The sequence below is a fragment of the Cryptomeria japonica genome, unplaced genomic scaffold (assembly GCF_030272615.1).
Source record: "Cryptomeria japonica unplaced genomic scaffold, Sugi_1.0 HiC_scaffold_15, whole genome shotgun sequence".
Classification (NCBI taxonomy): domain Eukaryota; kingdom Viridiplantae; phylum Streptophyta; class Pinopsida; order Cupressales; family Cupressaceae; genus Cryptomeria; species Cryptomeria japonica.
The window spans coordinates 2,252,501-2,387,500 of NW_026728837.1; the positions used below are offsets into that span (position 1 = coordinate 2,252,501).

Here is a 135,000-nt window from a genome sequence, read left to right on the forward strand (position 1 = left end):
GAAATTTTAAAATCTCGTTTTTTTTTGCCTTTTCTGGAAATTAGTGAAGGCAGCGCATCAAAGGTGCGCAACGCTGGTGCGAACCTGGGAGCGCTCCGATGTGTGCTCCAAGGTGCGGCGTGCACGAAGTCGGACCCCGGTTTGCCCCGGGTGCGCACCTCGCGTGCACCTTGGTGCGCACACCTTGGCTGGGTTGCGCGCCCTGGTGGGCACCATGGTGCGCACCAAGGAGCGCTCCGAAGTGTGCTCCAAGGTGCGGCGTGCACGAAGTCGGAGCCCGGTTTGCCCCGGGTGCGCACCTCGCGTGCACCTTCGCCGCGGTGGGCACCATGGCGTGCACGAAGTCGGAGCCCGGTTTGCCCCGGGTGCGCACCTCGCGTGCACCTTCGCCGGGGTGGGCACCTTGGTGTGCAGACCTTGGCTGGGTTGCGCGCCCTGGTGGGCACCATGGTGCGCACCAAGGAGCGCTCCGAAGTGTGCTCCAAGGTGCGGCCTGCACGAAGTCGGAGCCCGGTTTGCCCCGGGTGTGCACCTCGGGTGGGCACCTTGGTGCGCATGCCTTGCCTGGGCTGCGCACCAGGGCGGGCTCAAGATGGCACCCGCGTTCCTTTTTTTTCACTATCTTTCAAAACGGAAATTTTAAAATCTCATTTTTTTTTGCCTTTTTCTGGAAATTAGTGAAGGCAGCGCATCAAAGGTGCGCACCTCGCTGCCCACCACGGTGCGCAACGCCGGTGGGCACCCGGGAGTGCTTCGAAGTGTGCTCCAAGGTGCTGCGTGCACGTTGTCGGAGCCCGGTTTGCCCCGGGTGCGCACCTCGCGTGCACCTTCGTCGGGGTGGGCACCTTGGCTGGGTTTGCCCCGGCTGCGCTCCGAAGCGGGGTTATTGGAGCGCCGCCTCTTTTTTTGTCGGAGCGTTTGGTGGGGTTTCTCGCATTGGCTCTTCCGAGGCCCGGTTGCCACCCTGGCGCGCACGAAGTCGGAAGTAGGGTTAATTGCCCGGGTGCGCACCTTTGCCAGGGTGGGCACCTTACCTGGGCTGCGCACCAGGGCGGGCTCAAGATGGCACGCGCGTTCCGTTTTTTTCACTATCTTTCAAAACGGAAATTTTAAAATCTCCTTTTTTTTTTGCCTTTTCTGGAAATTAGTGAAGGCAGCGCATCAAAGGTGCGCACCTCGCTGCCCACCTTGGTGTGCTCTGAGGTGCGCACCCGGGAGCGCTACGAAGTGTGCTCCAAGGTGCGGCGTGCACGTTGTCGGAGCCCGGTTTGCCCCGGGTGCGCACCTCGCCTGCACCTTGGCCGGGGTGGGCACCTTGGCTGGGTTTGCCCAGGGTGCGCTCCGAAGCGGGGTTACTGGAGCGCCCCCTCTTTTTTTGTCAGAGCGTTTGGTGGGGTTTCTCGCATTGGCTCTTCCCAGGCCCGGTTGTTGGGTGCGCTCCCACCCTGGCGCGCGCGAAGTTGGAAGTTGGGTTAATTGCCCGGGCGCGCACCTTCGCCAGGGTGGGCACCTTGGTGCGCACACCTTGGCTGGGCTGCGCACCAGGGCGGGCTCAAGATGGCACCAGCATTCCCTTTTTCTCACTATCTTTCAAAACGGAAATTTTAAAATCTCGTTTTTTTTTTGCCTTTTATGGAAATTAGTGAAGGCATCGCATCAAAGGTGCGCACCTCGCTGCCCACCTTGGTGTGCTCCGAGGTGTCCACCACGGTGCGCAACGCCGGTGCGAACCCGGGAGCGCCCCGATGTGTGCTCCAAGGTGCGGCGTGCACGAAGTCGGACCCCGGTTTGCCCCGGGTGCGCACCTCGCGTGCACCTTGGTGCGCACACCTTGGCTGGGTTGCGCGGCCTGGTGGGCACCATGGTGCGCACCAAGGAGCGCTCCGAAGTGTGCTCCAAGGTGCGGCGTGCACGAAGTCGGAGCCCGGTTTGCCCCGGGTACGCACCTCGCGTGCACCTTCGCCGGGGTGGGCACCTCGGCTGGGTTGCGCGCCCTGGTGCGCACCAAGGAGCGCTCCGAAGTGTGCTCCAAGGTGCGGCGTGCACGAAGTCGGAGCCCGGTTTGCCCCGGGTGCGCACCTTCGCCGCGGTGCGCACCATGGCGTGCACGAAGTCGGAGCCCGGTTTGCCCCGGGTGCGCACCTCGCGTGCACCTTCGGCGGGGTTGCGCGCCCTGGTGCGCACCAAGGAGCGCTCCGAAGTGTGCTCCAAGGTGCGGCGTGCACGAAGTCGGAGCCCGGTTTGCCCCGGGTGCGCACCTCGCGTGCACCTTCGCCAGGGTGGGCACCTCGGTGCGCACACCTTCTCAATGTTTTCTTGCCTTTTCTGGAAATTGGTGAAGGCAGCGCATCAAAGGTGCGCACCTCGGTGTGCTCCGAGGTGCGAACCCGAGAGCGCTCCGAGGTGCCCACGAAGTCGAAAGTCGGGTTAATTGCATTGTTTTCCCCGGGTGCGCTCCGAGGTGCGCAACATCGGCGCGCACCAAGGAGGGCTCCGAAGTGTGCTCCAAGGTGCGCACGATGGCGTGCACCTCTGGTGCGCACGATTCGGAGCTCGGTTTGACCGGGGTGCGCACACCTTGGCTGGGTTGCGCACCTTTTGTGCGCTCCAAGGTGCGCACGAAGTCGGAGCTCGGTTTGCCCCGGGTGCGCACCTTCGCCAGGGTGCGCACCTTGATGCGCACGCCTTGGCTGGGCTGCGCACCTTGGTGGGCGCCATGGTGCGCACCTTTCGTGCGCTCCAAGGTGCGCACGAAGTCGGAGCTCGGTTTGCCCCGGGTGCGCACCTTGGTGGGCGCCATGGTGCACTCCGAGGTGCCCAAGATTGGTGCGCACCAAGGAGCGCTCCGAAGTGCGCTCCAAGGTGCGCGCGAAGTCGAAAGTTGGGTTAATTGTCCGGTTTGCCTCGGGTGCGCACCTTGCGTGCACCTTCGCCAGGGTGGGCGCCTTGGTGCGCACACCTTGGCTGGGCTGCGCACACCTTGGCACCCGCGTTTCCTTCATTTTAAATTTTTTTTTTTTACAATCTCTCAAGTGGGAAATTCTATAATCTCAACTTTTTTTGCCTTTTCAGGAAACTTTTGAATGGAGCGCATCATTGGTGCGCTCCGAAGTGTGCTCCAAAGCTCTCTCCAGCTGCGTGCACCTGCCCCGGCCGCGCACCCGGCCCCGCCCAGCTTCGCTCACCTGTCCCGGGCGTCTGGTGCGGAACCTTAGAGTAAGAAACATCACCGTGCACCTTGGCCAACGTGCGCGACTCGACCGAGCGCGCACTGGCCGAGGTGCACACCGATTTCACCTGGGTGCGCGCGCAGCACCTCGGGCGCACCGGGGTGCGCGCACAACGCCCGGGTTGCACCGTGGCCTGTGTGCTCGGGGCGCCTCGGGTGCGCGCTCGGTGTCGCCCCCCGCGCGCGCGGTAGTGCGGGCAGCGCACCCCGGCCCGGCCCGGCCCCGACGAGAACGCAAACGGGCAAAAGGTTTATTCAAATAGCATTGCGACGCCCGGCGAAAAACTAAAAAAGGGTGCAACACCGGGACTTCCCGGGAGGTCACCCATCCCAGTACTACTCCGGCCCAAGCGCGCTTAACTGCGGAGTTCTGATGGGATCCGGTGCACTAACGCTGGTATGATCGCACCCGTTATGAGCTTGTCGCAGTGTGTACTTAGCAAACCGCGACCCACGTGCGAATCCACCCCGGCCACCCACCCCCGTCGAGGTGCACACCCTCCCTCGCGAAGTGCGCCCCGTTCGCCAAGTGTGAGCCCTGCCCGGGTGCGCGCACCTTGCTAGGGCGTCGGGTGTGCACCCGGCTCGGCCTACGTGCGTGCACCTGGAGGGGGCGTCGTGTGCGTGCAGTGTCCCGTCTGCAACGCGGTGCCCACACACCACCTCGGGCGCAACGACCTGCGCTCACATGTGGGCCGAGTGCACCTTGGTGCATGTTCGGGGCGCCTCGGGTGCACGCTCGATCTTGCCCCGGTGCACCAAGGCGCTCGGTTTGCCCCGGGTGCGCACTTGGTGCAAGGTGGGCACCCAAAATAGGGATCAAGCACCAAAACACAAGTTTCGGGATGCAAAATGGGACCCAAGGACCACAAATGCGTTCCAAGACCCATGATGGGTCCACGAGAACAAAAATGTGTTCCGAGACTTAATAAACAAATATTGGGTTTTAGGAGAAGAAACATGCTCTGATGCCCAAAACGAGAATCGACCCCGAAAAGGCCACAGGCCAAAAGTGGGATGCGAGACAAAAAAAAATGGGACCCGAGGACCAAAATTGGGTTCCCAGGTCGAAGACAGGGCAACCGGACAAGAAACGACCTCTAAGGCTCGAAATGAGTCCCGACGACTAAAACTTGACAAGAAGCACCCATCAGGCACCCAACTCGACACCCATGGGATGCCGACCCACCCGGGCTTCCACCTAGCACACCTTGGCACCCACCCACCCTCGCACCCAACCTCGCACCCAACTTAGCACCTTTGAACCCACATTGGCACTCACCCTGACCCTGGCACCTTGGAACCCACATTGGCACTCACCTTGACCCTGGCACCCACCTTTGCACTCACCTTGGGACCCACCCTGGCTCCCACCTCGGCACCCACCCAGACACCCACCTTGGTTCCTTGGCACCCACCTTGGATCCTTGGCACCCACCCCGACACCCACCTTGGCACGCAACTTGGCTACTTGCCACCCACCTTGGCTCCTTGACGCCCACCCCGACAACCACCCCGTGACCTACCCTGGCTAGGGTTGGTGCACACCCACCCTGGTGCCCACCTTGGCACCCACCCTATGACCCACCTTGGCACGCACCTTAGTACCCACCCCGTTACCCACCCTAGGACCCACCCCGTGACCCACCTTGGCCAGGGTGGGTGCCTTGGTGCGCACAACTTGCCTGGGCTGCACACCAGGGCGGGCTCAAGATGGCACCCGCGTTCCGTTTTTTTCACTATCTTTCAAAACGGAAATTTTAAAATCTCATTTTTTTCTTTTTTTTGCCTTTTCTGGAAATTAGTGAAGGCAGCGCATCAAAGGTGCGCAATGCTGGTGCGAACCCGGGAGCGCTCCGATGTGTGCTCCAAGGTGCGGCGTGCACGAAGTCCGAGCCCGGTTTGCCCCGGGTGCGCACCTCGCGTGCACCTTCGCCGGGGTGAGCACCTTGGCTGGGTTGCGCGCCCTGGTGCGTACCAAGGAGCGCTCTGAAGTGTGCTCCAAGGTGCGGCGTGCACGAAGTCGGAGCCCGCCGGGTGTGCACCTCGGGTGCGCACCTCGCGTGCACCTTCGCTGCGGTGGGCACCTTGGCTGGGTTGCGCGCCTTGGTGGGCACCATGCAGTGCACGAAGTCGGAGCCCGGTTTGCCCCGGGCGCGCACCTCCGCCAGGGTGGGCACCTTGGTGCGCACAACTTGCCTGGGCTGCGCATCAGGAAGGGCTCAAGATGGCACCCGCGTTCCGTTTTTTTCACTATCTTTCAGAACGGAAATTTTAAAATATCGTTTTTTTTTGCCTTTTCTGGAAATTAGTGAAGGCAGCGCATCAAAGGTGCGCAACGCTGGTGCGAACCTGGGAGCGCTCCGATGTGTGCTCCAAGGTGCGGCGTGCACGAAGTCGGAGCCCGGTTTGCCTCGGGTGCGCCCTGGTGGGCACCATGGTGCGCACCAAGGAGCGCTCCGAAGTGTGCTCCAAGGTGCGGCCTGCACGAAGTCGGAGCCCGGTTTGCCCCGGGTGTGCACCTCGGGTGGGCACCTTGGTGCGCATGCCTTGCCTGGGCTGCGCACCAGGGCGGGCTCAAGATGGCACCCGCGTTCCTTTTTTTTCACTATCTTTCAAAACGGAAATTTTAAAATCTCATTTTTTTTTGCCTTTTTCTGGAAATTAGTGAAGGCAGCGCATCAAAGGTGCGCACCTCGCTGCCCACCACGGTGCGCAACGCCGGTGGGCACCCGGGAGTGCTTCGAAGTGTGCTCCAAGGTGCTGCGTGCACGTTGTCGGAGCCCGGTTTGCCCCGGGTGCGCACCTCGCGTGCACCTTCGTCGGGGTGGGCACCTTGGCTTGGTTTGCCCCGGCTGCGCTCCGAAGCGGGGTTATTGGAGCGCCGCCTCTTTTTTTGTCGGAGCGTTTGGTGGGGTTTCTCGCATTGGCTCTTCCGAGGCCCGGTTGCCACCCTGGCGCGCACGAAGTCGGAAGTAGGGTTAATTGCCCGGGTGCGCACCTTTGCCAGGGTGGCACCTTACCTGGGCTGCGCACCAGGGCGGGCTCAAGATGGCACGCGCGTTCCGTTTTTTTCACTATCTTTCAAAACGGAAATTTTAAAATCTCCTTTTTTTTTTGCCTTTTCTGGAAATTAGTGAAGGCAGCGCATCAAAGGTGCGCACCTCGCTGCCCACCTTGGTGTGCTCTGAGGTGCGCACCCGGGAGCGCTACGAAGTGTGCTCCAAGGTGCGGCGTGCACGTTGTCGGAGCCCGGTTTGCCCCGGGTGCGCACCTCGCCTGCACCTTGGCCGGGGTGGGCACCTTGGCTGGGTTTGCCCAGGGTGCGCTCCGAAGCGGGGTTACTGGAGCGCCCCCTCTTTTTTTGTCAGAGAGTTTGGTGGGGTTTCTCGCATTGGCTCTTCCCAGGCCCGGTTGTTGGGTGCGCTCCCACCCTGGCGCGCGCGAAGTTGGAAGTTGGGTTAATTGCCCGGGCGCGCACCTTCGCCAGGGTGGGCACCTTGGTGCGCAAACCTTGGCTGGGCTGCGCACCAGGGCGGGCTCAAGATGGCACCAGCATTCCCTTTTTCTCACTATCTTTCAAAACGGAAATTTTAAAATCTCGTTTTTTTTTTGCCTTTTATGGAAATTAGTGAAGGCATCGCATCAAAGGTGCGCACCTCGCTGCCCACCTTGGTGTGCTCCGAGGTGCCCACCACGGTGCGCAACGCCGGTGCGAACCCGGGAGCACCCCGATGTGTGCTCCAAGGTGCGGCGTGCACGAAGTCGGACCCCGGTTTGCCCCGGGTGCGCACCTCGCGTGCACCTTGGTGCGCACACCTTGGCTGGGTTGCGCGGCCTGGTGGGCACCATGGTGCGCACCAAGGAGCGCTCCGAAGTGTGCTCCAAGGTGCGGCGTGCACGAAGTCGGAGCCCGGTTTGCCCCGGGTGCGCACCTTCGCCGCGGTGGGCACCATGGCGTGCACGAAGTCGGAGCCCGGTTTGCCCCGGGTGCGCACCTCGCGTGCACCTTCGCCGGGGTGGGCACCTCGGCTGGGTTGCGCGCCCTGGTGCGCACCAAGGAGCGCTCTGAAGTGTGCTCCAAGGTGCGGCATGCACGAAGTCGGAGCCCGGTTTGCCCCGGGTGTGCACCTCGCGTGCACCTTCGCTGCGGTGGGCACCTTGGCTGGGTTGCGCGCCTTGGTGGGCACCATGCAGTGCACGAAGTCGGAGCCCGGTTTGCCCCGGGCGCGCACCTCCGCCAGGGTGGGCACCTTGGTGCGCACAACTTGCCTGGGCTGCGCACCAGGAAGGGCTCAAGATGGCACCCGCGTTCCGTTTTTTTCACTATCTTTCAGAACGGAAATTTTAAAATATCGTTTTTTTTTGCCTTTTCTGGAAATTAGTGAAGGCAGCGCATCAAAGGTGCGCAACGCTGGTGCGAACCTGGGAGCGCTCCGATGTGTGCTCCAAGGTGCGGCGTGCACGAAGTCGGACCCCGGTTTGCCCCGGGTGCGCACCTCGCGTGCACCTTGGTGCGCACACCTTGGCTGGGTTGCGCGCCCTGGTGGGCACCATGGTGCGCACCAAGGAGCGCTCCGAAGTGTGCTCCAAGGTGCGGCGTGCACGAAGTCGGAGCCCGGTTTGCCCCGGGTGCGCACCTCGCGTGCACCTTCGCCGCGGTGGGCACCATGGCGTGCACGAAGTCGGAGCCCGGTTTGCCCCGGGTGCGCACCTCGCGTGCACCTTCGCCGGGGTGGGCACCTTAGTGTGCAGACCTTGGCTGGGTTGCGCGCCCTGGTGGGCACCATGGTGCGCACCAAGGAGTGCTCCGAAGTGTGCTCCAAGGTGCGGCCTGCACGAAGTCGGAGCCCGGTTTGCCCCGGGTGTGCACCTCGGGTGGGCACCTTGGTGCGCATGCCTTGCCTGGGCTGCGCACCAGGGCGGGCTCAAGATGGCACCCGCGTTCCTTTTTTTTCACTATCTTTCAAAACGGAAATTTTAAAATCTCATTTTTTTTTGCCTTTTTCTGGAAATTAGTGAAGGCAGCGCATCAAAGGTGCGCACCTCGCTGCCCACCACGGTGCGCAACGCCGGTGGGCACCCGGGAGTGCTTCGAAGTGTGCTCCAAGGTGCTGCGTGCACGTTGTCGGAGCCCGGTTTGCCCCGGGTGCGCACCTCGCGTGCACCTTCGTCGGGGTGGGCACCTTGGCTGGGTTTGCCCCGGCTGCGCTCCGAAGCGGGGTTATTGGAGCGCCGCCTCTTTTTTTGTCGGAGCGTTTGGTGGGGTTTCTCGCATTGGCTCTTCCGAGGCCCGGTTGCCACCCTGGCGCGCACGAAGTCGGAAGTAGGGTTAATTGCCCGGGTGCGCACCTTTGCCAGGGTGGGCACCTTACCTGGGCTGCGCACCAGGGCGGGCTCAAGATGGCACGCGCGTTCCGTTTTTTTCACTATCTTTCAAAACGGAAATTTTAAAATCTCCTTTTTTTTTTGCCTTTTCTGGAAATTAGTGAAGGCAGCGCATCAAAGGTGCGCACCTCGCTGCCCACCTTGGTGTGCTCTGAGGTGCGCACCCGGGAGCGCTACGAAGTGTGCTCCAAGGTGCGGCGTGCACGTTGTCGGAGCCCGGTTTGCCCCGGGTGCGCACCTCGCCTGCACCTTGGCCGGGGTGGGCACCTTGGCTGGGTTTGCCCAGGGTGCGCTCCGAAGCGGGGTTACTGGAGCGCCCCCTCTTTTTTTGTCAGAGCGTTTGGTGGGGTTTCTCGCATTGGCTCTTCCCAGGCCCGGTTGTTGGGTGCGCTCCCACCCTGGCGCGCGCGAAGTTGGAAGTTGGGTTAATTGCCCGGGCGCGCACCTTCGCCAGGGTGGGCACCTTGGTGCGCACACCTTGGCTGGGCTGCGCACCAGGGCGGGCTCAAGATGGCACCAGCATTCCCTTTTTCTCACTATCTTTCAAAACGGAAATTTTAAAATCTCGTTTTTTTTTTGCCTTTTATGGAAATTAGTGAAGGCATCGCATCAAAGGTGCGCACCTCGCTGCCCACCTTGGTGTGCTCCGAGGTGCCCACCACGGTGCGCAACGCCGGTGCGAACCCGGGAGCGCCCCGATGTGTGCTCCAAGGTGCGGCGTGCACGAAGTCGGACCCCGGTTTGCCCCGGGTGCGCACCTCGCGTGCACCTTGGTGCGCACACCTTGGCTGGGTTGCGCGGCCTGGTGGGCACCATGGTGCGCACCAAGGAGCGCTCCGAAGTGTGCTCCAAGGTGCGGCGTGCACGAAGTCGGAGCCCGGTTTGCCCCGGGTACGCACCTCGCGTGCACCTTCGCCGGGGTGGGCACCTCGGCTGGGTTGCGCGCCCTGGTGCGCACCAAGGAGCGCTCCGAAGTGTGCTCCAAGGTGCGGCGTGCACGAAGTCGGAGCCCGGTTTGCCCCGGGTGCGCACCTTCGCCGCGGTGCGCACCATGGCGTGCACGAAGTCGGAGCCCGGTTTGCCCCGGGTGCGCACCTCGCGTGCACCTTCGGCGGGGTTGCGCGCCCTGGTGGGCACCATGGTGCGCACCAAGGAGCGCTCCGAAGTGTGCTCCAAGGTGCGGCGTGCACGAAGTCGGAGCCCGGTTTGCCCCGGGTGCGCACCTCGCGTGCACCTTCGGCGGGGTTGCGCGCCCTGGTGGGCACCATGGTGCGCACCAAGGAGCGCTCCGAAGTGTGCTCCAAGGTGCGGCGTGCACGAAGTCGGAGCCCGGTTTGCCCCGGGTGCGCACCTCGCGTGCACCTTCGCCGCGGTGGGCACCATGGCGTGCACGAAGTCGGAGCCCGGTTTGCCCCGGGTGCGCACCTCGCGTGCACCTTCGCCGGGGTGGGCACCTCGGCTGGGTTGCGCGCCCTGGTGCGCACCAAGGAGCGCTCCGAAGTGTGCTCCAAGGTGCGGCGTGCACGAAGTCGGAGCCCGGTTTGCCCCGGGTGCGCACCTCGCGTGCACCTTCGCCAGGGTGGGCACCTCGGTGCGCACACCTTCTCAATGTTTTCTTGCCTTTTCTGGAAATTGGTGAAGGCAGCGCATCAAAGGTGCGCACCTCGGTGTGCTCCGAGGTGCGAACCCGAGAGCGCTCCGAGGTGCCCACGAAGTCGAAAGTCGGGTTAATTGCATTGTTTTCCCCGGGTGCGCTCCGAGGTGCGCAACATCGGCGCGCACCAAGGAGGGCTCCGAAGTGTGCTCCAAGGTGCGCACGATGGCGTGCACCTCTGGTGCGCACGATTCGGAGCTCGGTTTGACCGGGGTGCGCACACCTTGGCTGGGTTGCGCACCTTTTGTGCGCTCCAAGGTGCGCACGAAGTCGGAGCTCGGTTTGCCCCGGGTGCGCACCTTCGCCAGGGTGCGCACCTTGATGCGCACGCCTTGGCTGGGCTGCGCACCTTGGTGGGCGCCATGGTGCGCACCTTTCGTGCGCTCCAAGGTGCGCACGAAGTCGGAGCTCGGTTTGCCCCGGGTGCGCACCTTGGTGGGCGCCATGGTGCACTCCGAGGTGCCCAAGATTGGTGCGCACCAAGGAGCGCTCCGAAGTGCGCTCCAAGGTGCGCGCGAAGTCGAAAGTTGGGTTAATTGTCCGGTTTGCCTCGGGTGCGCACCTTGCGTGCACCTTCGCCAGGGTGGGCGCCTTGGTGCGCACACCTTGGCTGGGCTGCGCACACCTTGGCACCCGCGTTTCCTTCATTTTAAATTTTTTTTTTTTACAATCTCTCAAGTGGGAAATTCTATAATCTCAACTTTTTTTGCCTTTTCAGGAAACTTTTGAATGGAGCGCATCATTGGTGCGCTCCGAAGTGTGCTCCAAAGCTCTCTCCAGCTGCGTGCACCTGCCCCGGCCGCGCACCCGGCCCCGCCCAGCTTCGCTCACCTGTCCCGGGCGTCTGGTGCGGAACCTTAGAGTAAGAAACATCACCGTGCACCTTGGCCAACGTGCGCGACTCGACCGAGCGCGCACTGGCCGAGGTGCACACCGATTTCACCTGGGTGCGCGCGCAGCACCTCGGGCGCACCGGGGTGCGCGCACAACGCCCGGGTTGCACCGTGGCCTGTGTGCTCGGGGCGCCTCGGGTGCGCGCTCGGTGTCGCCCCCGCGCGCGCGCGGTAGTGCGGGCAGCGCACCCCGGCCCGGCCCGGCCCCGACGAGAACGCAAACGGGCAAAAGGTTTATTCAAATAGCATTGCGACGCCCGGCGAAAAACTAAAAAAGGGTGCAACACCGGGACTTCCCGGGAGGTCACCCATCCCAGTACTACTCCGGCCCAAGCGCGCTTAACTGCGGAGTTCTGATGGGATCCGGTGCACTAACGCTGGTATGATCGCACCCGTTATGAGCTTGTCGCAGTGTGTACTTAGCAAACCGCGACCCACGTGCGAATCCACCCCGGCCACCCACCCCCGTCGAGGTGCACACCCTCCCTCGCGAAGTGCGCCCCGTTCGCCAAGTGTGAGCCCTGCCCGGGTGCGCGCACCTTGCTAGGGCGTCGGGTGTGCACCCGGCCCGGCCTACGTGCGTGCACCTGGAGGGGGCGTCGTGTGCGTGCAGTGTCCCGTCTGCAACGCGGTGCCCACACACCACCTCGGGCGCAACGACCTGCGCTCACATGTGGGCCGAGTGCACCTTGGTGCATGTTCGGGGCGCCTCGGGTGCACGCTCGATCTTGCCCCGGTGCACCAAGGCGCTCGGTTTGCCCCGGGTGCGCACTTGGTGCAAGGTGGGCACCCAAAATAGGGATCAAGCACCAAAACACAAGTTTCGGGATGCAAAATGGGACCCAAGGACCACAAATGCGTTCCAAGACCCATGATGGGTCCACGAGAACAAAAATGTGTTCCGAGACTTAATAAACAAATATTGGGTTTTAGGAGAAGAAACATGCTCTGATGCCCAAAACGAGAATCGACCCCGAAAAGGCCACAGGCCAAAAGTGGGATGCGAGACAAAAAAAAATGGGACCCGAGGACCAAAATTGGGTTCCCAGGTCGAAGACAGGGCAACCGGACAAGAAACGACCTCTAAGGCTCGAAATGAGTCCCGACGACTAAAACTTGACAAGAAGCACCCATCAGGCACCCAACTCGACACCCATGGGATGCCGACCCACCCGGGCTTCCACCTAGCACACCTTGGCACCCACCCACCCTCGCACCCAACCTCGCACCCAACTTAGCACCTTTGAACCCACATTGGCACTCACCCTGACCCTGGCACCTTGGAACCCACATTGGCACTCACCTTGACCCTGGCACCCACCTTTGCACTCACCTTGGGACCCACCCTGGCTCCCACCTCGGCACCCACCCAGACACCCACCTTGGTTCCTTGGCACCCACCTTGGATCCTTGGCACCCACCCCGACACCCACCTTGGCACGCAACTTGGCTACTTGCCACCCACCTTGGCTCCTTGACGCCCACCCCGACAACCACCCCGTGACCTACCCTGGCTAGGGTTGGTGCACACCCACCCTGGTGCCCACCTTGGCACCCACCCTATGACCCACCTTGGCACGCACCTTAGTACCCACCCCGTTACCCACCCTAGGACCCACCCCGTGACCCACCTTGGCCAGGGTGGGTGCCTTGGTGCGCACAACTTGCCTGGGCTGCACACCAGGGCGGGCTCAAGATGGCACCCGCGTTCCGTTTTTTTCACTATCTTTCAAAACGGAAATTTTAAAATCTCATTTTTTTCTTTTTTTTGCCTTTTCTGGAAATTAGTGAAGGCAGCGCATCAAAGGTGCGCAATGCTGGTGCGAACCCGGGAGCGCTCCGATGTGTGCTCCAAGGTGCGGCGTGCACGAAGTCCGAGCCCGGTTTGCCCCGGGTGCGCACCTCGCGTGCACCTTCGCCGGGGTGAGCACCTTGGCTGGGTTGCGCGCCCTGGTGCGTACCAAGGAGCGCTCTGAAGTGTGCTCCAAGGTGCGGCGTGCACGAAGTCGGAGCCCGGTTTGCCCCGGGTGTGCACCTCGGGTGCGCACCTCGCGTGCACCTTCGCTGCGGTGGGCACCTTGGCTGGGTTGCGCGCCTTGGTGGGCACCATGCAGTGCACGAAGTCGGAGCCCGGTTTGCCCCGGGCGCGCACCTCCGCCAGGGTGGGCACCTTGGTGCGCACAACTTGCCTGGGCTGCGCATCAGGAAGGGCTCAAGATGGCACCCGCGTTCCGTTTTTTTCACTATCTTTCAGAACGGAAATTTTAAAATATCGTTTTTTTTTGCCTTTTCTGGAAATTAGTGAAGGCAGCGCATCAAAGGTGCGCAACGCTGGTGCGAACCTGGGAGCGCTCCGATGTGTGCTCCAAGGTGCGGCGTGCACGAAGTCGGAGCCCGGTTTGCCTCGGGTGCGCCCTGGTGGGCACCATGGTGCGCACCAAGGAGCGCTCCGAAGTGTGCTCCAAGGTGCGGCCTGCACGAAGTCGGAGCCCGGTTTGCCCCGGGTGTGCACCTCGGGTGGGCACCTTGGTGCGCATGCCTTGCCTGGGCTGCGCACCAGGGCGGGCTCAAGATGGCACCCGCGTTCCTTTTTTTTCACTATCTTTCAAAACGGAAATTTTAAAATCTCATTTTTTTTTGCCTTTTTCTGGAAATTAGTGAAGGCAGCGCATCAAAGGTGCGCACCTCGCTGCCCACCACGGTGCGCAACGCCGGTGGGCACCCGGGAGTGCTTCGAAGTGTGCTCCAAGGTGCTGCGTGCACGTTGTCGGAGCCCGGTTTGCCCCGGGTGCGCACCTCGCGTGCACCTTCGTCGGGGTGGGCACCTTGGCTTGGTTTGCCCCGGCTGCGCTCCGAAGCGGGGTTATTGGAGCGCCGCCTCTTTTTTTGTCGGAGCGTTTGGTGGGGTTTCTCGCATTGGCTCTTCCGAGGCCCGGTTGCCACCCTGGCGCGCACGAAGTCGGAAGTAGGGTTAATTGCCCGGGTGCGCACCTTTGCCAGGGTGGCACCTTACCTGGGCTGCGCACCAGGGCGGGCTCAAGATGGCACGCGCGTTCCGTTTTTTTCACTATCTTTCAAAACGGAAATTTTAAAATCTCCTTTTTTTTTTGCCTTTTCTGGAAATTAGTGAAGGCAGCGCATCAAAGGTGCGCACCTCGCTGCCCACCTTGGTGTGCTCTGAGGTGCGCACCCGGGAGCGCTACGAAGTGTGCTCCAAGGTGCGGCGTGCACGTTGTCGGAGCCCGGTTTGCCCCGGGTGCGCACCTCGCCTGCACCTTGGCCGGGGTGGGCACCTTGGCTGGGTTTGCCCAGGGTGCGCTCCGAAGCGGGGTTACTGGAGCGCCCCCTCTTTTTTTGTCAGAGAGTTTGGTGGGGTTTCTCGCATTGGCTCTTCCCAGGCCCGGTTGTTGGGTGCGCTCCCACCCTGGCGCGCGCGAAGTTGGAAGTTGGGTTAATTGCCCGGGCGCGCACCTTCGCCAGGGTGGGCACCTTGGTGCGCAAACCTTGGCTGGGCTGCGCACCAGGGCGGGCTCAAGATGGCACCAGCATTCCCTTTTTCTCACTATCTTTCAAAACGGAAATTTTAAAATCTCGTTTTTTTTTTGCCTTTTATGGAAATTAGTGAAGGCATCGCATCAAAGGTGCGCACCTCGCTGCCCACCTTGGTGTGCTCCGAGGTGCCCACCACGGTGCGCAACGCCGGTGCGAACCCGGGAGCGCCCCGATGTGTGCTCCAAGGTGCGGCGTGCACGAAGTCGGACCCCGGTTTGCCCCGGGTGCGCACCTCGCGTGCACCTTGGTGCGCACACCTTGGCTGGGTTGCGCGGCCTGGTGGGCACCATGGTGCGCACCAAGGAGCGCTCCGAAGTGTGCTCCAAGGTGCGGCGTGCACGAAGTCGGAGCCCGGTTTGCCCCGGGTGCGCACCTTCGCCGCGGTGGGCACCATGGCGTGCACGAAGTCGGAGCCCGGTTTGCCCCGGGTGCGCACCTCGCGTGCACCTTCGCCGGGGTGGGCACCTCGGCTGGGTTGCGCGCCCTGGTGCGCACCAAGGAGCGCTCTGAAGTGTGCTCCAAGGTGCGGCGTGCACGAAGTCGGAGCCCGGTTTGCCCCGGGTGTGCACCTCGCGTGCACCTTCGCTGCGGTGGGCACCTTGGCTGGGTTGCGCGCCTTGGTGGGCACCATGCAGTGCACGAAGTCGGAGCCCGGTTTGCCCCGGGCGCGCACCTCCGCCAGGGTGGGCACCTTGGTGCGCACAACTTGCCTGGGCTGCGCACCAGGAAGGGCTCAAGATGGCACCCGCGTTCCGTTTTTTTCACTATCTTTCAGAACGGAAATTTTAAAATATCGTTTTTTTTTGCCTTTTCTGGAAATTAGTGAAGGCAGCGCATCAAAGGTGCGCAACGCTGGTGCGAACCTGGGAGCGCTCCGATGTGTGCTCCAAGGTGCGGCGTGCACGAAGTCGGACCCCGGTTTGCCCCGGGTGCGCACCTCGCGTGCACCTTGGTGCGCACACCTTGGCTGGGTTGCGCGCCCTGGTGGGCACCATGGTGCGCACCAAGGAGCGCTCCGAAGTGTGCTCCAAGGTGCGGCGTGCACGAAGTCGGAGCCCGGTTTGCCCCGGGTGCGCACCTCGCGTGCACCTTCGCCGCGGTGGGCACCATGGCGTGCACGAAGTCGGAGCCCGGTTTGCCCCGGGTGCGCACCTCGCGTGCACCTTCGCCGGGGTGGGCACCTTAGTGTGCAGACCTTGGCTGGGTTGCGCGCCCTGGTGGGCACCATGGTGCGCACCAAGGAGCGCTCCGAAGTGTGCTCCAAGGTGCGGCCTGCACGAAGTCGGAGCCCGGTTTGCCCCGGGTGTGCACCTCGGGTGGGCACCTTGGTGCGCATGCCTTGCCTGGGCTGCGCACCAGGGCGGGCTCAAGATGGCACCCGCGTTCCTTTTTTTTCACTATCTTTCAAAACGGAAATTTTAAAATCTCATTTTTTTTTGCCTTTTTCTGGAAATTAGTGAAGGCAGCGCATCAAAGGTGCGCACCTCGCTGCCCACCACGGTGCGCAACGCCGGTGGGCACCCGGGAGTGCTTCGAAGTGTGCTCCAAGGTGCTGCGTGCACGTTGTCGGAGCCCGGTTTGCCCCGGGTGCGCACCTCGCGTGCACCTTCGTCGGGGTGGGCACCTTGGCTGGGTTTGCCCCGGCTGCGCTCCGAAGCGGGGTTATTGGAGCGCCGCCTCTTTTTTTGTCGGAGCGTTTGGTGGGGTTTCTCGCATTGGCTCTTCCGAGGCCCGGTTGCCACCCTGGCGCGCACGAAGTCGGAAGTAGGGTTAATTGCCCGGGTGCGCACCTTTGCCAGGGTGGGCACCTTACCTGGGCTGCGCACCAGGGCGGGCTCAAGATGGCACGCGCGTTCCGTTTTTTTCACTATCTTTCAAAACGGAAATTTTAAAATCTCCTTTTTTTTTTGCCTTTTCTGGAAATTAGTGAAGGCAGCGCATCAAAGGTGCGCACCTCGCTGCCCACCTTGGTGTGCTCTGAGGTGCGCACCCGGGAGCGCTACGAAGTGTGCTCCAAGGTGCGGCGTGCACGTTGTCGGAGCCCGGTTTGCCCCGGGTGCGCACCTCGCCTGCACCTTGGCCGGGGTGGGCACCTTGGCTGGGTTTGCCCAGGGTGCGCTCCGAAGCGGGGTTACTGGAGCGCCCCCTCTTTTTTTGTCAGAGCGTTTGGTGGGGTTTCTCGCATTGGCTCTTCCCAGGCCCGGTTGTTGGGTGCGCTCCCACCCTGGCGCGCGCGAAGTTGGAAGTTGGGTTAATTGCCCGGGCGCGCACCTTCGCCAGGGTGGGCACCTTGGTGCGCACACCTTGGCTGGGCTGCGCACCAGGGCGGGCTCAAGATGGCACCAGCATTCCCTTTTTCTCACTATCTTTCAAAACGGAAATTTTAAAATCTCGTTTTTTTTTTGCCTTTTATGGAAATTAGTGAAGGCATCGCATCAAAGGTGCGCACCTCGCTGCCCACCTTGGTGTGCTCCGAGGTGCCCACCACGGTGCGCAACGCCGGTGCGAACCCGGGAGCGCCCCGATGTGTGCTCCAAGGTGCGGCGTGCACGAAGTCGGACCCCGGTTTGCCCCGGGTGCGCACCTCGCGTGCACCTTGGTGCGCACACCTTGGCTGGGTTGCGCGGCCTGGTGGGCACCATGGTGCGCACCAAGGAGCGCTCCGAAGTGTGCTCCAAGGTGCGGCGTGCACGAAGTCGGAGCCCGGTTTGCCCCGGGTACGCACCTCGCGTGCACCTTCGCCGGGGTGGGCACCTCGGCTGGGTTGCGCGCCCTGGTGCGCACCAAGGAGCGCTCCGAAGTGTGCTCCAAGGTGCGGCGTGCACGAAGTCGGAGCCCGGTTTGCCCCGGGTGCGCACCTTCGCCGCGGTGCGCACCATGGCGTGCACGAAGTCGGAGCCCGGTTTGCCCCGGGTGCGCACCTCGCGTGCACCTTCGGCGGGGTTGCGCGCCCTGGTGGGCACCATGGTGCGCACCAAGGAGCGCTCCGAAGTGTGCTCCAAGGTGCGGCGTGCACGAAGTCGGAGCCCGGTTTGCCCCGGGTGCGCACCTCGCGTGCACCTTCGGCGGGGTTGCGCGCCCTGGTGGGCACCATGGTGCGCACCAAGGAGCGCTCCGAAGTGTGCTCCAAGGTGCGGCGTGCACGAAGTCGGAGCCCGGTTTGCCCCGGGTGCGCACCTCGCGTGCACCTTCGCCGCGGTGGGCACCATGGCGTGCACGAAGTCGGAGCCCGGTTTGCCCCGGGTGCGCACCTCGCGTGCACCTTCGCCGGGGTGGGCACCTCGGCTGGGTTGCGCGCCCTGGTGCGCACCAAGGAGCGCTCCGAAGTGTGCTCCAAGGTGCGGCGTGCACGAAGTCGGAGCCCGGTTTGCCCCGGGTGCGCACCTCGCGTGCACCTTCGCCAGGGTGGGCACCTCGGTGCGCACACCTTCTCAATGTTTTCTTGCCTTTTCTGGAAATTGGTGAAGGCAGCGCATCAAAGGTGCGCACCTCGGTGTGCTCCGAGGTGCGAACCCGAGAGCGCTCCGAGGTGCCCACGAAGTCGAAAGTCGGGTTAATTGCATTGTTTTCCCCGGGTGCGCTCCGAGGTGCGCAACATCGGCGCGCACCAAGGAGGGCTCCGAAGTGTGCTCCAAGGTGCGCACGATGGCGTGCACCTCTGGTGCGCACGATTCGGAGCTCGGTTTGACCGGGGTGCGCACACCTTGGCTGGGTTGCGCACCTTTTGTGCGCTCCAAGGTGCGCACGAAGTCGGAGCTCGGTTTGCCCCGGGTGCGCACCTTCGCCAGGGTGCGCACCTTGATGCGCACGCCTTGGCTGGGCTGGGCTGCGCACCTTGGTGGGCGCCATGGTGCGCACCTTTCGTGCGCTCCAAGGTGCGCACGAAGTCGGAGCTCGGTTTGCCCCGGGTGCGCACCTTGGTGGGCGCCATGGTGCACTCCGAGGTGCCCAAGATTGGTGCGCACCAAGGAGCGCTCCGAAGTGCGCTCCAAGGTGCGCGCGAAGTCGAAAGTTGGGTTAATTGTCCGGTTTGCCTCGGGTGCGCACCTTGCGTGCACCTTCGCCAGGGTGGGCGCCTTGGTGCGCACACCTTGGCTGGGCTGCGCACACCTTGGCACCCGCGTTTCCTTCATTTTAAATTTTTTTTTTTTACAATCTCTCAAGTGGGAAATTCTATAATCTCAACTTTTTTTGCCTTTTCAGGAAACTTTTGAATGGAGCGCATCATTGGTGCGCTCCGAAGTGTGCTCCAAAGCTCTCTCCAGCTGCGTGCACCTGCCCCGGCCGCGCACCCGGCCCCGCCCAGCTTCGCTCACCTGTCCCGGGCGTCTGGTGCGGAACCTTAGAGTAAGAAACATCACCGTGCACCTTGGCCAACGTGCGCGACTCGACCGAGCGCGCACTGGCCGAGGTGCACACCGATTTCACCTGGGTGCGCGCGCAGCACCTCGGGCGCACCGGGGTGCGCGCACAACGCCCGGGTTGCACCGTGGCCTGTGTGCTCGGGGCGCCTCGGGTGCGCGCTCGGTGTCGCCCCCGCGCGCGCGGTAGTGCGGGCAGCGCACCCCGGCCCGGCCCGGCCCCGACGAGAACGCAAACGGGCAAAAGGTTTATTCAAATAGCATTGCGACGCCCGGCGAAAAACTAAAAAAGGGTGCAACACCGGGACTTCCCGGGAGGTCACCCATCCCAGTACTACTCCGGCCCAAGCGCGCTTAACTGCGGAGTTCTGATGGGATCCGGTGCACTAACGCTGGTATGATCGCACCCGTTATGAGCTTGTCGCAGTGTGTACTTAGCAAACCGCGACCCACGTGCGAATCCACCCCGGCCACCCACCCCCGTCGAGGTGCACACCCTCCCTCGCGAAGTGCGCCCCGTTCGCCAAGTGTGAGCCCTGCCCGGGTGCGCGCACCTTGCTAGGGCGTCGGGTGTGCACCCGGCCCGGCCTACGTGCGTGCACCTGGAGGGGGCGTCGTGTGCGTGCAGTGTCCCGTCTGCAACGCGGTGCCCACACACCACCTCGGGCGCAACGACCTGCGCTCACATGTGGGCCGAGTGCACCTTGGTGCATGTTCGGGGCGCCTCGGGTGCACGCTCGATCTTGCCCCGGTGCACCAAGGCGCTCGGTTTGCCCCGGGTGCGCACTTGGTGCAAGGTGGGCACCCAAAATAGGGATCAAGCACCAAAACACAAGTTTCGGGATGCAAAATGGGACCCAAGGACCACAAATGCGTTCCAAGACCCATGATGGGTCCACGAGAACAAAAATGTGTTCCGAGACTTAATAAACAAATATTGGGTTTTAGGAGAAGAAACATGCTCTGATGCCCAAAACGAGAATCGACCCCGAAAAGGCCACAGGCCAAAAGTGGGATGCGAGACAAAAAAAAATGGGACCCGAGGACCAAAATTGGGTTCCCAGGTCGAAGACAGGGCAACCGGACAAGAAACGACCTCTAAGGCTCGAAATGAGTCCCGACGACTAAAACTTGACAAGAAGCACCCATCAGGCACCCAACTCGACACCCATGGGATGCCGACCCACCCGGGCTTCCACCTAGCACACCTTGGCACCCACCCACCCTCGCACCCAACCTCGCACCCAACTTAGCACCTTTGAACCCACATTGGCACTCACCCTGACCCTGGCACCTTGGAACCCACATTGGCACTCACCTTGACCCTGGCACCCACCTTTGCACTCACCTTGGGACCCACCCTGGCTCCCACCTCGGCACCCACCCAGACACCCACCTTGGTTCCTTGGCACCCACCTTGGATCCTTGGCACCCACCCCGACACCCACCTTGGCACGCAACTTGGCTACTTGCCACCCACCTTGGCTCCTTGACGCCCACCCCGACAACCACCCCGTGACCTACCCTGGCTAGGGTTGGTGCACACCCACCCTGGTGCCCACCTTGGCACCCACCCTATGACCCACCTTGGCACGCACCTTAGTACCCACCCCGTTACCCACCCTAGGACCCACCCCGTGACCCACCTTGGCCAGGGTGGGTGCCTTGGTGCGCACAACTTGCCTGGGCTGCACACCAGGGCGGGCTCAAGATGGCACCCGCGTTCCGTTTTTTTCACTATCTTTCAAAACGGAAATTTTAAAATCTCATTTTTTTCTTTTTTTTGCCTTTTCTGGAAATTAGTGAAGGCAGCGCATCAAAGGTGCGCAAGGTGCGAACCCGGGAGCGCTCCGATGTGTGCTCCAAGGTGCGGCGTGCACGAAGTCCGAGCCCGGTTTGCCCCGGGTGCGCACCTCGCGTGCACCTTCGCCGGGGTGAGCACCTTGGCTGGGTTGCGCGCCCTGGTGCGTACCAAGGAGCGCTCTGAAGTGTGCTCCAAGGTGCGGCGTGCACGAAGTCGGAGCCCGGTTTGCCCCGGGTGTGCACCTCGGGTGCGCACCTCGCGTGCACCTTCGCTGCGGTGGGCACCTTGGCTGGGTTGCGCGCCTTGGTGGGCACCATGCAGTGCACGAAGTCGGAGCCCGGTTTGCCCCGGGCGCGCACCTCCGCCAGGGTGGGCACCTTGGTGCGCACAACTTGCCTGGGCTGCGCATCAGGAAGGGCTCAAGATGGCACCCGCGTTCCGTTTTTTTCACTATCTTTCAGAACGGAAATTTTAAAATATCGTTTTTTTTTGCCTTTTCTGGAAATTAGTGAAGGCAGCGCATCAAAGGTGCGCAACGCTGGTGCGAACCTGGGAGCGCTCCGATGTGTGCTCCAAGGTGCGGCGTGCACGAAGTCGGAGCCCGGTTTGCCTCGGGTGCGCCCTGGTGGGCACCATGGTGCGCACCAAGGAGCGCTCCGAAGTGTGCTCCAAGGTGCGGCCTGCACGAAGTCGGAGCCCGGTTTGCCCCGGGTGTGCACCTCGGGTGGGCACCTTGGTGCGCATGCCTTGCCTGGGCTGCGCACCAGGGCGGGCTCAAGATGGCACCCGCGTTCCTTTTTTTTCACTATCTTTCAAAACGGAAATTTTAAAATCTCATTTTTTTTTGCCTTTTTCTGGAAATTAGTGAAGGCAGCGCATCAAAGGTGCGCACCTCGCTGCCCACCACGGTGCGCAACGCCGGTGGGCACCCGGGAGTGCTTCGAAGTGTGCTCCAAGGTGCTGCGTGCACGTTGTCGGAGCCCGGTTTGCCCCGGGTGCGCACCTCGCGTGCACCTTCGTCGGGGTGGGCACCTTGGCTTGGTTTGCCCCGGCTGCGCTCCGAAGCGGGGTTATTGGAGCGCCGCCTCTTTTTTTGTCGGAGCGTTTGGTGGGGTTTCTCGCATTGGCTCTTCCGAGGCCCGGTTGCCACCCTGGCGCGCACGAAGTCGGAAGTAGGGTTAATTGCCCGGGTGCGCACCTTTGCCAGGGTGGCACCTTACCTGGGCTGCGCACCAGGGCGGGCTCAAGATGGCACGCGCGTTCCGTTTTTTTCACTATCTTTCAAAACGGAAATTTTAAAATCTCCTTTTTTTTTTGCCTTTTCTGGAAATTAGTGAAGGCAGCGCATCAAAGGTGCGCACCTCGCTGCCCACCTTGGTGTGCTCTGAGGTGCGCACCCGGGAGCGCTACGAAGTGTGCTCCAAGGTGCGGCGTGCACGTTGTCGGAGCCCGGTTTGCCCCGGGTGCGCACCTCGCCTGCACCTTGGCCGGGGTGGGCACCTTGGCTGGGTTTGCCCAGGGTGCGCTCCGAAGCGGGGTTACTGGAGCGCCCCCTCTTTTTTTGTCAGAGAGTTTGGTGGGGTTTCTCGCATTGGCTCTTCCCAGGCCCGGTTGTTGGGTGCGCTCCCACCCTGGCGCGCGCGAAGTTGGAAGTTGGGTTAATTGCCCGGGCGCGCACCTTCGCCAGGGTGGGCACCTTGGTGCGCAAACCTTGGCTGGGCTGCGCACCAGGGCGGGCTCAAGATGGCACCAGCATTCCCTTTTTCTCACTATCTTTCAAAACGGAAATTTTAAAATCTCGTTTTTTTTTTGCCTTTTATGGAAATTAGTGAAGGCATCGCATCAAAGGTGCGCACCTCGCTGCCCACCTTGGTGTGCTCCGAGGTGCCCACCACGGTGCGCAACGCCGGTGCGAACCCGGGAGCGCCCCGATGTGTGCTCCAAGGTGCGGCGTGCACGAAGTCGGACCCCGGTTTGCCCCGGGTGCGCACCTCGCGTGCACCTTGGTGCGCACACCTTGGCTGGGTTGCGCGGCCTGGTGGGCACCATGGTGCGCACCAAGGAGCGCTCCGAAGTGTGCTCCAAGGTGCGGCGTGCACGAAGTCGGAGCCCGGTTTGCCCCGGGTGCGCACCTTCGCCGCGGTGGGCACCATGGCGTGCACGAAGTCGGAGCCCGGTTTGCCCCGGGTGCGCACCTCGCGTGCACCTTCGCCGGGGTGGGCACCTCGGCTGGGTTGCGCGCCCTGGTGCGCACCAAGGAGCGCTCTGAAGTGTGCTCCAAGGTGCGGCGTGCACGAAGTCGGAGCCCGGTTTGCCCCGGGTGTGCACCTCGCGTGCACCTTCGCTGCGGTGGGCACCTTGGCTGGGTTGCGCGCCTTGGTGGGCACCATGCAGTGCACGAAGTCGGAGCCCGGTTTGCCCCGGGCGCGCACCTCCGCCAGGGTGGGCACCTTGGTGCGCACAACTTGCCTGGGCTGCGCACCAGGAAGGGCTCAAGATGGCAACCCGCGTTCCGTTTTTTTCACTATCTTTCAGAACGGAAATTTTAAAATATCGTTTTTTTTTGCCTTTTCTGGAAATTAGTGAAGGCAGCGCATCAAAGGTGCGCAACGCTGGTGCGAACCTGGGAGCGCTCCGATGTGTGCTCCAAGGTGCGGCGTGCACGAAGTCGGACCCCGGTTTGCCCCGGGTGCGCACCTCGCGTGCACCTTGGTGCGCACACCTTGGCTGGGTTGCGCGCCCTGGTGGGCACCATGGTGCGCACCAAGGAGCGCTCCGAAGTGTGCTCCAAGGTGCGGCGTGCACGAAGTCGGAGCCCGGTTTGCCCCGGGTGCGCACCTCGCGTGCACCTTCGCCGCGGTGGGCACCATGGCGTGCACGAAGTCGGAGCCCGGTTTGCCCCGGGTGCGCACCTCGCGTGCACCTTCGCCGGGGTGGGCACCTTAGTGTGCAGACCTTGGCTGGGTTGCGCGCCCTGGTGGGCACCATGGTGCGCACCAAGGAGCGCTCCGAAGTGTGCTCCAAGGTGCGGCCTGCACGAAGTCGGAGCCCGGTTTGCCCCGGGTGTGCACCTCGGGTGGGCACCTTGGTGCGCATGCCTTGCCTGGGCTGCGCACCAGGGCGGGCTCAAGATGGCACCCGCGTTCCTTTTTTTTCACTATCTTTCAAAACGGAAATTTTAAAATCTCATTTTTTTTTGCCTTTTTCTGGAAATTAGTGAAGGCAGCGCATCAAAGGTGCGCACCTCGCTGCCCACCACGGTGCGCAACGCCGGTGGGCACCCGGGAGTGCTTCGAAGTGTGCTCCAAGGTGCTGCGTGCACGTTGTCGGAGCCCGGTTTGCCCCGGGTGCGCACCTCGCGTGCACCTTCGTCGGGGTGGGCACCTTGGCTGGGTTTGCCCCGGCTGCGCTCCGAAGCGGGGTTATTGGAGCGCCGCCTCTTTTTTTGTCGGAGCGTTTGGTGGGGTTTCTCGCATTGGCTCTTCCGAGGCCCGGTTGCCACCCTGGCGCGCACGAAGTCGGAAGTAGGGTTAATTGCCCGGGTGCGCACCTTTGCCAGGGTGGGCACCTTACCTGGGCTGCGCACCAGGGCGGGCTCAAGATGGCACGCGCGTTCCGTTTTTTTCACTATCTTTCAAAACGGAAATTTTAAAATCTCCTTTTTTTTTTTGCCTTTTCTGGAAATTAGTGAAGGCAGCGCATCAAAGGTGCGCACCTCGCTGCCCACCTTGGTGTGCTCTGAGGTGCGCACCCGGGAGCGCTACGAAGTGTGCTCCAAGGTGCGGCGTGCACGTTGTCGGAGCCCGGTTTGCCCCGGGTGCGCACCTCGCCTGCACCTTGGCCGGGGTGGGCACCTTGGCTGGGTTTGCCCAGGGTGCGCTCCGAAGCGGGGTTACTGGAGCGCCCCCCTCTTTTTTTGTCAGAGCGTTTGGTGGGGTTTCTCGCATTGGCTCTTCCCAGGCCCGGTTGTTGGGTGCGCTCCCACCCTGGCGCGCGCGAAGTTGGAAGTTGGGTTAATTGCCCGGGCGCGCACCTTCGCCAGGGTGGGCACCTTGGTGCGCACACCTTGGCTGGGCTGCGCACCAGGGCGGGCTCAAGATGGCACCAGCATTCCCTTTTTCTCACTATCTTTCAAAACGGAAATTTTAAAATCTCGTTTTTTTTTTGCCTTTTATGGAAATTAGTGAAGGCATCGCATCAAAGGTGCGCACCTCGCTGCCCCACCTTGGTGTGCTCCGAGGTGCCCACCACGGTGCGCAACGCCGGTGCGAACCCGGGAGCGCCCCGATGTGTGCTCCAAGGTGCGGCGTGCACGAAGTCGGACCCCGGTTTGCCCCGGGTGCGCACCTCGCGTGCACCTTGGTGCGCACACCTTGGCTGGGTTGCGCGGCCTGGTGGGCACCATGGTGCGCACCAAGGAGCGCTCCGAAGTGTGCTCCAAGGTGCGGCGTGCACGAAGTCGGAGCCCGGTTTGCCCCGGGTACGCACCATCGCGTGCACCTTCGCCGGGGTGGGCACCTCGGCTGGGTTGCGCGCCCTGGTGCGCACCAAGGAGCGCTCCGAAGTGTGCTCCAAGGTGCGGCGTGCACGAAGTCGGAGCCCGGTTTGCCCCGGGTGCGCACCTTCGCCGCGGTGCGCACCATGGCGTGCACGAAGTCGGAGCCCGGTTTGCCCCGGGTGCGCACCTCGCGTGCACCTTCGGCGGGGTTGCGCGCCCTGGTGGGCACCATGGTGCGCACCAAGGAGCGCTCCGAAGTGTGCTCCAAGGTGCGGCGTGCACGAAGTCGGAGCCCGGTTTGCCCCGGGTGCGCACCTCGCGTGCACCTTCGGCGGGGTTGCGCGCCCTGGTGGTGCACCTTCGGCGGGGTTGCGCGCCCTGGTGGGCACCATGGTGCGCACCAAGGAGCGCTCCGAAGTGTGCTCCAAGGTGCGGCGTGCACGAAGTCGGAGCCCGGTTTGCCCCGGGTGCGCACCTCGCGTGCACCTTCGCCGCGGTGGGCACCATGGCGTGCACGAAGTCGGAGCCCGGTTTGCCCCGGGTGCGCACCTCGCGTGCACCTTCGCCGGGGTGGGCACCTCGGCTGGGTTGCGCGCCCTGGTGCGCACCAAGGAGCGCTCCGAAGTGTGCTCCAAGGTGCGGCGTGCACGAAGTCGGAGCCCGGTTTGCCCCGGGTGCGCACCTCGCGTGCACCTTCGCCAGGGTGGGCACCTCGGTGCGCACACCTTCTCAATGTTTTCTTGCCTTTTCTGGAAATTGGTGAAGGCAGCGCATCAAAGGTGCGCACCTCGGTGTGCTCCGAGGTGCGAACCCGAGAGCGCTCCGAGGTGCCCACGAAGTCGAAAGTCGGGTTAATTGCATTGTTTTCCCCGGGTGCGCTCCGAGGTGCGCAACATCGGCGCGCACCAAGGAGGGCTCCGAAGTGTGCTCCAAGGTGCGCACGATGGCGTGCACCTCTGGTGCGCACGATTCGGAGCTCGGTTTGACCGGGGTGCGCACACCTTGGCTGGGTTGCGCACCTTTTGTGCGCTCCAAGGTGCGCACGAAGTCGGAGCTCGGTTTGCCCCGGGTGCGCACCTTCGCCAGGGTGCGCACCTTGATGCGCACGCCTTGGCTGGGCTGCGCACCTTGGTGGGCGCCATGGTGCGCACCTTTCGTGCGCTCCAAGGTGCGCACGAAGTCGGAGCTCGGTTTGCCCCGGGTGCGCACCTTGGTGGGCGCCATGGTGCACTCCGAGGTGCCCAAGATTGGTGCGCACCAAGGAGCGCTCCGAAGTGCGCTCCAAGGTGCGCGCGAAGTCGAAAGTTGGGTTAATTGTCCGGTTTGCCTCGGGTGCGCACCTTGCGTGCACCTTCGCCAGGGTGGGCGCCTTGGTGCGCACACCTTGGCTGGGCTGCGCACACCTTGGCACCCGCGTTTCCTTCATTTTAAATTTTTTTTTTTTACAATCTCTCAAGTGGGAAATTCTATAATCTCAACTTTTTTTGCCTTTTCAGGAAACTTTTGAATGGAGCGCATCATTGGTGCGCTCCGAAGTGTGCTCCAAAGCTCTCTCCAGCTGCGTGCACCTGCCCCGGCCGCGCACCCGGCCCCGCCCAGCTTCGCTCACCTGTCCCGGGCGTCTGGTGCGGAACCTTAGAGTAAGAAACATCACCGTGCACCTTGGCCAACGTGCGCGACTCGACCGAGCGCGCACTGGCCGAGGTGCACACCGATTTCACCTGGGTGCGCGCGCAGCACCTCGGGCGCACCGGGGTGCGCGCACAACGCCCGGGTTGCACCGTGGCCTGTGTGCTCGGGGCGCCTCGGGTGCGCGCTCGGTGTCGCCCCCGCGCGCGCGGTAGTGCGGGCAGCGCACCCCGGCCCGGCCCGGCCCCGACGAGAACGCAAACGGGCAAAAGGTTTATTCAAATAGCATTGCGACGCCCGGCGAAAAACTAAAAAAGGGTGCAACACCGGGACTTCCCGGGAGGTCACCCATCCCAGTACTACTCCGGCCCAAGCGCGCTTAACTGCGGAGTTCTGATGGGATCCGGTGCACTAACGCTGGTATGATCGCACCCGTTATGAGCTTGTCGCAGTGTGTACTTAGCAAACCGCGACCCACGTGCGAATCCACCCCGGCCACCCACCCCCGTCGAGGTGCACACCCTCCCTCGCGAAGTGCGCCCCGTTCGCCAAGTGTGAGCCCTGCCCGGGTGCGCGCACCTTGCTAGGGCGTCGGGTGTGCACCCGGCCCGGCCTACGTGCGTGCACCTGGAGGGGGCGTCGTGTGCGTGCAGTGTCCCGTCTGCAACGCGGTGCCCACACACCACCTCGGGCGCAACGACCTGCGCTCACATGTGGGCCGAGTGCACCTTGGTGCATGTTCGGGGCGCCTCGGGTGCACGCTCGATCTTGCCCCGGTGCACCAAGGCGCTCGGTTTGCCCCGGGTGCGCACTTGGTGCAAGGTGGGCACCCAAAATAGGGATCAAGCACCAAAACACAAGTTTCGGGATGCAAAATGGGACCCAAGGACCACAAATGCGTTCCAAGACCCATGATGGGTCCACGAGAACAAAAATGTGTTCCGAGACTTAATAAACAAATATTGGGTTTTAGGAGAAGAAACATGCTCTGATGCCCAAAACGAGAATCGACCCCGAAAAGGCCACAGGCCAAAAGTGGGATGCGAGACAAAAAAAAATGGGACCCGAGGACCAAAATTGGGTTCCCAGGTCGAAGACAGGGCAACCGGACAAGAAACGACCTCTAAGGCTCGAAATGAGTCCCGACGACTAAAACTTGACAAGAAGCACCCATCAGGCACCCAACTCGACACCCATGGGATGCCGACCCACCCGGGCTTCCACCTAGCACACCTTGGCACCCACCCACCCTCGCACCCAACCTCGCACCCAACTTAGCACCTTTGAACCCACATTGGCACTCACCCTGACCCTGGCACCTTGGAACCCACATTGGCACTCACCTTGACCCTGGCACCCACCTTTGCACTCACCTTGGGACCCACCCTGGCTCCCACCTCGGCACCCACCCAGACACCCACCTTGGTTCCTTGGCACCCACCTTGGATCCTTGGCACCCACCCCGACACCCACCTTGGCACGCAACTTGGCTACTTGCCACCCACCTTGGCTCCTTGACGCCCACCCCGACAACCACCCCCGTGACCTACCCTGGCTAGGGTTGGTGCACACCCACCCTGGTGCCCACCTTGGCACCCACCCTATGACCCACCTTGGCACGCACCTTAGTACCCACCCCGTTACCCACCCTAGGACCCACCCCGTGACCCACCTTGGCCAGGGTGGGTGCCTTGGTGCGCACAACTTGCCTGGGCTGCACACCAGGGCGGGCTCAAGATGGCACCCGCGTTCCGTTTTTTTCACTATCTTTCAAAACGGAAATTTTAAAATCTCATTTTTTTCTTTTTTTTGCCTTTTCTGGAAATTAGTGAAGGCAGCGCATCAAAGGTGCGCAATGCTGGTGCGAACCCGGGAGCGCTCCGATGTGTGCTCCAAGGTGCGGCGTGCACGAAGTCCGAGCCCGGTTTGCCCCGGGTGCGCACCTCGCGTGCACCTTCGCCGGGGTGAGCACCTTGGCTGGGTTGCGCGCCCTGGTGCGTACCAAGGAGCGCTCTGAAGTGTGCTCCAAGGTGCGGCGTGCACGAAGTCGGAGCCCGGTTTGCCCCGGGTGTGCACCTCGGGTGCGCACCTCGCGTGCACCTTCGCTGCGGTGGGCACCTTGGCTGGGTTGCGCGCCTTGGTGGGCACCATGCAGTGCACGAAGTCGGAGCCCGGTTTGCCCCGGGCGCGCACCTCCGCCAGGGTGGGCACCTTGGTGCGCACAACTTGCCTGGGCTGCGCATCAGGAAGGGCTCAAGATGGCACCCGCGTTCCGTTTTTTTCACTATCTTTCAGAACGGAAATTTTAAAATATCGTTTTTTTTTGCCTTTTCTGGAAATTAGTGAAGGCAGCGCATCAAAGGTGCGCAACGCTGGTGCGAACCTGGGAGCGCTCCGATGTGTGCTCCAAGGTGCGGCGTGCACGAAGTCGGAGCCCGGTTTGCCTCGGGTGCGCCCTGGTGGGCACCATGGTGCGCACCAAGGAGCGCTCCGAAGTGTGCTCCAAGGTGCGGCCTGCACGAAGTCGGAGCCCGGTTTGCCCCGGGTGTGCACCTCGGGTGGGCACCTTGGTGCGCATGCCTTGCCTGGGCTGCGCACCAGGGCGGGCTCAAGATGGCACCCGCGTTCCTTTTTTTTCACTATCTTTCAAAACGGAAATTTTAAAATCTCATTTTTTTTTGCCTTTTTCTGGAAATTAGTGAAGGCAGCGCATCAAAGGTGCGCACCTCGCTGCCCACCACGGTGCGCAACGCCGGTGGGCACCCGGGAGTGCTTCGAAGTGTGCTCCAAGGTGCTGCGTGCACGTTGTCGGAGCCCGGTTTGCCCCGGGTGCGCACCTCGCGTGCACCTTCGTCGGGGTGGGCACCTTGGCTTGGTTTGCCCCGGCTGCGCTCCGAAGCGGGGTTATTGGAGCGCCGCCTCTTTTTTTGTCGGAGCGTTTGGTGGGGTTTCTCGCATTGGCTCTTCCGAGGCCCGGTTGCCACCCTGGCGCGCACGAAGTCGGAAGTAGGGTTAATTGCCCGGGTGCGCACCTTTGCCAGGGTGGCACCTTACCTGGGCTGCGCACCAGGGCGGGCTCAAGATGGCACGCGCGTTCCGTTTTTTCACTATCTTTCAAAACGGAAATTTTAAAATCTCCTTTTTTTTTTGCCTTTTCTGGAAATTAGTGAAGGCAGCGCATCAAAGGTGCGCACCTCGCTGCCCACCTTGGTGTGCTCTGAGGTGCGCACCCGGGAGGCGCTACGAAGTGTGCTCCAAGGTGCGGCGTGCACGTTGTCGGAAGCCCGGTTTGCCCGGGTGCGCACCTCGCCTGCACCTTGGCCTGGGGTGGTGGGCACCTTGGCTGGGTTTGCCCAAGGGTGCGCTCCGAAGCGGGGTTACTGGAGCGCCCCCTCTTTTTTTGTCAGAGAGTTTGGTGGGGTTTCTCGCATTGGCTCTTCCCAGGCCCGGTTGTTGGGTGCGCTCCCACCCTGGCGCGCGCGAAGTTGGAAGTTGGGTTAATTGCCCGGCGCGCGCACCTTCGCCAGGGTGGGGCACCTTGGTGCGCAAACCTTGGCTGGGCTGCGCACCAGGGCGGGGCTCAAGATGGCACCAGCATTCCCTTTTTCTCACTATCTTTCAAAACGGAAATTTTAAAATCTCGTTTTTTTTTTGCCTTTTATGGAAATTAGTGAAGGCATCGCATCAAAGGTGCGCACCTCGCTGCCCACCTTGGTGGTGCTCCGAGGTGCCCACCACGGTGCGCAACGCCGGTGCGAACCCGTGGAGCGCCCCGATGTGTGCTCCAAGGTGCGGCTGTGCACGAAGTCGGACCCCGGTTTGCCCCGGGTGCGCACCTCGCGTGCACCTTGGTGCGCACACCTTGGCTGGGTTGCGCGGCCCTGGTGGGCACCATGGTGCGCACCAAGGAGCGCTCCGAAGTGTGCTCCAAGGTGCGGCGTGCACGAAGTCGGAGCCCGTTTGCCCCCGGGTGCGCACCTTAGCCGCGGTGGGCACCATGGCGTGCACGAAGTCGGAGCCCGGTTTGCCCCGGGTGCGCACCTCGCGTGCACCTTCGCCGGGGGTGGGCACCTCGGCTGGGTTGCGCGCCCTGGTGCGCACCAAGGAGCGCTCTGAAGTGTGCTCCAAGGTGCGGCGTGCACGAAGTCGGAGCCCGGTTTGCCCCGGGTGTGCACCTCGCGTGCACCTTCGCTGCGGTGGGCACCTTGGCTGGGTTGCGCGCCTTGGTGGGCACCATGCAGTGCACGAAGTCGGAGCCCGGTTTGCCCCGGGCGCGCACCTCCGCCAGGGTGGGCACCTTGGTGCGCACAACTTGCCTGGGCTGCGCACCAGGAAGGGCTCAAGATGGCACCCGCGTTCCGTTTTTTTCACTATCTTTCAGAACGGAAAATTTTTAAAATATCGTTTTTTTTTGCCTTTTCTGAAATTAGTGAAGGCAGCGCATCAAAGGTGCGCAACGCTGGTGCGAACCTGGGAGCGCTCCGATGTGTGCTCCAAGGTGCGGCGTGCACGAAGTCGGACCCCGGTTTGCCCCGGGTGCGCACCTCGCGTGCACCTTGGTGCGCACTACCTTGGCTGGGTTGCGCGCCCTGGTGGGCACCATGGTGCGCACCAAGGAGCGCTCCGAAGTGTGCTCCAAGGTGCGGCGTGCACGAAGTCGGAGCCCGGTTTGCCCCGGGTGCGCACCTCGCGTGCACCTTCGCCGCGGTGGGCACCATGGCGTGCACGAAGTCGGAGCCCGGTTTGCCCCGGGTGCGCACCTCGCGTGCACCTTCGCCGGGGTGGGCACCTTAGTGGTGCAGACCTTGGCTGGGTTGCGCGCCCTGGTGGGCACCATGGTGCGCACCAAGGAGCGCTCCGAAGTGTGCTCCAAGGTGCGGCCTGCACGAAGTCGGAGCCCGGTTTGCCCCGGGTGTGCACCTCGGGTGGGCACCTTGGTGCGCATGCCTTGCCTGGGCTGCGCACCAGGGCGGGCTCAAGATGGCACCCGCGTTCCTTTTTTTTCACTATCTTTCAAAACGGAAATTTTAAAATCTCATTTTTTTTTGCCTTTTTCTGGAAATTAGTGAAGGCAGCGCATCAAAGGTGCGCACCTCGCTGCCCACCACGGTGCGCAACGCCGGTGGGCACCCGGGAGTGCTTCGAAGTGTGCTCCAAGGTGCTGCGTGCACGTTGTCGGAGCCCGGTTTGCCCCGGTGTGCGCAACCTCGCGGTGCACCTTCGTCGGGGTGGGCACCTTGGCTGGGTTTGCCCCGGCTGCGCTCCGAAGCGGGGTTATTGGAGCGCCGCCTCTTTTTTTGTCGGAGCGTTTGGTGGGGTTTCTCGCATTGGCTCTTTCCGAGGCCCGGTTGCCACCCTGGCGCGCGCACGAAGTCGGAAGTAGGGTTAATTGCCCGGGTGCGCACCTTTGCCAGGGTGGGCACCTACCTGGGCTGCGCACCAGGGCGGGCTCAAGATGGCACGCGCGTTCCGTTTTTTTCACTATCTTTCAAAACGGAAATTTTAAAATCTCCTTTTTTTTTGCCTTTTCTGGAAATTAGTGAAGGCAGCGCATCAAAGGTGCGCACCTCGCTGCCCACCTTGGTGTGCTCTGAGGTGCGCACCCGGGAGCGCTACGAAGTGTGCTCCAAGGTGCGGCGTGCACGTTGTCGGAGCCCGGTTTGCCCCGGGTGCGCACCTCGCCTGCACCTTGGCCGGGGTGGGCACCTTGGCTGGGTTTTGCCCAGGGTGCGCTCCGAAGCGGGGTTACTGGAGCGCCCCCTCTTTTTTTGTCAGAGCGTTTGGTGGGGTTTCTCGCATTGGCTCTTCCCAGCCCGGTTGTTGGGTGCGCTCCCACCCTGGCGCGCGCGAAGTTGGAAGTTGGGTTAATTGCCCGGGCGCGCACCTTCGCCAGGGTGGGCACCTTGGTGCGCACACCTTGGCTGGGCTGCGCACCAGGGCGGGCTCAAGATGGCACCAGCATTCCCTTTTTCTCACTATCTTTCAAAACGGAAATTTTAAATCTCGTTTTTTTTTTGCCTTTTATGGAAATTAGTGAAGGCATCGCATCAAAGGTGCGCACCTCGCTGCCCACCTTGGTGTGCTCCGAGGTGCCCACCACGGTGGCGCAACGCCGGTGCGAACCCGGGAGCGCCCCGATGTGTGCTCCAAGGTGCGGCGTGCACGAAGTCGGACCCCGGTTTGCCCCGGGTGCGCACCTCGCGTGCACCTTGGTGCGCACACCTTGGCTGGGTTGCGCGGCCTGGTGGGCACCATGGTGCGCACCAAGGAGCGCTCCGAAGTGTGCTCCAAGGTGCGGCGTGCACGAAGTCGGAGCCCGGTTTGCCCCGGGTACGCACCTCGCGTGCACCTTCGCCGGGGTGGGCACCTCGGCTGGGTTGCGCGCCCTGGTGCGCACCAAGGAGCGCTCCGAAGTGTGCTCCAAGGTGCGGCGTGCACGAAGTCGGAGGCCCGGTTTGCCCCGGGTGCGCACCTTCGCCGCGGTGCGCACCATGGCGTGCACGAAGTCGGAGCCCGGTTTGCCCCGGGGTGCGCACCTCGCGTGCACCTTCGGCGGGGTTGCGCGCCCTGGTGGGCACCATGGTGCGCACCAAGGAGCGCTCCGAAGTGTGCTCCAAGGTGCGGCGTGCACGAAGTCGGAGCCCGGTTTTGCCCCGGGTGCGCACCTCGCGTGCACCTTCGGCGGGGTTGCGCGCCCTGGTGGGCACCATGGTGCGCACCAAGGAGCGCTCCGAAGTGTGCTCCAAGGTGCGGCGTGCACGAAGTCGGAGCCCGGTTTGCCCCGGGTGCGCACCTCGCGTGCACCTTCGCCGCGGTGGGCACCATGGCGTGCACGAAGTCGGAGCCCGGTTTGCCCCGGGTGCGCACCTCGCGTGCACCTTCGCCGGGTGGGCACCTCGGCTGGGTTGCGCGCCCTGGTGCGCACCAAGGAGCGCTCCGAAGTGTGCTCAAGGTGCGGCGTGCACGAAGTCGGAGCCCGGTTTGCCCCGGGTGCGCACCTCGCGTGCACCTTCGCCAGGGTGGGCACCTCGGTGCGCACACCTTCTCAAGGTTTTCTTGCCTTTTCTGGAAATTGGTGAAGGCAGCGCATCAAAGGTGCGCACCTCGGTGTGCTCCGAGGTGCGACCCGAGAGCGCTCCGAGGTGCCCACGAAGTCGAAAGTCGGGTTAATTGCATTGTTTTCCCCGGGTGCGCTCCGAGGTGCGCAACATCGGCGCGCACCAAGGAGGGCTCCGAAGTGTGCTCCAAGGTGCGCACGATGGCGTGCACCTCTGGTGCGCACGATTCGGAGCTCGGTTTGACCGGGGTGCGCACACCTTGGCTGGGTTGCGCACCTTTTGTGCGCTCCAAGGTGCGCACGAAGTCGGAGCTCGGTTTGCCCCGGGTGCGCACCTTCGCCAGGGTGCGCACCTTGATGCGCACGCCTTGGCTGGGCTGCGCACCTTGGTGGGCGCCATGGTGCGCACCTTTCGTGCGCTCAAGGTGCGCACGAAGTCGGAGCTCGGTTTGCCCCGGGTGCGCACCTTGGTGGGCGCCATGGTGCACTCCGAGGTGCCCAAGATTGGTGCGCACCAAGGAGCGCTCCGAAGTGCGCTCCAAGGTGCGCGCGAAGTCGAAAGTTGGGTTAATTGTCCGGTTTGCCTCGGGTGCGCACCTTGCGTGCACCTTCGCCAGGGGTGGGCGCCTTGGTGCGCACACCTTGGCTGGGCTGCGCACACCTTGGCACCCGCGTTTCCTTCATTTAAATTTTTTTTTTTACAATCTCTCAAGTGGGAAATTCTATAATCTCAACTTTTTTTGCCTTTTCAGGAAACTTTTGAATGGAGCGCATCATTGGTGCGCTCCGAAGTGTGCTCCAAAGCTCTCTCCAGCTGCGTGCACCTGCCCCGGCCGCGCACCCCGGCCCCGCCCAGCTTCGCTCACCTGTCCCGGGCGTCTGGTGCGGAACCTTAGAGTAAGAAACATCACCGTGCACCTTGGCCAACGTGCGCGACTCGACCGAGCGCGCACTGGCCGAGGTGCACACCGATTTCACCTGGGTGCGCGCGCAGCACCTCGGGCGCACCGGGGTGCGCGCACAACGCCCGGGTTGCACCGTGGCCTGTGTGCTCGGGGCGCCTCGGGTGCGCGCTCGGTGTCGCCCCCGCGGCGCGCGGTAGTGCGGGCAGCGCACCCCGGCCCGGCCCGGCCCCGACGAGAACGCAAACGGGCAAAAGGTTTATTCAAATAGCATTGCGACGCCCGGCGAAAAACTAAAAAAGGGTGCAACACCGGGACTTCCCGGAGGTCACCCATCCCAGTACTACTCCGGCCCAAGCGCGCTTAACTGCGGAGTTCTGATGGGATCCGGTGCACTAACGCTGGTATGATCGCACCCGTTATGAGCTTGTCGCAGTGTGTACTTAGCAAACCGCGACCCACGTGCGAATCCACCCCGGCCACCCACCCCCGTCGAGGTGCACACCCTCCCTCGCGAAGTGCGCCCCGTTCGCCAAGTGTGAGCCCTGCCCGGGTGCGCGCACCTTGCTAGGGCGTCGGGTGTGCACCCGGCCCGGCCTACGTGCGTGCACCTGGAGGGGGCGTCGTGTGCGTGCAGTGTCCCGTCTGCAACGCGGTGCCCACACACCACCTCGGGCGCAACGACCTGCGCTCACATGTGGGCCGAGTGCACCTTGGTGCATGTTCGGGGCGCCTCGGGTGCACGCTCGATCTTGCCCCGGTGCACCAAGGCGCTCGGTTTGCCCCGGGTGCGCACTTGGTGCAAGGTGGGCACCCAAAATAGGGATCAAGCACCAAAACACAAGTTTCGGGATGCAAAATGGGACCCAAGGACCACAAATGCGTTCCAAGACCCATGATGGGTCCACGAGAACAAAAATGTGTTCCGAGACTTAATAAACAAATATTGGGTTTTAGGAGAAGAAACATGCTCTGATGCCCAAAACGAGAATCGACCCCGAAAAGGCCACAGGCCAAAAGTGGGATGCGAGACAAAAAAAAATGGGACCCGAGGACCAAAATTGGGTTCCCAGGTCGAAGACAGGGCAACCGGACAAGAAACGACCTCTAAGGCTCGAAATGAGTCCCGACGACTAAAACTTGACAAGAAGCACCCATCAGGCACCCAACTCGACACCCATGGGATGCCGACCCACCCGGGCTTCCACCTAGCACACCTTGGCACCCACCCACCCTCGCACCCAACCTCGCACCCAACTTAGCACCTTTGAACCCACATTGGCACTCACCCTGACCCTGGCACCTTGGAACCCACATTGGCACTCACCTTGACCCTGGCACCCACCTTTGCACTCACCTTGGGACCCACCCTGGCTCCCACCTCGGCACCCACCCAGACACCCACCTTGGTTCCTTGGCACCCACCTTGGATCCTTGGCACCCACCCCGACACCCACCTTGGCACGCAACTTGGCTACTTGCCACCCACCTTGGCTCCTTGACGCCCACCCCGACAACCACCCCGTGACCTACCCTGGCTAGGGTTGGTGCACACCCACCCTGGTGCCCACCTTGGCACCCACCCTATGACCCACCTTGGCACGCACCTTAGTACCCACCCCGTTACCCACCCTAGGACCCACCCCGTGACCCACCTTGGCCAGGGTGGGTGCCTTGGTGCGCACAACTTGCCTGGGCTGCACACCAGGGCGGGCTCAAGATGGCACCCGCGTTCCGTTTTTTTCACTATCTTTCAAAACGGAAATTTTAAAATCTCATTTTTTTCTTTTTTTTGCCTTTTCTGGAAATTAGTGAAGGCAGCGCATCAAAGGTGCGCAATGCTGGTGCGAACCCGGGAGCGCTCCGATGTGTGCTCCAAGGTGCGGCGTGCACGAAGTCCGAGCCCGGTTTGCCCCGGGTGCGCACCTCGCGTGCACCTTCGCCGGGGTGAGCACCTTGGCTGGGTTGCGCGCCCTGGTGCGTACCAAGGAGCGCTCTGAAGTGTGCTCCAAGGTGCGGCGTGCACGAAGTCGGAGCCCGGTTTGCCCCGGGTGTGCACCTCGGGTGCGCACCTCGCGTGCACCTTCGCTGCGGTGGGCACCTTGGCTGGGTTGCGCGCCTTGGTGGGCACCATGCAGTGCACGAAGTCGGAGCCCGGTTTGCCCCGGGCGCGCACCTCCGCCAGGGTGGGCACCTTGGTGCGCACAACTTGCCTGGGCTGCGCATCAGGAAGGGCTCAAGATGGCACCCGCGTTCCGTTTTTTTCACTATCTTTCAGAACGGAAATTTTAAAATATCGTTTTTTTTTGCCTTTTCTGGAAATTAGTGAAGGCAGCGCATCAAAGGTGCGCAACGCTGGTGCGAACCTGGGAGCGCTCCGATGTGTGCTCCAAGGTGCGGCGTGCACGAAGTCGGAGCCCGGTTTGCCTCGGGTGCGCCCTGGTGGGCACCATGGTGCGCACCAAGGAGCGCTCCGAAGTGTGCTCCAAGGTGCGGCCTGCACGAAGTCGGAGCCCGGTTTGCCCCGGGTGTGCACCTCGGGTGGGCACCTTGGTGCGCATGCCTTGCCTGGGCTGCGCACCAGGGCGGGCTCAAGATGGCACCCGCGTTCCTTTTTTTTCACTATCTTTCAAAACGGAAATTTTAAAATCTCATTTTTTTTTGCCTTTTTCTGGAAATTAGTGAAGGCAGCGCATCAAAGGTGCGCACCTCGCTGCCCACCACGGTGCGCAACGCCGGTGGGCACCCGGGAGTGCTTCGAAGTGTGCTCCAAGGTGCTGCGTGCACGTTGTCGGAGCCCGGTTTGCCCCGGGTGCGCACCTCGCGTGCACCTTCGTCGGGGTGGGCACCTTGGCTTGGTTTGCCCCGGCTGCGCTCCGAAGCGGGGTTATTGGAGCGCCGCCTCTTTTTTTGTCGGAGCGTTTGGTGGGGTTTCTCGCATTGGCTCTTCCGAGGCCCGGTTGCCACCCTGGCGCGCACGAAGTCGGAAGTAGGGTTAATTGCCCGGGTGCGCACCTTTGCCAGGGTGGCACCTTACCTGGGCTGCGCACCAGGGCGGGCTCAAGATGGCACGCGCGTTCCGTTTTTTTCACTATCTTTCAAAACGGAAATTTTAAAATCTCCTTTTTTTTTTGCCTTTTCTGGAAATTAGTGAAGGCAGCGCATCAAAGGTGCGCACCTCGCTGCCCACCTTGGTGTGCTCTGAGGTGCGCACCCGGGAGCGCTACGAAGTGTGCTCCAAGGTGCGGCGTGCACGTTGTCGGAGCCCGGTTTGCCCCGGGTGCGCACCTCGCCTGCACCTTGGCCGGGGTGGGCACCTTGGCTGGGTTTGCCCAGGGTGCGCTCCGAAGCGGGGTTACTGGAGCGCCCCCTCTTTTTTTGTCAGAGAGTTTGGTGGGGTTTCTCGCATTGGCTCTTCCCAGGCCCGGTTGTTGGGTGCGCTCCCACCCTGGCGCGCGCGAAGTTGGAAGTTGGGTTAATTGCCCGGGCGCGCACCTTCGCCAGGGTGGGCACCTTGGTGCGCAAACCTTGGCTGGGCTGCGCACCAGGGCGGGCTCAAGATGGCACCAGCATTCCCTTTTTCTCACTATCTTTCAAAACGGAAATTTTAAAATCTCGTTTTTTTTTTGCCTTTTATGGAAATTAGTGAAGGCATCGCATCAAAGGTGCGCACCTCGCTGCCCACCTTGGTGTGCTCCGAGGTGCCCACCACGGTGCGCAACGCCGGTGCGAACCCGGGAGCGCCCCGATGTGTGCTCCAAGGTGCGGCGTGCACGAAGTCGGACCCCGGTTTGCCCCGGGTGCGCACCTCGCGTGCACCTTGGTGCGCACACCTTGGCTGGGTTGCGCGGCCTGGTGGGCACCATGGTGCGCACCAAGGAGCGCTCCGAAGTGTGCTCCAAGGTGCGGCGTGCACGAAGTCGGAGCCCGGTTTGCCCCGGGTGCGCACCTTCGCCGCGGTGGGCACCATGGCGTGCACGAAGTCGGAGCCCGGTTTGCCCCGGGTGCGCACCTCGCGTGCACCTTCGCCGGGGTGGGCACCTCGGCTGGGTTGCGCGCCCTGGTGCGCACCAAGGAGCGCTCTGAAGTGTGCTCCAAGGTGCGGCGTGCACGAAGTCGGAGCCCGGTTTGCCCCGGGTGTGCACCTCGCGTGCACCTTCGCTGCGGTGGGCACCTTGGCTGGGTTGCGCGCCTTGGTGGGCACCATGCAGTGCACGAAGTCGGAGCCCGGTTTGCCCCGGGCGCGCACCTCCGCCAGGGTGGGCACCTTGGTGCGCACAACTTGCCTGGGCTGCGCACCAGGAAGGGCTCAAGATGGCACCCGCGTTCCGTTTTTTTCACTATCTTTCAGAACGGAAATTTTAAAATATCGTTTTTTTTTGCCTTTTCTGGAAATTAGTGAAGGCAGCGCATCAAAGGTGCGCAACGCTGGTGCGAACCTGGGAGCGCTCCGATGTGTGCTCCAAGGTGCGGCGTGCACGAAGTCGGACCCCGGTTTGCCCCGGGTGCGCACCTCGCGTGCACCTTGGTGCGCACACCTTGGCTGGGTTGCGCGCCCTGGTGGGCACCATGGTGCGCACCAAGGAGCGCTCCGAAGTGTGCTCCAAGGTGCGGCGTGCACGAAGTCGGAGCCCGGTTTGCCCCGGGTGCGCACCTCGCGTGCACCTTCGCCGCGGTGGGCACCATGGCGTGCACGAAGTCGGAGCCCGGTTTGCCCCGGGTGCGCACCTCGCGTGCACCTTCGCCGGGGTGGGCACCTTAGTGTGCAGACCTTGGCTGGGTTGCGCGCCCTGGTGGGCACCATGGTGCGCACCAAGGAGCGCTCCGAAGTGTGCTCCAAGGTGCGGCCTGCACGAAGTCGGAGCCCGGTTTGCCCCGGGTGTGCACCTCGGGTGGGCACCTTGGTGCGCATGCCTTGCCTGGGCTGCGCACCAGGGCGGGCTCAAGATGGCACCCGCGTTCCTTTTTTTTCACTATCTTTCAAAACGGAAATTTTAAAATCTCATTTTTTTTTGCCTTTTTCTGGAAATTAGTGAAGGCAGCGCATCAAAGGTGCGCACCTCGCTGCCCACCACGGTGCGCAACGCCGGTGGGCACCCGGGAGTGCTTCGAAGTGTGCTCCAAGGTGCTGCGTGCACGTTGTCGGAGCCCGGTTTGCCCCGGGTGCGCACCTCGCGTGCACCTTCGTCGGGGTGGGCACCTTGGCTGGGTTTGCCCCGGCTGCGCTCCGAAGCGGGGTTATTGGAGCGCCGCCTCTTTTTTTGTCGGAGCGTTTGGTGGGGTTTCTCGCATTGGCTCTTCCGAGGCCCGGTTGCCACCCTGGCGCGCACGAAGTCGGAAGTAGGGTTAATTGCCCGGGTGCGCACCTTTGCCAGGGTGGGCACCTTACCTGGGCTGCGCACCAGGGCGGGCTCAAGATGGCACGCGCGTTCCGTTTTTTTCACTATCTTTCAAAACGGAAATTTTAAAATCTCCTTTTTTTTTTGCCTTTTCTGGAAATTAGTGAAGGCAGCGCATCAAAGGTGCGCACCTCGCTGCCCACCTTGGTGTGCTCTGAGGTGCGCACCCGGGAGCGCTACGAAGTGTGCTCCAAGGTGCGGCGTGCACGTTGTCGGAGCCCGGTTTGCCCCGGGTGCGCACCTCGCCTGCACCTTGGCCGGGGTGGGCACCTTGGCTGGGTTTGCCCAGGGTGCGCTCCGAAGCGGGGTTACTGGAGCGCCCCCTCTTTTTTTGTCAGAGCGTTTGGTGGGGTTTCTCGCATTGGCTCTTCCCAGGCCCGGTTGTTGGGTGCGCTCCCACCCTGGCGCGCGCGAAGTTGGAAGTTGGGTTAATTGCCCGGGCGCGCACCTTCGCCAGGGTGGGCACCTTGGTGCGCACACCTTGGCTGGGCTGCGCACCAGGGCGGGCTCAAGATGGCACCAGCATTCCCTTTTTCTCACTATCTTTCAAAACGGAAATTTTAAAATCTCGTTTTTTTTTTGCCTTTTATGGAAATTAGTGAAGGCATCGCATCAAAGGTGCGCACCTCGCTGCCCACCTTGGTGTGCTCCGAGGTGCCCACCACGGTGCGCAACGCCGGTGCGAACCCGGGAGCGCCCCGATGTGTGCTCCAAGGTGCGGCGTGCACGAAGTCGGACCCCGGTTTGCCCCGGGTGCGCACCTCGCGTGCACCTTGGTGCGCACACCTTGGCTGGGTTGCGCGGCCTGGTGGGCACCATGGTGCGCACCAAGGAGCGCTCCGAAGTGTGCTCCAAGGTGCGGCGTGCACGAAGTCGGAGCCCGGTTTGCCCCGGGTACGCACCTCGCGTGCACCTTCGCCGGGGTGGGCACCTCGGCTGGGTTGCGCGCCCTGGTGCGCACCAAGGAGCGCTCCGAAGTGTGCTCCAAGGTGCGGCGTGCACGAAGTCGGAGCCCGGTTTGCCCCGGGTGCGCACCTTCGCCGCGGTGCGCACCATGGCGTGCACGAAGTCGGAGCCCGGTTTGCCCCGGGTGCGCACCTCGCGTGCACCTTCGGCGGGGTTGCGCGCCCTGGTGGGCACCATGGTGCGCACCAAGGAGCGCTCCGAAGTGTGCTCCAAGGTGCGGCGTGCACGAAGTCGGAGCCCGGTTTGCCCCGGGTGCGCACCTCGCGTGCACCTTCGGCGGGGTTGCGCGCCCTGGTGGGCACCATGGTGCGCACCAAGGAGCGCTCCGAAGTGTGCTCCAAGGTGCGGCGTGCACGAAGTCGGAGCCCGGTTTGCCCCGGGTGCGCACCTCGCGTGCACCTTCGCCGCGGTGGGCACCATGGCGTGCACGAAGTCGGAGCCCGGTTTGCCCCGGGTGCGCACCTCGCGTGCACCTTCGCCGGGGTGGGCACCTCGGCTGGGTTGCGCGCCCTGGTGCGCACCAAGGAGCGCTCCGAAGTGTGCTCCAAGGTGCGGCGTGCACGAAGTCGGAGCCCGGTTTGCCCCGGGTGCGCACCTCGCGTGCACCTTCGCCAGGGTGGGCACCTCGGTGCGCACACCTTCTCAATGTTTTCTTGCCTTTTCTGGAAATTGGTGAAGGCAGCGCATCAAAGGTGCGCACCTCGGTGTGCTCCGAGGTGCGAACCCGAGAGCGCTCCGAGGTGCCCACGAAGTCGAAAGTCGGGTTAATTGCATTGTTTTCCCCGGGTGCGCTCCGAGGTGCGCAACATCGGCGCGCACCAAGGAGGGCTCCGAAGTGTGCTCCAAGGTGCGCACGATGGCGTGCACCTCTGGTGCGCACGATTCGGAGCTCGGTTTGACCGGGGTGCGCACACCTTGGCTGGGTTGCGCACCTTTTGTGCGCTCCAAGGTGCGCACGAAGTCGGAGCTCGGTTTGCCCCGGGTGCGCACCTTCGCCAGGGTGCGCACCTTGATGCGCACGCCTTGGCTGGGCTGCGCACCTTGGTGGGCGCCATGGTGCGCACCTTTCGTGCGCTCCAAGGTGCGCACGAAGTCGGAGCTCGGTTTGCCCCGGGTGCGCACCTTGGTGGGCGCCATGGTGCACTCCGAGGTGCCCAAGATTGGTGCGCACCAAGGAGCGCTCCGAAGTGCGCTCCAAGGTGCGCGCGAAGTCGAAAGTTGGGTTAATTGTCCGGTTTGCCTCGGGTGCGCACCTTGCGTGCACCTTCGCCAGGGTGGGCGCCTTGGTGCGCACACCTTGGCTGGGCTGCGCACACCTTGGCACCCGCGTTTCCTTCATTTTAAATTTTTTTTTTTTACAATCTCTCAAGTGGGAAATTCTATAATCTCAACTTTTTTTGCCTTTTCAGGAAACTTTTGAATGGAGCGCATCATTGGTGCGCTCCGAAGTGTGCTCCAAAGCTCTCTCCAGCTGCGTGCACCTGCCCCGGCCGCGCACCCGGCCCCGCCCAGCTTCGCTCACCTGTCCCGGGCGTCTGGTGCGGAACCTTAGAGTAAGAAACATCACCGTGCACCTTGGCCAACGTGCGCGACTCGACCGAGCGCGCACTGGCCGAGGTGCACACCGATTTCACCTGGGTGCGCGCGCAGCACCTCGGGCGCACCGGGGTGCGCGCACAACGCCCGGGTTGCACCGTGGCCTGTGTGCTCGGGGCGCCTCGGGTGCGCGCTCGGTGTCGCCCCCGCGCGCGCGGTAGTGCGGGCAGCGCACCCCGGCCCGGCCCGGCCCCGACGAGAACGCAAACGGGCAAAAGGTTTATTCAAATAGCATTGCGACGCCCGGCGAAAAACTAAAAAAGGGTGCAACACCGGGACTTCCCGGGAGGTCACCCATCCCAGTACTACTCCGGCCCAAGCGCGCTTAACTGCGGAGTTCTGATGGGATCCGGTGCACTAACGCTGGTATGATCGCACCCGTTATGAGCTTGTCGCAGTGTGTACTTAGCAAACCGCGACCCACGTGCGAATCCACCCCGGCCACCCACCCCCGTCGAGGTGCACACCCTCCCTCGCGAAGTGCGCCCCGTTCGCCAAGTGTGAGCCCTGCCCGGGTGCGCGCACCTTGCTAGGGCGTCGGGTGTGCACCCGGCCCGGCCTACGTGCGTGCACCTGGAGGGGGCGTCGTGTGCGTGCAGTGTCCCGTCTGCAACGCGGTGCCCACACACCACCTCGGGCGCAACGACCTGCGCTCACATGTGGGCCGAGTGCACCTTGGTGCATGTTCGGGGCGCCTCGGGTGCACGCTCGATCTTGCCCCGGTGCACCAAGGCGCTCGGTTTGCCCCGGGTGCGCACTTGGTGCAAGGTGGGCACCCAAAATAGGGATCAAGCACCAAAACACAAGTTTCGGGATGCAAAATGGGACCCAAGGACCACAAATGCGTTCCAAGACCCATGATGGGTCCACGAGAACAAAAATGTGTTCCGAGACTTAATAAACAAATATTGGGTTTTAGGAGAAGAAACATGCTCTGATGCCCAAAACGAGAATCGACCCCGAAAAGGCCACAGGCCAAAAGTGGGATGCGAGACAAAAAAAAATGGGACCCGAGGACCAAAATTGGGTTCCCAGGTCGAAGACAGGGCAACCGGACAAGAAACGACCTCTAAGGCTCGAAATGAGTCCCGACGACTAAAACTTGACAAGAAGCACCCATCAGGCACCCAACTCGACACCCATGGGATGCCGACCCACCCGGGCTTCCACCTAGCACACCTTGGCACCCACCCACCCTCGCACCCAACCTCGCACCCAACTTAGCACCTTTGAACCCACATTGGCACTCACCCTGACCCTGGCACCTTGGAACCCACATTGGCACTCACCTTGACCCTGGCACCCACCTTTGCACTCACCTTGGGACCCACCCTGGCTCCCACCTCGGCACCCACCCAGACACCCACCTTGGTTCCTTGGCACCCACCTTGGATCCTTGGCACCCACCCCGACACCCACCTTGGCACGCAACTTGGCTACTTGCCACCCACCTTGGCTCCTTGACGCCCACCCCGACAACCACCCCGTGACCTACCCTGGCTAGGGTTGGTGCACACCCACCCTGGTGCCCACCTTGGCACCCACCCTATGACCCACCTTGGCACGCACCTTAGTACCCACCCCGTTACCCACCCTAGGACCCACCCCGTGACCCACCTTGGCCAGGGTGGGTGCCTTGGTGCGCACAACTTGCCTGGGCTGCACACCAGGGCGGGCTCAAGATGGCACCCGCGTTCCGTTTTTTTCACTATCTTTCAAAACGGAAATTTTAAAATCTCATTTTTTTCTTTTTTTTGCCTTTTCTGGAAATTAGTGAAGGCAGCGCATCAAAGGTGCGCAATGCTGGTGCGAACCCGGGAGCGCTCCGATGTGTGCTCCAAGGTGCGGCGTGCACGAAGTCCGAGCCCGGTTTGCCCCGGGTGCGCACCTCGCGTGCACCTTCGCCGGGGTGAGCACCTTGGCTGGGTTGCGCGCCCTGGTGCGTACCAAGGAGCGCTCTGAAGTGTGCTCCAAGGTGCGGCGTGCACGAAGTCGGAGCCCGGTTTGCCCCGGGTGTGCACCTCGGGTGCGCACCTCGCGTGCACCTTCGCTGCGGTGGGCACCTTGGCTGGGTTGCGCGCCTTGGTGGGCACCATGCAGTGCACGAAGTCGGAGCCCGGTTTGCCCCGGGCGCGCACCTCCGCCAGGGTGGGCACCTTGGTGCGCACAACTTGCCTGGGCTGCGCATCAGGAAGGGCTCAAGATGGCACCCGCGTTCCGTTTTTTTCACTATCTTTCAGAACGGAAATTTTAAAATATCGTTTTTTTTTGCCTTTTCTGGAAATTAGTGAAGGCAGCGCATCAAAGGTGCGCAACGCTGGTGCGAACCTGGGAGCGCTCCGATGTGTGCTCCAAGGTGCGGCGTGCACGAAGTCGGAGCCCGGTTTGCCTCGGGTGCGCCCTGGTGGGCACCATGGTGCGCACCAAGGAGCGCTCCGAAGTGTGCTCCAAGGTGCGGCCTGCACGAAGTCGGAGCCCGGTTTGCCCCGGGTGTGCACCTCGGGTGGGCACCTTGGTGCGCATGCCTTGCCTGGGCTGCGCACCAGGGCGGGCTCAAGATGGCACCCGCGTTCCTTTTTTTTCACTATCTTTCAAAACGGAAATTTTAAAATCTCATTTTTTTTTGCCTTTTTCTGGAAATTAGTGAAGGCAGCGCATCAAAGGTGCGCACCTCGCTGCCCACCACGGTGCGCAACGCCGGTGGGCACCCGGGAGTGCTTCGAAGTGTGCTCCAAGGTGCTGCGTGCACGTTGTCGGAGCCCGGTTTGCCCCGGGTGCGCACCTCGCGTGCACCTTCGTCGGGGTGGGCACCTTGGCTTGGTTTGCCCCGGCTGCGCTCCGAAGCGGGGTTATTGGAGCGCCGCCTCTTTTTTTGTCGGAGCGTTTGGTGGGGTTTCTCGCATTGGCTCTTCCGAGGCCCGGTTGCCACCCTGGCGCGCACGAAGTCGGAAGTAGGGTTAATTGCCCGGGTGCGCACCTTTGCCAGGGTGGCACCTTACCTGGGCTGCGCACCAGGGCGGGCTCAAGATGGCACGCGCGTTCCGTTTTTTTCACTATCTTTCAAAACGGAAATTTTAAAATCTCCTTTTTTTTTTGCCTTTTCTGGAAATTAGTGAAGGCAGCGCATCAAAGGTGCGCACCTCGCTGCCCACCTTGGTGTGCTCTGAGGTGCGCACCCGGGAGCGCTACGAAGTGTGCTCCAAGGTGCGGCGTGCACGTTGTCGGAGCCCGGTTTGCCCCGGGTGCGCACCTCGCCTGCACCTTGGCCGGGGTGGGCACCTTGGCTGGGTTTGCCCAGGGTGCGCTCCGAAGCGGGGTTACTGGAGCGCCCCCTCTTTTTTTGTCAGAGAGTTTGGTGGGGTTTCTCGCATTGGCTCTTCCCAGGCCCGGTTGTTGGGTGCGCTCCCACCCTGGCGCGCGCGAAGTTGGAAGTTGGGTTAATTGCCCGGGCGCGCACCTTCGCCAGGGTGGGCACCTTGGTGCGCAAACCTTGGCTGGGCTGCGCACCAGGGCGGGCTCAAGATGGCACCAGCATTCCCTTTTTCTCACTATCTTTCAAAATGGAAATTTTAAAATCTCGTTTTTTTTTTGCCTTTTATGGAAATTAGTGAAGGCATCGCATCAAAGGTGCGCACCTCGCTGCCCACCTTGGTGTGCTCCGAGGTGCCCACCACGGTGCGCAACGCCGGTGCGAACCCGGGAGCGCCCCGATGTGTGCTCCAAGGTGCGGCGTGCACGAAGTCGGACCCCGGTTTGCCCCGGGTGCGCACCTCGCGTGCACCTTGGTGCGCACACCTTGGCTGGGTTGCGCGGCCTGGTGGGCACCATGGTGCGCACCAAGGAGCGCTCCGAAGTGTGCTCCAAGGTGCGGCGTGCACGAAGTCGGAGCCCGGTTTGCCCCGGGTGCGCACCTTCGCCGCGGTGGGCACCATGGCGTGCACGAAGTCGGAGCCCGGTTTGCCCCGGGTGCGCACCTCGCGTGCACCTTCGCCGGGGTGGGCACCTCGGCTGGGTTGCGCGCCCTGGTGCGCACCAAGGAGCGCTCTGAAGTGTGCTCCAAGGTGCGGCGTGCACGAAGTCGGAGCCCGGTTTGCCCCGGGTGTGCACCTCGCGTGCACCTTCGCTGCGGTGGGCACCTTGGCTGGGTTGCGCGCCTTGGTGGGCACCATGCAGTGCACGAAGTCGGAGCCCGGTTTGCCCCGGGCGCGCACCTCCGCCAGGGTGGGCACCTTGGTGCGCACAACTTGCCTGGGCTGCGCACCAGGAAGGGCTCAAGATGGCACCCGCGTTCCGTTTTTTTCACTATCTTTCAGAACGGAAATTTTAAAATATCGTTTTTTTTTGCCTTTTCTGGAAATTAGTGAAGGCAGCGCATCAAAGGTGCGCAACGCTGGTGCGAACCTGGGAGCGCTCCGATGTGTGCTCCAAGGTGCGGCGTGCACGAAGTCGGACCCCGGTTTGCCCCGGGTGCGCACCTCGCGTGCACCTTGGTGCGCACACCTTGGCTGGGTTGCGCGCCCTGGTGGGCACCATGGTGCGCACCAAGGAGCGCTCCGAAGTGTGCTCCAAGGTGCGGCGTGCACGAAGTCGGAGCCCGGTTTGCCCCGGGTGCGCACCTCGCGTGCACCTTCGCCGCGGTGGGCACCATGGCGTGCACGAAGTCGGAGCCCGGTTTGCCCCGGGTGCGCACCTCGCGTGCACCTTCGCCGGGGTGGGCACCTTAGTGTGCAGACCTTGGCTGGGTTGCGCGCCCTGGTGGGCACCATGGTGCGCACCAAGGAGCGCTCCGAAGTGTGCTCCAAGGTGCGGCCTGCACGAAGTCGGAGCCCGGTTTGCCCCGGGTGTGCACCTCGGGTGGGCACCTTGGTGCGCATGCCTTGCCTGGGCTGCGCACCAGGGCGGGCTCAAGATGGCACCCGCGTTCCTTTTTTTTCACTATCTTTCAAAACGGAAATTTTAAAATCTCATTTTTTTTTGCCTTTTTCTGGAAATTAGTGAAGGCAGCGCATCAAAGGTGCGCACCTCGCTGCCCACCACGGTGCGCAACGCCGGTGGGCACCCGGGAGTGCTTCGAAGTGTGCTCCAAGGTGCTGCGTGCACGTTGTCGGAGCCCGGTTTGCCCCGGGTGCGCACCTCGCGTGCACCTTCGTCGGGGTGGGCACCTTGGCTGGGTTTGCCCCGGCTGCGCTCCGAAGCGGGGTTATTGGAGCGCCGCCTCTTTTTTTGTCGGAGCGTTTGGTGGGGTTTCTCGCATTGGCTCTTCCGAGGCCCGGTTGCCACCCTGGCGCGCACGAAGTCGGAAGTAGGGTTAATTGCCCGGGTGCGCACCTTTGCCAGGGTGGGCACCTTACCTGGGCTGCGCACCAGGGCGGGCTCAAGATGGCACGCGCGTTCCGTTTTTTTCACTATCTTTCAAAACGGAAATTTTAAAATCTCCTTTTTTTTTTGCCTTTTCTGGAAATTAGTGAAGGCAGCGCATCAAAGGTGCGCACCTCGCTGCCCACCTTGGTGTGCTCTGAGGTGCGCACCCGGGAGCGCTACGAAGTGTGCTCCAAGGTGCGGCGTGCACGTTGTCGGAGCCCGGTTTGCCCCGGGTGCGCACCTCGCCTGCACCTTGGCCGGGGTGGGCACCTTGGCTGGGTTTGCCCAGGGTGCGCTCCGAAGCGGGGTTACTGGAGCGCCCCCTCTTTTTTTGTCAGAGCGTTTGGTGGGGTTTCTCGCATTGGCTCTTCCCAGGCCCGGTTGTTGGGTGCGCTCCCACCCTGGCGCGCGCGAAGTTGGAAGTTGGGTTAATTGCCCGGGCGCGCACCTTCGCCAGGGTGGGCACCTTGGTGCGCACACCTTGGCTGGGCTGCGCACCAGGGCGGGCTCAAGATGGCACCAGCATTCCCTTTTTCTCACTATCTTTCAAAACGGAAATTTTAAAATCTCGTTTTTTTTTTGCCTTTTATGGAAATTAGTGAAGGCATCGCATCAAAGGTGCGCACCTCGCTGCCCACCTTGGTGTGCTCCGAGGTGCCCACCACGGTGCGCAACGCCGGTGCGAACCCGGGAGCGCCCCGATGTGTGCTCCAAGGTGCGGCGTGCACGAAGTCGGACCCCGGTTTGCCCCGGGTGCGCACCTCGCGTGCACCTTGGTGCGCACACCTTGGCTGGGTTGCGCGGCCTGGTGGGCACCATGGTGCGCACCAAGGAGCGCTCCGAAGTGTGCTCCAAGGTGCGGCGTGCACGAAGTCGGAGCCCGGTTTGCCCCGGGTACGCACCTCGCGTGCACCTTCGCCGGGGTGGGCACCTCGGCTGGGTTGCGCGCCCTGGTGCGCACCAAGGAGCGCTCCGAAGTGTGCTCCAAGGTGCGGCGTGCACGAAGTCGGAGCCCGGTTTGCCCCGGGTGCGCACCTTCGCCGCGGTGCGCACCATGGCGTGCACGAAGTCGGAGCCCGGTTTGCCCCGGGTGCGCACCTCGCGTGCACCTTCGGCGGGGTTGCGCGCCCTGGTGGGCACCATGGTGCGCACCAAGGAGCGCTCCGAAGTGTGCTCCAAGGTGCGGCGTGCACGAAGTCGGAGCCCGGTTTGCCCCGGGTGCGCACCTCGCGTGCACCTTCGGCGGGGTTGCGCGCCCTGGTGGGCACCATGGTGCGCACCAAGGAGCGCTCCGAAGTGTGCTCCAAGGTGCGGCGTGCACGAAGTCGGAGCCCGGTTTGCCCCGGGTGCGCACCTCGCGTGCACCTTCGCCGCGGTGGGCACCATGGCGTGCACGAAGTCGGAGCCCGGTTTGCCCCGGGTGCGCACCTCGCGTGCACCTTCGCCGGGGTGGGCACCTCGGCTGGGTTGCGCGCCCTGGTGCGCACCAAGGAGCGCTCCGAAGTGTGCTCCAAGGTGCGGCGTGCACGAAGTCGGAGCCCGGTTTGCCCCGGGTGCGCACCTCGCGTGCACCTTCGCCAGGGTGGGCACCTCGGTGCGCACACCTTCTCAATGTTTTCTTGCCTTTTCTGGAAATTGGTGAAGGCAGCGCATCAAAGGTGCGCACCTCGGTGTGCTCCGAGGTGCGAACCCGAGAGCGCTCCGAGGTGCCCACGAAGTCGAAAGTCGGGTTAATTGCATTGTTTTCCCCGGGTGCGCTCCGAGGTGCGCAACATCGGCGCGCACCAAGGAGGGCTCCGAAGTGTGCTCCAAGGTGCGCACGATGGCGTGCACCTCTGGTGCGCACGATTCGGAGCTCGGTTTGACCGGGGTGCGCACACCTTGGCTGGGTTGCGCACCTTTTGTGCGCTCCAAGGTGCGCACGAAGTCGGAGCTCGGTTTGCCCCGGGTGCGCACCTTCGCCAGGGTGCGCACCTTGATGCGCACGCCTTGGCTGGGCTGCGCACCTTGGTGGGCGCCATGGTGCGCACCTTTCGTGCGCTCCAAGGTGCGCACGAAGTCGGAGCTCGGTTTGCCCCGGGTGCGCACCTTGGTGGGCGCCATGGTGCACTCCGAGGTGCCCAAGATTGGTGCGCACCAAGGAGCGCTCCGAAGTGCGCTCCAAGGTGCGCGCGAAGTCGAAAGTTGGGTTAATTGTCCGGTTTGCCTCGGGTGCGCACCTTGCGTGCACCTTCGCCAGGGTGGGCGCCTTGGTGCGCACACCTTGGCTGGGCTGCGCACACCTTGGCACCCGCGTTTCCTTCATTTTAAATTTTTTTTTTTTACAATCTCTCAAGTGGGAAATTCTATAATCTCAACTTTTTTTGCCTTTTCAGGAAACTTTTGAATGGAGCGCATCATTGGTGCGCTCCGAAGTGTGCTCCAAAGCTCTCTCCAGCTGCGTGCACCTGCCCCGGCCGCGCACCCGGCCCCGCCCAGCTTCGCTCACCTGTCCCGGGCGTCTGGTGCGGAACCTTAGAGTAAGAAACATCACCGTGCACCTTGGCCAACGTGCGCGACTCGACCGAGCGCGCACTGGCCGAGGTGCACACCGATTTCACCTGGGTGCGCGCGCAGCACCTCGGGCGCACCGGGGTGCGCGCACAACGCCCGGGTTGCACCGTGGCCTGTGTGCTCGGGGCGCCTCGGGTGCGCGCTCGGTGTCGCCCCCGCGCGCGCGGTAGTGCGGGCAGCGCACCCCGGCCCGGCCCGGCCCCGACGAGAACGCAAACGGGCAAAAGGTTTATTCAAATAGCATTGCGACGCCCGGCGAAAAACTAAAAAAGGGTGCAACACCGGGACTTCCCGGGAGGTCACCCATCCCAGTACTACTCCGGCCCAAGCGCGCTTAACTGCGGAGTTCTGATGGGATCCGGTGCACTAACGCTGGTATGATCGCACCCGTTATGAGCTTGTCGCAGTGTGTACTTAGCAAACCGCGACCCACGTGCGAATCCACCCCGGCCACCCACCCCCGTCGAGGTGCACACCCTCCCTCGCGAAGTGCGCCCCGTTCGCCAAGTGTGAGCCCTGCCCGGGTGCGCGCACCTTGCTAGGGCGTCGGGTGTGCACCCGGCCCGGCCTACGTGCGTGCACCTGGAGGGGGCGTCGTGTGCGTGCAGTGTCCCGTCTGCAACGCGGTGCCCACACACCACCTCGGGCGCAACGACCTGCGCTCACATGTGGGCCGAGTGCACCTTGGTGCATGTTCGGGGCGCCTCGGGTGCACGCTCGATCTTGCCCCGGTGCACCAAGGCGCTCGGTTTGCCCCGGGTGCGCACTTGGTGCAAGGTGGGCACCCAAAATAGGGATCAAGCACCAAAACACAAGTTTCGGGATGCAAAATGGGACCCAAGGACCACAAATGCGTTCCAAGACCCATGATGGGTCCACGAGAACAAAAATGTGTTCCGAGACTTAATAAACAAATATTGGGTTTTAGGAGAAGAAACATGCTCTGATGCCCAAAACGAGAATCGACCCCGAAAAGGCCACAGGCCAAAAGTGGGATGCGAGACAAAAAAAAATGGGACCCGAGGACCAAAATTGGGTTCCCAGGTCGAAGACAGGGCAACCGGACAAGAAACGACCTCTAAGGCTCGAAATGAGTCCCGACGACTAAAACTTGACAAGAAGCACCCATCAGGCACCCAACTCGACACCCATGGGATGCCGACCCACCCGGGCTTCCACCTAGCACACCTTGGCACCCACCCACCCTCGCACCCAACCTCGCACCCAACTTAGCACCTTTGAACCCACATTGGCACTCACCCTGACCCTGGCACCTTGGAACCCACATTGGCACTCACCTTGACCCTGGCACCCACCTTTGCACTCACCTTGGGACCCACCCTGGCTCCCACCTCGGCACCCACCCAGACACCCACCTTGGTTCCTTGGCACCCACCTTGGATCCTTGGCACCCACCCCGACACCCACCTTGGCACGCAACTTGGCTACTTGCCACCCACCTTGGCTCCTTGACGCCCACCCCGACAACCACCCCGTGACCTACCCTGGCTAGGGTTGGTGCACACCCACCCTGGTGCCCACCTTGGCACCCACCCTATGACCCACCTTGGCACGCACCTTAGTACCCACCCCGTTACCCACCCTAGGACCCACCCCGTGACCCACCTTGGCCAGGGTGGGTGCCTTGGTGCGCACAACTTGCCTGGGCTGCACACCAGGGCGGGCTCAAGATGGCACCCGCGTTCCGTTTTTTTCACTATCTTTCAAAACGGAAATTTTAAAATCTCATTTTTTTCTTTTTTTTGCCTTTTCTGGAAATTAGTGAAGGCAGCGCATCAAAGGTGCGCAATGCTGGTGCGAACCCGGGAGCGCTCCGATGTGTGCTCCAAGGTGCGGCGTGCACGAAGTCCGAGCCCGGTTTGCCCCGGGTGCGCACCTCGCGTGCACCTTCGCCGGGGTGAGCACCTTGGCTGGGTTGCGCGCCCTGGTGCGTACCAAGGAGCGCTCTGAAGTGTGCTCCAAGGTGCGGCGTGCACGAAGTCGGAGCCCGGTTTGCCCCGGGTGTGCACCTCGGGTGCGCACCTCGCGTGCACCTTCGCTGCGGTGGGCACCTTGGCTGGGTTGCGCGCCTTGGTGGGCACCATGCAGTGCACGAAGTCGGAGCCCGGTTTGCCCCGGGCGCGCACCTCCGCCAGGGTGGGCACCTTGGTGCGCACAACTTGCCTGGGCTGCGCATCAGGAAGGGCTCAAGATGGCACCCGCGTTCCGTTTTTTTCACTATCTTTCAGAACGGAAATTTTAAAATATCGTTTTTTTTTGCCTTTTCTGGAAATTAGTGAAGGCAGCGCATCAAAGGTGCGCAACGCTGGTGCGAACCTGGGAGCGCTCCGATGTGTGCTCCAAGGTGCGGCGTGCACGAAGTCGGAGCCCGGTTTGCCTCGGGTGCGCCCTGGTGGGCACCATGGTGCGCACCAAGGAGCGCTCCGAAGTGTGCTCCAAGGTGCGGCCTGCACGAAGTCGGAGCCCGGTTTGCCCCGGGTGTGCACCTCGGGTGGGCACCTTGGTGCGCATGCCTTGCCTGGGCTGCGCACCAGGGCGGGCTCAAGATGGCACCCGCGTTCCTTTTTTTTCACTATCTTTCAAAACGGAAATTTTAAAATCTCATTTTTTTTTGCCTTTTTCTGGAAATTAGTGAAGGCAGCGCATCAAAGGTGCGCACCTCGCTGCCCACCACGGTGCGCAACGCCGGTGGGCACCCGGGAGTGCTTCGAAGTGTGCTCCAAGGTGCTGCGTGCACGTTGTCGGAGCCCGGTTTGCCCCGGGTGCGCACCTCGCGTGCACCTTCGTCGGGGTGGGCACCTTGGCTTGGTTTGCCCCGGCTGCGCTCCGAAGCGGGGTTATTGGAGCGCCGCCTCTTTTTTTGTCGGAGCGTTTGGTGGGGTTTCTCGCATTGGCTCTTCCGAGGCCCGGTTGCCACCCTGGCGCGCACGAAGTCGGAAGTAGGGTTAATTGCCCGGGTGCGCACCTTTGCCAGGGTGGCACCTTACCTGGGCTGCGCACCAGGGCGGGCTCAAGATGGCACGCGCGTTCCGTTTTTTTCACTATCTTTCAAAACGGAAATTTTAAAATCTCCTTTTTTTTTTGCCTTTTCTGGAAATTAGTGAAGGCAGCGCATCAAAGGTGCGCACCTCGCTGCCCACCTTGGTGTGCTCTGAGGTGCGCACCCGGGAGCGCTACGAAGTGTGCTCCAAGGTGCGGCGTGCACGTTGTCGGAGCCCGGTTTGCCCCGGGTGCGCACCTCGCCTGCACCTTGGCCGGGGTGGGCACCTTGGCTGGGTTTGCCCAGGGTGCGCTCCGAAGCGGGGTTACTGGAGCGCCCCCTCTTTTTTTGTCAGAGAGTTTGGTGGGGTTTCTCGCATTGGCTCTTCCCAGGCCCGGTTGTTGGGTGCGCTCCCACCCTGGCGCGCGCGAAGTTGGAAGTTGGGTTAATTGCCCGGGCGCGCACCTTCGCCAGGGTGGGCACCTTGGTGCGCAAACCTTGGCTGGGCTGCGCACCAGGGCGGGCTCAAGATGGCACCAGCATTCCCTTTTTCTCACTATCTTTCAAAACGGAAATTTTAAAATCTCGTTTTTTTTTTGCCTTTTATGGAAATTAGTGAAGGCATCGCATCAAAGGTGCGCACCTCGCTGCCCACCTTGGTGTGCTCCGAGGTGCCCACCACGGTGCGCAACGCCGGTGCGAACCCGGGAGCGCCCCGATGTGTGCTCCAAGGTGCGGCGTGCACGAAGTCGGACCCCGGTTTGCCCCGGGTGCGCACCTCGCGTGCACCTTGGTGCGCACACCTTGGCTGGGTTGCGCGGCCTGGTGGGCACCATGGTGCGCACCAAGGAGCGCTCCGAAGTGTGCTCCAAGGTGCGGCGTGCACGAAGTCGGAGCCCGGTTTGCCCCGGGTGCGCACCTTCGCCGCGGTGGGCACCATGGCGTGCACGAAGTCGGAGCCCGGTTTGCCCCGGGTGCGCACCTCGCGTGCACCTTCGCCGGGGTGGGCACCTCGGCTGGGTTGCGCGCCCTGGTGCGCACCAAGGAGCGCTCTGAAGTGTGCTCCAAGGTGCGGCGTGCACGAAGTCGGAGCCCGGTTTGCCCCGGGTGTGCACCTCGCTTGCACCTTCGCTGCGGTGGGCACCTTGGCTGGGTTGCGCGCCTTGGTGGGCACCATGCAGTGCACGAAGTCGGAGCCCGGTTTGCCCCGGGCGCGCACCTCCGCCAGGGTGGGCACCTTGGTGCGCACAACTTGCCTGGGCTGCGCACCAGGAAGGGCTCAAGATGGCACCCGCGTTCCGTTTTTTTCACTATCTTTCAGAACGGAAATTTTAAAATATCGTTTTTTTTTGCCTTTTCTGGAAATTAGTGAAGGCAGCGCATCAAAGGTGCGCAACGCTGGTGCGAACCTGGGAGCGCTCCGATGTGTGCTCCAAGGTGCGGCGTGCACGAAGTCGGACCCCGGTTTGCCCCGGGTGCGCACCTCGCGTGCACCTTGGTGCGCACACCTTGGCTGGGTTGCGCGCCCTGGTGGGCACCATGGTGCGCACCAAGGAGCGCTCCGAAGTGTGCTCCAAGGTGCGGCGTGCACGAAGTCGGAGCCCGGTTTGCCCCGGGTGCGCACCTCGCGTGCACCTTCGCCGCGGTGGGCACCATGGCGTGCACGAAGTCGGAGCCCGGTTTGCCCCGGGTGCGCACCTCGCGTGCACCTTCGCCGGGGTGGGCACCTTAGTGTGCAGACCTTGGCTGGGTTGCGCGCCCTGGTGGGCACCATGGTGCGCACCAAGGAGCGCTCCGAAGTGTGCTCCAAGGTGCGGCCTGCACGAAGTCGGAGCCCGGTTTGCCCCGGGTGTGCACCTCGGGTGGGCACCTTGGTGCGCATGCCTTGCCTGGGCTGCGCACCAGGGCGGGCTCAAGATGGCACCCGCGTTCCTTTTTTTTCACTATCTTTCAAAACGGAAATTTTAAAATCTCATTTTTTTTTGCCTTTTTCTGGAAATTAGTGAAGGCAGCGCATCAAAGGTGCGCACCTCGCTGCCCACCACGGTGCGCAACGCCGGTGGGCACCCGGGAGTGCTTCGAAGTGTGCTCCAAGGTGCTGCGTGCACGTTGTCGGAGCCCGGTTTGCCCCGGGTGCGCACCTCGCGTGCACCTTCGTCGGGGTGGGCACCTTGGCTGGGTTTGCCCCGGCTGCGCTCCGAAGCGGGGTTATTGGAGCGCCGCCTCTTTTTTTGTCGGAGCGTTTGGTGGGGTTTCTCGCATTGGCTCTTCCGAGGCCCGGTTGCCACCCTGGCGCGCACGAAGTCGGAAGTAGGGTTAATTGCCCGGGTGCGCACCTTTGCCAGGGTGGGCACCTTACCTGGGCTGCGCACCAGGGCGGGCTCAAGATGGCACGCGCGTTCCGTTTTTTTCACTATCTTTCAAAACGGAAATTTTAAAATCTCCTTTTTTTTTTGCCTTTTCTGGAAATTAGTGAAGGCAGCGCATCAAAGGTGCGCACCTCGCTGCCCACCTTGGTGTGCTCTGAGGTGCGCACCCGGGAGCGCTACGAAGTGTGCTCCAAGGTGCGGCGTGCACGTTGTCGGAGCCCGGTTTGCCCCGGGTGCGCACCTCGCCTGCACCTTGGCCGGGGTGGGCACCTTGGCTGGGTTTGCCCAGGGTGCGCTCCGAAGCGGGGTTACTGGAGCGCCCCCTCTTTTTTTGTCAGAGCGTTTGGTGGGGTTTCTCGCATTGGCTCTTCCCAGGCCCGGTTGTTGGGTGCGCTCCCACCCTGGCGCGCGCGAAGTTGGAAGTTGGGTTAATTGCCCGGGCGCGCACCTTCGCCAGGGTGGGCACCTTGGTGCGCACACCTTGGCTGGGCTGCGCACCAGGGCGGGCTCAAGATGGCACCAGCATTCCCTTTTTCTCACTATCTTTCAAAACGGAAATTTTAAAATCTCGTTTTTTTTTTGCCTTTTATGGAAATTAGTGAAGGCATCGCATCAAAGGTGCGCACCTCGCTGCCCACCTTGGTGTGCTCCGAGGTGCCCACCACGGTGCGCAACGCCGGTGCGAACCCGGGAGCGCCCCGATGTGTGCTCCAAGGTGCGGCGTGCACGAAGTCGGACCCCGGTTTGCCCCGGGTGCGCACCTCGCGTGCACCTTGGTGCGCACACCTTGGCTGGGTTGCGCGGCCTGGTGGGCACCATGGTGCGCACCAAGGAGCGCTCCGAAGTGTGCTCCAAGGTGCGGCGTGCACGAAGTCGGAGCCCGGTTTGCCCCGGGTACGCACCTCGCGTGCACCTTCGCCGGGGTGGGCACCTCGGCTGGGTTGCGCGCCCTGGTGCGCACCAAGGAGCGCTCCGAAGTGTGCTCCAAGGTGCGGCGTGCACGAAGTCGGAGCCCGGTTTGCCCCGGGTGCGCACCTTCGCCGCGGTGCGCACCATGGCGTGCACGAAGTCGGAGCCCGGTTTGCCCCGGGTGCGCACCTCGCGTGCACCTTCGGCGGGGTTGCGCGCCCTGGTGGGCACCATGGTGCGCACCAAGGAGCGCTCCGAAGTGTGCTCCAAGGTGCGGCGTGCACGAAGTCGGAGCCCGGTTTGCCCCGGGTGCGCACCTCGCGTGCACCTTCGGCGGGGTTGCGCGCCCTGGTGGGCACCATGGTGCGCACCAGTGTGCTCCAAGGTGCGGCGTGCACGAAGTCGGAGCCCGGTTTGCCCCGGGTGCGCACCTCGCGTGCACCTTCGCCGCGGTGGGCACCATGGCGTGCACGAAGTCGGAGCCCGGTTTGCCCCGGGTGCGCACCTCGCGTGCACCCCTCGCGTGCACCTTCGCCGGGGTGGGCACCTCGGCTGGGTTGCGCGCCCTGGTGCGCACCAAGGAGCGCTCCGAAGTGTGCTCCAAGGTGCGGCGTGCACGAAGTCGGAGCCCGGTTTGCCCCGGGTGCGCACCTCGCGTGCACCTTCGCCAGGGTGGGCACCTCGGTGCGCACACCTTCTCAATGTTTTCTTGCCTTTTCTGGAAATTGGTGAAGGCAGCGCATCAAAGGTGCGCACCTCGGTGTGCTCCGAGGTGCGAACCCGAGAGCGCTCCGAGGTGCCCACGAAGTCGAAAGTCGGGTTAATTGCATTGTTTTCCCCGGGTGCGCTCCGAGGTGCGCAACATCGGCGCGCACCAAGGAGGGCTCCGAAGTGTGCTCCAAGGTGCGCACGATGGCGTGCACCTCTGGTGCGCACGATTCGGAGCTCGGTTTGACCGGGGTGCGCACACCTTGGCTGGGTTGCGCACCTTTTGTGCGCTCCAAGGTGCGCACGAAGTCGGAGCTCGGTTTGCCCCGGGTGCGCACCTTCGCCAGGGTGCGCACCTTGATGCGCACGCCTTGGCTGGGCTGCGCACCTTGGTGGGCGCCATGGTGCGCACCTTTCGTGCGCTCCAAGGTGCGCACGAAGTCGGAGCTCGGTTTGCCCCGGGTGCGCACCTTGGTGGGCGCCATGGTGCACTCCGAGGTGCCCAAGATTGGTGCGCACCAAGGAGCGCTCCGAAGTGCGCTCCAAGGTGCGCGCGAAGTCGAAAGTTGGGTTAATTGTCCGGTTTGCCTCGGGTGCGCACCTTGCGTGCACCTTCGCCAGGGTGGGCGCCTTGGTGCGCACACCTTGGCTGGGCTGCGCACACCTTGGCACCCGCGTTTCCTTCATTTTAAATTTTTTTTTTTTACAATCTCTCAAGTGGGAAATTCTATAATCTCAACTTTTTTTGCCTTTTCAGGAAACTTTTGAATGGAGCGCATCATTGGTGCGCTCCGAAGTGTGCTCCAAAGCTCTCTCCAGCTGCGTGCACCTGCCCCGGCCGCGCACCCGGCCCCGCCCAGCTTCGCTCACCTGTCCCGGGCGTCTGGTGCGGAACCTTAGAGTAAGAAACATCACCGTGCACCTTGGCCAACGTGCGCGACTCGACCGAGCGCGCACTGGCCGAGGTGCACACCGATTTCACCTGGGTGCGCGCGCAGCACCTCGGGCGCACCGGGGTGCGCGCACAACGCCCGGGTTGCACCGTGGCCTGTGTGCTCGGGGCGCCTCGGGTGCGCGCTCGGTGTCGCCCCCCGCGCGCGCGGTAGTGCGGGCAGCGCACCCCGGCCCGGCCCGGCCCCGACGAGAACGCAAACGGGCAAAAGGTTTATTCAAATAGCATTGCGACGCCCGGCGAAAAACTAAAAAAGGGTGCAACACCGGGACTTCCCGGGAGGTCACCCATCCCAGTACTACTCCGGCCCAAGCGCGCTTAACTGCGGAGTTCTGATGGGATCCGGTGCACTAACGCTGGTATGATCGCACCCGTTATGAGCTTGTCGCAGTGTGTACTTAGCAAACCGCGACCCACGTGCGAATCCACCCCGGCCACCCACCCCCGTCGAGGTGCACACCCTCCCTCGCGAAGTGCGCCCCGTTCGCCAAGTGTGAGCCCTGCCCGGGTGCGCGCACCTTGCTAGGGCGTCGGGTGTGCACCCGGCCCGGCCTACGTGCGTGCACCTGGAGGGGGCGTCGTGTGCGTGCAGTGTCCCGTCTGCAACGCGGTGCCCACACACCACCTCGGGCGCAACGACCTGCGCTCACATGTGGGCCGAGTGCACCTTGGTGCATGTTCGGGGCGCCTCGGGTGCACGCTCGATCTTGCCCCGGTGCACCAAGGCGCTCGGTTTGCCCCGGGTGCGCACTTGGTGCAAGGTGGGCACCCAAAATAGGGATCAAGCACCAAAACACAAGTTTCGGGATGCAAAATGGGACCCAAGGACCACAAATGCGTTCCAAGACCCATGATGGGTCCACGAGAACAAAAATGTGTTCCGAGACTTAATAAACAAATATTGGGTTTTAGGAGAAGAAACATGCTCTGATGCCCAAAACGAGAATCGACCCCGAAAAGGCCACAGGCCAAAAGTGGGATGCGAGACAAAAAAAAATGGGACCCGAGGACCAAAATTGGGTTCCCAGGTCGAAGACAGGGCAACCGGACAAGAAACGACCTCTAAGGCTCGAAATGAGTCCCGACGACTAAAACTTGACAAGAAGCACCCATCAGGCACCCAACTCGACACCCATGGGATGCCGACCCACCCGGGCTTCCACCTAGCACACCTTGGCACCCACCCACCCTCGCACCCAACCTCGCACCCAACTTAGCACCTTTGAACCCACATTGGCACTCACCCTGACCCTGGCACCTTGGAACCCACATTGGCACTCACCTTGACCCTGGCACCCACCTTTGCACTCACCTTGGGACCCACCCTGGCTCCCACCTCGGCACCCACCCAGACACCCACCTTGGTTCCTTGGCACCCACCTTGGATCCTTGGCACCCACCCCGACACCCACCTTGGCACGCAACTTGGCTACTTGCCACCCACCTTGGCTCCTTGACGCCCACCCCGACAACCACCCCGTGACCTACCCTGGCTAGGGTTGGTGCACACCCACCCTGGTGCCCACCTTGGCACCCACCCTATGACCCACCTTGGCACGCACCTTAGTACCCACCCCGTTACCCACCCTAGGACCCACCCCGTGACCCACCTTGGCCAGGGTGGGTGCCTTGGTGCGCACAACTTGCCTGGGCTGCACACCAGGGCGGGCTCAAGATGGCACCCGCGTTCCGTTTTTTTCACTATCTTTCAAAACGGAAATTTTAAAATCTCATTTTTTTCTTTTTTTTGCCTTTTCTGGAAATTAGTGAAGGCAGCGCATCAAAGGTGCGCAATGCTGGTGCGAACCCGGGAGCGCTCCGATGTGTGCTCCAAGGTGCGGCGTGCACGAAGTCCGAGCCCGGTTTGCCCCGGGTGCGCACCTCGCGTGCACCTTCGCCGGGGTGAGCACCTTGGCTGGGTTGCGCGCCCTGGTGCGTACCAAGGAGCGCTCTGAAGTGTGCTCCAAGGTGCGGCGTGCACGAAGTCGGAGCCCGGTTTGCCCCGGGTGTGCACCTCGGGTGCGCACCTCGCGTGCACCTTCGCTGCGGTGGGCACCTTGGCTGGGTTGCGCGCCTTGGTGGGCACCATGCAGTGCACGAAGTCGGAGCCCGGTTTGCCCCGGGCGCGCACCTCCGCCAGGGTGGGCACCTTGGTGCGCACAACTTGCCTGGGCTGCGCATCAGGAAGGGCTCAAGATGGCACCCGCGTTCCGTTTTTTTCACTATCTTTCAGAACGGAAATTTTAAAATATCGTTTTTTTTTGCCTTTTCTGGAAATTAGTGAAGGCAGCGCATCAAAGGTGCGCAACGCTGGTGCGAACCTGGGAGCGCTCCGATGTGTGCTCCAAGGTGCGGCGTGCACGAAGTCGGAGCCCGGTTTGCCTCGGGTGCGCCCTGGTGGGCACCATGGTGCGCACCAAGGAGCGCTCCGAAGTGTGCTCCAAGGTGCGGCCTGCACGAAGTCGGAGCCCGGTTTGCCCCGGGTGTGCACCTCGGGTGGGCACCTTGGTGCGCATGCCTTGCCTGGGCTGCGCACCAGGGCGGGCTCAAGATGGCACCCGCGTTCCTTTTTTTTCACTATCTTTCAAAACGGAAATTTTAAAATCTCATTTTTTTTTGCCTTTTTCTGGAAATTAGTGAAGGCAGCGCATCAAAGGTGCGCACCTCGCTGCCCACCACGGTGCGCAACGCCGGTGGGCACCCGGGAGTGCTTCGAAGTGTGCTCCAAGGTGCTGCGTGCACGTTGTCGGAGCCCGGTTTGCCCCGGGTGCGCACCTCGCGTGCACCTTCGTCGGGGTGGGCACCTTGGCTTGGTTTGCCCCGGCTGCGCTCCGAAGCGGGGTTATTGGAGCGCCGCCTCTTTTTTTGTCGGAGCGTTTGGTGGGGTTTCTCGCATTGGCTCTTCCGAGGCCCGGTTGCCACCCTGGCGCGCACGAAGTCGGAAGTAGGGTTAATTGCCCGGGTGCGCACCTTTGCCAGGGTGGCACCTTACCTGGGCTGCGCACCAGGGCGGGCTCAAGATGGCACGCGCGTTCCGTTTTTTTCACTATCTTTCAAAACGGAAATTTTAAAATCTCCTTTTTTTTTTGCCTTTTCTGGAAATTAGTGAAGGCAGCGCATCAAAGGTGCGCACCTCGCTGCCCACCTTGGTGTGCTCTGAGGTGCGCACCCGGGAGCGCTACGAAGTGTGCTCCAAGGTGCGGCGTGCACGTTGTCGGAGCCCGGTTTGCCCCGGGTGCGCACCTCGCCTGCACCTTGGCCGGGGTGGGCACCTTGGCTGGGTTTGCCCAGGGTGCGCTCCGAAGCGGGGTTACTGGAGCGCCCCCTCTTTTTTTGTCAGAGAGTTTGGTGGGGTTTCTCGCATTGGCTCTTCCCAGGCCCGGTTGTTGGGTGCGCTCCCACCCTGGCGCGCGCGAAGTTGGAAGTTGGGTTAATTGCCCGGGCGCGCACCTTCGCCAGGGTGGGCACCTTGGTGCGCAAACCTTGGCTGGGCTGCGCACCAGGGCGGGCTCAAGATGGCACCAGCATTCCCTTTTTCTCACTATCTTTCAAAACGGAAATTTTAAAATCTCGTTTTTTTTTTGCCTTTTATGGAAATTAGTGAAGGCATCGCATCAAAGGTGCGCACCTCGCTGCCCACCTTGGTGTGCTCCGAGGTGCCCACCACGGTGCGCAACGCCGGTGCGAACCCGGGAGCGCCCCGATGTGTGCTCCAAGGTGCGGCGTGCACGAAGTCGGACCCCGGTTTGCCCCGGGTGCGCACCTCGCGTGCACCTTGGTGCGCACACCTTGGCTGGGTTGCGCGGCCTGGTGGGCACCATGGTGCGCACCAAGGAGCGCTCCGAAGTGTGCTCCAAGGTGCGGCGTGCACGAAGTCGGAGCCCGGTTTGCCCCGGGTGCGCACCTTCGCCGCGGTGGGCACCATGGCGTGCACGAAGTCGGAGCCCGGTTTGCCCCGGGTGCGCACCTCGCGTGCACCTTCGCCGGGGTGGGCACCTCGGCTGGGTTGCGCGCCCTGGTGCGCACCAAGGAGCGCTCTGAAGTGTGCTCCAAGGTGCGGCGTGCACGAAGTCGGAGCCCGGTTTGCCCCGGGTGTGCACCTCGCGTGCACCTTCGCTGCGGTGGGCACCTTGGCTGGGTTGCGCGCCTTGGTGGGCACCATGCAGTGCACGAAGTCGGAGCCCGGTTTGCCCCGGGCGCGCACCTCCGCCAGGGTGGGCACCTTGGTGCGCACAACTTGCCTGGGCTGCGCACCAGGAAGGGCTCAAGATGGCACCCGCGTTCCGTTTTTTTCACTATCTTTCAGAACGGAAATTTTAAAATATCGTTTTTTTTTGCCTTTTCTGGAAATTAGTGAAGGCAGCGCATCAAAGGTGCGCAACGCTGGTGCGAACCTGGGAGCGCTCCGATGTGTGCTCCAAGGTGCGGCGTGCACGAAGTCGGACCCCGGTTTGCCCCGGGTGCGCACCTCGCGTGCACCTTGGTGCGCACACCTTGGCTGGGTTGCGCGCCCTGGTGGGCACCATGGTGCGCACCAAGGAGCGCTCCGAAGTGTGCTCCAAGGTGCGGCGTGCACGAAGTCGGAGCCCGGTTTGCCCCGGGTGCGCACCTCGCGTGCACCTTCGCCGCGGTGGGCACCATGGCGTGCACGAAGTCGGAGCCCGGTTTGCCCCGGGTGCGCACCTCGCGTGCACCTTCGCCGGGGTGGGCACCTTAGTGTGCAGACCTTGGCTGGGTTGCGCGCCCTGGTGGGCACCATGGTGCGCACCAAGGAGCGCTCCGAAGTGTGCTCCAAGGTGCGGCCTGCACGAAGTCGGAGCCCGGTTTGCCCCGGGTGTGCACCTCGGGTGGGCACCTTGGTGTGCATGCCTTGCCTGGGCTGCGCACCAGGGCGGGCTCAAGATGGCACCCGCGTTCCTTTTTTTTCACTATCTTTCAAAACGGAAATTTTAAAATCTCATTTTTTTTTGCCTTTTTCTGGAAATTAGTGAAGGCAGCGCATCAAAGGTGCGCACCTCGCTGCCCACCACGGTGCGCAACGCCGGTGGGCACCCGGGAGTGCTTCGAAGTGTGCTCCAAGGTGCTGCGTGCACGTTGTCGGAGCCCGGTTTGCCCCGGGTGCGCACCTCGCGTGCACCTTCGTCGGGGTGGGCACCTTGGCTGGGTTTGCCCCGGCTGCGCTCCGAAGCGGGGTTATTGGAGCGCCGCCTCTTTTTTTGTCGGAGCGTTTGGTGGGGTTTCTCGCATTGGCTCTTCCGAGGCCCGGTTGCCACCCTGGCGCGCACGAAGTCGGAAGTAGGGTTAATTGCCCGGGTGCGCACCTTTGCCAGGGTGGGCACCTTACCTGGGCTGCGCACCAGGGCGGGCTCAAGATGGCACGCGCGTTCCGTTTTTTTCACTATCTTTCAAAACGGAAATTTTAAAATCTCCTTTTTTTTTTGCCTTTTCTGGAAATTAGTGAAGGCAGCGCATCAAAGGTGCGCACCTCGCTGCCCACCTTGGTGTGCTCTGAGGTGCGCACCCGGGAGCGCTACGAAGTGTGCTCCAAGGTGCGGCGTGCACGTTGTCGGAGCCCGGTTTGCCCCGGGTGCGCACCTCGCCTGCACCTTGGCCGGGGTGGGCACCTTGGCTGGGTTTGCCCAGGGTGCGCTCCGAAGCGGGGTTACTGGAGCGCCCCCTCTTTTTTTGTCAGAGCGTTTGGTGGGGTTTCTCGCATTGGCTCTTCCCAGGCCCGGTTGTTGGGTGCGCTCCCACCCTGGCGCGCGCGAAGTTGGAAGTTGGGTTAATTGCCCGGGCGCGCACCTTCGCCAGGGTGGGCACCTTGGTGCGCACACCTTGGCTGGGCTGCGCACCAGGGCGGGCTCAAGATGGCACCAGCATTCCCTTTTTCTCACTATCTTTCAAAACGGAAATTTTAAAATCTCGTTTTTTTTTTGCCTTTTATGGAAATTAGTGAAGGCATCGCATCAAAGGTGCGCACCTCGCTGCCCACCTTGGTGTGCTCCGAGGTGCCCACCACGGTGCGCAACGCCGGTGCGAACCCGGGAGCGCCCCGATGTGTGCTCCAAGGTGCGGCGTGCACGAAGTCGGACCCCGGTTTGCCCCGGGTGCGCACCTCGCGTGCACCTTGGTGCGCACACCTTGGCTGGGTTGCGCGGCCTGGTGGGCACCATGGTGCGCACCAAGGAGCGCTCCGAAGTGTGCTCCAAGGTGCGGCGTGCACGAAGTCGGAGCCCGGTTTGCCCCGGGTACGCACCTCGCGTGCACCTTCGCCGGGGTGGGCACCTCGGCTGGGTTGCGCGCCCTGGTGCGCACCAAGGAGCGCTCCGAAGTGTGCTCCAAGGTGCGGCGTGCACGAAGTCGGAGCCCGGTTTGCCCCGGGTGCGCACCTTCGCCGCGGTGCGCACCATGGCGTGCACGAAGTCGGAGCCCGGTTTGCCCCGGGTGCGCACCTCGTGTGCACCTTCGGCGGGGTTGCGCGCCCTGGTGGGCACCATGGTGCGCACCAAGGAGCGCTCCGAAGTGTGCTCCAAGGTGCGGCGTGCACGAAGTCGGAGCCCGGTTTGCCCCGGGTGCGCACCTCGCGTGCACCTTCGGCGGGGTTGCGCGCCCTGGTGGGCACCATGGTGCGCACCAAGGAGCGCTCCGAAGTGTGCTCCAAGGTGCGGCGTGCACGAAGTCGGAGCCCGGTTTTCCCCGGGTGCGCACCTCGCGTGCACCTTCGCCGCGGTGGGCACCATGGCGTGCACGAAGTCGGAGCCCGGTTTGCCCCGGGTGCGCACCTCGCGTGCACCTTCGCCGGGGTGGGCACCTCGGCTGGGTTGCGCGCCCTGGTGCGCACCAAGGAGCGCTCCGAAGTGTGCTCCAAGGTGCGGCGTGCACGAAGTCGGAGCCCGGTTTGCCCCGGGTGCGCACCTCGCGTGCACCTTCGCCAGGGTGGGCACCTCGGTGCGCACACCTTCTCAATGTTTTCTTGCCTTTTCTGGAAATTGGTGAAGGCAGCGCATCAAAGGTGCGCACCTCGGTGTGCTCCGAGGTGCGAACCCGAGAGCGCTCCGAGGTGCCCACGAAGTCGAAAGTCGGGTTAATTGCATTGTTTTCCCCGGGTGCGCTCCGAGGTGCGCAACATCGGCGCGCACCAAGGAGGGCTCCGAAGTGTGCTCCAAGGTGCGCACGATGGCGTGCACCTCTGGTGCGCACGATTCGGAGCTCGGTTTGACCGGGGTGCGCACACCTTGGCTGGGTTGCGCACCTTTTGTGCGCTCCAAGGTGCGCACGAAGTCGGAGCTCGGTTTGCCCCGGGTGCGCACCTTCGCCAGGGTGCGCACCTTGATGCGCACGCCTTGGCTGGGCTGCGCACCTTGGTGGGCGCCATGGTGCGCACCTTTCGTGCGCTCCAAGGTGCGCACGAAGTCGGAGCTCGGTTTGCCCCGGGTGCGCACCTTGGTGGGCGCCATGGTGCACTCCGAGGTGCCCAAGATTGGTGCGCACCAAGGAGCGCTCCGAAGTGCGCTCCAAGGTGCGCGCGAAGTCGAAAGTTGGGTTAATTGTCCGGTTTGCCTCGGGTGCGCACCTTGCGTGCACCTTCGCCAGGGTGGGCGCCTTGGTGCGCACACCTTGGCTGGGCTGCGCACACCTTGGCACCCGCGTTTCCTTCATTTTAAATTTTTTTTTTTTACAATCTCTCAAGTGGGAAATTCTATAATCTCAACTTTTTTTGCCTTTTCAGGAAACTTTTGAATGGAGCGCATCATTGGTGCGCTCCGAAGTGTGCTCCAAAGCTCTCTCCAGCTGCGTGCACCTGCCCCGGCCGCGCACCCGGCCCCGCCCAGCTTCGCTCACCTGTCCCGGGCGTCTGGTGCGGAACCTTAGAGTAAGAAACATCACCGTGCACCTTGGCCAACGTGCGCGACTCGACCGAGCGCGCACTGGCCGAGGTGCACACCGATTTCACCTGGGTGCGCGCGCAGCACCTCGGGCGCACCGGGGTGCGCGCACAACGCCCGGGTTGCACCGTGGCCTGTGTGCTCGGGGCGCCTCGGGTGCGCGCTCGGTGTCGCCCCCGCGCGCGCGGTAGTGCGGGCAGCGCACCCCGGCCCGGCCCGGCCCCGACGAGAACGCAAACGGGCAAAAGGTTTATTCAAATAGCATTGCGACGCCCGGCGAAAAACTAAAAAAGGGTGCAACACCGGGACTTCCCGGGAGGTCACCCATCCCAGTACTACTCCGGCCCAAGCGCGCTTAACTGCGGAGTTCTGATGGGATCCGGTGCACTAACGCTGGTATGATCGCACCCGTTATGAGCTTGTCGCAGTGTGTACTTAGCAAACCGCGACCCACGTGCGAATCCACCCCGGCCACCCACCCCCGTCGAGGTGCACACCCTCCCTCGCGAAGTGCGCCCCGTTCGCCAAGTGTGAGCCCTGCCCGGGTGCGCGCACCTTGCTAGGGCGTCGGGTGTGCACCCGGCCCGGCCTACGTGCGTGCACCTGGAGGGGGCGTCGTGTGCGTGCAGTGTCCCGTCTGCAACGCGGTGCCCACACACCACCTCGGGCGCAACGACCTGCGCTCACATGTGGGCCGAGTGCACCTTGGTGCATGTTCGGGGCGCCTCGGGTGCACGCTCGATCTTGCCCCGGTGCACCAAGGCGCTCGGTTTGCCCCGGGTGCGCACTTGGTGCAAGGTGGGCACCCAAAATAGGGATCAAGCACCAAAACACAAGTTTCGGGATGCAAAATGGGACCCAAGGACCACAAATGCGTTCCAAGACCCATGATGGGTCCACGAGAACAAAAATGTGTTCCGAGACTTAATAAACAAATATTGGGTTTTAGGAGAAGAAACATGCTCTGATGCCCAAAACGAGAATCGACCCCGAAAAGGCCACAGGCCAAAAGTGGGATGCGAGACAAAAAAAAATGGGACCCGAGGACCAAAATTGGGTTCCCAGGTCGAAGACAGGGCAACCGGACAAGAAACGACCTCTAAGGCTCGAAATGAGTCCCGACGACTAAAACTTGACAAGAAGCACCCATCAGGCACCCAACTCGACACCCATGGGATGCCGACCCACCCGGGCTTCCACCTAGCACACCTTGGCACCCACCCACCCTCGCACCCAACCTCGCACCCAACTTAGCACCTTTGAACCCACATTGGCACTCACCCTGACCCTGGCACCTTGGAACCCACATTGGCACTCACCTTGACCCTGGCACCCACCTTTGCACTCACCTTGGGACCCACCCTGGCTCCCACCTCGGCACCCACCCAGACACCCACCTTGGTTCCTTGGCACCCACCTTGGATCCTTGGCACCCACCCCGACACCCACCTTGGCACGCAACTTGGCTACTTGCCACCCACCTTGGCTCCTTGACGCCCACCCCGACAACCACCCCGTGACCTACCCTGGCTAGGGTTGGTGCACACCCACCCTGGTGCCCACCTTGGCACCCACCCTATGACCCACCTTGGCACGCACCTTAGTACCCACCCCGTTACCCACCCTAGGACCCACCCCGTGACCCACCTTGGCCAGGGTGGGTGCCTTGGTGCGCACAACTTGCCTGGGCTGCACACCAGGGCGGGCTCAAGATGGCACCCGCGTTCCGTTTTTTTCACTATCTTTCAAAACGGAAATTTTAAAATCTCATTTTTTTCTTTTTTTTGCCTTTTCTGGAAATTAGTGAAGGCAGCGCATCAAAGGTGCGCAATGCTGGTGCGAACCCGGGAGCGCTCCGATGTGTGCTCCAAGGTGCGGCGTGCACGAAGTCCGAGCCCGGTTTGCCCCGGGTGCGCACCTCGCGTGCACCTTCGCCGGGGTGAGCACCTTGGCTGGGTTGCGCGCCCTGGTGCGTACCAAGGAGCGCTCTGAAGTGTGCTCCAAGGTGCGGCGTGCACGAAGTCGGAGCCCGGTTTGCCCCGGGTGTGCACCTCGGGTGCGCACCTCGCGTGCACCTTCGCTGCGGTGGGCACCTTGGCTGGGTTGCGCGCCTTGGTGGGCACCATGCAGTGCACGAAGTCGGAGCCCGGTTTGCCCCGGGCGCGCACCTCCGCCAGGGTGGGCACCTTGGTGCGCACAACTTGCCTGGGCTGCGCATCAGGAAGGGCTCAAGATGGCACCCGCGTTCCGTTTTTTTCACTATCTTTCAGAACGGAAATTTTAAAATATCGTTTTTTTTTGCCTTTTCTGGAAATTAGTGAAGGCAGCGCATCAAAGGTGCGCAACGCTGGTGCGAACCTGGGAGCGCTCCGATGTGTGCTCCAAGGTGCGGCGTGCACGAAGTCGGAGCCCGGTTTGCCTCGGGTGCGCCCTGGTGGGCACCATGGTGCGCACCAAGGAGCGCTCCGAAGTGTGCTCCAAGGTGCGGCCTGCACGAAGTCGGAGCCCGGTTTGCCCCGGGTGTGCACCTCGGGTGGGCACCTTGGTGCGCATGCCTTGCCTGGGCTGCGCACCAGGGCGGGCTCAAGATGGCACCCGCGTTCCTTTTTTTTCACTATCTTTCAAAACGGAAATTTTAAAATCTCATTTTTTTTTGCCTTTTTCTGGAAATTAGTGAAGGCAGCGCATCAAAGGTGCGCACCTCGCTGCCCACCACGGTGCGCAACGCCGGTGGGCACCCGGGAGTGCTTCGAAGTGTGCTCCAAGGTGCTGCGTGCACGTTGTCGGAGCCCGGTTTGCCCCGGGTGCGCACCTCGCGTGCACCTTCGTCGGGGTGGGCACCTTGGCTTGGTTTGCCCCGGCTGCGCTCCGAAGCGGGGTTATTGGAGCGCCGCCTCTTTTTTTGTCGGAGCGTTTGGTGGGGTTTCTCGCATTGGCTCTTCCGAGGCCCGGTTGCCACCCTGGCGCGCACGAAGTCGGAAGTAGGGTTAATTGCCCGGGTGCGCACCTTTGCCAGGGTGGCACCTTACCTGGGCTGCGCACCAGGGCGGGCTCAAGATGGCACGCGCGTTCCGTTTTTTTCACTATCTTTCAAAACGGAAATTTTAAAATCTCCTTTTTTTTTTGCCTTTTCTGGAAATTAGTGAAGGCAGCGCATCAAAGGTGCGCACCTCGCTGCCCACCTTGGTGTGCTCTGAGGTGCGCACCCGGGAGCGCTACGAAGTGTGCTCCAAGGTGCGGCGTGCACGTTGTCGGAGCCCGGTTTGCCCCGGGTGCGCACCTCGCCTGCACCTTGGCCGGGGTGGGCACCTTGGCTGGGTTTGCCCAGGGTGCGCTCCGAAGCGGGGTTACTGGAGCGCCCCCTCTTTTTTTGTCAGAGAGTTTGGTGGGGTTTCTCGCATTGGCTCTTCCCAGGCCCGGTTGTTGGGTGCGCTCCCACCCTGGCGCGCGCGAAGTTGGAAGTTGGGTTAATTGCCCGGGCGCGCACCTTCGCCAGGGTGGGCACCTTGGTGCGCAAACCTTGGCTGGGCTGCGCACCAGGGCGGGCTCAAGATGGCACCAGCATTCCCTTTTTCTCACTATCTTTCAAAACGGAAATTTTAAAATCTCGTTTTTTTTTTGCCTTTTATGGAAATTAGTGAAGGCATCGCATCAAAGGTGCGCACCTCGCTGCCCACCTTGGTGTGCTCCGAGGTGCCCACCACGGTGCGCAACGCCGGTGCGAACCCGGGAGCGCCCCGATGTGTGCTCCAAGGTGCGGCGTGCACGAAGTCGGACCCCGGTTTGCCCCGGGTGCGCACCTCGCGTGCACCTTGGTGCGCACACCTTGGCTGGGTTGCGCGGCCTGGTGGGCACCATGGTGCGCACCAAGGAGCGCTCCGAAGTGTGCTCCAAGGTGCGGCGTGCACGAAGTCGGAGCCCGGTTTGCCCCGGGTGCGCACCTTCGCCGCGGTGGGCACCATGGCGTGCACGAAGTCGGAGCCCGGTTTGCCCCGGGTGCGCACCTCGCGTGCACCTTCGCCGGGGTGGGCACCTCGGCTGGGTTGCGCGCCCTGGTGCGCACCAAGGAGCGCTCTGAAGTGTGCTCCAAGGTGCGGCGTGCACGAAGTCGGAGCCCGGTTTGCCCCGGGTGTGCACCTCGCGTGCACCTTCGCTGCGGTGGGCACCTTGGCTGGGTTGCGCGCCTTGGTGGGCACCATGCAGTGCACGAAGTCGGAGCCCGGTTTGCCCCGGGCGCGCACCTCCGCCAGGGTGGGCACCTTGGTGCGCACAACTTGCCTGGGCTGCGCACCAGGAAGGGCTCAAGATGGCACCCGCGTTCCGTTTTTTTCACTATCTTTCAGAACGGAAATTTTAAAATATCGTTTTTTTTTGCCTTTTCTGGAAATTAGTGAAGGCAGCGCATCAAAGGTGCGCAACGCTGGTGCGAACCTGGGAGCGCTCCGATGTGTGCTCCAAGGTGCGGCGTGCACGAAGTCGGACCCCGGTTTGCCCCGGGTGCGCACCTCGCGTGCACCTTGGTGCGCACACCTTGGCTGGGTTGCGCGCCCTGGTGGGCACCATGGTGCGCACCAAGGAGCGCTCCGAAGTGTGCTCCAAGGTGCGGCGTGCACGAAGTCGGAGCCCGGTTTGCCCCGGGTGCGCACCTCGCGTGCACCTTCGCCGCGGTGGGCACCATGGCGTGCACGAAGTCGGAGCCCGGTTTGCCCCGGGTGCGCACCTCGCGTGCACCTTCGCCGGGGTGGGCACCTTAGTGTGCAGACCTTGGCTGGGTTGCGCGCCCTGGTGGGCACCATGGTGCGCACCAAGGAGCGCTCCGAAGTGTGCTCCAAGGTGCGGCCTGCACGAAGTCGGAGCCCGGTTTGCCCCGGGTGTGCACCTCGGGTGGGCACCTTGGTGCGCATGCCTTGCCTGGGCTGCGCACCAGGGCGGGCTCAAGATGGCACCCGCGTTCCTTTTTTTTCACTATCTTTCAAAACGGAAATTTTAAAATCTCATTTTTTTTTGCCTTTTTCTGGAAATTAGTGAAGGCAGCGCATCAAAGGTGCGCACCTCGCTGCCCACCACGGTGCGCAACGCCGGTGGGCACCCGGGAGTGCTTCGAAGTGTGCTCCAAGGTGCTGCGTGCACGTTGTCGGAGCCCGGTTTGCCCCGGGTGCGCACCTCGCGTGCACCTTCGTCGGGGTGGGCACCTTGGCTGGGTTTGCCCCGGCTGCGCTCCGAAGCGGGGTTATTGGAGCGCCGCCTCTTTTTTTGTCGGAGCGTTTGGTGGGGTTTCTCGCATTGGCTCTTCCGAGGCCCGGTTGCCACCCTGGCGCGCACGAAGTCGGAAGTAGGGTTAATTGCCCGGGTGCGCACCTTTGCCAGGGTGGGCACCTTACCTGGGCTGCGCACCAGGGCGGGCTCAAGATGGCACGCGCGTTCCGTTTTTTTCACTATCTTTCAAAACGGAAATTTTAAAATCTCCTTTTTTTTTTGCCTTTTCTGGAAATTAGTGAAGGCAGCGCATCAAAGGTGCGCACCTCGCTGCCCACCTTGGTGTGCTCTGAGGTGCGCACCCGGGAGCGCTACGAAGTGTGCTCCAAGGTGCGGCGTGCACGTTGTCGGAGCCCGGTTTGCCCCGGGTGCGCACCTCGCCTGCACCTTGGCCGGGGTGGGCACCTTGGCTGGGTTTGCCCAGGGTGCGCTCCGAAGCGGGGTTACTGGAGCGCCCCCTCTTTTTTTGTCAGAGCGTTTGGTGGGGTTTCTCGCATTGGCTCTTCCCAGGCCCGGTTGTTGGGTGCGCTCCCACCCTGGCGCGCGCGAAGTTGGAAGTTGGGTTAATTGCCCGGGCGCGCACCTTCGCCAGGGTGGGCACCTTGGTGCGCACACCTTGGCTGGGCTGCGCACCAGGGCGGGCTCAAGATGGCACCAGCATTCCCTTTTTCTCACTATCTTTCAAAACGGAAATTTTAAAATCTCGTTTTTTTTTTGCCTTTTATGGAAATTAGTGAAGGCATCGCATCAAAGGTGCGCACCTCGCTGCCCACCTTGGTGTGCTCCGAGGTGCCCACCACGGTGCGCAACGCCGGTGCGAACCCGGGAGCGCCCCGATGTGTGCTCCAAGGTGCGGCGTGCACGAAGTCGGACCCCGGTTTGCCCCGGGTGCGCACCTCGCGTGCACCTTGGTGCGCACACCTTGGCTGGGTTGCGCGGCCTGGTGGGCACCATGGTGCGCACCAAGGAGCGCTCCGAAGTGTGCTCCAAGGTGCGGCGTGCACGAAGTCGGAGCCCGGTTTGCCCCGGGTACGCACCTCGCATGCACCTTCGCCGGGGTGGGCACCTCGGCTGGGTTGCGCGCCCTGGTGCGCACCAAGGAGCGCTCCGAAGTGTGCTCCAAGGTGCGGCGTGCACGAAGTCGGAGCCCGGTTTGCCCCGGGTGCGCACCTTCGCCGCGGTGCGCACCATGGCGTGCACGAAGTCGGAGCCCGGTTTGCCCCGGGTGCGCACCTCGCGTGCACCTTCGGCGGGGTTGCGCGCCCTGGTGGGCACCATGGTGCGCACCAAGGAGCGCTCCGAAGTGTGCTCCAAGGTGCGGCGTGCACGAAGTCGGAGCCCGGTTTGCCCCGGGTGCGCACCTCGCGTGCACCTTCGGCGGGGTTGCGCGCCCTGGTGGGCACCATGGTGCGCACCAAGGAGCGCTCCGAAGTGTGCTCCAAGGTGCGGTGTGCACGAAGTCGGAGCCCGGTTTGCCCCGGGTGCGCACCTCGCGTGCACCTTCGCCGCGGTGGGCACCATGGCGTGCACGAAGTCGGAGCCCGGTTTGCCCCGGGTGCGCACCTCGCGTGCACCTTCGCCGGGGTGGGCACCTCGGCTGGGTTGCGCGCCCTGGTGCGCACCAAGGAGCGCTCCGAAGTGTGCTCCAAGGTGCGGCGTGCACGAAGTCGGAGCCCGGTTTGCCCCGGGTGCGCACCTCGCGTGCACCTTCGCCAGGGTGGGCACCTCGGTGCGCACACCTTCTCAATGTTTTCTTGCCTTTTCTGGAAATTGGTGAAGGCAGCGCATCAAAGGTGCGCACCTCGGTGTGCTCCGAGGTGCGAACCCGAGAGCGCTCCGAGGTGCCCACGAAGTCGAAAGTCGGGTTAATTGCATTGTTTTCCCCGGGTGCGCTCCGAGGTGCGCAACATCGGCGCGCACCAAGGAGGGCTCCGAAGTGTGCTCCAAGGTGCGCACGATGGCGTGCACCTCTGGTGCGCACGATTCGGAGCTCGGTTTGACCGGGGTGCGCACACCTTGGCTGGGTTGCGCACCTTTTGTGCGCTCCAAGGTGCGCACGAAGTCGGAGCTCGGTTTGCCCCGGGTGCGCACCTTCGCCAGGGTGCGCACCTTGATGCGCACGCCTTGGCTGGGCTGCGCACCTTGGTGGGCGCCATGGTGCGCACCTTTCGTGCGCTCCAAGGTGCGCACGAAGTCGGAGCTCGGTTTGCCCCGGGTGCGCACCTTGGTGGGCGCCATGGTGCACTCCGAGGTGCCCAAGATTGGTGCGCACCAAGGAGCGCTCCGAAGTGCGCTCCAAGGTGCGCGCGAAGTCGAAAGTTGGGTTAATTGTCCGGTTTGCCTCGGGTGCGCACCTTGCGTGCACCTTCGCCAGGGTGGGCGCCTTGGTGCGCACACCTTGGCTGGGCTGCGCACACCTTGGCACCCGCGTTTCCTTCATTTTAAATTTTTTTTTTTTACAATCTCTCAAGTGGGAAATTCTATAATCTCAACTTTTTTTGCCTTTTCAGGAAACTTTTGAATGGAGCGCATCATTGGTGCGCTCCGAAGTGTGCTCCAAAGCTCTCTCCAGCTGCGTGCACCTGCCCCGGCCGCGCACCCGGCCCCGCCCAGCTTCGCTCACCTGTCCCGGGCGTCTGGTGCGGAACCTTAGAGTAAGAAACATCACCGTGCACCTTGGCCAACGTGCGCGACTCGACCGAGCGCGCACTGGCCGAGGTGCACACCGATTTCACCTGGGTGCGCGCGCAGCACCTCGGGCGCACCGGGGTGCGCGCACAACGCCCGGGTTGCACCGTGGCCTGTGTGCTCGGGGCGCCTCGGGTGCGCGCTCGGTGTCGCCCCCGCGCGCGCGGTAGTGCGGGCAGCGCACCCCGGCCCGGCCCGGCCCCGACGAGAACGCAAACGGGCAAAAGGTTTATTCAAATAGCATTGCGACGCCCGGCGAAAAACTAAAAAAGGGTGCAACACCGGGACTTCCCGGGAGGTCACCCATCCCAGTACTACTCCGGCCCAAGCGCGCTTAACTGCGGAGTTCTGATGGGATCCGGTGCACTAACGCTGGTATGATCGCACCCGTTATGAGCTTGTCGCAGTGTGTACTTAGCAAACCGCGACCCACGTGCGAATCCACCCCGGCCACCCACCCCCGTCGAGGTGCACACCCTCCCTCGCGAAGTGCGCCCCGTTCGCCAAGTGTGAGCCCTGCCCGGGTGCGCGCACCTTGCTAGGGCGTCGGGTGTGCACCCGGCCCGGCCTACGTGCGTGCACCTGGAGGGGGCGTCGTGTGCGTGCAGTGTCCCGTCTGCAACGCGGTGCCCACACACCACCTCGGGCGCAACGACCTGCGCTCACATGTGGGCCGAGTGCACCTTGGTGCATGTTCGGGGCGCCTCGGGTGCACGCTCGATCTTGCCCCGGTGCACCAAGGCGCTCGGTTTGCCCCGGGTGCGCACTTGGTGCAAGGTGGGCACCCAAAATAGGGATCAAGCACCAAAACACAAGTTTCGGGATGCAAAATGGGACCCAAGGACCACAAATGCGTTCCAAGACCCATGATGGGTCCACGAGAACAAAAATGTGTTCCGAGACTTAATAAACAAATATTGGGTTTTAGGAGAAGAAACATGCTCTGATGCCCAAAACGAGAATCGACCCCGAAAAGGCCACAGGCCAAAAGTGGGATGCGAGACAAAAAAAAATGGGACCCGAGGACCAAAATTGGGTTCCCAGGTCGAAGACAGGGCAACCGGACAAGAAACGACCTCTAAGGCTCGAAATGAGTCCCGACGACTAAAACTTGACAAGAAGCACCCATCAGGCACCCAACTCGACACCCATGGGATGCCGACCCACCCGGGCTTCCACCTAGCACACCTTGGCACCCACCCACCCTCGCACCCAACCTCGCACCCAACTTAGCACCTTTGAACCCACATTGGCACTCACCCTGACCCTGGCACCTTGGAACCCACATTGGCACTCACCTTGACCCTGGCACCCACCTTTGCACTCACCTTGGGACCCACCCTGGCTCCCACCTCGGCACCCACCCAGACACCCACCTTGGTTCCTTGGCACCCACCTTGGATCCTTGGCACCCACCCCGACACCCACCTTGGCACGCAACTTGGCTACTTGCCACCCACCTTGGCTCCTTGACGCCCACCCCGACAACCACCCCGTGACCTACCCTGGCTAGGGTTGGTGCACACCCACCCTGGTGCCCACCTTGGCACCCACCCTATGACCCACCTTGGCACGCACCTTAGTACCCACCCCGTTACCCACCCTAGGACCCACCCCGTGACCCACCTTGGCCAGGGTGGGTGCCTTGGTGCGCACAACTTGCCTGGGCTGCACACCAGGGCGGGCTCAAGATGGCACCCGCGTTCCGTTTTTTTCACTATCTTTCAAAACGGAAATTTTAAAATCTCATTTTTTTCTTTTTTTTGCCTTTTCTGGAAATTAGTGAAGGCAGCGCATCAAAGGTGCGCAATGCTGGTGCGAACCCGGGAGCGCTCCGATGTGTGCTCCAAGGTGCGGCGTGCACGAAGTCCGAGCCCGGTTTGCCCCGGGTGCGCACCTCGCGTGCACCTTCGCCGGGGTGAGCACCTTGGCTGGGTTGCGCGCCCTGGTGCGTACCAAGGAGCGCTCTGAAGTGTGCTCCAAGGTGCGGCGTGCACGAAGTCGGAGCCCGGTTTGCCCCGGGTGTGCACCTCGGGTGCGCACCTCGCGTGCACCTTCGCTGCGGTGGGCACCTTGGCTGGGTTGCGCGCCTTGGTGGGCACCATGCAGTGCACGAAGTCGGAGCCCGGTTTGCCCCGGGCGCGCACCTCCGCCAGGGTGGGCACCTTGGTGCGCACAACTTGCCTGGGCTGCGCATCAGGAAGGGCTCAAGATGGCACCCGCGTTCCGTTTTTTTCACTATCTTTCAGAACGGAAATTTTAAAATATCGTTTTTTTTTGCCTTTTCTGGAAATTAGTGAAGGCAGCGCATCAAAGGTGCGCAACGCTGGTGCGAACCTGGGAGCGCTCCGATGTGTGCTCCAAGGTGCGGCGTGCACGAAGTCGGAGCCCGGTTTGCCTCGGGTGCGCCCTGGTGGGCACCATGGTGCGCACCAAGGAGCGCTCCGAAGTGTGCTCCAAGGTGCGGCCTGCACGAAGTCGGAGCCCGGTTTGCCCCGGGTGTGCACCTCGGGTGGGCACCTTGGTGCGCATGCCTTGCCTGGGCTGCGCACCAGGGCGGGCTCAAGATGGCACCCGCGTTCCTTTTTTTTCACTATCTTTCAAAACGGAAATTTTAAAATCTCATTTTTTTTTGCCTTTTTCTGGAAATTAGTGAAGGCAGCGCATCAAAGGTGCGCACCTCGCTGCCCACCACGGTGCGCAACGCCGGTGGGCACCCGGGAGTGCTTCGAAGTGTGCTCCAAGGTGCTGCGTGCACGTTGTCGGAGCCCGGTTTGCCCCGGGTGCGCACCTCGCGTGCACCTTCGTCGGGGTGGGCACCTTGGCTTGGTTTGCCCCGGCTGCGCTCCGAAGCGGGGTTATTGGAGCGCCGCCTCTTTTTTTGTCGGAGCGTTTGGTGGGGTTTCTCGCATTGGCTCTTCCGAGGCCCGGTTGCCACCCTGGCGCGCACGAAGTCGGAAGTAGGGTTAATTGCCCGGGTGCGCACCTTTGCCAGGGTGGCACCTTACCTGGGCTGCGCACCAGGGCGGGCTCAAGATGGCACGCGCGTTCCGTTTTTTTCACTATCTTTCAAAACGGAAATTTTAAAATCTCCTTTTTTTTTTGCCTTTTCTGGAAATTAGTGAAGGCAGCGCATCAAAGGTGCGCACCTCGCTGCCCACCTTGGTGTGCTCTGAGGTGCGCACCCGGGAGCGCTACGAAGTGTGCTCCAAGGTGCGGCGTGCACGTTGTCGGAGCCCGGTTTGCCCCGGGTGCGCACCTCGCCTGCACCTTGGCCGGGGTGGGCACCTTGGCTGGGTTTGCCCAGGGTGCGCTCCGAAGCGGGGTTACTGGAGCGCCCCCTCTTTTTTTGTCAGAGAGTTTGGTGGGGTTTCTCGCATTGGCTCTTCCCAGGCCCGGTTGTTGGGTGCGCTCCCACCCTGGCGCGCGCGAAGTTGGAAGTTGGGTTAATTGCCCGGGCGCGCACCTTCGCCAGGGTGGGCACCTTGGTGCGCAAACCTTGGCTGGGCTGCGCACCAGGGCGGGCTCAAGATGGCACCAGCATTCCCTTTTTCTCACTATCTTTCAAAACGGAAATTTTAAAATCTCATTTTTTTTTTGCCTTTTATGGAAATTAGTGAAGGCATCGCATCAAAGGTGCGCACCTCGCTGCCCACCTTGGTGTGCTCCGAGGTGCCCACCACGGTGCGCAACGCCGGTGCGAACCCGGGAGCGCCCCGATGTGTGCTCCAAGGTGCGGCGTGCACGAAGTCGGACCCCGGTTTGCCCCGGGTGCGCACCTCGCGTGCACCTTGGTGCGCACACCTTGGCTGGGTTGCGCGGCCTGGTGGGCACCATGGTGCGCACCAAGGAGCGCTCCGAAGTGTGCTCCAAGGTGCGGCGTGCACGAAGTCGGAGCCCGGTTTGCCCCGGGTGCGCACCTTCGCCGCGGTGGGCACCATGGCGTGCACGAAGTCGGAGCCCGGTTTGCCCCGGGTGCGCACCTCGCGTGCACCTTCGCCGGGGTGGGCACCTCGGCTGGGTTGCGCGCCCTGGTGCGCACCAAGGAGCGCTCTGAAGTGTGCTCCAAGGTGCGGCGTGCACGAAGTCGGAGCCCGGTTTGCCCCGGGTGTGCACCTCGCGTGCACCTTCGCTGCGGTGGGCACCTTGGCTGGGTTGCGCGCCTTGGTGGGCACCATGCAGTGCACGAAGTCGGAGCCCGGTTTGCCCCGGGCGCGCACCTCCGCCAGGGTGGGCACCTTGGTGCGCACAACTTGCCTGGGCTGCGCACCAGGAAGGGCTCAAGATGGCACCCGCGTTCCGTTTTTTTCACTATCTTTCAGAACGGAAATTTTAAAATATCGTTTTTTTTTGCCTTTTCTGGAAATTAGTGAAGGCAGCGCATCAAAGGTGCGCAACGCTGGTGCGAACCTGGGAGCGCTCCGATGTGTGCTCCAAGGTGCGGCGTGCACGAAGTCGGACCCCGGTTTGCCCCGGGTGCGCACCTCGCGTGCACCTTGGTGCGCACACCTTGGCTGGGTTGCGCGCCCTGGTGGGCACCATGGTGCGCACCAAGGAGCGCTCCGAAGTGTGCTCCAAGGTGCGGCGTGCACGAAGTCGGAGCCCGGTTTGCCCCGGGTGCGCACCTCGCGTGCACCTTCGCCGCGGTGGGCACCATGGCGTGCACGAAGTCGGAGCCCGGTTTGCCCCGGGTGCGCACCTCGCGTGCACCTTCGCCGGGGTGGGCACCTTAGTGTGCAGACCTTGGCTGGGTTGCGCGCCCTGGTGGGCACCATGGTGCGCACCAAGGAGCGCTCCGAAGTTTGCTCCAAGGTGCGGCCTGCACGAAGTCGGAGCCCGGTTTGCCCCGGGTGTGCACCTCGGGTGGGCACCTTGGTGCGCATGCCTTGCCTGGGCTGCGCACCAGGGCGGGCTCAAGATGGCACCCGCGTTCCTTTTTTTTCACTATCTTTCAAAACGGAAATTTTAAAATCTCATTTTTTTTTGCCTTTTTCTGGAAATTAGTGAAGGCAGCGCATCAAAGGTGCGCACCTCGCTGCCCACCACGGTGCGCAACGCCGGTGGGCACCCGGGAGTGCTTCGAAGTGTGCTCCAAGGTGCTGCGTGCACGTTGTCGGAGCCCGGTTTGCCCCGGGTGCGCACCTCGCGTGCACCTTCGTCGGGGTGGGCACCTTGGCTGGGTTTGCCCCGGCTGCGCTCCGAAGCGGGGTTATTGGAGCGCCGCCTCTTTTTTTGTCGGAGCGTTTGGTGGGGTTTCTCGCATTGGCTCTTCCGAGGCCCGGTTGCCACCCTGGCGCGCACGAAGTCGGAAGTAGGGTTAATTGCCCGGGTGCGCACCTTTGCCAGGGTGGGCACCTTACCTGGGCTGCGCACCAGGGCGGGCTCAAGATGGCACGCGCGTTCCGTTTTTTTCACTATCTTTCAAAACGGAAATTTTAAAATCTCCTTTTTTTTTTGCCTTTTCTGGAAATTAGTGAAGGCAGCGCATCAAAGGTGCGCACCTCGCTGCCCACCTTGGTGTGCTCTGAGGTGCGCACCCGGGAGCGCTACGAAGTGTGCTCCAAGGTGCGGCGTGCACGTTGTCGGAGCCCGGTTTGCCCCGGGTGCGCACCTCGCCTGCACCTTGGCCGGGGTGGGCACCTTGGCTGGGTTTGCCCAGGGTGCGCTCCGAAGCGGGGTTACTGGAGCGCCCCCTCTTTTTTTGTCAGAGCGTTTGGTGGGGTTTCTCGCATTGGCTCTTCCCAGGCCCGGTTGTTGGGTGCGCTCCCACCCTGGCGCGCGCGAAGTTGGAAGTTGGGTTAATTGCCCGGGCGCGCACCTTCGCCAGGGTGGGCACCTTGGTGCGCACACCTTGGCTGGGCTGCGCACCAGGGCGGGCTCAAGATGGCACCAGCATTCCCTTTTTCTCACTATCTTTCAAAACGGAAATTTTAAAATCTCGTTTTTTTTTTGCCTTTTATGGAAATTAGTGAAGGCATCGCATCAAAGGTGCGCACCTCGCTGCCCACCTTGGTGTGCTCCGAGGTGCCCACCACGGTGCGCAACGCCGGTGCGAACCCGGGAGCGCCCCGATGTGTGCTCCAAGGTGCGGCGTGCACGAAGTCGGACCCCGGTTTGCCCCGGGTGCGCACCTCGCGTGCACCTTGGTGCGCACACCTTGGCTGGGTTGCGCGGCCTGGTGGGCACCATGGTGCGCACCAAGGAGCGCTCCGAAGTGTGCTCCAAGGTGCGGCGTGCACGAAGTCGGAGCCCGGTTTGCCCCGGGTACGCACCTCGCATGCACCTTCGCCGGGGTGGGCACCTCGGCTGGGTTGCGCGCCCTGGTGCGCACCAAGGAGCGCTCCGAAGTGTGCTCCAAGGTGCGGCGTGCACGAAGTCGGAGCCCGGTTTGCCCCGGGTGCGCACCTTCGCCGCGGTGCGCACCATGGCGTGCACGAAGTCGGAGCCCGGTTTGCCCCGGGTGCGCACCTCGCGTGCACCTTCGGCGGGGTTGCGCGCCCTGGTGGGCACCATGGTGCGCACCAAGGAGCGCTCCGAAGTGTGCTCCAAGGTGCGGCGTGCACGAAGTCGGAGCCCGGTTTGCCCCGGGTGCGCACCTCGCGTGCACCTTCGGCGGGGTTGCGCGCCCTGGTGGGCACCATGGTGCGCACCAAGGAGCGCTCCGAAGTGTGCTCCAAGGTGCGGCGTGCACGAAGTCGGAGCCCGGTTTGCCCCGGGTGCGCACCTCGCGTGCACCTTCGCCGCGGTGGGCACCATGGCGTGCACGAAGTCGGAGCCCGGTTTGCCCCGGGTGCGCACCTCGCGTGCACCTTCGCCGGGGTGGGCACCTCGGCTGGGTTGCGCGCCCTGGTGCGCACCAAGGAGCGCTCCGAAGTGTGCTCCAAGGTGCGGCGTGCACGAAGTCGGAGCCCGGTTTGCCCCGGGTGCGCACCTCGCGTGCACCTTCGCCAGGGTGGGCACCTCGGTGCGCACACCTTCTCAATGTTTTCTTGCCTTTTCTGGAAATTGGTGAAGGCAGCGCATCAAAGGTGCGCACCTCGGTGTGCTCCGAGGTGCGAACCCGAGAGCGCTCCGAGGTGCCCACGAAGTCGAAAGTCGGGTTAATTGCATTGTTTTCCCCGGGTGCGCTCCGAGGTGCGCAACATCGGCGCGCACCAAGGAGGGCTCCGAAGTGTGCTCCAAGGTGCGCACGATGGCGTGCACCTCTGGTGCGCACGATTCGGAGCTCGGTTTGACCGGGGTGCGCACACCTTGGCTGGGTTGCGCACCTTTTGTGCGCTCCAAGGTGCGCACGAAGTCGGAGCTCGGTTTGCCCCGGGTGCGCACCTTCGCCAGGGTGCGCACCTTGATGCGCACGCCTTGGCTGGGCTGCGCACCTTGGTGGGCGCCATGGTGCGCACCTTTCGTGCGCTCCAAGGTGCGCACGAAGTCGGAGCTCGGTTTGCCCCGGGTGCGCACCTTGGTGGGCGCCATGGTGCACTCCGAGGTGCCCAAGATTGGTGCGCACCAAGGAGCGCTCCGAAGTGCGCTCCAAGGTGCGCGCGAAGTCGAAAGTTGGGTTAATTGTCCGGTTTGCCTCGGGTGCGCACCTTGCGTGCACCTTCGCCAGGGTGGGCGCCTTGGTGCGCACACCTTGGCTGGGCTGCGCACACCTTGGCACCCGCGTTTCCTTCATTTTAAATTTTTTTTTTTTACAATCTCTCAAGTGGGAAATTCTATAATCTCAACTTTTTTTGCCTTTTCAGGAAACTTTTGAATGGAGCGCATCATTGGTGCGCTCCGAAGTGTGCTCCAAAGCTCTCTCCAGCTGCGTGCACCTGCCCCGGCCGCGCACCCGGCCCCGCCCAGCTTCGCTCACCTGTCCCGGGCGTCTGGTGCGGAACCTTAGAGTAAGAAACATCACCGTGCACCTTGGCCAACGTGCGCGACTCGACCGAGCGCGCACTGGCCGAGGTGCACACCGATTTCACCTGGGTGCGCGCGCAGCACCTCGGGCGCACCGGGGTGCGCGCACAACGCCCGGGTTGCACCGTGGCCTGTGTGCTCGGGGCGCCTCGGGTGCGCGCTCGGTGTCGCCCCCGCGCGCGCGGTAGTGCGGGCAGCGCACCCCGGCCCGGCCCGGCCCCGACGAGAACGCAAACGGGCAAAAGGTTTATTCAAATAGCATTGCGACGCCCGGCGAAAAACTAAAAAAGGGTGCAACACCGGGACTTCCCGGGAGGTCACCCATCCCAGTACTACTCCGGCCCAAGCGCGCTTAACTGCGGAGTTCTGATGGGATCCGGTGCACTAACGCTGGTATGATCGCACCCGTTATGAGCTTGTCGCAGTGTGTACTTAGCAAACCGCGACCCACGTGCGAATCCACCCCGGCCACCCACCCCCGTCGAGGTGCACACCCTCCCTCGCGAAGTGCGCCCCGTTCGCCAAGTGTGAGCCCTGCCCGGGTGCGCGCACCTTGCTAGGGCGTCGGGTGTGCACCCGGCCCGGCCTACGTGCGTGCACCTGGAGGGGGCGTCGTGTGCGTGCAGTGTCCCGTCTGCAACGCGGTGCCCACACACCACCTCGGGCGCAACGACCTGCGCTCACATGTGGGCCGAGTGCACCTTGGTGCATGTTCGGGGCGCCTCGGGTGCACGCTCGATCTTGCCCCGGTGCACCAAGGCGCTCGGTTTGCCCCGGGTGCGCACTTGGTGCAAGGTGGGCACCCAAAATAGGGATCAAGCACCAAAACACAAGTTTCGGGATGCAAAATGGGACCCAAGGACCACAAATGCGTTCCAAGACCCATGATGGGTCCACGAGAACAAAAATGTGTTCCGAGACTTAATAAACAAATATTGGGTTTTAGGAGAAGAAACATGCTCTGATGCCCAAAACGAGAATCGACCCCGAAAAGGCCACAGGCCAAAAGTGGGATGCGAGACAAAAAAAAATGGGACCCGAGGACCAAAATTGGGTTCCCAGGTCGAAGACAGGGCAACCGGACAAGAAACGACCTCTAAGGCTCGAAATGAGTCCCGACGACTAAAACTTGACAAGAAGCACCCATCAGGCACCCAACTCGACACCCATGGGATGCCGACCCACCCGGGCTTCCACCTAGCACACCTTGGCACCCACCCACCCTCGCACCCAACCTCGCACCCAACTTAGCACCTTTGAACCCACATTGGCACTCACTCTGACCCTGGCACCTTGGAACCCACATTGGCACTCACCTTGACCCTGGCACCCACCTTTGCACTCACCTTGGGACCCACCCTGGCTCCCACCTCGGCACCCACCCAGACACCCACCTTGGTTCCTTGGCACCCACCTTGGATCCTTGGCACCCACCCCGACACCCACCTTGGCACGCAACTTGGCTACTTGCCACCCACCTTGGCTCCTTGACGCCCACCCCGACAACCACCCCGTGACCTACCCTGGCTAGGGTTGGTGCACACCCACCCTGGTGCCCACCTTGGCACCCACCCTATGACCCACCTTGGCACGCACCTTAGTACCCACCCCGTTACCCACCCTAGGACCCACCCCGTGACCCACCTTGGCCAGGGTGGGTGCCTTGGTGCGCACAACTTGCCTGGGCTGCACACCAGGGCGGGCTCAAGATGGCACCCGCGTTCCGTTTTTTTCACTATCTTTCAAAACGGAAATTTTAAAATCTCATTTTTTTCTTTTTTTTGCCTTTTCTGGAAATTAGTGAAGGCAGCGCATCAAAGGTGCGCAATGCTGGTGCGAACCCGGGAGCGCTCCGATGTGTGCTCCAAGGTGCGGCGTGCACGAAGTCCGAGCCCGGTTTGCCCCGGGTGCGCACCTCGCGTGCACCTTCGCCGGGGTGAGCACCTTGGCTGGGTTGCGCGCCCTGGTGCGTACCAAGGAGCGCTCTGAAGTGTGCTCCAAGGTGCGGCGTGCACGAAGTCGGAGCCCGGTTTGCCCCGGGTGTGCACCTCGGGTGCGCACCTCGCGTGCACCTTCGCTGCGGTGGGCACCTTGGCTGGGTTGCGCGCCTTGGTGGGCACCATGCAGTGCACGAAGTCGGAGCCCGGTTTGCCCCGGGCGCGCACCTCCGCCAGGGTGGGCACCTTGGTGCGCACAACTTGCCTGGGCTGCGCATCAGGAAGGGCTCAAGATGGCACCCGCGTTCCGTTTTTTTCACTATCTTTCAGAACGGAAATTTTAAAATATCGTTTTTTTTTGCCTTTTCTGGAAATTAGTGAAGGCAGCGCATCAAAGGTGCGCAACGCTGGTGCGAACCTGGGAGCGCTCCGATGTGTGCTCCAAGGTGCGGCGTGCACGAAGTCGGAGCCCGGTTTGCCTCGGGTGCGCCCTGGTGGGCACCATGGTGCGCACCAAGGAGCGCTCCGAAGTGTGCTCCAAGGTGCGGCCTGCACGAAGTCGGAGCCCGGTTTGCCCCGGGTGTGCACCTCGGGTGGGCACCTTGGTGCGCATGCCTTGCCTGGGCTGCGCACCAGGGCGGGCTCAAGATGGCACCCGCGTTCCTTTTTTTTCACTATCTTTCAAAACGGAAATTTTAAAATCTCATTTTTTTTTGCCTTTTTCTGGAAATTAGTGAAGGCAGCGCATCAAAGGTGCGCACCTCGCTGCCCACCACGGTGCGCAACGCCGGTGGGCACCCGGGAGTGCTTCGAAGTGTGCTCCAAGGTGCTGCGTGCACGTTGTCGGAGCCCGGTTTGCCCCGGGTGCGCACCTCGCGTGCACCTTCGTCGGGGTGGGCACCTTGGCTTGGTTTGCCCCGGCTGCGCTCCGAAGCGGGGTTATTGGAGCGCCGCCTCTTTTTTTGTCGGAGCGTTTGGTGGGGTTTCTCGCATTGGCTCTTCCGAGGCCCGGTTGCCACCCTGGCGCGCACGAAGTCGGAAGTAGGGTTAATTGCCCGGGTGCGCACCTTTGCCAGGGTGGCACCTTACCTGGGCTGCGCACCAGGGCGGGCTCAAGATGGCACGCGCGTTCCGTTTTTTTCACTATCTTTCAAAACGGAAATTTTAAAATCTCCTTTTTTTTTTGCCTTTTCTGGAAATTAGTGAAGGCAGCGCATCAAAGGTGCGCACCTCGCTGCCCACCTTGGTGTGCTCTGAGGTGCGCACCCGGGAGCGCTACGAAGTGTGCTCCAAGGTGCGGCGTGCACGTTGTCGGAGCCCGGTTTGCCCCGGGTGCGCACCTCGCCTGCACCTTGGCCGGGGTGGGCACCTTGGCTGGGTTTGCCCAGGGTGCGCTCCGAAGCGGGGTTACTGGAGCGCCCCCTCTTTTTTTGTCAGAGAGTTTGGTGGGGTTTCTCGCATTGGCTCTTCCCAGGCCCGGTTGTTGGGTGCGCTCCCACCCTGGCGCGCGCGAAGTTGGAAGTTGGGTTAATTGCCCGGGCGCGCACCTTCGCCAGGGTGGGCACCTTGGTGCGCAAACCTTGGCTGGGCTGCGCACCAGGGCGGGCTCAAGATGGCACCAGCATTCCCTTTTTCTCACTATCTTTCAAAACGGAAATTTTAAAATCTCGTTTTTTTTTTGCCTTTTATGGAAATTAGTGAAGGCATCGCATCAAAGGTGCGCACCTCGCTGCCCACCTTGGTGTGCTCCGAGGTGCCCACCACGGTGCGCAACGCCGGTGCGAACCCGGGAGCGCCCCGATGTGTGCTCCAAGGTGCGGCGTGCACGAAGTCGGACCCCGGTTTGCCCCGGGTGCGCACCTCGCGTGCACCTTGGTGCGCACACCTTGGCTGGGTTGCGCGGCCTGGTGGGCACCATGGTGCGCACCAAGGAGCGCTCCGAAGTGTGCTCCAAGGTGCGGCGTGCACGAAGTCGGAGCCCGGTTTGCCCCGGGTGCGCACCTTCGCCGCGGTGGGCACCATGGCGTGCACGAAGTCGGAGCCCGGTTTGCCCCGGGTGCGCACCTCGCGTGCACCTTCGCCGGGGTGGGCACCTCGGCTGGGTTGCGCGCCCTGGTGCGCACCAAGGAGCGCTCTGAAGTGTGCTCCAAGGTGCGGCGTGCACGAAGTCGGAGCCCGGTTTGCCCCGGGTGTGCACCTCGCGTGCACCTTCGCTGCGGTGGGCACCTTGGCTGGGTTGCGCGCCTTGGTGGGCACCATGCAGTGCACGAAGTCGGAGCCCGGTTTGCCCCGGGCGCGCACCTCCGCCAGGGTGGGCACCTTGGTGCGCACAACTTGCCTGGGCTGCGCACCAGGAAGGGCTCAAGATGGCACCCGCGTTCCGTTTTTTTCACTATCTTTCAGAACGGAAATTTTAAAATATCGTTTTTTTTTGCCTTTTCTGGAAATTAGTGAAGGCAGCGCATCAAAGGTGCGCAACGCTGGTGCGAACCTGGGAGCGCTCCGATGTGTGCTCCAAGGTGCGGCGTGCACGAAGTCGGACCCCGGTTTGCCCCGGGTGCGCACCTCGCGTGCACCTTGGTGCGCACACCTTGGCTGGGTTGCGCGCCCTGGTGGGCACCATGGTGCGCACCAAGGAGCGCTCCGAAGTGTGCTCCAAGGTGCGGCGTGCACGAAGTCGGAGCCCGGTTTGCCCCGGGTGCGCACCTCGCGTGCACCTTCGCCGCGGTGGGCACCATGGCGTGCACGAAGTCGGAGCCCGGTTTGCCCCGGGTGCGCACCTCGCGTGCACCTTCGCCGGGGTGGGCACCTTAGTGTGCAGACCTTGGCTGGGTTGCGCGCCCTGGTGGGCACCATGGTGCGCACCAAGGAGCGCTCCGAAGTGTGCTCCAAGGTGCGGCCTGCACGAAGTCGGAGCCCGGTTTGCCCCGGGTGTGCACCTCGGGTGGGCACCTTGGTGCGCATGCCTTGCCTGGGCTGCGCACCAGGGCGGGCTCAAGATGGCACCCGCGTTCCTTTTTTTTCACTATCTTTCAAAACGGAAATTTTAAAATCTCATTTTTTTTTGCCTTTTTCTGGAAATTAGTGAAGGCAGCGCATCAAAGGTGCGCACCTCGCTGCCCACCACGGTGCGCAACGCCGGTGGGCACCCGGGAGTGCTTCGAAGTGTGCTCCAAGGTGCTGCGTGCACGTTGTCGGAGCCCGGTTTGCCCCGGGTGCGCACCTCGCGTGCACCTTCGTCGGGGTGGGCACCTTGGCTGGGTTTGCCCCGGCTGCGCTCCGAAGCGGGGTTATTGGAGCGCCGCCTCTTTTTTTGTCGGAGCGTTTGGTGGGGTTTCTCGCATTGGCTCTTCCGAGGCCCGGTTGCCACCCTGGCGCGCACGAAGTCGGAAGTAGGGTTAATTGCCCGGGTGCGCACCTTTGCCAGGGTGGGCACCTTACCTGGGCTGCGCACCAGGGCGGGCTCAAGATGGCACGCGCGTTCCGTTTTTTTCACTATCTTTCAAAACGGAAATTTTAAAATCTCCTTTTTTTTTTGCCTTTTTTGGAAATTAGTGAAGGCAGCGCATCAAAGGTGCGCACCTCGCTGCCCACCTTGGTGTGCTCTGAGGTGCGCACCCGGGAGCGCTACGAAGTGTGCTCCAAGGTGCGGCGTGCACGTTGTCGGAGCCCGGTTTGCCCCGGGTGCGCACCTTGCCTGCACCTTGGCCGGGGTGGGCACCTTGGCTGGGTTTGCCCAGGGTGCGCTCCGAAGCGGGGTTACTGGAGCGCCCCCTCTTTTTTTGTCAGAGCGTTTGGTGGGGTTTCTCGCATTGGCTCTTCCCAGGCCCGGTTGTTGGGTGCGCTCCCACCCTGGCGCGCGCGAAGTTGGAAGTTGGGTTAATTGCCCGGGCGCGCACCTTCGCCAGGGTGGGCACCTTGGTGCGCACACCTTGGCTGGGCTGCGCACCAGGGCGGGCTCAAGATGGCACCAGCATTCCCTTTTTCTCACTATCTTTCAAAACGGAAATTTTAAAATCTCGTTTTTTTTTTGCCTTTTATGGAAATTAGTGAAGGCATCGCATCAAAGGTGCGCACCTCGCTGCCCACCTTGGTGTGCTCCGAGGTGCCCACCACGGTGCGCAACGCCGGTGCGAACCCGGGAGCGCCCCGATGTGTGCTCCAAGGTGCGGCGTGCACGAAGTCGGACCCCGGTTTGCCCCGGGTGCGCACCTCGCGTGCACCTTGGTGCGCACACCTTGGCTGGGTTGCGCGGCCTGGTGGGCACCATGGTGCGCACCAAGGAGCGCTCCGAAGTGTGCTCCAAGGTGCGGCGTGCACGAAGTCGGAGCCCGGTTTGCCCCGGGTACGCACCTCGCGTGCACCTTCGCCGGGGTGGGCACCTCGGCTGGGTTGCGCGCCCTGGTGCGCACCAAGGAGCGCTCCGAAGTGTGCTCCAAGGTGCGGCGTGCACGAAGTCGGAGCCCGGTTTGCCCCGGGTGCGCACCTTCGCCGCGGTGCGCACCATGGCGTGCACGAAGTCGGAGCCCGGTTTGCCCCGGGTGCGCACCTCGCGTGCACCTTCGGCGGGGTTGCGCGCCCTGGTGGGCACCATGGTGCGCACCAAGGAGCGCTCCGAAGTGTGCTCCAAGGTGCGGCGTGCACGAAGTCGGAGCCCGGTTTGCCCCGGGTGCGCACCTCGCGTGCACCTTCGGCGGGGTTGCGCGCCCTGGTGGGCACCATGGTGCGCACCAAGGAGCGCTCCGAAGTGTGCTCCAAGGTGCGGCGTGCACGAAGTCGGAGCCCGGTTTGCCCCGGGTGCGCACCTCGCGTGCACCTTCGCCGCGGTGGGCACCATGGCGTGCACGAAGTCGGAGCCCGGTTTGCCCCGGGTGCGCACCTCGCGTGCACCTTCGCCGGGGTGGGCACCTCGGCTGGGTTGCGCGCCCTGGTGCGCACCAAGGAGCGCTCCGAAGTGTGCTCCAAGGTGCGGCGTGCACGAAGTCGGAGCCCGGTTTGCCCCGGGTGCGCACCTCGCGTGCACCTTCGCCAGGGTGGGCACCTCGGTGCGCACACCTTCTCAATGTTTTCTTGCCTTTTCTGGAAATTGGTGAAGGCAGCGCATCAAAGGTGCGCACCTCGGTGTGCTCCGAGGTGCGAACCCGAGAGCGCTCCGAGGTGCCCACGAAGTCGAAAGTCGGGTTAATTGCATTGTTTTCCCCGGGTGCGCTCCGAGGTGCGCAACATCGGCGCGCACCAAGGAGGGCTCCGAAGTGTGCTCCAAGGTGCGCACGATGGCGTGCACCTCTGGTGCGCACGATTCGGAGCTCGGTTTGACCGGGGTGCGCACACCTTGGCTGGGTTGCGCACCTTTTGTGCGCTCCAAGGTGCGCACGAAGTCGGAGCTCGGTTTGCCCCGGGTGCGCACCTTCGCCAGGGTGCGCACCTTGATGCGCACGCCTTGGCTGGGCTGCGCACCTTGGTGGGCGCCATGGTGCGCACCTTTCGTGCGCTCCAAGGTGCGCACGAAGTCGGAGCTCGGTTTGCCCCGGGTGCGCACCTTGGTGGGCGCCATGGTGCACTCCGAGGTGCCCAAGATTGGTGCGCACCAAGGAGCGCTCCGAAGTGCGCTCCAAGGTGCGCGCGAAGTCGAAAGTTGGGTTAATTGTCCGGTTTGCCTCGGGTGCGCACCTTGCGTGCACCTTCGCCAGGGTGGGCGCCTTGGTGCGCACACCTTGGCTGGGCTGCGCACACCTTGGCACCCGCGTTTCCTTCATTTTAAATTTTTTTTTTTTACAATCTCTCAAGTGGGAAATTCTATAATCTCAACTTTTTTTGCCTTTTCAGGAAACTTTTGAATGGAGCGCATCATTGGTGCGCTCCGAAGTGTGCTCCAAAGCTCTCTCCAGCTGCGTGCACCTGCCCCGGCCGCGCACCCGGCCCCGCCCAGCTTCGCTCACCTGTCCCGGGCGTCTGGTGCGGAACCTTAGAGTAAGAAACATCACCGTGCACCTTGGCCAACGTGCGCGACTCGACCGAGCGCGCACTGGCCGAGGTGCACACCGATTTCACCTGGGTGCGCGCGCAGCACCTCGGGCGCACCGGGGTGCGCGCACAACGCCCGGGTTGCACCGTGGCCTGTGTGCTCGGGGCGCCTCGGGTGCGCGCTCGGTGTCGCCCCCGCGCGCGCGGTAGTGCGGGCAGCGCACCCCGGCCCGGCCCGGCCCCGACGAGAACGCAAACGGGCAAAAGGTTTATTCAAATAGCATTGCGACGCCCGGCGAAAAACTAAAAAAGGGTGCAACACCGGGACTTCCCGGGAGGTCACCCATCCCAGTACTACTCCGGCCCAAGCGCGCTTAACTGCGGAGTTCTGATGGGATCCGGTGCACTAACGCTGGTATGATCGCACCCGTTATGAGCTTGTCGCAGTGTGTACTTAGCAAACCGCGACCCACGTGCGAATCCACCCCGGCCACCCACCCCCGTCGAGGTGCACACCCTCCCTCGCGAAGTGCGCCCCGTTCGCCAAGTGTGAGCCCTGCCCGGGTGCGCGCACCTTGCTAGGGCGTCGGGTGTGCACCCGGCCCGGCCTACGTGCGTGCACCTGGAGGGGGCGTCGTGTGCGTGCAGTGTCCCGTCTGCAACGCGGTGCCCACACACCACCTCGGGCGCAACGACCTGCGCTCACATGTGGGCCGAGTGCACCTTGGTGCATGTTCGGGGCGCCTCGGGTGCACGCTCGATCTTGCCCCGGTGCACCAAGGCGCTCGGTTTGCCCCGGGTGCGCACTTGGTGCAAGGTGGGCACCCAAAATAGGGATCAAGCACCAAAACACAAGTTTCGGGATGCAAAATGGGACCCAAGGACCACAAATGCGTTCCAAGACCCATGATGGGTCCACGAGAACAAAAATGTGTTCCGAGACTTAATAAACAAATATTGGGTTTTAGGAGAAGAAACATGCTCTGATGCCCAAAACGAGAATCGACCCCGAAAAGGCCACAGGCCAAAAGTGGGATGCGAGACAAAAAAAAATGGGACCCGAGGACCAAAATTGGGTTCCCAGGTCGAAGACAGGGCAACCGGACAAGAAACGACCTCTAAGGCTCGAAATGAGTCCCGACGACTAAAACTTGACAAGAAGCACCCATCAGGCACCCAACTCGACACCCATGGGATGCCGACCCACCCGGGCTTCCACCTAGCACACCTTGGCACCCACCCACCCTCGCACCCAACCTCGCACCCAACTTAGCACCTTTGAACCCACATTGGCACTCACCCTGACCCTGGCACCTTGGAACCCACATTGGCACTCACCTTGACCCTGGCACCCACCTTTGCACTCACCTTGGGACCCACCCTGGCTCCCACCTCGGCACCCACCCAGACACCCACCTTGGTTCCTTGGCACCCACCTTGGATCCTTGGCACCCACCCCGACACCCACCTTGGCACGCAACTTGGCTACTTGCCACCCACCTTGGCTCCTTGACGCCCACCCCGACAACCACCCCGTGACCTACCCTGGCTAGGGTTGGTGCACACCCACCCTGGTGCCCACCTTGGCACCCACCCTATGACCCACCTTGGCACGCACCTTAGTACCCACCCCGTTACCCACCCTAGGACCCACCCCGTGACCCACCTTGGCCAGGGTGGGTGCCTTGGTGCGCACAACTTGCCTGGGCTGCACACCAGGGCGGGCTCAAGATGGCACCCGCGTTCCGTTTTTTTCACTATCTTTCAAAACGGAAATTTTAAAATCTCATTTTTTTCTTTTTTTTGCCTTTTCTGGAAATTAGTGAAGGCAGCGCATCAAAGGTGCGCAATGCTGGTGCGAACCCGGGAGCGCTCCGATGTGTGCTCCAAGGTGCGGCGTGCACGAAGTCCGAGCCCGGTTTGCCCCGGGTGCGCACCTCGCGTGCACCTTCGCCGGGGTGAGCACCTTGGCTGGGTTGCGCGCCCTGGTGCGTACCAAGGAGCGCTCTGAAGTGTGCTCCAAGGTGCGGCGTGCACGAAGTCGGAGCCCGGTTTGCCCCGGGTGTGCACCTCGGGTGCGCACCTCGCGTGCACCTTCGCTGCGGTGGGCACCTTGGCTGGGTTGCGCGCCTTGGTGGGCACCATGCAGTGCACGAAGTCGGAGCCCGGTTTGCCCCGGGCGCGCACCTCCGCCAGGGTGGGCACCTTGGTGCGCACAACTTGCCTGGGCTGCGCATCAGGAAGGGCTCAAGATGGCACCCGCGTTCCGTTTTTTTCACTATCTTTCAGAACGGAAATTTTAAAATATCGTTTTTTTTTGCCTTTTCTGGAAATTAGTGAAGGCAGCGCATCAAAGGTGCGCAACGCTGGTGCGAACCTGGGAGCGCTCCGATGTGTGCTCCAAGGTGCGGCGTGCACGAAGTCGGAGCCCGGTTTGCCTCGGGTGCGCCCTGGTGGGCACCATGGTGCGCACCAAGGAGCGCTCCGAAGTGTGCTCCAAGGTGCGGCCTGCACGAAGTCGGAGCCCGGTTTGCCCCGGGTGTGCACCTCGGGTGGGCACCTTGGTGCGCATGCCTTGCCTGGGCTGCGCACCAGGGCGGGCTCAAGATGGCACCCGCGTTCCTTTTTTTTCACTATCTTTCAAAACGGAAATTTTAAAATCTCATTTTTTTTTGCCTTTTTCTGGAAATTAGTGAAGGCAGCGCATCAAAGGTGCGCACCTCGCTGCCCACCACGGTGCGCAACGCCGGTGGGCACCCGGGAGTGCTTCGAAGTGTGCTCCAAGGTGCTGCGTGCACGTTGTCGGAGCCCGGTTTGCCCCGGGTGCGCACCTCGCGTGCACCTTCGTCGGGGTGGGCACCTTGGCTTGGTTTGCCCCGGCTGCGCTCCGAAGCGGGGTTATTGGAGCGCCGCCTCTTTTTTTGTCGGAGCGTTTGGTGGGGTTTCTCGCATTGGCTCTTCCGAGGCCCGGTTGCCACCCTGGCGCGCACGAAGTCGGAAGTAGGGTTAATTGCCCGGGTGCGCACCTTTGCCAGGGTGGCACCTTACCTGGGCTGCGCACCAGGGCGGGCTCAAGATGGCACGCGCGTTCCGTTTTTTTCACTATCTTTCAAAACGGAAATTTTAAAATCTCCTTTTTTTTTTGCCTTTTCTGGAAATTAGTGAAGGCAGCGCATCAAAGGTGCGCACCTCGCTGCCCACCTTGGTGTGCTCTGAGGTGCGCACCCGGGAGCGCTACGAAGTGTGCTCCAAGGTGCGGCGTGCACGTTGTCGGAGCCCGGTTTGCCCCGGGTGCGCACCTCGCCTGCACCTTGGCCGGGGTGGGCACCTTGGCTGGGTTTGCCCAGGGTGCGCTCCGAAGCGGGGTTACTGGAGCGCCCCCTCTTTTTTTGTCAGAGAGTTTGGTGGGGTTTCTCGCATTGGCTCTTCCCAGGCCCGGTTGTTGGGTGCGCTCCCACCCTGGCGCGCGCGAAGTTGGAAGTTGGGTTAATTGCCCGGGCGCGCACCTTCGCCAGGGTGGGCACCTTGGTGCGCAAACCTTGGCTGGGCTGCGCACCAGGGCGGGCTCAAGATGGCACCAGCATTCCCTTTTTCTCACTATCTTTCAAAACGGAAATTTTAAAATCTCGTTTTTTTTTTGCCTTTTATGGAAATTAGTGAAGGCATCGCATCAAAGGTGCGCACCTCGCTGCCCACCTTGGTGTGCTCCGAGGTGCCCACCACGGTGCGCAACGCCGGTGCGAACCCGGGAGCGCCCCGATGTGTGCTCCAAGGTGCGGCGTGCACGAAGTCGGACCCCGGTTTGCCCCGGGTGCGCACCTCGCGTGCACCTTGGTGCGCACACCTTGGCTGGGTTGCGCGGCCTGGTGGGCACCATGGTGCGCACCAAGGAGCGCTCCGAAGTGTGCTCCAAGGTGCGGCGTGCACGAAGTCGGAGCCCGGTTTGCCCCGGGTGCGCACCTTCGCCGCGGTGGGCACCATGGCGTGCACGAAGTCAGAGCCCGGTTTGCCCCGGGTGCGCACCTCGCGTGCACCTTCGCCGGGGTGGGCACCTCGGCTGGGTTGCGCGCCCTGGTGCGCACCAAGGAGCGCTCTGAAGTGTGCTCCAAGGTGCGGCGTGCACGAAGTCGGAGCCCGGTTTGCCCCGGGTGTGCACCTCGCGTGCACCTTCGCTGCGGTGGGCACCTTGGCTGGGTTGCGCGCCTTGGTGGGCACCATGCAGTGCACGAAGTCGGAGCCCGGTTTGCCCCGGGCGCGCACCTCCGCCAGGGTGGGCACCTTGGTGCGCACAACTTGCCTGGGCTGCGCACCAGGAAGGGCTCAAGATGGCACCCGCGTTCCGTTTTTTTCACTATCTTTCAGAACGGAAATTTTAAAATATCGTTTTTTTTTGCCTTTTCTGGAAATTAGTGAAGGCAGCGCATCAAAGGTGCGCAACGCTGGTGCGAACCTGGGAGCGCTCCGATGTGTGCTCCAAGGTGCGGCGTGCACGAAGTCGGACCCCGGTTTGCCCCGGGTGCGCACCTCGCGTGCACCTTGGTGCGCACACCTTGGCTGGGTTGCGCGCCCTGGTGGGCACCATGGTGCGCACCAAGGAGCGCTCCGAAGTGTGCTCCAAGGTGCGGCGTGCACGAAGTCGGAGCCCGGTTTGCCCCGGGTGCGCACCTCGCGTGCACCTTCGCCGCGGTGGGCACCATGGCGTGCACGAAGTCGGAGCCCGGTTTGCCCCGGGTGCGCACCTCGCGTGCACCTTCGCCGGGGTGGGCACCTTAGTGTGCAGACCTTGGCTGGGTTGCGCGCCCTGGTGGGCACCATGGTGCGCACCAAGGAGCGCTCCGAAGTGTGCTCCAAGGTGCGGCCTGCACGAAGTCGGAGCCCGGTTTGCCCCGGGTGTGCACCTCGGGTGGGCACCTTGGTGCGCATGCCTTGCCTGGGCTGCGCACCAGGGCGGGCTCAAGATGGCACCCGCGTTCCTTTTTTTTCACTATCTTTCAAAACGGAAATTTTAAAATCTCATTTTTTTTTGCCTTTTTCTGGAAATTAGTGAAGGCAGCGCATCAAAGGTGCGCACCTCGCTGCCCACCACGGTGCGCAACGCCGGTGGGCACCCGGGAGTGCTTCGAAGTGTGCTCCAAGGTGCTGCGTGCACGTTGTCGGAGCCCGGTTTGCCCCGGGTGCGCACCTCGCGTGCACCTTCGTCGGGGTGGGCACCTTGGCTGGGTTTGCCCCGGCTGCGCTCCGAAGCGGGGTTATTGGAGCGCCGCCTCTTTTTTTGTCGGAGCGTTTGGTGGGGTTTCTCGCATTGGCTCTTCCGAGGCCCGGTTGCCACCCTGGCGCGCACGAAGTCGGAAGTAGGGTTAATTGCCCGGGTGCGCACCTTTGCCAGGGTGGGCACCTTACCTGGGCTGCGCACCAGGGCGGGCTCAAGATGGCACGCGCGTTCCGTTTTTTTCACTATCTTTCAAAACGGAAATTTTAAAATCTCCTTTTTTTTTTGCCTTTTCTGGAAATTAGTGAAGGCAGCGCATCAAAGGTGCGCACCTCGCTGCCCACCTTGGTGTGCTCTGAGGTGCGCACCCGGGAGCGCTACGAAGTGTGCTCCAAGGTGCGGCGTGCACGTTGTCGGAGCCCGGTTTGCCCCGGGTGCGCACCTCGCCTGCACCTTGGCCGGGGTGGGCACCTTGGCTGGGTTTGCCCAGGGTGCGCTCCGAAGCGGGGTTACTGGAGCGCCCCCTCTTTTTTTGTCAGAGCGTTTGGTGGGGTTTCTCGCATTGGCTCTTCCCAGGCCCGGTTGTTGGGTGCGCTCCCACCCTGGCGCGCGCGAAGTTGGAAGTTGGGTTAATTGCCCGGGCGCGCACCTTCGCCAGGGTGGGCACCTTGGTGCGCACACCTTGGCTGGGCTGCGCACCAGGGCGGGCTCAAGATGGCACCAGCATTCCCTTTTTCTCACTATCTTTCAAAACGGAAATTTTAAAATCTCGTTTTTTTTTTGCCTTTTATGGAAATTAGTGAAGGCATCGCATCAAAGGTGCGCACCTCGCTGCCCACCTTGGTGTGCTCCGAGGTGCCCACCACGGTGCGCAACGCCGGTGCGAACCCGGGAGCGCCCCGATGTGTGCTCCAAGGTGCGGCGTGCACGAAGTCGGACCCCGGTTTGCCCCGGGTGCGCACCTCGCGTGCACCTTGGTGCGCACACCTTGGCTGGGTTGCGCGGCCTGGTGGGCACCATGGTGCGCACCAAGGAGCGCTCCGAAGTGTGCTCCAAGGTGCGGCGTGCACGAAGTCGGAGCCCGGTTTGCCCCGGGTACGCACCTCGCGTGCACCTTCGCCGGGGTGGGCACCTCGGCTGGGTTGCGCGCCCTGGTGCGCACCAAGGAGCGCTCCGAAGTGTGCTCCAAGGTGCGGCGTGCACGAAGTCGGAGCCCGGTTTGCCCCGGGTGCGCACCTTCGCCGCGGTGCGCACCATGGCGTGCACGAAGTCGGAGCCCGGTTTGCCCCGGGTGCGCACCTCGCGTGCACCTTCGGCGGGGTTGCGCGCCCTGGTGGGCACCATGGTGCGCACCAAGGAGCGCTCCGAAGTGTGCTCCAAGGTGCGGCGTGCACGAAGTCGGAGCCCGGTTTGCCCCGGGTGCGCACCTCGCGTGCACCTTCGGCGGGGTTGCGCGCCCTGGTGGGCACCATGGTGCGCACCAAGGAGCGCTCCGAAGTGTGCTCCAAGGTGCGGCGTGCACGAAGTCGGAGCCCGGTTTTCCCCGGGTGCGCACCTCGCGTGCACCTTCGCCGCGGTGGGCACCATGGCGTGCACGAAGTCGGAGCCCGGTTTGCCCCGGGTGCGCACCTCGCGTGCACCTTCGCCGGGGTGGGCACCTCGGCTGGGTTGCGCGCCCTGGTGCGCACCAAGGAGCGCTCCGAAGTGTGCTCCAAGGTGCGGCGTGCACGAAGTCGGAGCCCGGTTTGCCCCGGGTGCGCACCTCGCGTGCACCTTCGCCAGGGTGGGCACCTCGGTGCGCACACCTTCTCAATGTTTTCTTGCCTTTTCTGGAAATTGGTGAAGGCAGCGCATCAAAGGTGCGCACCTCGGTGTGCTCCGAGGTGCGAACCCGAGAGCGCTCCGAGGTGCCCACGAAGTCGAAAGTCGGGTTAATTGCATTGTTTTCCCCGGGTGCGCTCCGAGGTGCGCAACATCGGCGCGCACCAAGGAGGGCTCCGAAGTGTGCTCCAAGGTGCGCACGATGGCGTGCACCTCTGGTGCGCACGATTCGGAGCTCGGTTTGACCGGGGTGCGCACACCTTGGCTGGGTTGCGCACCTTTTGTGCGCTCCAAGGTGCGCACGAAGTCGGAGCTCGGTTTGCCCCGGGTGCGCACCTTCGCCAGGGTGCGCACCTTGATGCGCACGCCTTGGCTGGGCTGCGCACCTTGGTGGGCGCCATGGTGCGCACCTTTCGTGCGCTCCAAGGTGCGCACGAAGTCGGAGCTCGGTTTGCCCCGGGTGCGCACCTTGGTGGGCGCCATGGTGCACTCCGAGGTGCCCAAGATTGGTGCGCACCAAGGAGCGCTCCGAAGTGCGCTCCAAGGTGCGCGCGAAGTCGAAAGTTGGGTTAATTGTCCGGTTTGCCTCGGGTGCGCACCTTGCGTGCACCTTCGCCAGGGTGGGGCGCCTTGGTGCGCACACCTTGGCTGGGCTGCGCACACCTTGGCACCCGCGTTTCCTTCATTTTAAATTTTTTTTTTTTACAATCTCTCAAGTGGGAAATTCTATAATCTCAACTTTTTTTGCCTTTTCAGGAAACTTTTGAATGGAGCGCATCATTGGTGCGCTCCGAAGTGTGCTCCAAAGCTCTCTCCAGCTGCGTGCACCTGCCCCGGCCGCGCACCCGGCCCCGCCCAGCTTCGCTCACCTGTCCCGGGCGTCTGGTGCGGAACCTTAGAGTAAGAAACATCACCGTGCACCTTGGCCAACGTGCGCGACTCGACCGAGCGCGCACTGGCCGAGGTGCACACCGATTTCACCTGGGTGCGCGCGCAGCACCTCGGGCGCACCGGGGTGCGCGCACAACGCCCGGGTTGCACCGTGGCCTGTGTGCTCGGGGCGCCTCGGGTGCGCGCTCGGTGTCGCCCCCGCGCGCGCGGTAGTGCGGGCAGCGCACCCCGGCCCGGCCCGGCCCCGACGAGAACGCAAACGGGCAAAAGGTTTATTCAAATAGCATTGCGACGCCCGGCGAAAAACTAAAAAAGGGTGCAACACCGGGACTTCCCGGGAGGTCACCCATCCCAGTACTACTCCGGCCCAAGCGCGCTTAACTGCGGAGTTCTGATGGGATCCGGTGCACTAACGCTGGTATGATCGCACCCGTTATGAGCTTGTCGCAGTGTGTACTTAGCAAACCGCGACCCACGTGCGAATCCACCCCGGCCACCCACCCCCGTCGAGGTGCACACCCTCCCTCGCGAAGTGCGCCCCGTTCGCCAAGTGTGAGCCCTGCCCGGGTGCGCGCACCTTGCTAGGGCGTCGGGTGTGCACCCGGCCCGGCCTACGTGCGTGCACCTGGAGGGGGCGTCGTGTGCGTGCAGTGTCCCGTCTGCAACGCGGTGCCCACACACCACCTCGGGCGCAACGACCTGCGCTCACATGTGGGCCGAGTGCACCTTGGTGCATGTTCGGGGCGCCTCGGGTGCACGCTCGATCTTGCCCCGGTGCACCAAGGCGCTCGGTTTGCCCCGGGTGCGCACTTGGTGCAAGGTGGGCACCCAAAATAGGGATCAAGCACCAAAACACAAGTTTCGGGATGCAAAATGGGACCCAAGGACCACAAATGCGTTCCAAGACCCATGATGGGTCCACGAGAACAAAAATGTGTTCCGAGACTTAATAAACAAATATTGGGTTTTAGGAGAAGAAACATGCTCTGATGCCCAAAACGAGAATCGACCCCGAAAAGGCCACAGGCCAAAAGTGGGATGCGAGACAAAAAAAAATGGGACCCGAGGACCAAAATTGGGTTCCCAGGTCGAAGACAGGGCAACCGGACAAGAAACGACCTCTAAGGCTCGAAATGAGTCCCGACGACTAAAACTTGACAAGAAGCACCCATCAGGCACCCAACTCGACACCCATGGGATGCCGACCCACCCGGGCTTCCACCTAGCACACCTTGGCACCCACCCACCCTCGCACCCAACCTCGCACCCAACTTAGCACCTTTGAACCCACATTGGCACTCACCCTGACCCTGGCACCTTGGAACCCACATTGGCACTCACCTTGACCCTGGCACCCACCTTTGCACTCACCTTGGGACCCACCCTGGCTCCCACCTCGGCACCCACCCAGACACCCACCTTGGTTCCTTGGCACCCACCTTGGATCCTTGGCACCCACCCCGACACCCACCTTGGCACGCAACTTGGCTACTTGCCACCCACCTTGGCTCCTTGACGCCCACCCCGACAACCACCCCGTGACCTACCCTGGCTAGGGTTGGTGCACACCCACCCTGGTGCCCACCTTGGCACCCACCCTATGACCCACCTTGGCACGCACCTTAGTACCCACCCCGTTACCCACCCTAGGACCCACCCCGTGACCCACCTTGGCCAGGGTGGGTGCCTTGGTGCGCACAACTTGCCTGGGCTGCACACCAGGGCGGGCTCAAGATGGCACCCGCGTTCCGTTTTTTTCACTATCTTTCAAAACGGAAATTTTAAAATCTCATTTTTTTCTTTTTTTTGCCTTTTCTGGAAATTAGTGAAGGCAGCGCATCAAAGGTGCGCAATGCTGGTGCGAACCCGGGAGCGCTCCGATGTGTGCTCCAAGGTGCGGCGTGCACGAAGTCCGAGCCCGGTTTGCCCCGGGTGCGCACCTCGCGTGCACCTTCGCCGGGGTGAGCACCTTGGCTGGGTTGCGCGCCCTGGTGCGTACCAAGGAGCGCTCTGAAGTGTGCTCCAAGGTGCGGCGTGCACGAAGTCGGAGCCCGGTTTGCCCCGGGTGTGCACCTCGGGTGCGCACCTCGCGTGCACCTTCGCTGCGGTGGGCACCTTGGCTGGGTTGCGCGCCTTGGTGGGCACCATGCAGTGCACGAAGTCGGAGCCCGGTTTGCCCCGGGCGCGCACCTCCGCCAGGGTGGGCACCTTGGTGCGCACAACTTGCCTGGGCTGCGCATCAGGAAGGGCTCAAGATGGCACCCGCGTTCCGTTTTTTTCACTATCTTTCAGAACGGAAATTTTAAAATATCGTTTTTTTTTGCCTTTTCTGGAAATTAGTGAAGGCAGCGCATCAAAGGTGCGCAACGCTGGTGCGAACCTGGGAGCGCTCCGATGTGTGCTCCAAGGTGCGGCGTGCACGAAGTCGGAGCCCGGTTTGCCTCGGGTGCGCCCTGGTGGGCACCATGGTGCGCACCAAGGAGCGCTCCGAAGTGTGCTCCAAGGTGCGGCCTGCACGAAGTCGGAGCCCGGTTTGCCCCGGGTGTGCACCTCGGGTGGGCACCTTGGTGCGCATGCCTTGCCTGGGCTGCGCACCAGGGCGGGCTCAAGATGGCACCCGCGTTCCTTTTTTTTCACTATCTTTCAAAACGGAAATTTTAAAATCTCATTTTTTTTTGCCTTTTTCTGGAAATTAGTGAAGGCAGCGCATCAAAGGTGCGCACCTCGCTGCCCACCACGGTGCGCAACGCCGGTGGGCACCCGGGAGTGCTTCGAAGTGTGCTCCAAGGTGCTGCGTGCACGTTGTCGGAGCCCGGTTTGCCCCGGGTGCGCACCTCGCGTGCACCTTCGTCGGGGTGGGCACCTTGGCTTGGTTTGCCCCGGCTGCGCTCCGAAGCGGGGTTATTGGAGCGCCGCCTCTTTTTTTGTCGGAGCGTTTGGTGGGGTTTCTCGCATTGGCTCTTCCGAGGCCCGGTTGCCACCCTGGCGCGCACGAAGTCGGAAGTAGGGTTAATTGCCCGGGTGCGCACCTTTGCCAGGGTGGCACCTTACCTGGGCTGCGCACCAGGGCGGGCTCAAGATGGCACGCGCGTTCCGTTTTTTTCACTATCTTTCAAAACGGAAATTTTAAAATCTCCTTTTTTTTTTGCCTTTTCTGGAAATTAGTGAAGGCAGCGCATCAAAGGTGCGCACCTCGCTGCCCACCTTGGTGTGCTCTGAGGTGCGCACCCGGGAGCGCTACGAAGTGTGCTCCAAGGTGCGGCGTGCACGTTGTCGGAGCCCGGTTTGCCCCGGGTGCGCACCTCGCCTGCACCTTGGCCGGGGTGGGCACCTTGGCTGGGTTTGCCCAGGGTGCGCTCCGAAGCGGGGTTACTGGAGCGCCCCCTCTTTTTTTGTCAGAGAGTTTGGTGGGGTTTCTCGCATTGGCTCTTCCCAGGCCCGGTTGTTGGGTGCGCTCCCACCCTGGCGCGCGCGAAGTTGGAAGTTGGGTTAATTGCCCGGGCGCGCACCTTCGCCAGGGTGGGCACCTTGGTGCGCAAACCTTGGCTGGGCTGCGCACCAGGGCGGGCTCAAGATGGCACCAGCATTCCCTTTTTCTCACTATCTTTCAAAACGGAAATTTTAAAATCTCGTTTTTTTTTTGCCTTTTATGGAAATTAGTGAAGGCATCGCATCAAAGGTGCGCACCTCGCTGCCCACCTTGGTGTGCTCCGAGGTGCCCACCACGGTGCGCAACGCCGGTGCGAACCCGGGAGCGCCCCGATGTGTGCTCCAAGGTGCGGCGTGCACGAAGTCGGACCCCGGTTTGCCCCGGGTGCGCACCTCGCGTGCACCTTGGTGCGCACACCTTGGCTGGGTTGCGCGGCCTGGTGGGCACCATGGTGCGCACCAAGGAGCGCTCCGAAGTGTGCTCCAAGGTGCGGCGTGCACGAAGTCGGAGCCCGGTTTGCCCCGGGTGCGCACCTTCGCCGCGGTGGGCACCATGGCGTGCACGAAGTCGGAGCCCGGTTTGCCCCGGGTGCGCACCTCGCGTGCACCTTCGCCGGGGTGGGCACCTCGGCTGGGTTGCGCGCCCTGGTGCGCACCAAGGAGCGCTCTGAAGTGTGCTCCAAGGTGCGGCGTGCACGAAGTCGGAGCCCGGTTTGCCCCGGGTGTGCACCTCGCGTGCACCTTCGCTGCGGTGGGCACCTTGGCTGGGTTGCGCGCCTTGGTGGGCACCATGCAGTGCACGAAGTCGGAGCCCGGTTTGCCCCGGGCGCGCACCTCCGCCAGGGTGGGCACCTTGGTGCGCACAACTTGCCTGGGCTGCGCACCAGGAAGGGCTCAAGATGGCACCCGCGTTCCGTTTTTTTCACTATCTTTCAGAACGGAAATTTTAAAATATCGTTTTTTTTTGCCTTTTCTGGAAATTAGTGAAGGCAGCGCATCAAAGGTGCGCAACGCTGGTGCGAACCTGGGAGCGCTCCGATGTGTGCTCCAAGGTGCGGCGTGCACGAAGTCGGACCCCGGTTTGCCCCGGGTGCGCACCTCGCGTGCACCTTGGTGCGCACACCTTGGCTGGGTTGCGCGCCCTGGTGGGCACCATGGTGCGCACCAAGGAGCGCTCCGAAGTGTGCTCCAAGGTGCGGCGTGCACGAAGTCGGAGCCCGGTTTGCCCCGGGTGCGCACCTCGCGTGCACCTTCGCCGCGGTGGGCACCATGGCGTGCACGAAGTCGGAGCCCGGTTTGCCCCGGGTGCGCACCTCGCGTGCACCTTCGCCGGGGTGGGCACCTTAGTGTGCAGACCTTGGCTGGGTTGCGCGCCCTGGTGGGCACCATGGTGCGCACCAAGGAGCGCTCCGAAGTGTGCTCCAAGGTGCGGCCTGCACGAAGTCGGAGCCCGGTTTGCCCCGGGTGTGCACCTCGGGTGGGCACCTTGGTGCGCATGCCTTGCCTGGGCTGCGCACCAGGGCGGGCTCAAGATGGCACCCGCGTTCCTTTTTTTTCACTATCTTTCAAAACGGAAATTTTAAAATCTCATTTTTTTTTGCCTTTTTCTGGAAATTAGTGAAGGCAGCGCATCAAAGGTGCGCACCTCGCTGCCCACCACGGTGCGCAACGCCGGTGGGCACCCGGGAGTGCTTCGAAGTGTGCTCCAAGGTGCTGCGTGCACGTTGTCGGAGCCCGGTTTGCCCCGGGTGCGCACCTCGCGTGCACCTTCGTCGGGGTGGGCACCTTGGCTGGGTTTGCCCCGGCTGCGCTCCGAAGCGGGGTTATTGGAGCGCCGCCTCTTTTTTTGTCGGAGCGTTTGGTGGGGTTTCTCGCATTGGCTCTTCCGAGGCCCGGTTGCCACCCTGGCGCGCACGAAGTCGGAAGTAGGGTTAATTGCCCGGGTGCGCACCTTTGCCAGGGTGGGCACCTTACCTGGGCTGCGCACCAGGGCGGGCTCAAGATGGCACGCGCGTTCCGTTTTTTTCACTATCTTTCAAAACGGAAATTTTAAAATCTCCTTTTTTTTTTGCCTTTTCTGGAAATTAGTGAAGGCAGCGCATCAAAGGTGCGCACCTCGCTGCCCACCTTGGTGTGCTCTGAGGTGCGCACCCGGGAGCGCTACGAAGTGTGCTCCAAGGTGCGGCGTGCACGTTGTCGGAGCCCGGTTTGCCCCGGGTGCGCACCTCGCCTGCACCTTGGCCGGGGTGGGCACCTTGGCTGGGTTTGCCCAGGGTGCGCTCCGAAGCGGGGTTACTGGAGCGCCCCCTCTTTTTTTGTCAGAGCGTTTGGTGGGGTTTCTCGCATTGGCTCTTCCCAGGCCCGGTTGTTGGGTGCGCTCCCACCCTGGCGCGCGCGAAGTTGGAAGTTGGGTTAATTGCCCGGGCGCGCACCTTCGCCAGGGTGGGCACCTTGGTGCGCACACCTTGGCTGGGCTGCGCACCAGGGCGGGCTCAAGATGGCACCAGCATTCCCTTTTTCTCACTATCTTTCAAAACGGAAATTTTAAAATCTCGTTTTTTTTTTGCCTTTTATGGAAATTAGTGAAGGCATCGCATCAAAGGTGCGCACCTCGCTGCCCACCTTGGTGTGCTCCGAGGTGCCCACCACGGTGCGCAACGCCGGTGCGAACCCGGGAGCGCCCCGATGTGTGCTCCAAGGTGCGGCGTGCACGAAGTCGGACCCCGGTTTGCCCCGGGTGCGCACCTCGCGTGCACCTTGGTGCGCACACCTTGGCTGGGTTGCGCGGCCTGGTGGGCACCATGGTGCGCACCAAGGAGCGCTCCGAAGTGTGCTCCAAGGTGCGGCGTGCACGAAGTCGGAGCCCGGTTTGCCCCGGGTACGCACCTCGCGTGCACCTTCGCCGGGGTGGGCACCTCGGCTGGGTTGCGCGCCCTGGTGCGCACCAAGGAGCGCTCCGAAGTGTGCTCCAAGGTGCGGCGTGCACGAAGTCGGAGCCCGGTTTGCCCCGGGTGCGCACCTTCGCCGCGGTGCGCACCATGGCGTGCACGAAGTCGGAGCCCGGTTTGCCCCGGGTGCGCACCTCGCGTGCACCTTCGGCGGGGTTGCGCGCCCTGGTGGGCACCATGGTGCGCACCAAGGAGCGCTCCGAAGTGTGCTCCAAGGTGCGGCGTGCACGAAGTCGGAGCCCGGTTTGCCCCGGGTGCGCACCTCGCGTGCACCTTCGGCGGGGTTGCGCGCCCTGGTGGGCACCATGGTGCGCACCAAGGAGCGCTCCGAAGTGTGCTCCAAGGTGCGGCGTGCACGAAGTCGGAGCCCGGTTTGCCCCGGGTGCGCACCTCGCGTGCACCTTCGCCGCGGTGGGCACCATGGCGTGCACGAAGTCGGAGCTCGGTTTGCCCCGGGTGCGCACCTCGCGTGCACCTTCGCCGGGGTGGGCACCTCGGCGGGGTTGCGCGCCCTGGTGCGCACCAAGGAGCGCTCCGAAGTGTGCTCCAAGGTGCGGCGTGCACGAAGTCGGAGCCCGGTTTGCCCCGGGTGCGCACCTCGCGTGCACCTTCGCCAGGGTGGGCACCTCGGTGCGCACACCTTCTCAATGTTTTCTTGCCTTTTCTGGAAATTGGTGAAGGCAGCGCATCAAAGGTGCGCACCTCGGTGTGCTCCGAGGTGCGAACCCGAGAGCGCTCCGAGGTGCCCACGAAGTCGAAAGTCGGGTTAATTGCATTGTTTTCCCCGGGTGCGCTCCGAGGTGCGCAACATCGGCGCGCACCAAGGAGGGCTCCGAAGTGTGCTCCAAGGTGCGCACGATGGCGTGCACCTCTGGTGCGCACGATTCGGAGCTCGGTTTGACCGGGGTGCGCACACCTTGGCTGGGTTGCGCACCTTTTGTGCGCTCCAAGGTGCGCACGAAGTCGGAGCTCGGTTTGCCCCGGGTGCGCACCTTCGCCAGGGTGCGCACCTTGATGCGCACGCCTTGGCTGGGCTGCGCACCTTGGTGGGCGCCATGGTGCGCACCTTTCGTGCGCTCCAAGGTGCGCACGAAGTCGGAGCTCGGTTTGCCCCGGGTGCGCACCTTGGTGGGCGCCATGGTGCACTCCGAGGTGCCCAAGATTGGTGCGCACCAAGGAGCGCTCCGAAGTGCGCTCCAAGGTGCGCGCGAAGTCGAAAGTTGGGTTAATTGTCCGGTTTGCCTCGGGTGCGCACCTTGCGTGCACCTTCGCCAGGGTGGGCGCCTTGGTGCGCACACCTTGGCTGGGCTGCGCACACCTTGGCACCCGCGTTTCCTTCATTTTAAATTTTTTTTTTTTACAATCTCTCAAGTGGGAAATTCTATAATCTCAACTTTTTTTGCCTTTTCAGGAAACTTTTGAATGGAGCGCATCATTGGTGCGCTCCGAAGTGTGCTCCAAAGCTCTCTCCAGCTGCGTGCACCTGCCCCGGCCGCGCACCCGGCCCCGCCCAGCTTCGCTCACCTGTCCCGGGCGTCTGGTGCGGAACCTTAGAGTAAGAAACATCACCGTGCACCTTGGCCAACGTGCGCGACTCGACCGAGCGCGCACTGGCCGAGGTGCACACCGATTTCACCTGGGTGCGCGCGCAGCACCTCGGGCGCACCGGGGTGCGCGCACAACGCCCGGGTTGCACCGTGGCCTGTGTGCTCGGGGCGCCTCGGGTGCGCGCTCGGTGTCGCCCCCCGCGCGCGCGGTAGTGCGGGCAGCGCACCCCGGCCCGGCCCGGCCCCGACGAGAACGCAAACGGGCAAAAGGTTTATTCAAATAGCATTGCGACGCCCGGCGAAAAACTAAAAAAGGGTGCAACACCGGGACTTCCCGGGAGGTCACCCATCCCAGTACTACTCCGGCCCAAGCGCGCTTAACTGCGGAGTTCTGATGGGATCCGGTGCACTAACGCTGGTATGATCGCACCCGTTATGAGCTTGTCGCAGTGTGTACTTAGCAAACCGCGACCCACGTGCGAATCCACCCCGGCCACCCACCCCCGTCGAGGTGCACACCCTCCCTCGCGAAGTGCGCCCCGTTCGCCAAGTGTGAGCCCTGCCCGGGTGCGCGCACCTTGCTAGGGCGTCGGGTGTGCACCCGGCCCGGCCTACGTGCGTGCACCTGGAGGGGGCGTCGTGTGCGTGCAGTGTCCCGTCTGCAACGCGGTGCCCACACACCACCTCGGGCGCAACGACCTGCGCTCACATGTGGGCCGAGTGCACCTTGGTGCATGTTCGGGGCGCCTCGGGTGCACGCTCGATCTTGCCCCGGTGCACCAAGGCGCTCGGTTTGCCCCGGGTGCGCACTTGGTGCAAGGTGGGCACCCAAAATAGGGATCAAGCACCAAAACACAAGTTTCGGGATGCAAAATGGGACCCAAGGACCACAAATGCGTTCCAAGACCCATGATGGGTCCACGAGAACAAAAATGTGTTCCGAGACTTAATAAACAAATATTGGGTTTTAGGAGAAGAAACATGCTCTGATGCCCAAAACGAGAATCGACCCCGAAAAGGCCACAGGCCAAAAGTGGGATGCGAGACAAAAAAAAATGGGACCCGAGGACCAAAATTGGGTTCCCAGGTCGAAGACAGGGCAACCGGACAAGAAACGACCTCTAAGGCTCGAAATGAGTCCCGACGACTAAAACTTGACAAGAAGCACCCATCAGGCACCCAACTCGACACCCATGGGATGCCGACCCACCCGGGCTTCCACCTAGCACACCTTGGCACCCACCCACCCTCGCACCCAACCTCGCACCCAACTTAGCACCTTTGAACCCACATTGGCACTCACCCTGACCCTGGCACCTTGGAACCCACATTGGCACTCACCTTGACCCTGGCACCCACCTTTGCACTCACCTTGGGACCCACCCTGGCTCCCACCTCGGCACCCACCCAGACACCCACCTTGGTTCCTTGGCACCCACCTTGGATCCTTGGCACCCACCCCGACACCCACCTTGGCACGCAACTTGGCTACTTGCCACCCACCTTGGCTCCTTGACGCCCACCCCGACAACCACCCCGTGACCTACCCTGGCTAGGGTTGGTGCACACCCACCCTGGTGCCCACCTTGGCACCCACCCTATGACCCACCTTGGCACGCACCTTAGTACCCACCCCGTTACCCACCCTAGGACCCACCCCGTGACCCACCTTGGCCAGGGTGGGTGCCTTGGTGCGCACAACTTGCCTGGGCTGCACACCAGGGCGGGCTCAAGATGGCACCCGCGTTCCGTTTTTTTCACTATCTTTCAAAACGGAAATTTTAAAATCTCATTTTTTTCTTTTTTTTGCCTTTTCTGGAAATTAGTGAAGGCAGCGCATCAAAGGTGCGCAATGCTGGTGCGAACCCGGGAGCGCTCCGATGTGTGCTCCAAGGTGCGGCGTGCACGAAGTCCGAGCCCGGTTTGCCCCGGGTGCGCACCTCGCGTGCACCTTCGCCGGGGTGAGCACCTTGGCTGGGTTGCGCGCCCTGGTGCGTACCAAGGAGCGCTCTGAAGTGTGCTCCAAGGTGCGGCGTGCACGAAGTCGGAGCCCGGTTTGCCCCGGGTGTGCACCTCGGGTGCGCACCTCGCGTGCACCTTCGCTGCGGTGGGCACCTTGGCTGGGTTGCGCGCCTTGGTGGGCACCATGCAGTGCACGAAGTCGGAGCCCGGTTTGCCCCGGGCGCGCACCTCCGCCAGGGTGGGCACCTTGGTGCGCACAACTTGCCTGGGCTGCGCATCAGGAAGGGCTCAAGATGGCACCCGCGTTCCGTTTTTTTCACTATCTTTCAGAACGGAAATTTTAAAATATCGTTTTTTTTTGCCTTTTCTGGAAATTAGTGAAGGCAGCGCATCAAAGGTGCGCAACGCTGGTGCGAACCTGGGAGCGCTCCGATGTGTGCTCCAAGGTGCGGCGTGCACGAAGTCGGAGCCCGGTTTGCCTCGGGTGCGCCCTGGTGGGCACCATGGTGCGCACCAAGGAGCGCTCCGAAGTGTGCTCCAAGGTGCGGCCTGCACGAAGTCGGAGCCCGGTTTGCCCCGGGTGTGCACCTCGGGTGGGCACCTTGGTGCGCATGCCTTGCCTGGGCTGCGCACCAGGGCGGGCTCAAGATGGCACCCGCGTTCCTTTTTTTTCACTATCTTTCAAAACGGAAATTTTAAAATCTCATTTTTTTTTGCCTTTTTCTGGAAATTAGTGAAGGCAGCGCATCAAAGGTGCGCACCTCGCTGCCCACCACGGTGCGCAACGCCGGTGGGCACCCGGGAGTGCTTCGAAGTGTGCTCCAAGGTGCTGCGTGCACGTTGTCGGAGCCCGGTTTGCCCCGGGTGCGCACCTCGCGTGCACCTTCGTCGGGGTGGGCACCTTGGCTTGGTTTGCCCCGGCTGCGCTCCGAAGCGGGGTTATTGGAGCGCCGCCTCTTTTTTTGTCGGAGCGTTTGGTGGGGTTTCTCGCATTGGCTCTTCCGAGGCCCGGTTGCCACCCTGGCGCGCACGAAGTCGGAAGTAGGGTTAATTGCCCGGGTGCGCACCTTTGCCAGGGTGGCACCTTACCTGGGCTGCGCACCAGGGCGGGCTCAAGATGGCACGCGCGTTCCGTTTTTTTCACTATCTTTCAAAACGGAAATTTTAAAATCTCCTTTTTTTTTTGCCTTTTCTGGAAATTAGTGAAGGCAGCGCATCAAAGGTGCGCACCTCGCTGCCCACCTTGGTGTGCTCTGAGGTGCGCACCCGGGAGCGCTACGAAGTGTGCTCCAAGGTGCGGCGTGCACGTTGTCGGAGCCCGGTTTGCCCCGGGTGCGCACCTCGCCTGCACCTTGGCCGGGGTGGGCACCTTGGCTGGGTTTGCCCAGGGTGCGCTCCGAAGCGGGGTTACTGGAGCGCCCCCTCTTTTTTTGTCAGAGAGTTTGGTGGGGTTTCTCGCATTGGCTCTTCCCAGGCCCGGTTGTTGGGTGCGCTCCCACCCTGGCGCGCGCGAAGTTGGAAGTTGGGTTAATTGCCCGGGCGCGCACCTTCGCCAGGGTGGGCACCTTGGTGCGCAAACCTTGGCTGGGCTGCGCACCAGGGCGGGCTCAAGATGGCACCAGCATTCCCTTTTTCTCACTATCTTTCAAAACGGAAATTTTAAAATCTCGTTTTTTTTTTGCCTTTTATGGAAATTAGTGAAGGCATCGCATCAAAGGTGCGCACCTCGCTGCCCACCTTGGTGTGCTCCGAGGTGCCCACCACGGTGCGCAACGCCGGTGCGAACCCGGGAGCGCCCCGATGTGTGCTCCAAGGTGCGGCGTGCACGAAGTCGGACCCCGGTTTGCCCCGGGTGCGCACCTCGCGTGCACCTTGGTGCGCACACCTTGGCTGGGTTGCGCGGCCTGGTGGGCACCATGGTGCGCACCAAGGAGCGCTCCGAAGTGTGCTCCAAGGTGCGGCGTGCACGAAGTCGGAGCCCGGTTTGCCCCGGGTGCGCACCTTCGCCGCGGTGGGCACCATGGCGTGCACGAAGTCGGAGCCCGGTTTGCCCCGGGTGCGCACCTCGCGTGCACCTTCGCCGGGGTGGGCACCTCGGCTGGGTTGCGCGCCCTGGTGCGCACCAAGGAGCGCTCTGAAGTGTGCTCCAAGGTGCGGCGTGCACGAAGTCGGAGCCCGGTTTGCCCCGGGTGTGCACCTCGCGTGCACCTTCGCTGCGGTGGGCACCTTGGCTGGGTTGCGCGCCTTGGTGGGCACCATGCAGTGCACGAAGTCGGAGCCCGGTTTGCCCCGGGCGCGCACCTCCGCCAGGGTGGGCACCTTGGTGCGCACAACTTGCCTGGGCTGCGCACCAGGAAGGGCTCAAGATGGCACCCGCGTTCCGTTTTTTTCACTATCTTTCAGAACGGAAATTTTAAAATATCGTTTTTTTTTGCCTTTTCTGGAAATTAGTGAAGGCAGCGCATCAAAGGTGCGCAACGCTGGTGCGAACCTGGGAGCGCTCCGATGTGTGCTCCAAGGTGCGGCGTGCACGAAGTCGGACCCCGGTTTGCCCCGGGTGCGCACCTCGCGTGCACCTTGGTGCGCACACCTTGGCTGGGTTGCGCGCCCTGGTGGGCACCATGGTGCGCACCAAGGAGCGCTCCGAAGTGTGCTCCAAGGTGCGGCGTGCACGAAGTCGGAGCCCGGTTTGCCCCGGGTGCGCACCTCGCGTGCACCTTCGCCGCGGTGGGCACCATGGCGTGCACGAAGTCGGAGCCCGGTTTGCCCCGGGTGCGCACCTCGCGTGCACCTTCGCCGGGGTGGGCACCTTAGTGTGCAGACCTTGGCTGGGTTGCGCGCCCTGGTGGGCACCATGGTGCGCACCAAGGAGCGCTCCGAAGTGTGCTCCAAGGTGCGGCCTGCACGAAGTCGGAGCCCGGTTTGCCCCGGGTGTGCACCTCGGGTGGGCACCTTGGTGCGCATGCCTTGCCTGGGCTGCGCACCAGGGCGGGCTCAAGATGGCACCCGCGTTCCTTTTTTTTCACTATCTTTCAAAACGGAAATTTTAAAATCTCATTTTTTTTTGCCTTTTTCTGGAAATTAGTGAAGGCAGCGCATCAAAGGTGCGCACCTCGCTGCCCACCACGGTGCGCAACGCCGGTGGGCACCCGGGAGTGCTTCGAAGTGTGCTCCAAGGTGCTGCGTGCACGTTGTCGGAGCCCGGTTTGCCCCGGGTGCGCACCTCGCGTGCACCTTCGTCGGGGTGGGCACCTTGGCTGGGTTTGCCCCGGCTGCGCTCCGAAGCGGGGTTATTGGAGCGCCGCCTCTTTTTTTGTCGGAGCGTTTGGTGGGGTTTCTCGCATTGGCTCTTCCGAGGCCCGGTTGCCACCCTGGCGCGCACGAAGTCGGAAGTAGGGTTAATTGCCCGGGTGCGCACCTTTGCCAGGGTGGGCACCTTACCTGGGCTGCGCACCAGGGCGGGCTCAAGATGGCACGCGCGTTCCGTTTTTTTCACTATCTTTCAAAACGGAAATTTTAAAATCTCCTTTTTTTTTTGCCTTTTCTGGAAATTAGTGAAGGCAGCGCATCAAAGGTGCGCACCTCGCTGCCCACCTTGGTGTGCTCTGAGGTGCGCACCCGGGAGCGCTACGAAGTGTGCTCCAAGGTGCGGCGTGCACGTTGTCGGAGCCCGGTTTGCCCCGGGTGCGCACCTCGCCTGCACCTTGGCCGGGGTGGGCACCTTGGCTGGGTTTGCCCAGGGTGCGCTCCGAAGCGGGGTTACTGGAGCGCCCCCTCTTTTTTTGTCAGAGCGTTTGGTGGGGTTTCTCGCATTGGCTCTTCCCAGGCCCGGTTGTTGGGTGCGCTCCCACCCTGGCGCGCGCGAAGTTGGAAGTTGGGTTAATTGCCCGGGCGCGCACCTTCGCCAGGGTGGGCACCTTGGTGCGCACACCTTGGCTGGGCTGCGCACCAGGGCGGGCTCAAGATGGCACCAGCATTCCCTTTTTCTCACTATCTTTCAAAACGGAAATTTTAAAATCTCGTTTTTTTTTTGCCTTTTATGGAAATTAGTGAAGGCATCGCATCAAAGGTGCGCACCTCGCTGCCCACCTTGGTGTGCTCCGAGGTGCCCACCACGGTGCGCAACGCCGGTGCGAACCCGGGAGCGCCCCGATGTGTGCTCCAAGGTGCGGCGTGCACGAAGTCGGACCCCGGTTTGCCCCGGGTGCGCACCTCGCGTGCACCTTGGTGCGCACACCTTGGCTGGGTTGCGCGGCCTGGTGGGCACCATGGTGCGCACCAAGGAGCGCTCCGAAGTGTGCTCCAAGGTGCGGCGTGCACGAAGTCGGAGCCCGGTTTGCCCCGGGTACGCACCTCGCGTGCACCTTCGCCGGGGTGGGCACCTCGGCTGGGTTGCGCGCCCTGGTGCGCACCAAGGAGCGCTCCGAAGTGTGCTCCAAGGTGCGGCGTGCACGAAGTCGGAGCCCGGTTTGCCCCGGGTGCGCACCTTCGCCGCGGTGCGCACCATGGCGTGCACGAAGTCGGAGCCCGGTTTGCCCCGGGTGCGCACCTCGCGTGCACCTTCGGCGGGGTTGCGCGCCCTGGTGGGCACCATGGTGCGCACCAAGGAGCGCTCCGAAGTGTGCTCCAAGGTGCGGCGTGCACGAAGTCGGAGCCCGGTTTGCCCCGGGTGCGCACCTCGCGTGCACCTTCGGCGGGGTTGCGCGCCCTGGTGGGCACCATGGTGCGCACCAAGGAGCGCTCCGAAGTGTGCTCCAAGGTGCGGCGTGCACGAAGTCGGAGCCCGGTTTGCCCCGGGTGCGCACCTCGCGTGCACCTTCGCCGCGGTGGGCACCATGGCGTGCACGAAGTCGGAGCCCGGTTTGCCCCGGGTGCGCACCTCGCGTGCACCTTCGCCGGGGTGGGCACCTCGGCTGGGTTGCGCGCCCTGGTGCGCACCAAGGAGCGCTCCGAAGTGTGCTCCAAGGTGCGGCGTGCACGAAGTCGGAGCCCGGTTTGCCCCGGGTGCGCACCTCGCGTGCACCTTCGCCAGGGTGGGCACCTCGGTGCGCACACCTTCTCAATGTTTTCTTGCCTTTTCTGGAAATTGGTGAAGGCAGCGCATCAAAGGTGCGCACCTCGGTGTGCTCCGAGGTGCGAACCCGAGAGCGCTCCGAGGTGCCCACGAAGTCGAAAGTCGGGTTAATTGCATTGTTTTCCCCGGGTGCGCTCCGAGGTGCGCAACATCGGCGCGCACCAAGGAGGGCTCCGAAGTGTGCTCCAAGGTGCGCACGATGGCGTGCACCTCTGGTGCGCACGATTCGGAGCTCGGTTTGACCGGGGTGCGCACACCTTGGCTGGGTTGCGCACCTTTTGTGCGCTCCAAGGTGCGCACGAAGTCGGAGCTCGGTTTGCCCCGGGTGCGCACCTTCGCCAGGGTGCGCACCTTGATGCGCACGCCTTGGCTGGGCTGCGCACCTTGGTGGGCGCCATGGTGCGCACCTTTCGTGCGCTCCAAGGTGCGCACGAAGTCGGAGCTCGGTTTGCCCCGGGTGCGCACCTTGGTGGGCGCCATGGTGCACTCCGAGGTGCCCAAGATTGGTGCGCACCAAGGAGCGCTCCGAAGTGCGCTCCAAGGTGCGCGCGAAGTCGAAAGTTGGGTTAATTGTCCGGTTTGCCTCGGGTGCGCACCTTGCGTGCACCTTCGCCAGGGTGGGCGCCTTGGTGCGCACACCTTGGCTGGGCTGCGCACACCTTGGCACCCGCGTTTCCTTCATTTTAAATTTTTTTTTTTTACAATCTCTCAAGTGGGAAATTCTATAATCTCAACTTTTTTTGCCTTTTCAGGAAACTTTTGAATGGAGCGCATCATTGGTGCGCTCCGAAGTGTGCTCCAAAGCTCTCTCCAGCTGCGTGCACCTGCCCCGGCCGCGCACCCGGCCCCGCCCAGCTTCGCTCACCTGTCCCGGGCGTCTGGTGCGGAACCTTAGAGTAAGAAACATCACCGTGCACCTTGGCCAACGTGCGCGACTCGACCGAGCGCGCACTGGCCGAGGTGCACACCGATTTCACCTGGGTGCGCGCGCAGCACCTCGGGCGCACCGGGGTGCGCGCACAACGCCCGGGTTGCACCGTGGCCTGTGTGCTCGGGGCGCCTCGGGTGCGCGCTCGGTGTCGCCCCCGCGCGCGCGGTAGTGCGGGCAGCGCACCCCGGCCCGGCCCGGCCCCGACGAGAACGCAAACGGGCAAAAGGTTTATTCAAATAGCATTGCGACGCCCGGCGAAAAACTAAAAAAGGGTGCAACACCGGGACTTCCCGGGAGGTCACCCATCCCAGTACTACTCCGGCCCAAGCGCGCTTAACTGCGGAGTTCTGATGGGATCCGGTGCACTAACGCTGGTATGATCGCACCCGTTATGAGCTTGTCGCAGTGTGTACTTAGCAAACCGCGACCCACGTGCGAATCCACCCCGGCCACCCACCCCCGTCGAGGTGCACACCCTCCCTCGCGAAGTGCGCCCCGTTCGCCAAGTGTGAGCCCTGCCCGGGTGCGCGCACCTTGCTAGGGCGTCGGGTGTGCACCCGGCCCGGCCTACGTGCGTGCACCTGGAGGGGGCGTCGTGTGCGTGCAGTGTCCCGTCTGCAACGCGGTGCCCACACACCACCTCGGGCGCAACGACCTGCGCTCACATGTGGGCCGAGTGCACCTTGGTGCATGTTCGGGGCGCCTCGGGTGCACGCTCGATCTTGCCCCGGTGCACCAAGGCGCTCGGTTTGCCCCGGGTGCGCACTTGGTGCAAGGTGGGCACCCAAAATAGGGATCAAGCACCAAAACACAAGTTTCGGGATGCAAAATGGGACCCAAGGACCACAAATGCGTTCCAAGACCCATGATGGGTCCACGAGAACAAAAATGTGTTCCGAGACTTAATAAACAAATATTGGGTTTTAGGAGAAGAAACATGCTCTGATGCCCAAAACGAGAATCGACCCCGAAAAGGCCACAGGCCAAAAGTGGGATGCGAGACAAAAAAAAATGGGACCCGAGGACCAAAATTGGGTTCCCAGGTCGAAGACAGGGCAACCGGACAAGAAACGACCTCTAAGGCTCGAAATGAGTCCCGACGACTAAAACTTGACAAGAAGCACCCATCAGGCACCCAACTCGACACCCATGGGATGCCGACCCACCCGGGCTTCCACCTAGCACACCTTGGCACCCACCCACCCTCGCACCCAACCTCGCACCCAACTTAGCACCTTTGAACCCACATTGGCACTCACCCTGACCCTGGCACCTTGGAACCCACATTGGCACTCACCTTGACCCTGGCACCCACCTTTGCACTCACCTTGGGACCCACCCTGGCTCCCACCTCGGCACCCACCCAGACACCCACCTTGGTTCCTTGGCACCCACCTTGGATCCTTGGCACCCACCCCGACACCCACCTTGGCACGCAACTTGGCTACTTGCCACCCACCTTGGCTCCTTGACGCCCACCCCGACAACCACCCCGTGACCTACCCTGGCTAGGGTTGGTGCACACCCACCCTGGTGCCCACCTTGGCACCCACCCTATGACCCACCTTGGCACGCACCTTAGTACCCACCCCGTTACCCACCCTAGGACCCACCCCGTGACCCACCTTGGCCAGGGTGGGTGCCTTGGTGCGCACAACTTGCCTGGGCTGCACACCAGGGCGGGCTCAAGATGGCACCCGCGTTCCGTTTTTTTCACTATCTTTCAAAACGGAAATTTTAAAATCTCATTTTTTTCTTTTTTTTGCCTTTTCTGGAAATTAGTGAAGGCAGCGCATCAAAGGTGCGCAATGCTGGTGCGAACCCGGGAGCGCTCCGATGTGTGCTCCAAGGTGCGGCGTGCACGAAGTCCGAGCCCGGTTTGCCCCGGGTGCGCACCTCGCGTGCACCTTCGCCGGGGTGAGCACCTTGGCTGGGTTGCGCGCCCTGGTGCGTACCAAGGAGCGCTCTGAAGTGTGCTCCAAGGTGCGGCGTGCACGAAGTCGGAGCCCGGTTTGCCCCGGGTGTGCACCTCGGGTGCGCACCTCGCGTGCACCTTCGCTGCGGTGGGCACCTTGGCTGGGTTGCGCGCCTTGGTGGGCACCATGCAGTGCACGAAGTCGGAGCCCGGTTTGCCCCGGGCGCGCACCTCCGCCAGGGTGGGCACCTTGGTGCGCACAACTTGCCTGGGCTGCGCATCAGGAAGGGCTCAAGATGGCACCCGCGTTCCGTTTTTTTCACTATCTTTCAGAACGGAAATTTTAAAATATCGTTTTTTTTTGCCTTTTCTGGAAATTAGTGAAGGCAGCGCATCAAAGGTGCGCAACGCTGGTGCGAACCTGGGAGCGCTCCGATGTGTGCTCCAAGGTGCGGCGTGCACGAAGTCGGAGCCCGGTTTGCCTCGGGTGCGCCCTGGTGGGCACCATGGTGCGCACCAAGGAGCGCTCCGAAGTGTGCTCCAAGGTGCGGCCTGCACGAAGTCGGAGCCCGGTTTGCCCCGGGTGTGCACCTCGGGTGGGCACCTTGGTGCGCATGCCTTGCCTGGGCTGCGCACCAGGGCGGGCTCAAGATGGCACCCGCGTTCCTTTTTTTTCACTATCTTTCAAAACGGAAATTTTAAAATCTCATTTTTTTTTGCCTTTTTCTGGAAATTAGTGAAGGCAGCGCATCAAAGGTGCGCACCTCGCTGCCCACCACGGTGCGCAACGCCGGTGGGCACCCGGGAGTGCTTCGAAGTGTGCTCCAAGGTGCTGCGTGCACGTTGTCGGAGCCCGGTTTGCCCCGGGTGCGCACCTCGCGTGCACCTTCGTCGGGGTGGGCACCTTGGCTTGGTTTGCCCCGGCTGCGCTCCGAAGCGGGGTTATTGGAGCGCCGCCTCTTTTTTTGTCGGAGCGTTTGGTGGGGTTTCTCGCATTGGCTCTTCCGAGGCCCGGTTGCCACCCTGGCGCGCACGAAGTCGGAAGTAGGGTTAATTGCCCGGGTGCGCACCTTTGCCAGGGTGGCACCTTACCTGGGCTGCGCACCAGGGCGGGCTCAAGATGGCACGCGCGTTCCGTTTTTTTCACTATCTTTCAAAACGGAAATTTTAAAATCTCCTTTTTTTTTTGCCTTTTCTGGAAATTAGTGAAGGCAGCGCATCAAAGGTGCGCACCTCGCTGCCCACCTTGGTGTGCTCTGAGGTGCGCACCCGGGAGCGCTACGAAGTGTGCTCCAAGGTGCGGCGTGCACGTTGTCGGAGCCCGGTTTGCCCCGGGTGCGCACCTCGCCTGCACCTTGGCCGGGGTGGGCACCTTGGCTGGGTTTGCCCAGGGTGCGCTCCGAAGCGGGGTTACTGGAGCGCCCCCTCTTTTTTTGTCAGAGAGTTTGGTGGGGTTTCTCGCATTGGCTCTTCCCAGGCCCGGTTGTTGGGTGCGCTCCCACCCTGGCTGCGCGCGAAGTTGGAAGTTGGGTTAATTGCCCGGGCGCGCACCTTCGCCAGGGTGGGCACCTTGGTGCGCAAACCTTGGCTGGGCTGCGCACCAGGGCGGGCTCAAGATGGCACCAGCATTCCCTTTTTCTCACTATCTTTCAAAACGGAAATTTTAAAATCTCGTTTTTTTTTTGCCTTTTATGGAAATTAGTGAAGGCATCGCATCAAAGGTGCGCACCTCGCTGCCCACCTTGGTGTGCTCCGAGGTGCCCACCACGGTGCGCAACGCCGGTGCGAACCCGGGAGCGCCCCGATGTGTGCTCCAAGGTGCGGCGTGCACGAAGTCGGACCCCGGTTTGCCCCGGGTGCGCACCTCGCGTGCACCTTGGTGCGCACACCTTGGCTGGGTTGCGCGGCCTGGTGGGCACCATGGTGCGCACCAAGGAGCGCTCCGAAGTGTGCTCCAAGGTGCGGCGTGCACGAAGTCGGAGCCCGGTTTGCCCCGGGTGCGCACCTTCGCCGCGGTGGGCACCATGGCGTGCACGAAGTCGGAGCCCGGTTTGCCCCGGGTGCGCACCTCGCGTGCACCTTCGCCGGGGTGGGCACCTCGGCTGGGTTGCGCGCCCTGGTGCGCACCAAGGAGCGCTCTGAAGTGTGCTCCAAGGTGCGGCGTGCACGAAGTCGGAGCCCGGTTTGCCCCGGGTGTGCACCTCGCGTGCACCTTCGCTGCGGTGGGCACCTTGGCTGGGTTGCGCGCCTTGGTGGGCACCATGCAGTGCACGAAGTCGGAGCCCGGTTTGCCCCGGGCGCGCACCTCCGCCAGGGTGGGCACCTTGGTGCGCACAACTTGCCTGGGCTGCGCACCAGGAAGGGCTCAAGATGGCACCCGCGTTCCGTTTTTTTCACTATCTTTCAGAACGGAAATTTTAAAATATCGTTTTTTTTTGCCTTTTCTGGAAATTAGTGAAGGCAGCGCATCAAAGGTGCGCAACGCTGGTGCGAACCTGGGAGCGCTCCGATGTGTGCTCCAAGGTGCGGCGTGCACGAAGTCGGACCCCGGTTTGCCCCGGGTGCGCACCTCGCGTGCACCTTGGTGCGCACACCTTGGCTGGGTTGCGCGCCCTGGTGGGCACCATGGTGCGCACCAAGGAGCGCTCCGAAGTGTGCTCCAAGGTGCGGCGTGCACGAAGTCGGAGCCCGGTTTGCCCCGGGTGCGCACCTCGCGTGCACCTTCGCCGCGGTGGGCACCATGGCGTGCACGAAGTCGGAGCCCGGTTTGCCCCGGGTGCGCACCTCGCGTGCACCTTCGCCGGGGTGGGCACCTTAGTGTGCAGACCTTGGCTGGGTTGCGCGCCCTGGTGGGCACCATGGTGCGCACCAAGGAGCGCTCCGAAGTGTGCTCCAAGGTGCGGCCTGCACGAAGTCGGAGCCCGGTTTGCCCCGGGTGTGCACCTCGGGTGGGCACCTTGGTGCGCATGCCTTGCCTGGGCTGCGCACCAGGGCGGGCTCAAGATGGCACCCGCGTTCCTTTTTTTTCACTATCTTTCAAAACGGAAATTTTAAAATCTCATTTTTTTTTGCCTTTTTCTGGAAATTAGTGAAGGCAGCGCATCAAAGGTGCGCACCTCGCTGCCCACCACGGTGCGCAACGCCGGTGGGCACCCGGGAGTGCTTCGAAGTGTGCTCCAAGGTGCTGCGTGCACGTTGTCGGAGCCCGGTTTGCCCCGGGTGCGCACCTCGCGTGCACCTTCGTCGGGGTGGGCACCTTGGCTGGGTTTGCCCCGGCTGCGCTCCGAAGCGGGGTTATTGGAGCGCCGCCTCTTTTTTTGTCGGAGCGTTTGGTGGGGTTTCTCGCATTGGCTCTTCCGAGGCCCGGTTGCCACCCTGGCGCGCACGAAGTCGGAAGTAGGGTTAATTGCCCGGGTGCGCACCTTTGCCAGGGTGGGCACCTTACCTGGGCTGCGCACCAGGGCGGGCTCAAGATGGCACGCGCGTTCCGTTTTTTTCACTATCTTTCAAAACGGAAATTTTAAAATCTCCTTTTTTTTTTGCCTTTTCTGGAAATTAGTGAAGGCAGCGCATCAAAGGTGCGCACCTCGCTGCCCACCTTGGTGTGCTCTGAGGTGCGCACCCGGGAGCGCTACGAAGTGTGCTCCAAGGTGCGGCGTGCACGTTGTCGGAGCCCGGTTTGCCCCGGGTGCGCACCTCGCCTGCACCTTGGCCGGGGTGGGCACCTTGGCTGGGTTTGCCCAGGGTGCGCTCCGAAGCGGGGTTACTGGAGCGCCCCCTCTTTTTTTGTCAGAGCGTTTGGTGGGGTTTCTCGCATTGGCTCTTCCCAGGCCCGGTTGTTGGGTGCGCTCCCACCCTGGCGCGCGCGAAGTTGGAAGTTGGGTTAATTGCCCGGGCGCGCACCTTCGCCAGGGTGGGCACCTTGGTGCGCACACCTTGGCTGGGCTGCGCACCAGGGCGGGCTCAAGATGGCACCAGCATTCCCTTTTTCTCACTATCTTTCAAAACGGAAATTTTAAAATCTCGTTTTTTTTTTGCCTTTTATGGAAATTAGTGAAGGCATCGCATCAAAGGTGCGCACCTCGCTGCCCACCTTGGTGTGCTCCGAGGTGCCCACCACGGTGCGCAACGCCGGTGCGAACCCGGGAGCGCCCCGATGTGTGCTCCAAGGTGCGGCGTGCACGAAGTCGGACCCCGGTTTGCCCCGGGTGCGCACCTCGCGTGCACCTTGGTGCGCACACCTTGGCTGGGTTGCGCGGCCTGGTGGGCACCATGGTGCGCACCAAGGAGCGCTCCGAAGTGTGCTCCAAGGTGCGGCGTGCACGAAGTCGGAGCCCGGTTTGCCCCGGGTACGCACCTCGCGTGCACCTTCGCCGGGGTGGGCACCTCGGCTGGGTTGCGCGCCCTGGTGCGCACCAAGGAGCGCTCCGAAGTGTGCTCCAAGGTGCGGCGTGCACGAAGTCGGAGCCCGGTTTGCCCCGGGTGCGCACCTTCGCCGCGGTGCGCACCATGGCGTGCACGAAGTCGGAGCCCGGTTTGCCCCGGGTGCGCACCTCGCGTGCACCTTCGGCGGGGTTGCGCGCCCTGGTGGGCACCATGGTGCGCACCAAGGAGCGCTCCGAAGTGTGCTCCAAGGTGCGGCGTGCACGAAGTCGGAGCCCGGTTTGCCCCGGGTGCGCACCTCGCGTGCACCTTCGGCGGGGTTGCGCGCCCTGGTGGGCACCATGGTGCGCACCAAGGAGCGCTCCGAAGTGTGCTCCAAGGTGCGGCGTGCACGAAGTCGGAGCCCGGTTTGCCCCGGGTGCGCACCTCGCGTGCACCTTCGCCGCGGTGGGCACCATGGCGTGCACGAAGTCGGAGCCCGGTTTGCCCCGGGTGCGCACCTCGCGTGCACCTTCGCCGGGGTGGGCACCTCGGCTGGGTTGCGCGCCCTGGTGCGCACCAAGGAGCGCTCCGAAGTGTGCTCCAAGGTGCGGCGTGCACGAAGTCGGAGCCCGGTTTGCCCCGGGTGCGCACCTCGCGTGCACCTTCGCCAGGGTGGGCACCTCGGTGCGCACACCTTCTCAATGTTTTCTTGCCTTTTCTGGAAATTGGTGAAGGCAGCGCATCAAAGGTGCGCACCTCGTGTGCTCCGAGGTGCGAACCCGAGAGCGCTCCGAGGTGCCCACGAAGTCGAAAGTCGGGTTAATTGCATTGTTTTCCCCGGGTGCGCTCCGAGGTGCGCAACATCGGCGCGCACCAAGGAGGGCTCCGAAGTGTGCTCCAAGGTGCGCACGATGGCGTGCACCTCTGGTGCGCACGATTCGGAGCTCGGTTTGACCGGGGTGCGCACACCTTGGCTGGGTTGCGCACCTTTTGTGCGCTCCAAGGTGCGCACGAAGTCGGAGCTCGGTTTGCCCCGGGTGCGCACCTTCGCCAGGGTGCGCACCTTGATGCGCACGCCTTGGCTGGGCTGCGCACCTTGGTGGGCGCCATGGTGCGCACCTTTCGTGCGCTCCAAGGTGCGCACGAAGTCGGAGCTCGGTTTGCCCCGGGTGCGCACCTTGGTGGGCGCCATGGTGCACTCCGAGGTGCCCAAGATTGGTGCGCACCAAGGAGCGCTCCGAAGTGCGCTCCAAGGTGCGCGCGAAGTCGAAAGTTGGGTTAATTGTCCGGTTTGCCTCGGGTGCGCACCTTGCGTGCACCTTCGCCAGGGTGGGCGCCTTGGTGCGCACACCTTGGCTGGGCTGCGCACACCTTGGCACCCGCGTTTCCTTCATTTTAAATTTTTTTTTTTTACAATCTCTCAAGTGGGAAATTCTATAATCTCAACTTTTTTTGCCTTTTCAGGAAACTTTTGAATGGAGCGCATCATTGGTGCGCTCCGAAGTGTGCTCCAAAGCTCTCTCCAGCTGCGTGCACCTGCCCCGGCCGCGCACCCGGCCCCGCCCAGCTTCGCTCACCTGTCCCGGGCGTCTGGTGCGGAACCTTAGAGTAAGAAACATCACCGTGCACCTTGGCCAACGTGCGCGACTCGACCGAGCGCGCACTGGCCGAGGTGCACACCGATTTCACCTGGGTGCGCGCGCAGCACCTCGGGCGCACCGGGGTGCGCGCACAACGCCCGGGTTGCACCGTGGCCTGTGTGCTCGGGGCGCCTCGGGTGCGCGCTCGGTGTCGCCCCCCGCGCGCGCGGTAGTGCGGGCAGCGCACCCCGGCCCGGCCCGGCCCCGACGAGAACGCAAACGGGCAAAAGGTTTATTCAAATAGCATTGCGACGCCCGGCGAAAAACTAAAAAAGGGTGCAACACCGGGACTTCCCGGGAGGTCACCCATCCCAGTACTACTCCGGCCCAAGCGCGCTTAACTGCGGAGTTCTGATGGGATCCGGTGCACTAACGCTGGTATGATCGCACCCGTTATGAGCTTGTCGCAGTGTGTACTTAGCAAACCGCGACCCACGTGCGAATCCACCCCGGCCACCCACCCCCGTCGAGGTGCACACCCTCCCTCGCGAAGTGCGCCCCGTTCGCCAAGTGTGAGCCCTGCCCGGGTGCGCGCACCTTGCTAGGGCGTCGGGTGTGCACCCGGCCCGGCCTACGTGCGTGCACCTGGAGGGGGCGTCGTGTGCGTGCAGTGTCCCGTCTGCAACGCGGTGCCCACACACCACCTCGGGCGCAACGACCTGCGCTCACATGTGGGCCGAGTGCACCTTGGTGCATGTTCGGGGCGCCTCGGGTGCACGCTCGATCTTGCCCCGGTGCACCAAGGCGCTCGGTTTGCCCCGGGTGCGCACTTGGTGCAAGGTGGGCACCCAAAATAGGGATCAAGCACCAAAACACAAGTTTCGGGATGCAAAATGGGACCCAAGGACCACAAATGCGTTCCAAGACCCATGATGGGTCCACGAGAACAAAAATGTGTTCCGAGACTTAATAAACAAATATTGGGTTTTAGGAGAAGAAACATGCTCTGATGCCCAAAACGAGAATCGACCCCGAAAAGGCCACAGGCCAAAAGTGGGATGCGAGACAAAAAAAAATGGGACCCGAGGACCAAAATTGGGTTCCCAGGTCGAAGACAGGGCAACCGGACAAGAAACGACCTCTAAGGCTCGAAATGAGTCCCGACGACTAAAACTTGACAAGAAGCACCCATCAGGCACCCAACTCGACACCCATGGGATGCCGACCCACCCGGGCTTCCACCTAGCACACCTTGGCACCCACCCACCCTCGCACCCAACCTCGCACCCAACTTAGCACCTTTGAACCCACATTGGCACTCACCCTGACCCTGGCACCTTGGAACCCACATTGGCACTCACCTTGACCCTGGCACCCACCTTTGCACTCACCTTGGGACCCACCCTGGCTCCCACCTCGGCACCCACCCAGACACCCACCTTGGTTCCTTGGCACCCACCTTGGATCCTTGGCACCCACCCCGACACCCACCTTGGCACGCAACTTGGCTACTTGCCACCCACCTTGGCTCCTTGACGCCCACCCCGACAACCACCCCGTGACCTACCCTGGCTAGGGTTGGTGCACACCCACCCTGGTGCCCACCTTGGCACCCACCCTATGACCCACCTTGGCACGCACCTTAGTACCCACCCCGTTACCCACCCTAGGACCCACCCCGTGACCCACCTTGGCCAGGGTGGGTGCACCCACCCTGGTGCCCACCTTGGCACCCACCCATCCTAGCACCCAGCCTGTGACCGGGCTTGGAACCCAACCTTGCACCCGCACCCGTCTTGGCCAGTGTGGGTGCGCACCCATCCTGGCACCCACGTTGTGACACACCCTTTAACCCACGCACCCTAGCACCCACGTTGGCACCCACCTTGGAACCCAACCTAGCAACTTGGCACCCACCCCGTGACCCACCTTGGCATCCACCATAGCAGTCGCCGACTTGGCACCCACCTCGGCACCCACCTTGACACTTGTGGACCCACCTTGCCACTCACCCTAGCATCGACCCATCCTAGCACCCACCCTGGCACCTTTGCACCCTAGCACTCACCCATCCTAGCACCTAACCTGTGACCCACCTTGACACTCACCCTCGCACCCACCTTGGAACCCAACCTAGCACCCACCCACCCTGACACCAACCCTAGCACCTACCCACCCTTGCACCCACCCTGTGACCCATCTTGGCACCCACCCATCCTACCACTCAACCTATCACCCACCTTCTCACCCACCTTGGCATCCACCTTAGCACCCACCCACACTGGCACCTTGGCACCCACCTCGGGCAAGGTGGGTGCACACCCACCCTGGCACCCAATTTAGAACCCACCGAGCATGTTACCCACCTTGGCACCCACATTGCAGCCCACCCTAGTACCCACCCTATGACCCACATTGGCATCCACACCCTAGCACCCAGGCACCTCGACACCCGCCTTGACACCCACCCTAGCACTGAACCTGTGACCCACCTTGGAACTCACCCTAGAACCCACCCACCCTGTGAACCACCTTGGCATCCACCTTAGCACCCACCCACCTTGGCACCCACTCTAGCACTCACCCATCCTAACACCCAACTTGTTACCCACCTTGGCACCCGCCCTCGCGTCCACCTTGAAACCCACCCTAGCACCCACCCACGCAGGAGCCCACCTTGGCACCCAACCTAACACCCACGCATCCTGGCACCCAACTTGTGACCCACCTTGGAACCCACCCTAGTACCCACCTTTGAACCCACTATATCACCAACCCACCTTGGCACCCACCCTATGACCCTCTTTGGAATCCACCCTAGCACGCACCCACCCTGGCACCCACCATGGAGCGCACCCTAGCACCCACCCACCTCGGCACGCACCTCAACACCCACCTTGGTGTGCGCACTGCGCCAACCTCTCAAAGACCCTATGTGGTGCGCTCCAAAGTGTACACCTTTGGTGCGCTCCAAGGTGCGCACCTTTGGTGCACACCGAGGTGCACACCAAAGTGTGCACCGAGGTGAGCACCAAAGTGCACTCCAGGGTGCACACCAAGGCGTGCACCTTTGGTGCGGTCAATGCAAACGAATTCGGAAGTTGGGGTCGATGTCCTAATCGCTGCTGCAGACTACACGTATGAGAATCGGACAAATAGCTTTATATAGGGGAGGTGTTGCGTTTGATGGGTCGACTCCCCTGGTTGTGTGCACTGCACCAACTTCAAAGACCCTGTCTTGTTTAAGAAGTCAAAAGTTGGGGTGGATGTCCTAATCATTGCTGCAGTCTACGCATGTATGAGAATCAGACAAATAGCTTATATAGGGGAGGTGTTGCATTCGGTGGGTTGACTCCCCTGGTTGTGCGCACTGCGCCAACCTCAAAGACCCCGCATAGCAGAAGAAGTCGGAAGTCGGATTTTGGTGAGCACCAAGGCGTGCACCTTTGGTGCGGTCAACGCAGACGAATTCAGAAGTTGGGGTGGATGTCCTAATCGTTGTTGCAGGCTACACATGTATGAGAATCAGACAAATAGCTTATATAGGGGAGGTGTTGGGTTTGATGGGTCAACTCCCTTGGTTGTGCGCATTACGCCAACCTCAAAGACCTTGTTTTCGTTAAGAAGTCAAAAGTTGGGGTCAATGTCCTAATGGCTCCTGCAGGCTACACATGTATGAGAATCGGACAAATAGCTTATATAGGGGAGGTGTTGGGTTTGATGGGTCGACTCCCCTGGTTGTGCGCATTACGTCAACCTCAAAGACCTTGTTTTCGTTAAGAAGTCAAAAGTTGGGGTCGATGTCCTAATTGCTCCTGTAGACTACACATGTATGAGAATCAGACAAATAGCTTATATAGGGGAGGTGTTGGGTTTGATGGGTTGACTCCCCTAGTTGTTCGCATTACACCAACCTCAAAGACCTTGTTTTCGTTTAGAAGCCGAAAGTTGGGGTCGATGTCCTAATTGCTCCTGCAGGCTACGCATGTATGAGAATCAGACAAATAGCTTATATAGGGGAGGTGTTGGGTTTGATGGGTCGACTCCCCTGGTTGTGCGCATTGCGCCAACCTCAAAGACCCTGCATTGCGGATGAAGTCGAAAGTCAGAGTTTGGTGTGCTACAAGGTGTGGTCGAAGGTGCTCACCTAGGTGTGCACCTTTGGAGCACAGGAAAAGTGCCCTCCAAAAGTGCGCACCTTTGGAGTGCACAAAAGTGCCCTCCAAAAGTGCGCACCTTTGGAGCGCAGAAAAGTGCCCTCCAAAAAGTGCCCTCCAAAAGTGCGCACCTTTGGAGCGCAGAAAAGTGCCCTCCAAAAAGTGCCCTCCAAAAGTGCGCACCTTTGGAGCGCAGAAAAGTGCCCTCCAAAAGTGCGCACCTTTGGAGCGCAGAAAAGTGCCCTCCAAAAAGTGCCCTCCAAAAGTGCGCACCTTTGGAGCGCAGAAAAGTGCCCTCCAAAAAGTGCCCTCCAAAAGTGCGCACCTTTGGAGCGCAGAAAAGTGCCCTCCAAAAAGTGCCCTCCAAAAGTGCGCACCTTTGGAGCGCAGAAAAGTGCCCTCCAAAAAGTGCCCTCCAAAAGTGCGCACCTTTGGAGCGCAGAAAAGTGCCCTCCAAAAAGTGCCCTCCAAAAGTGCGCACCTTTGGAGCGCAGAAAAGTGCCCTCCAAAAGTGCGCACCTTTGGAGCGCACAAAAGTGCCCTCCAAAAGTGCGCACTTTTGGTGCGCACCAAGGCGCTGGTTCGGTCGTTGCAGGCGAGTTCGGAAGTTGGGGTCGATGTCCTGAGCGGAGGTGCAAACTACACAGGTGTCGGAATCGGACAAATAGCTTATATAGGGGAGGTGTATGCTTCGATGGGTCGACTCCCCAGGTTGAGCGCACCGCGCCAACCTCAAAGACCCTACGGTATGGATGAAGTCGGAAGTTGGGTCCGATGACCAATTCGATTAGTAGGTATGCTCATGAGGTCGGAATTTGGGTCCGATGACCTGCCATGTGCAGGAAGGCGAATGTTGACACTGTGCGTTGCAAGGTGCACACCAAGGCGCTGGTGCGGTCTTTTTAGTCGAGTTCGGAAGTTGGGGTCGATGTCCTGATCGGAGGTGCAAGCTACACAGGTGTGGGAATCGGACAAATAGCTTATATAGGGGAGGTGTATGCTTCGTTGGGTCGACTCCCCGGGTTGAGCGCACCGCGCCAACCTCAAAGACCCTACGGTATGGATGAAGTCGGAAGTTGGGTCCGATGACCGATTCGATATGTAGGCATACTCGCGAGGTCGGAATTTGGGTCCGATGACCTGCCACGTGCAGGAAGGCGAATGTTGGCACTGTGCGTTGCAAGGTGCGCACCAAGGCGCTGGTTCGGTCGTTGGAGGCGAGTTCGGAAGTTGGGGTCGATGTCTTGATCGGAGGTGCAAACTACACAGGTGTGGGAATCGGACAAATAGCTTATATAGGGGAGGTGTATGCTTCGTTGGGTCGACTCCCCGGGTTGAGCGCACCGCGCCAACCTCAAAGACCCTACGGTATGGATGAAGTCGGAAGTTGGGTCCGATGACCGATTCGATATGTAGGCATACTCGCGAGGTCGGAATTTGGGTCCGATGACCTGCCATGTGCAGGAAGGCGAATGTTGGGACTGTGCGTCGCAAGGTGCGCACCAAGGCGCTGGTGCCGTCGTTGCAGTCGAGTTCGGAAGTTGGGGTCGATGTCCTGGTCAGAGGTGCAAACTACACAGGTGTGGGAATCGGACAAATAGCTTATATAGGGGAGGTGTATGCTTCGATGGGTCGACTCCCTGGGTTGAGCGCACCGCGCCAACCTCAAAGACCCTACAGTATGGATGAAGTCGGAAGTTGGGTCCGATGACCGATTCGATACGTAGGCATATTGGCGAGGTCTGAATTTGTGTCCGATGACCTGCCATGCGCAGGAAGGCGGAATTTGGGTCCGATGACCGAGTTGATGGCGTGCCATGCGCAGAAAGGCGGAATTTGGGTCCGATGACCGAGTTGATGTTGATGGCCCGCCATGCACAGGAAGGCGGAATTTGGGTCCGATGACCGATTTGAAGGCGTGCCATACGCAAAAAGGCGGAGTTTGGGTCCGATGACCGAGTTGATATTGATGGCCCGCCATGCGCAGGAAGGCGGAATTTGGGTCCGATGACCTGACATACGCATGGAGTCCGACTCGGGGGCCGATGTTCGATTCGATGACTTGCATTGTGGGTAAAGTCGGAAGTTGTGGTCTTTGACCCGATTCGATGACCAGACTTCGGCTGCTTGAGAATCGGACAAATAACTTATATAGGGGAGGTAGTGTTCTCGAGCATCCTCCCCCCGTGCCCGTTTATGTCGATTGATGCTGGTGCTCGACTGGTTGGAGCGCTCGGATGCAAAAATCTTGCACCAGGATTTATCGATTGTGATGGACACGGCAAGTCTCCTGATTGCTATGCAGGAGCTCATCGTGAATCTCTATGCGGCCTTGGTATGGACTCGACCTGCGGAATGGTTCGGCAATGGTAGTCGCTCCAACACGTCCTTGCAATGGCCACAGAGGTGATTCGACTAGAGCTCCAGTCTAGCTTTTGGGTTGCTTGGCGGACTGGTATAGCCGCGATCGAGTTCCGGCCATGAACGTTTTAGATAGCTCTTGGGCTTTCTGGGACGGAAGTCGGAAGTTTGGGCTGTTGTCCGATTTGATGACCATTCTTCGGATGTGTGAGAATCGGACAAATAACTTATATAGGGGACTGTGTTGTCTCACGCAGCCCCCTCCGTGCCCCTCTATCTCGACCGATGTTGGTGCTTGAAAGGGTTGGGATCGCTCGGATTTATAAACGTGCACCACCATTTGTCGAGTGTGAGGGACGCGGCAGGTCTCCTAAATGCTATGCGGGCGCTCTCTGAGAATCTCTATCCGGCCTCGACACAGACTAGTCTTGCTGAATGGTTTGGCACTGGTAGTCGATCCAACACGTCGTTGTTGTGGCCGCCTAGGCGATTCGATTCGAGCCCCCGTCTAGCTTTTGGGTTGCTTGGCGGATTTTGCCCTATCCGCAAGTGAGCTCGGTCCCTAAACGTTCGAGAAACCCGATTGCTATGCGCCGACTCTCTTTCTTGCGAGCCTCCATCTAGCTTTTGGGTCTCTACGGAACGGAAGTCGGAATCTGGGACCGTTGTTTGATTCGACGAGGCAGACTACGGTTGTGCGAGAATCGGACAAATAACTTATATAGGGGAGGTGTTGACTGGAGCATTCTCCCCCGTGCCCCTCTAACTCGACCAATGCTGGCGCTCGAACGGTGGTAGCGCTCGGATTTTCATTGAGCGCCAGCATTGGTCGATTTAGAGGGGCATGCGAGATTCCCGAATGCTATGCGAGGGCTCTAACGGAAATGTCTATTGGTTTCGGTATGGATGCAATTGCGAGTGGTTCGGCAAAGGTAGTCGTTCCGATGCGTCCATGTCGTGGCCAAATCGATAATTCGATTTGAGCCCTCGTATAGCATTTGGGTCTCTCGATGTGATTCCGCATTCCAGTCCCTTTGGGCACTGCTTGAGCCGCATCCCAGGGGGTTCCCTTCCCAATAATCTGCCTCGCAACCCGATTGCTATGCGGTGAGGCTCCTCGGCCGCCTCGGAACTATCTGTGTATCAGACGCATCGCGGGATAAGGGGTTGGCAACGGTAGTCGCCCCAAGCGCGTCCGATGCTTGGACCATTCCGAGGCGGCCCTGAAGCCTCTTCCGTCTAGCCGTTGGGTCCTTCTCGCCGCATCCCTCGCCTCGCACCCCGATTGCTATGCGGTGAGGCTCCTCGGCCGCCTCGGAACTATCTGTGTATCGGACGCGTCGCGGGATAAGGGGTTGTCACTGGTAGTCGCCCCAAGCGCGTCCGATGCTTGGACCATTCCGAGGCGGCCCTGAAGCCTCTTCCGTCTAGCCGTTGGGTCCTTCTCGCCGCATCCCTCGCCTCGCACCCCGATTGCTATGCGGTGAGGCTCCTCGGCCGCCTCGGAACTATCTGTGTATCGGACGCGTCGCGGGATAAGGGGTTGTCATTGGTAGTCGCCCCAAGCGCGTCCGATGCTTGGACCATTCCGAGGCGGCCCTGAAGCCTCTTCCGTCTAGCCGTTGGGTCCTTCTCGCCGCATCCCTCGCCTCGCACCCCGATTGCTATGCGGTGAGGCTCCTCGGCCGCCTCGGAACTATCTGTGTATCGGACGCGTCGCGGGATAAGGGGTTGTCACTGGTAGTCGCCCCAAGCGCGTCCGATGCTTGGACCATTCCGAGGCGGCCCTGAAGCCTCTTCCGTCTAGCCGTTGGGTCCTTCTCGCCGCATCCCTCGCCTCGCACCCCGATTGCTATGCGGTGAGGCTCCTCGGCCGCCTCGGAACTATCTGTGTATCGGACGCGTCGCGGGATAAGGGGTTGTCACTGGTAGTCGCCCCAAGCGCGTTCGATGCTTGGACCATTCCGAGGCGGCCCTGAAGCCTCTTCCGTCTAGCCGTTGGGTCCTTCTCGCCGCATCCCTCGCCTCGCACCCCGATTGCTATGCGGTGAGGCTCCTCGGCCGCCTTGGAACTATCTGTGTATCGGACGCGTCGCGGGATAAGGGGTTGTCACTGGTAGTCGCCCCAAGCGCGTCCGATGCTTAGACCATTCCGAGGCGGACCCGAAGCCTCTTCCGTCTAGCCGTTGGGTCCTTCTCGCCGCATCCTTCGCCTCGCACCCCGATTGCTATGCGGTGAGGCTCCTCGGCCGCCTCGGAACTATCTGTGTATCGGACGCGTCGCGGGATAAGGGGTTGTCACTGGTAGTCGCCCCAAGCGCGTCCGATGCTTGGACCATTCCGAGGCGGACCCGAAGCCTCTTCCGTCTAGCCGTTGGGTCCTTCTCGCCGCATCCCTCGCCTCGCACCCCGATTGCTATGCGGTGAGGCTCCTCGGCCGCCTTGGAACTATCTGTGTATCGGACGCGTCGCGGGATAAGGGGTTGTCACTGGTAGTCGCCCCAAGCGCGTCCGATGCTTGGACCATTCCGAGGCGGACCCGAAGCCTCTTCCGTCTAGCCGTTGGGTCCTTCTCGCCGCATCCCTCGCCTCGCACCCCGATTGCTATGCGGTGAGGCTCCTCGGCCGCCTTGGAACTATCTGTGTATCGGACGCGTCGCGGGATAAGGGGTTGTCACTGGTAGTCGCCCCAAGCGCGTCCGATGCTTGGACCATTCCGAGGCGGCCCCGAAGCCTCTTCCGTGTAGCCGTTGGGTCCTTCTCGCCGCATCCCTCGCCTCGCACCCCGATTGCTATGCGGTGAGGCTCCTCGGCCGCCTTGGAACTATCTGTGTATCGGACGCGTCGCGGGATAAGGGGTTGTCACTGGTAGTCGCCCCAAGCGCGTCCGATGCTTGGACCATTCCGAGGCGGCCCCGAAGCCTCTTCCGTGTAGCCGTTGGGTCCTTCTCGCCGCATCCCTCGCCTCGCACCCCGATTGCTATGCGGTGAGGCTCCTCGGCCGCCTTGGAACTATCTGTGTATCGGACGCGTCGCGGGATAAGGGGTTGTCACTGGTAGTCGCCCCAAGCGCGTCCGATGCTTGGACCATTCCGAGGCGGACCTGAAGCCTCTTCCCTCTAGCCGTTGGGGCTTTCTCGCCGCATCCCTCGCCTCGCACCCTGATTGCTATGCTGTGAGGCTCCTCGGCCGCCTTGGAACTATCTGTGTATCGGACGCATCGCGGGATAAGGGGTTGGCAGTGGTAGTCGCCCCAAGCGCATCCGATGCTTGGACCATTCCGAGGCGGCCCTGCAGCCTCTTCCGTCTAGCCGTTGGGGCCATCTCGCCGCATCCCCCACCTCGCACCACGATTGCTATGCGGTGAGGCTCCTTGGCCGCCTCGGAACTATCTGTGTATCGGACGCATCGCGGGATAAGGGGTTGTCACTGGTAGTCGCCCCAAGCGCGTCCGATGCTTGGACTATTCCGAGGCGGCCCTGCAGCCTCTTCCGTCTAGCCGTTGGGGCCATCTCGCTGCATCCCCCACCTCCTCGGCCGCCTCGGAACTATCTGTGTATCGAACGCATCGCGGGATAAGGGGTTGGCAGTGGTAGTCGCCCCAAGCGCGTCCGATGCTTGGACTATTCCGAGGCAGCCCTGCAGCCTCTTCCGTCTAGCCTTTGGGGCCATCTCGCCGCATCCCTCGCCTCGCACCCCGATTGCTATGCGGTGAGGCTCCTCGGCCGCCTGGGAACTATCTTCGTATCGGACGCATCGCGGGATAAGGGGTTGTCACTGGTAGTCGCCCCAAGCGCGTCCGATGCTTGGACTATTCCGAGGCGGCCCTGTGGCCTCTTCCGTCTAGCCGTTGGGGCCATCTCGCCGCATCCCCCACCTCGCACCCCGATTGCTATGCGGTGAGGCTCTTCGGCCGCCTTGGAACTATCTTCGTATCGGACGCATTGCGGGATAAGGGGTTGTCACTGGTAGTGGCCCCAAGCGCGTCCGATGCTTGGACTATTCCGAGGCGGCCCTGCAGCCTCTTCCGTCTAGCCGTTGGGGCCATCTCGCCGCATCCCCCACCTCGCACCCCGATTGCTATGCGGTGAGGCTCCTCGGCCGCCTTGGAACTATCTTCGTATCGGACGCATCGCGGGATAAGGGGTTGTCACTGGTAGTCGCCCCAAGCGCGTCCGATGCTTGGACTATTCCGACGCGGCCCTGTGGCCTCTTCCGTCTAGCCGTTGGGGCCATCTCGCCGCATCCCCCACCTCGCACCCCGATTGCTATGCGGTGAGGCTCCTCGGCCGCCTTGGAACCATCTTCGTATCGGACGCATCGCGGGATAGGGGGCTGTCACTGGTAGTCGCCCCAAGCGTGTCCGATGCTTGGACCATTCCTAGGCGGCCCTGAAGCCTCTTCCGTCTAGCCGTTGGGGCCTTCCCGCCCCATCCCTCGCCTCGCACCCCCGATTGCTATGCGGTGAGGCTCCTCGGCCGCCTTGGAACCATCTGTGTATCGGACGCATCGCGGGATAAGGGGTTGGCACTGGCAGTCGCCCCAAGCGCGTCCGATGCTTGGACCATTCCGAGGTGGCCCTGAAGCCTCTTCCGTCTAGCCGTTGGGGCCTTCCCGCCCCATCCCTCGCCTCGCACCCCGATTGATATGCGGTGAGGCTCCTCGGCCGCCTTGGAACTATCTGTGTATCGGACGCATCGCGGGATAAGGGGTTGGCACTGGTAGTCGTCCCAATCGCATCCGATGCTTGGACCATTCCGAGGCGGCCCTGCAGCCTCTTCCGTTTAGCCGTCGGGGCCTTCCCGCCGCATCCCTCGCCTCGCATCCCGATTCCTATGCGGTGAGTCTTCTCGGCCGCCGCGGAACTATACCTGTTATTGCTACTGCATCCTTCGGCTGGTAACCTCCTCTGCCGCCTTGGAACGTTCTCTTTGTCGGACGCGTCGCGGGATAAGGGGTTGGCACTGGTAGTCGCCCCAAGCGCGCCCGATGCATAGACCGCTCCGAGTCGACCTTGCTTTCAGCCTCTCACATGCATAGACCTCTCTGAGTCGACCCTGCAGCCTCTCACGTTTAGCCTTTGGAATCTCGCCTCACAACATGATTGCTATCCTTGATGCATCCCTTGCCTCGAGCCCTGATTGCTTTCTTGGCTGCATCCCTCCTCTCCTCACAGCCCGGTTGTCATCACTGCTTCATCCGTCGCTTCATGCATTCTGGCTGCTGGGCCCTTCCCACCGCACACCTCGATTGCTATCTCTTCTGCATCACACACCCCGATTGCTATCTCTGCTACATCCCTCGGCTCTCACTTCTGCATCCTTCGCCTCACACCTCGATTGCTATCAATGCTGCATCCGTAACCTCACACCCCGATTGCTATGCGGGGAGGCTCCTTGGCCACCTTGGAAATTTCTGTGTGTCGGACGCACCGCGGGATAAGGGGTTGGCACTGGTAGTCGCCCCAAGTGCGCCCGATTCTTAGACCGCTTCGAGGTGACCTCGTAGCCTCTTTCGTCCAGGCTTCCTGCCTTCAACGCCCTTTTTACACCTCGATTGCTATGCGCGGGCTCGTTGGCGTCTATCACCTCTCTGCGAAGAGTGGCACGATGATTGTTGGGGTAAATCGTAGCAGTCCGATCTCTGGCCTTGGGCCATTGTGAGGGCTGATCGATTTCCTGTGCGCATCTCGTGTTCGCCCAGTAACAGACTCGACGACTTGTAATCGGTCTTGTTCCCGATTGTTCCTGGAGGTAGTCTTCGGAACTCTTGGATTTGACCTGTCACTCGAACTGTCCTCTTCCGAGGATGCTTGTGTGTGTGTGCTTGTGCCATTTCCTTGGCGGTATTAACGAGATATTAAAGAGCGGAGTGAGCGCCTCGCCCAGCTATGTTTGGGGCTCTCACTCCCTTACCCGGTGTGCGACCGCTTTGCACGTAGGTTGCGGAGCATCGCGACTCTTTCGATGTTTGGCGGTTGTCTTCCGGTGATGCGTTGGTCCCGAAGTGCACGTTACTAGCATTTCTGCCATTGTTCTCGATCTTTGGCACGTTCCTTCGTTGCAATTGGATATATATCTCCGTTTATACGCGCAGGCTTCTCCCGCCTATTCAGCGCTGTCCCACTCTCAGCACTCTCGTGGTCTCCTTGGCTTCTCTCTCCCGTGAGCGAGCTCTCTTCTCGAGTCTTTTCCATGTCCCATGGAGGTTGCCTTGCGAAATTCGGGCACACAAACGTGACCGGATAAGAGCGGAATTGCCTATGAGGAGAAGCTCACCTTAGGGAGCAGCAATGCCGAGTGTTTCGACAGAGGGTAGAGGGGGCGTTGTTTGGGCGGTTGCACAAAAGAGTGCTACGTTTGCACTGAAGGTTGCTTCTTCGTCTCCGACGAA

At 62.4% G+C, this 135,000-nt stretch overlaps 16 non-coding genes across 16 annotated transcripts; all 16 read right to left on the reverse strand.

The window, feature by feature from the left end:
- Positions 1-3,521: 3,521 nt before the first annotated feature.
- LOC131860514 (5S ribosomal RNA) lies at positions 3,522-3,640 on the reverse strand. Its single transcript, XR_009359609.1, has one exon. It is a non-coding gene; the product is annotated as a 5S ribosomal RNA (ribosomal RNA).
- Positions 3,641-11,439: 7,799 nt separating this feature from the next.
- On the reverse strand, positions 11,440-11,558 carry LOC131860515 (5S ribosomal RNA). Its single transcript, XR_009359610.1, has one exon. It is a non-coding gene; the product is annotated as a 5S ribosomal RNA (ribosomal RNA).
- Positions 11,559-19,367: 7,809 nt separating this feature from the next.
- LOC131860516 (5S ribosomal RNA) lies at positions 19,368-19,486 on the reverse strand. The gene has a single exon (XR_009359611.1). It is a non-coding gene; the product is annotated as a 5S ribosomal RNA (ribosomal RNA).
- A 7,837-nt stretch (positions 19,487-27,323) lies between these two features.
- LOC131860517 (5S ribosomal RNA) lies at positions 27,324-27,442 on the reverse strand. Its single transcript, XR_009359612.1, has one exon. It is a non-coding gene; the product is annotated as a 5S ribosomal RNA (ribosomal RNA).
- Positions 27,443-35,267: 7,825 nt separating this feature from the next.
- Positions 35,268-35,385, reverse strand: LOC131860572 (5S ribosomal RNA). The gene has a single exon (XR_009359666.1). It is a non-coding gene; the product is annotated as a 5S ribosomal RNA (ribosomal RNA).
- Positions 35,386-43,189: 7,804 nt separating this feature from the next.
- On the reverse strand, positions 43,190-43,308 carry LOC131860518 (5S ribosomal RNA). Its single transcript, XR_009359613.1, has one exon. It is a non-coding gene; the product is annotated as a 5S ribosomal RNA (ribosomal RNA).
- A 7,804-nt stretch (positions 43,309-51,112) lies between these two features.
- Positions 51,113-51,231, reverse strand: LOC131860519 (5S ribosomal RNA). Its single transcript, XR_009359614.1, has one exon. It is a non-coding gene; the product is annotated as a 5S ribosomal RNA (ribosomal RNA).
- A 7,804-nt stretch (positions 51,232-59,035) lies between these two features.
- LOC131860520 (5S ribosomal RNA) lies at positions 59,036-59,154 on the reverse strand. Its single transcript, XR_009359615.1, has one exon. It is a non-coding gene; the product is annotated as a 5S ribosomal RNA (ribosomal RNA).
- A 7,804-nt stretch (positions 59,155-66,958) lies between these two features.
- Positions 66,959-67,077, reverse strand: LOC131860521 (5S ribosomal RNA). The gene has a single exon (XR_009359616.1). It is a non-coding gene; the product is annotated as a 5S ribosomal RNA (ribosomal RNA).
- A 7,804-nt stretch (positions 67,078-74,881) lies between these two features.
- On the reverse strand, positions 74,882-75,000 carry LOC131860522 (5S ribosomal RNA). The gene has a single exon (XR_009359617.1). It is a non-coding gene; the product is annotated as a 5S ribosomal RNA (ribosomal RNA).
- Positions 75,001-82,804: 7,804 nt separating this feature from the next.
- Positions 82,805-82,923, reverse strand: LOC131860523 (5S ribosomal RNA). The gene has a single exon (XR_009359618.1). It is a non-coding gene; the product is annotated as a 5S ribosomal RNA (ribosomal RNA).
- A 7,804-nt stretch (positions 82,924-90,727) lies between these two features.
- On the reverse strand, positions 90,728-90,846 carry LOC131860525 (5S ribosomal RNA). The gene has a single exon (XR_009359620.1). It is a non-coding gene; the product is annotated as a 5S ribosomal RNA (ribosomal RNA).
- A 7,805-nt stretch (positions 90,847-98,651) lies between these two features.
- Positions 98,652-98,770, reverse strand: LOC131860526 (5S ribosomal RNA). The gene has a single exon (XR_009359621.1). It is a non-coding gene; the product is annotated as a 5S ribosomal RNA (ribosomal RNA).
- Positions 98,771-106,575: 7,805 nt separating this feature from the next.
- Positions 106,576-106,694, reverse strand: LOC131860528 (5S ribosomal RNA). The gene has a single exon (XR_009359622.1). It is a non-coding gene; the product is annotated as a 5S ribosomal RNA (ribosomal RNA).
- Positions 106,695-114,498: 7,804 nt separating this feature from the next.
- Positions 114,499-114,617, reverse strand: LOC131860529 (5S ribosomal RNA). The gene has a single exon (XR_009359623.1). It is a non-coding gene; the product is annotated as a 5S ribosomal RNA (ribosomal RNA).
- A 7,805-nt stretch (positions 114,618-122,422) lies between these two features.
- Positions 122,423-122,541, reverse strand: LOC131860530 (5S ribosomal RNA). Its single transcript, XR_009359624.1, has one exon. It is a non-coding gene; the product is annotated as a 5S ribosomal RNA (ribosomal RNA).
- Between the last annotated feature and the right edge of the window lie 12,459 nt (positions 122,542-135,000).